We start from the raw sequence: 143551 nt of genomic DNA, 5'->3' as shown, positions 1-143551 counted from the left end.
TTTCCTTTATTGCAGGTGTGAGTGTCACACTGGGCCAGGCACAAGCAGGGTGTGTAGGATTAGATTAGATTGCTGGGAGGTGTAGCTTGTAGGAAAAAGGCATCGGGGGGCCCTTCTTTAACCTTCCTCTCCTGGCTGCTTCAGCCTACCCCTGTTCCTCCACATTTTATTGTTGCGTGTAAATAACACTGGGAGTGTGTTATCTTCCTATCTTGGATTGTGACAAGTGGTTTCTGTCTCACTTCTAGTGTCTCAAATTGCTGCTTTTCTAACTCAGTAGTGTGCAGTCCTACTCTCTGAAGCGGGAAATAGGAGGGGTTCAGAAGAAACAGTGGAGATATGCAAATAAAAAAGTCCTTGTGGCAAGAATTCCACCTCTCCAGTATGTACATCTTCAGTGTTCCTTTCCTTCCCCAGAAAATTGGTTTCTTACCCCCCCACCATGGTGAGCTCTCTGATGTTCAGGCATCCAGGCTACTACAAAGCTGTGCAAGTTGCTTAAAAACTGACCTTATTTCTGGGTGACAGGGGGATCCCAACACCTAACTGTACTGGAGGCTGAAATAAGCCTAAATGGGAATGAGGGGCAGAACACCCCATTGTGACTGGCCCAGAGGCTCCATACATCCTTGGCACAGACTTTCTCAGGAGAGGGTATTTCAAAGACCCAAAAGGGTACTGGTGGGCCTTTGGTATAGCTGCCTTGGAGATGGAGGAAATGAAAGAGCTGTCCGCCTTGCCCGGTCTTGTGGGGTTGCTGAGGGTTGAAGAACAACAGGTGCCAATTGCTACTACAGTGGTGCACCGCCGGCAATATCACACCGACTGAGACTCCCCGATTCCCATCCATATGCTGATTCATCGACTGGTGTGAATGGCAGGTTCACGTGTTTGTATGAGAAAAGTATCTGGCAGAAATCTGAAGCTGCTCGTTTAATGTAACGCACCAACTTCCTTCTCTAGCCTCCCTGCCCAGGCACCCTCAGAAGCACCTATGCATACGGGTAAGCACACCCACATATGCAGGTTCATTCACATGCACACGGGCTGACTTTTGCAATCGCTCACACGCAAGGTTACTTGCCTGTACGTGCATAGTATAGCTCTTTTGCATAGCTAATTGCAGCGAAGGTCACTGAGTACCCATGGGGAGAGATTGGACCCTGTAGCTCTCCAGTGGTGGCTGAAGTACTATTTCCTCTCTGTGGAAACTGTTAACCCAGAGGAAAAATTAAACTAGGTATCACCCCCAAAGCACCTCATCCTGACTGAAGAAAAGTGTTGGCAGCAGGGAAGCATCTATATCATGAAGTTTGCATATGATACTTCTGTGCTTTTGAAGACACTAGCGAGACCTTCATTCACAGGGATCTGTGCCAAGCAACACCATTCCCCAAAGTACATCGTGGGCTGCTGTAGCTGTGGGGAGAAGGATGGGCACTGCAGGTGGGGCAGATTTTTCACATTCAGGTGGTCAGTTCAGTCTCCCTGGAGGATGATCAGAAGTGCTGTCACATCTTACTTTGCACTGGTGTATGTAAAGTGGAGTCAACATCCCCAGGCCTGTATTCACAGCATAGACTGCTATCACAGAATCAGCGGAGAAGCCAGGGCCACTGAGAGCGATTTGGATCATACTCTAGCTTGGTTCATTGACACAGCACCCAGGGGATGCCTGGATCTCATGCTAGCTATGCCATACTTGTCCTGGGCCAGTGTATCCTTTCACTGCTACTGGGACATGTACTGCAGGTAATTTGCGAACCTGGCTTTTTTCACCTCTTGACTTGAAGTCAGATAGGAATTTGACTCTTAAATAACCTTTTTGTGAAGCAGCACTGAGTGCCTGGGTCGTTGTGCACCAAATGAGAATTGTGAGTGTTTGTTCTCTTGGAACCTGGCCCACAGTTGGTCTGGCCCCAGAAGATCCCCAAATCATTTGCAAAGATTACATATTATCATTATAAATAAACTCTTGTGACATCCCTTTATGTACACATTATCTGTGACAGATTTGTGTAGTGGTGTGCCAGCACAGCACGTGTTCCTGCACCACACCTTCCTCTCTTGAGTCAGATTGGATGACTTGGATCTCACAGAGTGGTGCCCTCCTGTGCATCTCCTCCACGCTGTGGGGTTGGCAGAGGAATGCTATTGTCTTCTGGAGATGCGTTTCTGCGTATCGTATAGTAACATGACGGCTCTGCCTTCTCTTGCCTGCAAGCTCAGGCAGATGTGAAGGAAGAGCGGCGCTGGGATAGATGATGGATGTCATCTTTCATCTTGCAGTTTAGAATTACCAACATCTGCAATATGGTAAAAGGCAGGATGTTGTCCTGAAGGCAGAGGTTGCCTTGTAGGTCATGGCAGTGGGGAACGGAGTGATGATGGGGTTCTTTCTCCAGTGCTTACAACAATAGCCTCGAGAATTGATGGGGTTATGTATTTTGTTGTAATTTGAGTTTCCCTTCCCTATTTGTCTTGCTGTGCATTAGCGTTCCCTTTTCCAGTCACTTCCCAATGCAATTGCTTTTTTCAGGCTTGCAATAATAGCTGAGAAGGGCTTTCCAGAAAAGCAAAAAAGCTGTCTTACATGTGGTGTGAGATTAAGAAAGATTCATGTAATGCCTTGGGTGGAAACAGATATGAACCTGGTCCTTAGATACTTATGCTTTTTGTGATGTTAGAAATTCATTGTGTGTGTAATTAGCCAAACCAAAATGCACTGGCATCTTGACCGGAGCTCCTCTGTACTTCTGTTTTCCTGAGAAGACTTTCCCACACCAGAGCACAAAGGCTTTCATATTCCTGGTCTGGAGAGAGTCCCCTACACTTTGAGATGATAAGATGGTCTGGGGCAATGTTGCTAAGTAAATCAGCCTTCTCCAAAGACATCTCAGAACAATAATTCGTGTTGGCGTAATAAGGAATTTAAATCAACTACACAGAATAATGAGATTCAATTAGTCTTTGAGATGCTGGATCATTTCAGACAATCCAAAGATTATCAGGTGGACCTGTGAGTCCCCCTGAAGCATTAGTGCCCCTCTCAAAAGGTCACTAATTCTAATTTTATCATTTCCTAAGGCTTAGTTATTTCAGCGTTCTGTGACTATTTCCCATTTGAGATTTTTTTGAGGGGGAGAGAGGTCAATGTGGCTTCTTATCCCCCTTGTTTTTAGAAGTTGGAAAAGCTGTCACCTATTACTTTACATTGTAGGTCTATCTGATACCCTTATGTGGCAACAGTATTGCATCTTGTACAATTCTTGCTTTTCTGTGTCACCGTTTTCCATCAGAGATGCAAATGGTAAGTCCCAGACCTTTGCATCATCCATGGGGGTTTTCTTCCTTCCTGGTTTCCATCTTGGTGACCTTGATGTTGATTTCAGACAGTCTAAATATTCTTGGATTTTTTTCCCAGTCAAGCCAATATGAGCAATTGACAGCCAGTGCTACTCAGTAATGTAAAAAAATGAATCCACATCACAGACTTGACTATGGGGCCTTCCATAACAGGCAAGTTTTATCTTTTTAACTTTCTTTTCCACTAGTCCTCTGGACTGTGAGTATTATGAACTAGTAGGTTTATACGGAAGCCCATGTGTCACTGAAATTCTGTAAATTCACACACACTAAACAGTAGTTCATTGTCAGATGCTGTTATATCCCATTTACCAGTAAAAATACTTGATCTGCATCATCACCTGTTAGGCTGCAGAATTGCCTAGTAGAGCTGTCTTGAAGTGAGGACAATCTACATTAATGGTATGTGTATTTTTTTCTGGCATTCTAAATAAATCTGTTTCTGCCTTGCTTCAAGAGGCCACTTATTTCCATGTTATTAGTGTGGGCTGTTTGACTTGGCCCGTATATTTGGTGTTGGCAACTCCGACAGCTTCCTCTGTGCTGCTGTTCATTTCAGCCTGGTTAAGATATCTCCAGCCCTTCTCGTAAATACTTCACTTCCTAAATTAGTTTTATTTATATTTTGTAATGTTATTTTCTGTAAAATTGCAGTAGTCATGTCTGGGTGCTGTTAACCCCATCAAAGCTGCAGAACAATATTTATCATGGAAAGAGAATATCCTGTCCAGACCACTCTGTACTAATAGCCTCAATTACCTGCTGCGGCAGCTTGCTCAGCATTAGCCGGCACAGTCCATGTTTTGTTGTAAGCAGGCCAGTTGGGTTTTATTTGTTTTCAATTAAAAATGCAAAATAAACCAACCATCTGCCAAAACCAAGTTTTCCTATCAAACCTGACTGAACTATAGTTTCCAGAGGTGTACCTTGAAAATAAATTGTCTGCCTAAGATAAGGACTAAATATAAGAAGTCTCATTTTGCAGTTGCTATGTCTTGAAAAGATCGATGCATGCCTACTTCAGAGGAAATCTTGTGAACGGCAATTATGACCCATAGTCTGTACTCTCATACCAATGGGAGGGAGTAATAGCATCTACTTAGAAATTCAAAATAACACCCAAGCCAAGGTGTTAAGAATGAACACATTATTAAAGTCTTTCCCAGGTCATATGTCACCCCTAACTTATTAGGAAAAAAAAAAAAGCAGTGAGAAAGTTTGTCCTTAAAACTAGAGATCGGAGCAAAAGTGAACCTTGGAGTGGAAAGAAACCCCACCACCTCCAGGCCCCACGGACCTCCCTCACTACCCTCGGACAGACCCCTCGCGTTGTGCTGGCACCGTGGCCCCAGGGACGCTGGGCTCTCCCCTCTCCCTCGGGGCTCCGTGCAGAGGAGATGGCACTTCTCCAGGGGCAGGGCCAGGGGACGGGAAAGAAGGGCCCGTGCAACGCTTGGCAATCAACAGTGATGTTATGGAGCGCTGGGAGACCTTGCGCCGTTGTGGCTTGGAACACTGTGGCCACCATCTCATCCAGGGGACCCTGGGCACAGGATGAGGAGGGTGCTGGAGCCTAGGGCACACGGTGGGAGGTGGACGGCAGTCCCTGTGCCCAAGGGGCAGCAGAATGGCGCAGGGGAGTGATCCCTAGGAAGGGGGCCCATAGCCCCCTGACCTTTCTCCTCCTCTCACAGTAGGACATGCTTCAGGCTACAGACCCCCCAGCTCCCAGAACAGCTATCTCTGGCCACGTGCGTTGCCATCACAGTGGCCTCCTGATGTCACGAGCCATCTCGTTGCCTTCTGTTCTGGGCCCTAGAAATACAGGGACCCAGGCCATTGGCCCACAATTCGCTGAGGCCCTTGGTTTCCTAGGCTGATTGAAAGAAGGAGTCTCACAGCAGCAAGGCAAGTGGCTGCCCACTTTTGTGTGGGAAGGCAGATAGGCAGCTGCAGGAAACGCGGAGGAAGAGGAGACAGTGTCAGAGGGGGGACACCATCAGCCACGTGATAGCGATGGCCATCGCTCGTGTGGCTGATGATGTGGAGCCCACAGAGGTGGATCCACCCAAAGATCCAGAAGAACTGATGGAAGTGGATCTGCCCCCAGCATGGCTCACCTGGCACCACTACGCTGCCCCAGGGCTCCCCTCCATGACACCATGGCAGCAGTGTTGCAGGAACACCCAGCCAGTGCCCTACCATGAGCCCAGCCCCCGAGCCCGGCATTAGCTGGGAGGCCCAGCCTCCGTGCCTGGCCATCCTGCGGGCTCACCTGTTCCATCTCCTGGCATCAACAGTTATTTTGTTGATTGTCACGGGTTGTGTGAGCCCTTCTTTCCCATCCCCCACCCCTCCTGAAGGGGTGCCATCTCTTCTGCTCTGAGCCTCGAGGAAAGGGGACGAGACGACCTGGCTTCTGCCAGGCTGCTGCGCTGGAGCGACACGAGTTGTTCCTCAGAGGACCACCGAGGTCCCTGGGGCCTGGGCGTGGGGTTTCTTCAGTCTGAGGACAAGAAGGCTGCCTGATGGGTGGCTGAAAATGAAGCCAGACCCTCCGCAGCGGTACCCAAAGAATAGCAATGGATCAAGCAAAGAAGTTAGAGGGACGGCTGTTCCTATGGAGGAGGAGACTGCAGTTCTGCCAGGAAGAAGTGCTGGCCTTCAGCATTAAGGTTCCGTCTAGCTGCTTCATTAGGAGATCTTTTCAAGATCGGCAATAGACAATTAAAAAATTAACCGCAAAACAAGGAAGAGAGCAGTAAAAATGCTTTTGTCCTCTCCTATTTGGTACTTTGGTGGCTGCATCTGGACTCCTCCGTCCCGTCCTTGTCTCCCTAGTTCAGGAAGGATGCTGGTGCATGGTGTGGGCCCAGCCCAGGGCCTTCGAGATGGTGAGGGGCCAGGGCACATGAGGGCAGGCTGAGGGAACCATTTCTGGTCGTGCAGGTGGTGAGACACTGGAACAGGTTGCCTGGAGAAGTTGTGGATGCTCCATCCCTGGAACATTCAAGGCTACGTTGCAGGGGCCTTTGAGCAACCTGATCTAGTGACAGATGTCCCTGCCCATGGCAGGGGGGTTGGACTAGGTGATCTTTAAAAGTCCCTTCACACCCAGACCATTCTATGAGTCTCTGAGACAGGCAATAGTATAATATGCTGCTGCGCCCAGTTGCCCAGCAATTTTGTGCCCTGTGCTAGCAAGTGTCTGCAATCACCATCTCTCTCTTTGGCTTATTTTCAGTTTGTAAAACAGGTGTGTACAGCAAAAGCAACCAATGTGTCAGCTGTGGATCGCTGAATTACTGCTTCTTTGCAAAATACCAAGCCCACATATTTTCTTTTTCAGTTTCTTAGCTGAAATTCAAGCCCATCCCTGTAGGATGCTTTAGCTCTGAAGGACATTTTTCCAAGCATTTATAATTTGTCTGATATAAGTTACTATTCCAAGAGTCGTTGTGTCCCTTCCTGCTGATTTTGAGACAGGCACCCTGACAGCAGCCTAGGTGTTACTGTTGCCAACCGCTTCACCTTTCAATTTTTATTTTTCTTTTTGCCACATAGGTTATGTAGACCCTTTTGCTTAAACCCAGCAGGTCTAGCATTTCTCAGGCCTCCAGTGATGATCCTCTAGGACTGTCCCCCTGCCCTGAGTAAACATCTGCATGGATCTAAGTTCATATGCATCCTAGAAAGAGCTTCAGTGCCAAACACAGCCCGAATGCTGGTCTGTGGAAAAAGGTTTTGCCAAGTTGACACTTAGTTTGTCTCCATGCGCTGGCCAGATCACCCACTGCAAGCACCTCAAGAACCAAAAGTGGTTTGGTACCATCATTCTTCTCTCCCCTCACAGATAGGGGCAAAACCCTCTTTATAAAAGTGTTTAATTCTTCAGGGCCTAAGCAATCAGGTTTGTGGCAGGGGTTGCTTCATCACCTCTTTCTGCCCAGGCACCTGGGCTGCTCCCACTCTGTCGCTGATTCCCAGGGCTGTTCCCAGTCCAGCTCTTTTGCAGCCGCTTCCTCAGGCCAGGAAGAGCTTTGTAAGGTGTGTGAGTTGAAGTACAGTTGTAGTGCTCTGGATTGTGCTATGTTGGGAGCTTATTTATCCTTGGATGGCTGTATTCTAATTCTGTCTCTGCTGTTTTGGTCTCCTGCCTCTTCAGGGAATTGGATGGACTTTGTGAGACCAGGGTTTGACAGATTTTAACCTTGGTAATGGGTGTTTTCCTTTCCCTGTAGTTACTGGCTGTAGCTGATTATGTGTATTTACTTGTTTGTGTTGTTCACCTGCTCCAGTAGTGGAGCTAAGATCGCCAGCATTCAGCCTGAATTTAATTTGCTTTTCCTGCCAGTGCCTTTTCATCCATTGGCAATTTCTCTGTTGCCGGCATGGTGCTGCTCACCTGCGCTTGGTCTGCAGCTAATAAATGGCTCCACCTTCCATATTGCTTTCCCCTCTCACTAAGCCCTCATTTTCATCCCTGCTGCTCCTCTGAAGAAGTCCTGATGATGCTAATGTTGCCACCACCCTGTAGTTGTGCTCTGCGCTTGCGATTCCTCTGAACATGCTGCTGTTTCTTGCAGGTCTTGCAAGGTATTTCCACGTGCATCTCACTGACTCGCACCACTTGCTGCAGTGGGGAAGAGGGTCTTTTGTGTGTGCTGGTGGTGCAGGGGAGGATGCAGTCCCTCTTTGAACTCCAACTGTCCCCCGCCTCAGTCTGGCTAGTATTATTTCAGTTTGTCTGTACTGTCTGATCGCTGTCTGCATTCCATCAGCTCCAGCCATGTGGCCGATTTCCTTTGCATTGCAAATTGTAATTGCTTTGCCAATTAACTCTGGGTCTTCCAGTACTCTCTCTTGATTGCTTTGTCCCAAAACCCTGTGCTTCACAAATGGCATGATTAGTTGGTTTTTTCCCTAAACTTAGATCCTTTGTAAATTCTGTTTTCACCTTTTTCTTGTAACTCTGTGTTCGAATTAGATATCTGACATAGGTACATCAAGGAGAGGAAAGAAATATTTCAGCAAGTCTTGCAGCTCATGCAGAAGTAGAGGAAGAAAAAGTGAAAGACAAGACAAGCAGGAGAGAAGAGGTAGCATTTGGGAATAGAGATGACTGGGATTATTTAAGAAAAGTAAGAAGCAGCCAAAAATGGGGCATAGTAAGATGAGTGTCAGAGCAGAGTAATCAGAAAATGCCAATGGCCACTAAAAAGTTGTAAGGGGGAAGGAACTGAAGGCTAAATTAGAAGCAAATACTTGGCATTTCAGTGGAGCAGAGAAGCTGGAATCAAGACTCTTGGGTGCAGAGATCAAAAAGAGGAGATGTAGAAAGGAGTCGGAGGCCACAGAGTGAATCACTGACTCAGTTTTAAAAGGAGTGGAAGAAAATGCAGGGATAATAATTACAGAAGCTGGTGGGGACCATAAGCAGCTCTATTGAGATGGTTAAGAATGTATTTGGTGTCATAAGGGTGTTTGGTGCCTTGTAAATTAGTACCATGGTGGCTTCTTACTGTAGTCGGTGTCTGCCAAGACATCTGGTTTCCCTGTGTAGAGCATTGTGCTCAGTGCTGCAGCTGCTCCATTTGATTTGCAGAGTGTGGTTACCTGTTTTGTCCTGGGTGTCTAGCAAACGCTCAGCACTTTGCCAGTTGTTTCTGTAGAAAAAGGATTTGCTAACAGAGTCAGGAATTTTTCACGTGTCTCAATTTACGAAAGATGTAAAGTCCATTTTCTCTAGGTACAGTGACAATCAAAGAAAAGGCGCTTGGTTTGTGCATAGTCCTATGGTCTGTGGTTGGGTAGCATTTAATCCAGAAACTCTCTGGATTTGCTGAGGTTCATGCTACCTCTGTTCCTTTCATAATCCTTGGGGCTCCCTTTCTGTCTTTCTTTCCATGCCCTTTTGGGATTTTTCCCTTACACAGAGGGGCAGGCGTTGTTTGCTGGAACCAGCGCAAGTTTGCATCCAGGCACAGGGGAAAACTCGTCCCACTCGACTCCTACCCCAAGCACTGACTCCCACAGCACAGACTGTGATGTTACAGCTATCAGCCTCAGCATCCCGCCCCCAGGTAACCATTTTGTAGTAGGCAGCGTGGTGGAGAAAGGACCGTTATGGGAAGGGGCTGGACCAGGCTCTCGTATAAGCCATGTTTGCAAGTGGTGCTTGTTCAGCATGGCATACTGGAGTCCAAGGTACACCAGCTCCAGATCTGTCCAAAAATATGTAAAACACATGGTATCCTATTGTGAGTTTACAGCCTAAATTATCCCTCTGGGCAGAAAGTGAGTCCTGCAAGCACTGCCCAGGTCTAGGAGCAGATCCTTTTGGGAGCTGCAATTTGTCCTTGCTCTGTCTCTGGGTGATGAGGGAGGGATTTGCTTCAGCCCAAGCCAGGGTTGCTCACCACTGGTGTATATTTAGCTGACAGCGTGTGGCCATGTGGGCCATTTGAAGGCAGCATCTCCCAGCCCTCACCTCGGTGCTGCCCAGCTTTCCATAGCGGTTGAGCTGCTGCTGCCTGGGTGGAGAGCTGGAGGCTAAAATTAGCAGGGAGCTCTTCTCTTGCCAAATGCTGCGTCTGACCCAGCCGAGCCTGGCAAGGGGGAGAGGAAAATGGTCTTAAATCTCTCCATGCAGAGCACCCAGCATGCCTGCCAGCTTCTCAGGGGTCTCATTGTGAGGGGTGGGGATGCCCCACTGGGGGGTGCTTGGGGGGATGCTGAAGCAGCAGGGAGAGTAAGACATTGCCAGGATGGTCTCAGGACACGGTAGGAAATCCTGATTCTCAGAGCTCTGTTTCCTTTTCCACCTCCCTTTGAATATCATATGAACAGTCAGGGAGGCCAATTCTTGCTCCTGGATGTCTTAAGCGGGGAGACGCCTACAGCTCTTAGGGAGAGGTTTTCTGGGCTGATGTGGGGTTTGGCTGCCATAAGAAAACTAGTGTATATTCACTGCTCCCACCCCACCAGAAAAAGCTGCTGAAGATTTCGCTGCCCCCAGCAGCTGCCCACCCTAAATGAGCAGTTGTTCACTCTGTAATAGAGTAGTGTCCCAGCAGAGTAGGCTCTAGGAGGGGCTGTGGTCTGGTGGTTACAGCTCAAATTGGGTGAATGGGGATGCACGCTATCCCTGTGTCTGCTGTTGAGCAGCCAAGACTTCAGAACGAGCTGCTTCAGCAGCCCGTGCCTCAGTTAGCCTCTACAGCAAAGATGTTGATGATAATTATTACTTATCCTTTTGAAATACTTAATGTCCATGAACGGAAAAGCATTAATTGGGCCCCAAATGACTTCAGTGCAAGGGGAAAGGATGTTGTTTCATTATTGACTATTCTGCCAGACCCAGCCTGCCCTGCTGGTACAGTCCTGCTGGTTTGGCCACCCCAGGCATGCCGCTACCCTGTCTTTTGCGAACCAACTTTGCTAGTGTGTGTAACGCAGTGGCAGGAACTCGTCTGGGCCCTCAGAATAAAGGTCTCACCTCTGACCTTTCCCATTGATTGCACTTGCCTGAATTGCACAGCCTGGGGCAAGAAATGGGTGGAAGGATGCAGCTGAGGTGGGGACTTGGTCCCTAAACCCTATTACTTTTATCTGTGGCCTTTGGAAAGACCCGGCTGCAGTGTTTGCAAGGGCAGCACAATGGCAAACTGTGACCGTTGCAGAGAGAACTGCTGTGGGTTTTGCACATTTTCAGTCCCGACAGCTCAGGAGAAGGCAGTCTAAGGGACACCATGGGTGTGGTGGAGCAAAATGAGTACCCCTTGACAGCTTAATAAAGGTCAGAGTAAATGTAAACAAGGTTTGCATTGAGATTTCTTTTTTTTTTCAGCAAGGGTTGGTGGGCACTGCTCATGGGGAAAGCTGGGCCAACTGCAGGAAGAATTAAAAAACCAGGAAGCCATGTTTACGGTCTGCCTGACTTGTTTCTGCTGAAAGGGAGGTGAAATTCCCCTTTTCCTGCAAACAGCAGAGAAACAAGAGCAGTTGGGATGGCTGCGCTAACTGTGTCTTATGCATTTGACCAGCTAACTTGGAAAGTGGCTTCTCTTTGTGTCTGGAGGTGTGTACAGAGGATGCGTGCTAGCCAGCCAGCCCTCTGCCAGGTCTCCATTACGTTAGGTGTATGGGAAGGAGAGAGCTCCAGGAACGGAGGGGATGTAGTACGGGCAGGGTCCGTCCTTGCTCCTGTCTCAGCTCCAGGAACAGGTGCCTCCCTACTGCAAGCACTGCTCTGCAGTTTTATTCCGGTGAAGTAAGGGAAACAAAACTTTCAAGTGAGTCCCTGGCTTCCCTTTCCTTTTCCCTGCCGGAGGTAGCAGGAGGAGTGTCTATGTGAAGGACATCAAGGTATTTTTAGCATGGGTAAAGAAAAGCAAAATACAAAATACATGGGAAAATACGCCTCCTGCAGCTGCAAGAGGAACTGCACTATATGTCAGACCAGATCAGGGCTACTGTTTTTGCTGGGAAGGATTTATTTGCCTGAAACCCAGCAAGGTGAAGAAAGCACCACCAGCTGCAGACTAACTGGGAGGCTGGGGGAGAATGCAGCTATGTCCTGCTCATTCCCCTTCACACAAATCTGGTAAGTCCTCTAGTAAAAGATTTCTTCCTGACACTGGCACCCTGCATTCCTGGCAGCTCCTGGCTCTCTGTGCTGGCACCGGGAACGCACGAGGCTGGGGCTGGAGTGACCCTGCGGGGCACTGGCACTGCTGGGGCTGGGGGCTTAAGCCAGTTGTGTCACTTCAGCTCACAAGTCTGAGAGGATGGACTTGTCTTTTCCCAGCTGAATGCTGTTCTGTGATGGAAAAGTGGCTTTTTCCTGTACTTGCTGGTAACAATGAGAGGGACCTCCTTGCTCTTAATAATCATCATTTACTGAGGAGGGGGGGAAATTGTTCTTCCGTGTTTTCTTCCCCTCACCGAACTCTGTTCTGTTGTTGACTACTGGCAAAAATACTGATTTCTAACCAGACAGCCACTTGAAATGGCCTGCCTTTGCTGTCTGAGGCTATCCAGGAAGAGTCTGTCTTCCAGCTGCAGTGGTGGGCTCCTCTGTCCATGCCAGACAGGCTGTCAGCATCCCTGCCCAAGGCCCTGCAGAGCTGCTGGGAAGATGCTACATGACAGTAAGTAGCAGGCAATACAGACAGTAAGTAGGTGCCGTGCTGCGTGGAGGCTCCCCCACCGCCCTAGAGAAGGCATTGGGAAGGGGCTGGTGCTCCCTTAAAGCTGGGATAGCATGCGTTGCCAGCACTTTGGCAAAGGAAGAAGCGCTGGAGTACAACTTGGAGGGTGCCCCCGTGTCCCTGTGCTAAATTTACTTCTGCAACCAGCCTGTTTAAAATCCACCATTGCAATATTCTGCTGCCTCCCCTCTGCAGAGCTGGGCATTTGCAAGATCTGCTAAGATGTCTTCTCAGTCAAGCTGCTAAAACCCAGAGACACCTTTCTTGGGCTCTGCAGGTCTGAAGACTGCTTATAATTCTTCTCTTGGACCCTGAAACTGGAGTGGTTCGAGTGGGGTGACATGCCACTATTTCCCCAGGGGGGTTCATTACCAGGCTGAGCAGGACCCCCATATCCTGTGGTGTAGATCTGCGTGTATTTCCCTATTGCTGAGTGATCCAGTGCAAAGGTAGCTTAAGGCTTTAGTTAGTGGAAAGCTTTTTTCAGGAGAGTGGGGCTTCATACATTGCTTGGCTGAGGTAGAGGCCCCTGCAGGGAGGACAGCTTGGGTGAATGATATTGGGCTTGTCCTCGAACTGGGCATTCCCTGGGTGGGTCTCCCAGAGCAGGCACGTTCTAGTAAAAGGAAAAAAAAAAAACAAAACAAAACAGAATGAAAGTGATGATGGGAGGGAGGAAAGGATTTGAGCCACCTCTTGTGCTGGTAGCAAATGCTCAGGACAGCCCTTGTCCAGCCCTGGCCACATCAGCAGTTCCAGAGGAGCTGCTCTGCTCTGAAGACAAGGCAGAGTCATGGGGCATTGGTGCTTTTTCTCATGAACATAGTAGATACATTTGTACAGTTGCAGGCACATAGGCTATGATTCTTCTTTCACGCTTTTGGATTTTACCAGATATGTCTGTTGTGGGTGCTTGGGATTTGTCATCTCCCTATATGGCTTAAATGAAACTGTACAAATCCCTGTGTGCATTTCTTTGCATTCCTTTGTAAATAATCTGATTTTTTTAAATTATTATTTAAAATATATGTGATAGTACTGTCTGGATCTGTAGCTTTGTAAAGAAATGGCTGTAACTTTACTCTCTGCAGATGTGCGTATCTCAGATTCTAAAGGCATTTCCATGGGTAGCATTTTCTACATATAAAGAGTCTCTGCATGCTCCAAGTGCTACCAAATCAGCCCAGAGTCCAGAAACTAGCAATTGAATCTCCCAAGAAAACAAAGGTCTCATCTAATTTTGCATCATGTGCTAAGATAGTCTCATGATAGCACCTTTTAAGTGTGCTGTGCTCCAAAGGCACCTGTGGTCCTCATGTTTGCTGAGCACATCTAACCAAACCTGTTTGCTCCAGGTTAAGAACGGTTATTTCCCAGCAGAAGAATTGCAGCTCCTACACTTAATTTTGTGTTGTTTCAGGTGGCCAGGGAATTTGATGCTGTGCTCCATTGCATGGCAGACAGCTGGGCTAGTGCTAGGGCGATTTTACATGCACTTAGTTGGCCCAAGGTGGCCTGCATGGAGCTGATATGTAATGAACATCTAGTTGCAGCTCTGCCCCCTCCTTCTGAGCCAGAGGAGGCCACAGTGTGAAGTGGAGGTGAGGTGAGGGTTTTAGCTGCTAAGCAGCATGCTGCTACTCTTAAATGACCTGCAAACAATGCTTGGTGCGTTGTTTTATAGACTAGAGGCATGTCTCCCATGCCAGCTTTACTATTCTGCATAAAAGCCTTGCAGGCTGTAGAGGTTTCTTTTGTATAGAGCCAGGGTGTGGGACACCTCATTACGCTCTACCCTAATGTTAAAACATTAGGGTTAATGTTAAGACCCAGCTTCGGATTTGTGAGATCACAGACTTGGATGCTGTGTTAAAACACCCTGAATGGTGCAGGCTGCATTCTGCACTTGCCGTCAACCAGAGGAGCAAGTGGTTTCAGTCACTGTTAAAAGAGCTTTCTCTCCAGTGTTGGTCCCTTGTTGACATAGGATCTCTCTTATTGTCTTCCTTCATGCATGGTGATAGCCAAGGGTCCTCTCTGTGTAGGATACTCATGCAGTGAAAGTGCCCCAGGTGAGAGACTTCAGTAAATAGTATTTGTCTAATGCGTGCTGCCATCTCCCACGTAAAAGTGTCCTAATGAATCATTGTACATATGTAGGCACGTCACAGATGCATACTGCAATTTCTATACTCGCTCCCTGCCAAGGGGAAGTAAGCAGCACCTGGATAACCCAAGCATGTGCATCAATGCTTGCAGCATGTGCTCATTCCTATATGCTGCCGCACCAGTTTTCCTCACCTCCTGGCTTCCCCACCTGCACCGGCATGGAGGCACACCCAAAGGCCCGCATTGCTCTGCTTCTCCCTGCAAAACATCTCTTCTCCCACCGAAAAGCTCCATCTGTTCATCTCTGAGGCTGTCCATCTGCCTCATCTCACAGCCTCACACTCCTCTCTGTGTTCTCTGGGTGCGTAGATGTGCTCCCCATGTATTCACTCCTCTTCATGCATACCTGTCCACCCCAGCATGCAAGTACCTGCATGTTCCTGACCTCACCTACTTAGTGCTCTTTTATAGTGTTCCCCTGCATGTTTTCATGACCTTGAAAGCCTTGCTCCATCCTGCCAAGCTCCTAGGACTGCACAGCTTGCTATGTATTACAGTGTTTTTCCCTTCTGGGGTCCTTTAAGGTGGAGAGCAATGTTCATGAATGTGGTAGGTCAGATCCTGGAATAAATAAGACATGACATGGCCATGGCACTTGCAAGTTTCCTTTGTAGGGTCGCAGCCATGCATTTCCATTTCAAATTCTGACGCTATCCCACACCAGCTCCTCACCGACTTGGTCAGTGCACCCCAGAGGGGAGTCACAGCCTCCCCTAGCGCTGCTCTGCCAGTGCATCTGAGCGCAGACCAGCCGTCGGTCCCCCCTGCTGTTGCACACCTGCCCCCCCTCTTCCTCTGCACAGGCCACTCTCTCTAGTCCTGCCCTTTCCCACCAGGTACATGGCTAGCAACGCATGTGCCTGTTGTGTGGTTCGGCTGCAGTGAGCTAACTGGGCTGAAGCAGCGGAGCTGGAACAGGGCGGGAGCCTCTGTGCCCCTAAGGAGAGCGCTGCAGCATGCAAGCAATGTATTGGCAGTATACAGTCACTTGCCTTTTTTGTTTTTGTGACCCCTCTCAGCTGCTTGGTGCAGCTCACTCAGAGCTTTCACACAGCTTTTCCTCGCCTTGCCCTGCAGCATTCCTTGCTCTTCCCACCTTGGGTCTTTCTGCACAATGTATGGGCCTCTGCAGACCTGGAACTATACCCGGAGATGTGTATATTTAAAGCCTGTAGTCAATCAGGGACTGTACCCATGTTCTTTTTTAGCATCCTGTTCCACAGTTGTTTTACAAAGGCTTTCTTAATCTCATTTTGCTTAATCAAAGCTGCAAGATCTTCCTGTTTCTCTCCCCAGATGTTTCTTTAGTTTTCAAATGCTGGCAAGTATGCAAGTACCTGAAGGTGTTGGGCACCTTCATAAAGAAAACACAATGAAACTATTGTTATCTGAGCAGGCAGAGATCTTAGAGTAAAGGGTTGTCACTTATAGCTCACTAGGATGAAAAGAATGTTGTTGCTGTAAAAAAAAAGTTTAAAATTCTGAGAAATCGTTCTTAATTTCTGAGAGTGTTGTTTGTGCTCCCATTAGCGAAGATAACAGATATTATTACTAGTTGTCCGGTTACTGCAGGATCTTCTTAGAGGCTAACAGGGCACAGCAGCACACAAATGGCACCAAGGCAGTCTGTAGGAATCTTGAAATTTCAACCCTATAACAAATTCTCCCCACTTTTCTATAGAAAACTTAACAACTTAGTTGTGTCCTTCTGCCTCAATGACACCCATGAGAGGGCCAGGTCTGCCTTGTCTGCATCTGAAGGGAACTCGTGCAGAGGGTCTCCTTGGCAGCCCGCGTGCTTTGTGGCGTTTGCCAGATTTCCCATCCCAGCACAGCCCATGAGTGCCTGACTTGGTAGCTCTCCTGCAGGAAGGCTTTGATGCGAAGGTCTGTACGGGGAGTTGTTGTCAGTTACTGCGCGCTGCCTCTCCACTTGCCGGGGAAGGCTGTATTGGTTCCCAAGAGCAGGGTGTCGTGGGGAGCCTGTCTGCATTCTCCCAGCTTTAGCTCATGGACCTTCTCTGCCTCGCCTGAGAAATTTAGCTTTGGGAATTGAGGATAGAAAGAAGCAGGGGTGCTCGTGAATCGATCAAAATGCACGATGTCAAAACCCCTCTGCCTTTCATTGTGGTGCTGGAGGTGCTGCAGAGAGGAGGCTGAGAGGTCGTGGCCAAGGGAAGTGGAGGTGAAGTGGGTGACGCTGGTTGATTATGGGTGGAAACAGGGAAATTAGGGGGATGAAGCCAGACCCCAGCCACCCCCCGGCTCAGGGTGGGTTGCTGATGGTCTCTGGGGACCTACCTAGGTGTCCTAATGACCCAGAGAGAAGTGCAAGTGAATGATAGACCTTGTTCCCACAAGACCACTGTCACCTGCTCTTATCCAGTCCCCAGTTCAGTGCTGCCACTGTTCCCACGCAACTTGTCTTAGACAGAGCTGCCTCCTGGGCCAGCTGCACATGGAGTTGAGCTACTCCTGTCACAAATAACAATCACATGGGTAGTGCCACAATTTAGGACACTTCCTTCTGGCCATGTGCACATGGTTGTTTTTATCCGTCTACTCAATCCAAGGGCAGATGCTGGCTCTATCAGGTCATCTGGGCTTCTTGGCTTCGGGGTGACTCCTAGAAACCTCCTTATGCAGCTATGGACTGCTGGTGGCAGTAAGCAACAGTAACTCTGAGGTACCCGACCACCTACGTGGCCTGAGCAAATCATTACCTGTGCCACAAGGCTGCTGGGCAAAGGTCTGCAGGGACTCAAGTAACAATCCTGTGCACTTTGCCAGGGGATCTGGCAATGGTGGAGTAAGAAACTGGGTAATCAAGAAGGACTCAGTATAGATAGAGGCTAAACTGTGGTATGAGAAAGGGTTACAGCTGGACCAGGTGCCAGCATAAACCATAATATTTATGCATTTCCTATGCATATCTTTCGGCAAAAAGGTATAAGCCAAATGGGTTTCCTCTGGAGATCAGTGGCAAAAATCCTATTGACCTCAAGTAGAGCAAGATGCAGCTTACTGCAGCTGGTTCTTCAGTGCCTTGTGTGAAGGGGAGGTGGGCAGTAAAGCAAAATGGAGCTCTTTCCTTGCCCCAGGGTACACTTGGCTGCTGCTAGCGCAGACCATCAAACCTGCAAAAATCATGCCTGTCCACCATGCAAGCCTAGTAGGAGCATTTCAGTGCTGGTTACTTTGAATGAGACTTGTATTCAGACGCTTCAGTCTGACGCTGTTGGAGTTGCACAGTTTGGGGGAAAAGGCTGTAGGTGATACAGGCCTCAAACAAGTGAAATGGCTCACAGCGCTGATAGGGGAGTCACAGAGGAGAAGGCTGCCATGCTCAGACTGTGTCTCCTGGAAGGGTTGCAAAGGGAGCAAGAGACAGGGAGGCCAGGGATCAATGGGAAATAGCCAGAGCATAGCTAGGATTAGGGTTACAGGTAAGCAACTGAGGAAACAACTGCAGAGTGGTCAGGATTAGTGGGTAATGGAAAAGACTAGAACTGGGGCAGGTGGGTGGGAATAGTCAGAGCCAGCAGGTCAACACCATCCCTGAGGTGGATGAACTAACCCCTGGCACCCCTTTTGGGACGGGGAGCTGGTGAGGAACTGTCTGCAAACATGTTTGTACAAGTGTATTTCCTATATGAGTGGCCAAATGCTGTTGGTTGCTTCCAAGAACCTCATGTAGTTTCCAGACCTTCAGTAGGCCTGTACCTCAGCCAGGCTATTTGTGGTCCACAAGGACATGGTAACAGTCAAGCAGTCCACACTGTTTGGATATCTGTATGAAGACAGCACTGGATTGGCAGGAAGATGTCCACGTAGGAGCAGCATTTGGCAGCATTGTGCACTGCAAGGACAAGGAGGTGCAGGGAGCTGCTCATGGGTCCTGTGAAGCTGTGGGCCAAGCACAGCTCTGGTGTGAGCAGGTGAACCTCTGCCGAGATCCTCATGTATGGGGATCTGAACTGAACTGAACCTGGGAGGAGTAACACCCCTTGGCTGCATCCAGCTTCAGCTTCTCCACAGCAGGACACCCTTTACCCTCCAGTCCTTTGCGCTGTTGTCAAGCTGGACCGAAATGCCTGGGTTTCCCCAGGAGTTGGCTTTAGGCAAGCCAGTCTCTTCCCCAAGAGTTCCTATGGGAGAGGAGCATAGGATGCCACAGCAAAGTCCTGACTGCAAGAAGTGCCCTGCTTGACGTGGATGAACTTGCTGGTTTTGGGGCACCTGGGTTTGAAAGCTGGGCCCTGGAAGTCTGGTTTTGCCCAGAGCTGCTCACATGGCTGTTTACTGATCAGGCCTTGCAGGAGTGTAAAAGAAGGTCAGAACTTCACCGCAGGGGCCCAAATGCTGTTCTCAAAACTCTGCTCCTCGGGGGAGTTGCTCCAGATTTACCATGGCGTTTCTGAGATCAAAACCAGGCCATAAGGAGCTAATTAAAGTCAGGCTAGTATGATATTTGATATGGTCAAACCAATACATCCTTCATCTGCATAACTGGATCCCTCTGAGTTAACTGGAGTTGTCTGTAAAGGCCACAGTGAAACCAGATACCGTTGACATGAAACTGAAAAATCCAAGCAAACTGGAGCAGACAAAAATTGTCACGCAGGGAGCTTCTTAGGAGGCTGAGCGACCCAGGAGTTACTCACTAGGCTGCATGGTAAAAATTGGCTAAGCAACAAAGCTGTCTGCTTTGCTTGCTGCAGCTAATCAAGACATAAGTAGAGTGAGGGCCAAGGGCTGGATCTAAGCCCACAGAAGCCAGTGGAAGGGCTCCCACTGGGTTGAAGCCAATGTGGTCCAGAGCAGCTTTCTTTTAAAAACGGAAGAGAACATAAACAGGCATGACTGAGCTCTGATGTTTCCTTGAGCCCATACACATCTCTGTCTGGAGCAGAGCAGCTAGCTCTGTGTGCTTCAGTGCTCGGGGATATCATGAGGTCTGAGAAGGACCAAGAGGAAGGAATAGCAAAGGTGGCAGAAGCAGAAGAGATTTACTTGTGACAGGATTTACTTGTGTAAGATATCTTTATCTACCTTTTCTTTCTTTTTTTTTTTTCCCCATGCAGAGAGGAGGGTTAAAGCTGGTCCTACAGCAGAATTTAAAGTGGCTCTAGAAATGAACTCAGCCTCTTGGTTTCCTTCAACTCCATAGCATAAGGGAGTTACGCCATTAAATTAAAAAGCATTATTTGTAAAATAGGTCTATTGTGTATGTGCTGGGTAATTTCAGCATAGTTAATTCAGTGCTGCAGGAGCCAATGATGCAAGTGGTGTGGCTGGATTTTTTTTTTAAGGGTTGGATAATTTTATGACTAATAGTAACACTTGCAACTACACAGAGCAAGAGAAGAGTAATCACAATTTGTGCTTCAGGGCATAAACTGACTGTTTGCATAGGTCATGAGGACATTTTTTTTCCTCCTCTGTAAAGTTAAAGGTGCTTTTGAAGGTTGTTTTCTTCTGCCTTTTAAACATTAGGTGTTCACCACTGGTCAAAGGCAGATTATCTGATGGGATGAACCAAAGTTCTGATCTGCTAATTACTAAATTCCTACATAAGGCTTTTACTTCCTGCTCAGGGAAGTACTGTGCATACGCTGTGCCTTTTCAGAGAGACCTTTTTTTTTGTAAGATGGAATTAAAGCACCAGCTCTGGTCCCTAATTGAAACCAGCAGCATTCAGTAAGTTTGGACCGCATCTGCTGAGTAGCCCTAGGCGGGCCTCTGTGGTTTCTGTTCCATGCACAGGAACTGTATTCCTGGCAGAAGCTCTTAGAGTTGAGTGAAGAAATTGCAATAAATAATCTACCATATTTATTTCACTTTGTGTGTTTTCTCATGGAACTTCCAGGAGCAGATCAAAATCTCCTCACATGTATTTGATGTTGTTTAGCAACAGTTCATTACATGGGCATCTTTTTTTCCTCCTCCTGATTTGGCTAAGGCTAGCTCTTTGATAATCCAGGCCTGTCATGAATGCTTGTAAGAAGAGAATTAAATATTGGCCCTCTCTGAGTAAACAAAAACACGGGTTGAAAATATGTTGGGGTTGATTCTTCCAGGGTGGTTCAATCACCCAGAAAACTGGGAGAAAGCTACCTTAATTACTGGGAAGATGAGTGGTAAAAAGAATCTTTTTAATGTTGTTGGTTGTGGCAATTTGATTTTGCTGTGTTCCTTCCGCTTTATAGCTGTACAGCTCCGTACAAATTGTATACAGCTGTGCACACAAATGAGCAGCTGGGCAGTTTTGACCAGTGGGCAAGATCCCTGGTGGGTGGTGGTTTTTTTTTAAAGAGCAAAAAATAACCTGGCTTGTTTTTTCAGCTTGTGGTTTGCAGCACCATTGGTTAGAAAACATCCCTTTGATTTAAACACTGAGCAAACTGTAGCAAGCTACTAAAAGAGAGAAAATATGGGATACTGAGATGCTGTCCTATATCACCTCTTTGACTGTAATTGCATTTTGGTGTCTCACGGGTCCCGATTAAAGCCTGCACGTCGGCTTGCTGAGCAAGCGTGCTTCACTGCGGCTCCTGCCTTGCTCATAGTGTTGAAGCAGTCAGGATTTCACTAGGGATTTAATATTCTGTCTCAGGTTCACAAGTACTGGGGTCTCCCCAAATCCTGCTCCCACCAATCCATTTGAGTTCAGTGCTATGTTTTGTGAGACTGGGGAGGGGAAAGGACTTCCTTTGCTGTAAGAAATGTAAGGACATACATAAGGACATACATAAACCATAAGGACATTAGCACTAAGGGTTCCCCCCAGCCCTTGTAGCAGGTTAGGAGTCAGCAGGGCCGTTTGGTGGCCGTCACACACAGCCCTTGCTGGGGCTCTGGGAGTCTGCTGAAATGGTTTAATTGGTGCTTTTCTCATGTCTGAGATGGGGAAGTCCTGGGCAGGAAAAATAGCTTATAGATTTTTCTCATATGACAATTATTCTTTTCTCTATCTCATCTTTGCTTGTTTCCTTAGCTTTACTAAGGTGGTGTGAGGGATAAGTCACAAAAGCTAATGGGTTTTCATGAGAACAGCCTTGGGCACCGAGCAGGGAAGGACCAGGGAGCGGCAGCTGATTTCTTGGGGGCTCTGACGGAGGCACGAGCTGTGCTCGGCCTCCAGACAAAATGTGGTGGTGCCTCGAGATCTGATGGTGTGGGAGGCTGCTGGGGAAGCCCCCTCAGTGGAGGTGTCCCCCAGGGGGTGCTGGGCTGGATGGGAGCCCTTGTTGTCCCTCAAACTGGACCCATCAGGTCTTCCCCACCCAAGGTGCCGGCAGGAGGCTGGGGCAGCTGAGGAGACCAACGTTTTGGCCGCTCACCAACCTGCTTAGATGGCGACCTGGCCCGGAGTCAGCCCTGGGGCTTGACGTGGCAGCACCACAACCTGGCCCAGGCGGGTGCTTGCTCATTGCCTCGGCAGCAGGAGGATTGCTTATGGCCAGAGAAAAGGAGATGAAAGGGAGAGGAGGAACTAGCTATCATTTATTAATGCTATCGGATTGCGTTTCTTTCCAGTGCTGTAAGACTGGGGCAGGGCTTGCAGGCAGCTGATGAAAGAGGAGACAGAGCTCGCCAGGAAACATGAGAGAACTTGAAGGAGGAGGGTCACTGGGAGATGGGAAGGTCTGGGTGTTCACCCAAAACTGTCAGAGGCTCGAAAAGTCTGAGAGGGCAAGGGAATGACAGGGAGAAAGAAATTAAACAAAAAGCATGGGGAGGCCAACTGAGAAGGGATGGGAGAAACTGAACAGTCATTTTGTTATGGCAGAGCTGGTAGAAAAAGACATGATTTTTTTTCTCTTCTGTGGTGTTTCCTGTTGGCTAATAATTTTAAGACAGTGTTATGCATGGAGTGTCTTTCCTGTCATTTGAGCTGTTGCTGGGTGAGAGCTTACCTATACAGAGACCCTACCGCATTGCTAGCGTAAGTGAACTCAGGTTTTATGAAGAAGACCCATAGGAGTTTCTAGGGTTAGCTACGGGGCTCAAATTTAGAAGCATCCTAAAAATTTCTGTAGAGTTTGGTGGAAAATTATGCATGCTCTACGTGGTTTTTGTAACTTTCTTTAACAGCCTGTAGCAGGGATAAAGTTGCTTATTAAACTCTTCTTTCATTTGAGATGGCCCAAAATAGTTAGACATGTTCATAAAGGGCATCCCTCTGCAAGGGTCGCTTACAGCAGCTGAATGCTTCAGCGACCAGATTTCACCAAGAGTCTGGGACATGCTGTGTCTCATCTGGTTTTGTGACAATCATGCTTTTGATCATATGCAAAGATGCATAAAAAATGTTGCTCTGACATTTCCCAATTATGCAAAGTTATAAGCATTTGAAGTTAAATCCAGTGAGGCTTACTTTGCCAGCTTCAGAGCTGCAGAGATGCGAAGATTCCTAGATGAGATTTTTTTTTTTCTTTTCCTAGAAAGTGTTTTTTTCTTATTTCTGATGAGGATCAAAGTGCCCAGGGGCCTGATTTTTCTGATAGGACCAGCGGCATTTCTGTAACAAGTCCATGTGAGCCTGAGTGCACAGACCATGTGAATCAGACTCTCCATCCTTGTCACTTTTGGTGTTTTAGAAGGTGAGATAACCTAGCCCCCCAGTACTCCTGGGAAACAAACAGATCTGTGTTATTTTCACCATCAAATGGCAACTGAAAAACAGTCAAGGTGAGCATGCCAGCATCCAGGACATGCCAGAATTTCGCCAACTGTGTGAATGCAGTTGCATTCGTGAGCTCATGCGTCCCTATAGACACTGGTGCAGTAGTGGCTTGTACTTGTTCCGTATTTGCTCTTCACGATGTTTGTCCTGTTATTTCATCAGTGCTGCTGTTAGGATTACTGAATTTTCAAACATCAGCACAACTGCTTTTCAGACAGGGTGTAAGCCCCATCTTCACAGTGATGAGATGTCAAAACCAGTGCTGAACAAACACCTAATATTTCAGTCAGTGTTGCCAAAAAAAGCATGGTAAAATTCAGTCAAGCAGCCCAGATCCTTAAAAGCAGGTAAAAATCAAGTGTGTGATATATGTTGTGTGAGTGTCACTCTTGGTGTCAGCTAAAAGCGCGAAAGCATAAGAAAGCCTTGGTGGGCCGTTCTGAAATGGTGCTGTCTCCATTTCATGCACTACGCCAGGTCTTCCCCCTGGCTTAACTGTCGCCGAGACTCAGGGCAGAGCAGCAAAGAAATGAACCTGGCAGAGGTGAGCAATTTTTGTTTGTTTGCCAGTTTACCTGTTAGCATATTGCATCACAGCAGGACTTCTTTGGAGGGATAAGCTCCCAGACAATAGGCTGCTGACAATCCCATTTCATCGTTTTGGCATCAATTCTCCAAGTAGAAGAGCATGTCTGACAGTGGCAGTTACGTGTATTATAAAATATAATAGACAAAGCCCTAACATCCTGTAGCAAACAGGATTTACATTCTGCTCCAAGTTTTCTAAATCCTGTGAACTGCTGATGTGGTAGCCTGGATATTATTCTGTGGTTGCTTTATTTGAATGAAAAAATTGGTATCTCATTAATATAGAAGGGACATGAATAATAGCTTACAAGACCTCTCATTATTCCTTCTAGCATTCAATCTCTTTTGTCCCTCCATTCTCATTTTTCAGAATCACAAACATTTTTGATCACAGACTTGAAACTTGCTGTGGAGAAGGTGGATTTCTAATGGGCAGGTCAAGAGGGCTCACAGTGATTTTGCAAACTCTGAAGTAGTTACTTGTATTGCTGTTTTAGGTTGGGCTCTAAAAAGGCACATGTGTGGCTTGGCTCAAATCCTAGCACTTTCCCTTGGGACTTCTGCTTCCAAGGTACTTACAGGCAGATTTTTCAAAAGCAGTGAAGTTGTAAACTTTTGGGGCTCAGAGTTATCAATGTATTTAGATGACTGGTTGGTTTAAAACTACTTTCACAATGATTTTTGCCTCGTGTGGTGAACAGACTGGAGTTAACTTGGAACGAGGCAAATAACAGTCATGGACTTCAGGAGAGCAGACTTTGCCATGTTCCGGGACCTGCTTCAAAGAATCCCATGGGAGACAGTCTTAGGGAGCAGAAGAATAACCTCATGCCCCAGTACAGGCAGCTTTGCAGGAAAGGACCTTGGGATCCTGGTGGACAACAAGTTGAACATGAGCCAGCAATGCGCCGTTGCAGCAAATACCAACATCCTCCTGGGCTGTATTAAGTCAGATTGAGGGAGATGATCTTTCCATTCTGCTCAGCCCACGTGAGACATCTGTAGCACTGTGTCCAGTTTTGGCCTCCCCAGATGAGAGACATGGACATGCTGGAGTGAGTCCTGCCAAGGGCCATGAAGATGATCACAGGACTGGAGCATCTGACATACAAGGAGAGGCTGAGAGAGCTGGGGCCGTTCAGCATGGAGACGAGAAGGCTCAGGGAGATCTTACCCATGTGTATAAATACCTGATGGGAGGGGGTAAGGAATAAGGAGACAGACTCTTCTCAGTGGTATCTAGGGAAAGGACAGGAGGCAATGGACACAAACCAAACCAGAGGAAATTCTGTTTAAACATAAGAAAAACTTTTTTTACTGTAAAGGTGGTCAGACATTGGAACAGGTTGCCCAAACAAGTTGTGGAGTCACTGTCCTTGGAGGTATTCAACACCTGCTTGGACGTGGCCCTGCACAACCTGCTCTAGGTGATGGTGACCCTGCTCTGAGCAGGGGTTCAGACTAGATCATTTCCAGAGGTGCCTTCCACCCTCAGCAATTCTGTGTTTTTGTATTAGCATGCAGAAAAAATAGATTAAAAGAGTAATCAAGAATGGACTGCCCTGAGCTATTTGTGGAGCCTGGGAAGTCACAGGCACACACAGTCCTCATCTCCATCCCAGGAGACACCACATTAGGAACTTTTCCCATAAAATAGTGTGTAGCATATAAACTGTACTGTAGTGTTTCAGGGCACCAGACCTGAGGTCTGATACTCTCTGAGCTATGTGAAACCTGGAGCTTTGTGAGTTACTGGGGTCAGAGGCACACAACGGACAGATGATGAACAACTAGTCCTTTTGCAAAATGCAGTAGAGAGGCCAGCTGCTTTCACTGGCCTTCAATTTTGGCAGAACATGCTAGAAATGGGTATTTTGACATATGTGATTAAGTTGTATAAGGCGGTACAGTCATACCATCATGGAAAGGGAATGAAATTGAACAGTCAGTGGAGCTCAGTAGGAATCACACCAGGAGGCTGTGGAAAAGGTCAGTAAAACTTAGCAAAGAGGCTGAGAACAGTTTGGATGAAATCTCAGGTCAGCATGTAAATAACCAATGTCAGATGGCATTTTCATTGGATATTTACTCTGGAGCCAGTGCAGGAATTACTGTGTGAGTTTCCTGTACTGAATTACACAAGAGGTGGACTGGACAGTCATTAACAGTTTCATTTGTCCTTACATTCATTAGGCACTTGCTGGACAAGTTCTGGGCAGTAGGAACCCCTCTTCCTTGACTTACGGAAATTTCCAATGCGTTGGGAAGAAAACGATAATTTTGCGATCAGTCCTCGCAAGCTACCTTAAGCAGTTGGCAGGGCAATTTTAATGCTCTGGTAGAAAGCTGTAGCACGGTTAAACATTCTACTGAAACAGGATAGCTCTGTAAGGCACGCTGGCCCAGCTCCAAGGCGACTAACCCTGCCGTCTCCTTCTGGGTGAAGGATCACCTCCTGGAAGCCCTCAGGAATGCCTGCTGGTGCCAGGGATTGCTTGAGGAGAATGGGGGCCCCGCAGCAACATTTGGCTGGCCCCTGCAGTCTGGGCTCCAAAAAGTTCAGCTGCGTCTCAGCTTGTGAATGGCTCCAGGTTTGTTCTCTCTGGGACAAAGTGGTTTCTGTGATCTCCTCCTGGTTCCCACTTTCTTAGTGATATTTGTCAAGTGTGTTGCGCAGGCTGGTTTGAGACCCGAAGCAGGACATTGACATAGGATTTAGTCAAGGAACAGGAGAAACAATATTTCAGAAGTTGGTATTTTGGAATTATGTCATTGGGTAAGAGCTCTATAAAGAGAGTTTACACAACCCTGATTCTTCCCCATGGCAACCCGTGTTGTGTAAATAAAGCCAGCCCAGAAGCAAGTGTCTGTGCTTTGCAGCCCTTCCCATTGCACAGGGTACATTTGCTTGGAGGCAGGATGCCCAAAGGGAGGACTGGCGGCTTGTTTTGTCCAGGTCAATCTTGAGCCCGTGTCATGGAGGAGCTCGAGCATGCTCTTGCCCCCTAGTACTCTGAGGTTTGATAAAGTTTTTAAGACATAGGTATATAGGATTTTCCATCACATATCAAACCACTAGTCTATCTTGCATGTTTGTCTGCCCTGATTAGCAGTCGGCACTTGATGATGATTCAGAAGAAACTGGTGTTACAAATCACACCTTTGCTAAATAGACATGGTGGTGTTGGGTTCTGAGGCATATGCACAATTCCTCCACAAAGAGAGATGAAGGCTGGCATTTAGGGTTAGAAGCCAAATGAAGCTTTGGGCTTAGATTTGGTGTTGTCAGCATCTGATGAGAAATTTCAGATGTTCTTGAAGAATATCCTGAAATTCCTTTTTGCTGCCTTTTTAATCAACATTTGATCATATGTAAACCTGAACCAGAAGCTGTAGTTTTGAATTTTGAATCAGAATCGTGGAAGTAAACTTGTACACAGGGATTGCATCCAAGTTCCTGAAATTCTTGGAGTAGTTTTAGAGCCTCATCCAAAACCCATTAACATTAATAGAAGGACTTCATCTGACTCAAAATTCAGTCATCAAATTGTTTCTAATCTGACGTACCTAGAAAGCAATACCAAAGCAGTACCTCAACCACTGCACTGTCGGTTCCTCTTTGTTATTTAGAAGACTTGTTATATTTCTTTTTTTTATATTCATCAGCATGCCTGCTATTGTTTCCTCCTCAGCAGAGCTGTCAGATAACTGCTGTGTTGCCCCACATTTACAGGTGTCTCTGTCTTCAGGGCTTTGTTCGGTGTCAGAGCAGGGCATCCCATGCAGAGCCCCGGGAAGACCAGTTGTTCTGCTACCCTCAAGAACACAGGCAAATTAAATAATTTAAACAAATCATAAGATATTTCTGGAGTGGCCTTCAAGAGTGTTGAGTTTAGCTCGCTTCCTTGCCTCAAGGTCGGGTCAACCCTACCTGCACCATTTCTGGTGGATATTTGTCCAGCCTGTTCTTTATCTTAATTCCTCTCTTCCTTTAGTCTCGTCCCTAGACTGCCTCCAGTCACCACTGAAACTATAGCATAAGGTAATAATTTTGTTGCAATGCTCACAGAGACCATGGAAACAATACGTTTCAGTGGGAGTGAATTACGGCCTTTGAGGTGAATTCAGGGGAAGAAAATGACTACAGCAGCTTTGAGCAAAATGGCAGATAGAAACAGCAAGTAGAGAAATAAATAAGGTGTGAGGTTTTTTTCATGGAAACAGTGGATGACATTTTCTACTGCACAAAGTTCCACAGAACTTGACTGAAAATCAAGCTGCAGGCAGATATTTTGGGGATGCTACATCTACATGGAAGTGGCAAGCTGTTGAGGCTTTAGGAAAATGCCCATCCAAGATAAAAGAAATAATGCGTTAGCTGTGTTTGGTAATGCAATAACAAATGCTGACTTGAAGGTCTGTTGGCACAGTTGATGTTCACATCCTAGACAGCTCGTGTATAAAAAAAATCTCTTGGAAAGCTCTTTGAGCAGTCTGTGTGCTGCAGTGTTTGTATCAGTTGAGAAAAATGCACTTACCAAAGCTTTCTGCAAGCTGCATGGATGACTTTGTTGAACTTTCTTGGGCACAGTCTTGTTGCAAAAAGAAAAACAGGCGGGAAATATTGCTGAGCATTGATTTGCCATTTTCTTTCCTTCTTTATTTTTGCAGGTACCTCCCTGTGCTCAGGGGAGGGAAGCCGCATACATGTGTTGTTCCTTATTAATTGCATTTATTCAGATACCATGGACATCAAAATAACACATCGGTTCATGGTTGAAAGCATTTAGAAACATGCTCCTTTTTGCAAGAAGTCCTTACTGCTGTTAATGATGGTGTACATACGAATAAAAGTGGGCAGGAAGCCTCCCAGGTCTGTCTCTGAGTGCAGTGCATATGATCTGCTGCACTGAGCTGATGATATATGGAGGCAAATGTTAGCTTTGATTAACTTGGTACCACAGTAGAACAGGCCTTTATTGCCTCTTGTGTCTCTAAGGGCATGGCTTCATGGGTGCCTCCAGATGAAGGGGAGAGTGCCAGAAATGCCACTTCCAGTGAACGTAACCAGGTGGTACATCTGCTTTTCATGCCAGTCACCTTGAGAGCCAGATGGGAATTTTTTAAGTTGTTATTATTATTTTTATTAAAAAAAAAAAAAAAAAGGCAGCAGACTATGTGCAGAGCTGCAGATCGTGAGTCAGCAGTTGAGGATGTGGTCACTGCCAGTGAATTGGTAGAAACCCACGTAGATGTTCCAGGTTTAAAGGTATTTTTGTTCCAAAAATAATGTCAGATGTTACCATTTACCAAAAAAATGAGTGGGGGCGGGGGGGAAGAAAAGCATGAAACTGGAGTCCACGAAATAGAAAGTTATTTTGATCTTAAAAGCAGGGATAAAAATCAAAACTTAGACATCTTTGTATCAAAACACCTGATTCTGTGCTCTTCTGTCAACCTGCCAATTCTTCCAAGCGCTGCAAGTGTTATAGTTCAAGCAAGTCAAACATCTTGATCTCCCATCAGTAAATGGTTTGATGCAAATCCCATGTTTTAAAGACAATGACTGGCAAAAGCCTGGCTTGGTAAGTGTGATACCGTGATGTGAACTACTCAAATGCTCTTAATCTTGGTATGACTGGAAGCAGCTCTTTTTAACACCGTCTGTGGCTGTTTTGGGAAATCTATTGCTGTGCATGAAGAATATAAAAAGTGAGAGACTGTTTGCTTTTGATGGCAGTATCTTACAAGGAGGCAGATACAGAGTCAGCCTGTGTGTAGCACAAACCTCAGGGACAAGCACACAGTAATTGCAGGACAACTGCCACGTGTTCTGTAAATTAAAGAGTTGAACTTGCCAGCAGTTAATGATTTTAACTGCACAGCTATTATGGCCATAATGTTAAAAACATATTTTATTATTTAAAAGCTTCTACATGTGTTTTGTGTGGTTAAGATGAACTGTGGATTACTACAAAAGGGTGGCAGAATAGAAAGCATTTCTCCCCCCTTTGCTGTGGAAGTTAGCAGTGCCAAAATCACAGTCTTTATCTCCTGTGCCTAAAATCAGCAGTAGGTGCTCTTCTTCTCAGGCTTTATTTGGGTCAATGTTGCCTCCTTACTCTGAAAAACAAGTGCCCTGCTCTTTCCCCTTCCCCAGTCTAATCTTTCAGGGCTCCTTAGTGTGACTTGCAGAAGAGAGAAAGGTGAGGAGGAATTAAGTCGCATGGTCGGAGAGGTGGGCATGGGCAGGAGAGGACACGTCTCCATTGCTCAGGGCCGCTGTTGGCTGTAATCGCCCCAGGCAGGGGATTACAGCTGCACAGCCAAAGCTGGGCCTCTGTGGCCAGGCACCTCAGCTGGCTGCAGGTTGTAGCTGCCCTTCCATGCTGGCATCGGCTCCTGAACCTCCTCTGCCTTCAGCTTGGCAAGTGCAGATAAGCAATAGTTTGCAATTGTTTTACTGTAGCACACACTAGGTTGAAACAGAGGCATTCGTGGAGATGACTTAGGAGCTCAGCCCCATAATTTTGAAGGATAGTGCAACTGGCAGCAACATCGTGCTGCCACTCAAATCTCAAATCCAGCCATGCATCTCCACGTGGATATCCTCTCTGAGCTTTCAGGAGACAGGCAGTGTTTGCCAGATAATCTTGTGGCATAGGTGGATTTCATGATTTAACTAGGGCAATGGAAAATTTTAGTGGCAGAAGCAAGATTTGAATTTTATCTTCCACAAAACAGGTTAGTGCCCCAGCCATTGCTTATCAGTTCCTCCCTTCCTGTATGAAATACATTTCCTATACCTAGAGGGCAACAGCAGCAAGGTATTATTTGGTGCGTGAGTCTGGAAGTGAGGCTGCATGAGTGCCCTGAGCAGTTAGGTCTGCTCATTTTCCTCTCGTTCCTGAGTACAGTGCTCTGCCTTTTCCTCCATCATACTTCATGTACTTCTAATGTTCTGCAGCTTATTGTCAGAGTTTGCAAATTCACAGACAGCAAAGCCATGCAGTTTTACAAAGCAGTGAATCAGAGTTGTAACTGGAGGAAGAATGGAGTAATTTATGCCTGCACACACAGTATCTAACTTATGATTTATCCCCGGAGAAGGTCAGCAATCATATTTGCAGGGTTCTGTCCTCACCAGAAATGAAAAGGTTTGCAGGGCTCCCTCTGTAACACCAGGTTTCATAACTTCTTGAATCCTTTTAACTCCAAGAGTGTTGTTCTGATCTTGATCTGAGGGCAAGAAGTTCACCCTTTTCTGCCTATGCCTTTTATGAGTTAAATAAGTAACCAGCGAGACTTTCTTGGCCCGGCTCTACCCTTGAATGATTTTTTAGGGAGTTTCTCTGGCCCCCCTGTCTGTGATTCATGACTTGACCTAACCTTCATTCACCCCTATGGCCAGAAACCATTGGCTGTTCCTTTTCACTTTTATCATTCCTCCACATCTCTGTTTTTAGGAGGTTAGTTTACATCTCACATTTATGCTTTGTACATTTGGTGGTGTGGGGCTGCATACATGTGCGTGTTGTAGACCAGGAGGTGGGTGTTGCTTCTCCTGGAGCGTGGCATTAACAGTAGGGGTTTGCTCTGGTCAGGGTGCATGAAAGGCATGTCAAACTCTCTAAATACTCTCTTCCCCAGAGCATGATGCAGTGCTGCCTTGGCCAGGTGACAAAGAGATGGTCACTATCAGGCTGTAGCTGTGAAACCATGCTGCCTGGGGTGCACAGCATGGCAGCTTGTCCCCCTGATCTCACTGGCCAGAAGTATTTGGTTGCTGGACCACAACCTCACTGCCTGTGACACCCAGCGTCATGTGGCAGGGTGAGGGCACTCCTAGTGCACTGCTTGTGTGAGTGGGGTATAATCTAAATGAGAGTAACTGGGGCGGGAGGTTCGTGTTCAGGGCAGGAGGCTTGTTGCATATGTGTGTGAGAGACTGCAAATAGCTCCCTGAGTTGAGCTCCTATGTCATGTTCAATTTCAAGCAACCTTCCCCAGCATCTTTTGGACTAGTATGTTTGCAAGGCACCTAATGGTAATATTTGGGGGTATTGCCCACATACCTGTTCAGCCAGGAATAATACTGGGAAAGACCTCAAATCGCATTGAAGTTCTGTGGGATAACAGCAAGTTGAAAAAATTCAACCAGGATGAGAGGAGAAATAAGACCATCCAAGAAAGGGTTAAAACATCATGTCATGCTGAGGGGTCTGTGGGCACTGTAGGTAATGAAGAACAAAATCCTGCTTCATAACTGCCAGTTTTTTCTTGCCCCATCCTTGTAACAAAACAGGAGGAGGATGGTCTCGGATCAGAAGGAAAATACTGTTTGTGCAAACCAGCCTGTGGACCTGCCATTTCCTGAGGCTGCTGAGTGAAATCATTTAGCAGGGTTACAAAAGGGCTGGGTAGCATGTGGGCGTTAATAGCATTTGCAGCTATGTAAGCAGCAGTAACAACAGCAGAGTAATCAAATCTCATCCTTCAGAGGGGAAGCTGATCACCTGAGTGGGTCTGGGATTTCCCCCTCACATAATTGCCAGGTACCTTCACAGGCTAATTGAAATGTCGAGTGCTGGCTGGGGCCAGGGGGTACCGACAGTGGCTTGATGGATCTAATCTCCAAACAGACAGCAGCTCTGGTCACGCTCTTGCCCCGAGGCCTGATAGCTCCCCAGGTACTGCTATCTGTTATCTCTGGCTGCGGCTTTCTGCCTTTTTTTTTTTTTTTTTTTTTTCTCTTGAGCTGGTCTTCAGGTGCATTGCTGTGGCAGAGTCATAACTGCTGGATGATATTTCCCCATCTCCACTTGCTATTCCTTCAGCTTCCTTTGCTGACTTTTAACCTGAGAGCAGTAAAAAGCACAGTTGAAAAGAGGCAAACATGGCCCTGGGCCCTGACCGGACCCAAAGCAAGGAAGATCTTCATCTTATTTCCTCTTGTTAAAGCTTTTCTGTCCCTTAACAGTTGGTCTGCTGGCTCTGCAGGCAACTGGATCCAGACCAGTTGCCTCTTGCAGGGGTTTCTGCTGTAGGATGCAGCATCTGTCTCAGCCTCCTCTTCAGGCTCTTTTCCTTTTCTCTGTGTCCACTTGCCTCTATTTCCAGAAGCAAGCTCAAGTCCTGAGGGCTTCCCATCTCCAATCCAGAGGGGCAGCTGCCAGCCTGCCTGACAGGAACAGGGAGAAAAAGGACCCCTTTTCTCTGAGGAACAACCTTCACGTTTCTGGGCAGTGGCTGATCCCTATGAGGCTTAAACCTTGGACCAGTGGTGCACAAAAGTAGAAAGAAGGGTGGATGTCTGCTTGTAGAAAGGAGGTCAGCCAAGTGTCTGGTTGCAGACATAGGGAAAATGTCCTGGAGGTTGGAGTGAGGATTAAAAAATGCAGTTTGAGTGCACTCTGTGCAAACCCCTTGTCACTGCCATGAATCTGTCTGCCCTTCTGTCCCTCCACAGTGCTTTTGAGAACCTTGCTCATCAGGTCCCTCTCGGTGCAAAATCATACAAATCTCCCCATCCACCATGCTCTGGTGCTAGTAGCACTGTCACAGGAAGCGATGGTGAAGGAGCAGGTCTAACATCACCCCGTGCATGGTATAAGTGCAGGTCGCTGGAAGTGTGGATGCTGCTCTACCCTGGCCACAGTGGCATTCCCCTCCCTGGGGACTGCTGTGGTGCTTGCATGGCCACCAGCCAGCTTGGCTGGGCAAGCTGGCCCAGCAGAAAGCCATGTGCCTTTCTTTCCTCTGGGCAGGATTTTGGGTGAATCACTGCCCTGAACCATCCTTTGTGGCAGTGGGGTGGCTGGTCCTTATGCCAAGGAGGGGGAGTATGTGGCAGCAAGGCTGGCTGCTGCTTCTGGCAAGCTGTGCCTGCGTCAGGGCTGCCTTCCTTGGAGGTGTTTGGGGTGAAAAAATAGCCTCGGAAATCAACCAGTGTGCTTCGGGAAGTGATGCCCAGAAGAGAGAAAGGCCAGGAACTGGCTGGTGCATCTGTCTGACAGGCTAATGGCAGCAAAGCCTGGCCCAACTTCTTCAGCTATTCCCCTGGCTGTGGGACAGGCTCTTCACAAGCCTTTGATTTCTGCCTTTACAGTTTTTTGCCTTTTCCCATCCTAACCAGGACTGGTTTTGTAGAGGGGCTGGAGCAAAACCATCAAAGCTAATAGTTCTGGCATTCCCTCTTAGTAATACTGAAGTGTTTGCTGAGGTATTCTGTTCCTGCCTACTGCTTTTTTCCAGGCATATTCTTGTTTATTTTAAATAGCCATCATGAAAGTGCTCCAGCCAGCAGGGCTGCTGAGCAGTGCTCATGGAGAGCTTGAGGACAGGCTGAGCCTGTGGTAGACCACCTCACTCTGGTCCTCTTGAGACAGAGCAGTGGATGTAGCCTCAGGGCTCTGCTCTCCAGCTGTCATGCAGGAGAGGACACCTGCAAGGCAATGTCTTGAATCCTGTGGCCTGTGCTGGGGAGAAAACCTCGGTCAGCAGTTGGCCACAGCAGGTCTTCTGGCTGCAGGAAGCTGGAGGAGCTATGTCTCTTTTCTATAGCTCCCTCCCTCCTCCTAGCAAGGAAAGCATAGGCCAAGCCAGGCCCTTCTCCAGGGGTGCCCCATGGAGATCCCCAGGGAAAAGCCCATCTTCTGAGAAGGAACTGGAGCACCAAGAACTTTCTCCGAAGGGAGTGTTTATCCTATTATTTTCTGAAAATCATTTCCTACCATGTTGGGGAATTAGCCTGCCAAAGTACAAATTACCCAGCAAAGAAATCACTACCTCCAGATTAATTCCTAGCTGTTCTGTCTCTTCCATGTTTGGCTGATCTAACTGTTAGGTAAATACTTGTACAACACAGAGAATTAGCCCCCTTTCTTCTCTTTTCCAAGGGTCAGAGAAGTGTCAGCCATTGGCACTTGTGTACAGCTGGGCTTCTGTGTTTGCTGCGAGGCGGGCTCCATGCCAGCCACGCGCAGGATCCGAAGCGTAGACGAGCCCGGGAGTTGCCACAGTGGAGCAGCCAGGTGTGGTGGCCAACATCCTTTTCCCAGGAGTGGCAGGATCCTGATGCTTTGTCCTGAGCTTATTCCAGAGAGCAGTGAAGTCCTGAGTTTAACAACGAAGCCAAATAATCTCTCGCCTCTGCACAAAAGAAAAAAACTGCTTCTGTTTGTGTCCTCCCTCAGTGAATCTCCATGAGTGAACCAACTTTTGTTGCCATTTTTTAATTTTATTCCTGTTTTAATTGGTTCCTCTCTAATGTAGCCAGTCCTACTCTTCTAGGTGTCTCCTCTGAAAAAACGTGTGCTCCCCTCTCCCACTAGTACAATGAACCCTCAAAGTAGCGAGTGCTGAATTTCATGTGAACTACAAAGTCTGTTTCAGCCCCATTGCAAGTGGGGCCATGTATCCAGCTGCAGGACACTCAGAAACAGTGGTTCCTGCCTCATTGCTCTGAACAAAGTGGAAGCTCACCAGTTATATGTTATTTTATGTGAAGACGCAAGAATTTCTCCTTCTTTCCCATAACAGTTAGTCCCTGAAGCACGAGATGTGCTTAGCTCCATTAATCAGTAGATTACTCACCCAAATTGTCTGACTGAAAAAATCTTCTGCAGAAGATAAATATTGATGTTGATATTTTCAGTCATAGACTTAAACCCCTAGCTTCAGATCAGAATCTGGGGGTGGGAAACCTAGATCATAAATTTGTGGCTGTTCAGCATCTAACAGGGTCTGAATGAAACCCACACATCTAAGCCGACACTCATGTCAGGATAGCAGGACACTCTAGTTGCCTCTGACTCTTGTCTCTCAGTTGCATCTCTGACTGCTTACTTTCACATTTTCCACATTTCTTGCACTTTCTTTTCATTAAGTGTCCCCTTTTTTCACCACGTCATAGCAGGCAGCTTCAACATCTTCTCTTTCTGCTCACCTCTGCCAGACCCCACAGCACCCAGATTCAGGAGCGAGTAGAGACAGAGTTTTGCAACCCTGGTCGTAGGTACAGTAACAGGTCATGAGCTTAGCACAGCCAGGGAGGGGGATCTGTCAAAGGGTCATTTGTGAATTCTAGTTCCTGGGGTTGTTTTGGGTTTGCCTTGGCCTCTACATAGTTCAGAGATGTTTTGGGGCTGATCTAGGTCATGTGGCTTGTAAATGCTCCCTCCAAAGCAAACTGATGGATCATGCTCCTACTTAAGCCACAGTGCGTCTCCCATGCTGCTGGGTTGGGTGGGTAGGGTGAAGATGGGCATGCTGGCTTTGAAACAGTAGAGCTTTCCCCAGCACTGGGCTGTGCTGCCCTCTCAGAGCATGTTCCCTGCCTCTTCTGGCTGCAGGAGCAGTGCAGAGGGCTCAGACCATTCATCTCAATGCTCAGACTTTAAGCTGGCAGGATGGTTCCCTTCATATACCAAGGCAGCCAACTTCTCTGGACCTCCTAGAGCTTCGGGGATGATTTCCATTTTTAAAGAAAATGGGCAGAGAGCCTGGCTCTGGTCCCTGGTGTGTGGATTCGCCACGTATGCTGGTGGTCTGCCACCAGCCTGGGAGAAGCAAATGCTTGCGGAGGTTTTGGCACTTGTGCTCTTCACAATTAAGCTATCGTGCAGTGTGGCCACAGCACTGAGCTGCTGGCAGGTTGGTTAGTTGCTGACTCAATGCCAAAATGTTTAGTAGATCTGAAAACTGCATGGTGTGAGCCACCGTAACACTGCTGGGAGGCGTGAGCTCTGCTCACCAGCACTGTCTCGTTAGTGATATGGACAGTGGTTACAGACAGCTACTAGGGTATGCTGCATCTGTTCCTCTTTGTCCCTCCTAAGCCCAGGAAGCTAACGGAGTTGGAGGAGGAGACCAAAATTGATCCTGGCTCCTTGATCAAGCAGACTGGGAGAGGGGAGGGGGTGTCAAATGAAGTTGCTTTGAACCTGGAAGCTGACTTCACTTAAATAGCAATGTCCTTAAACACATCACTGCTAATATTTAGGCATTACAGCTGAATGTCCCATCAGGTGCCATCATTTCCTTCAAGAAAACAAGATTGAAAGGTTTTATTGTGCAAATAGGTGCATATTCAGAAAAATATTCTCTTGATGGTTAAACTAATTACTAATCTGGTTATTGTCCTATTTTTCTTTGGGATTGCTAGTTAAAAAAAATTGATGTTCTTTAGTTTGACCAATGGGATTATCTGAGGGATCTACAGAGAGGTTCCCAGTCCTGTGGTGATTAATGAAATGTCTGACATGTATTTTAGAACTATGATGAATCTTTAATAAAACAATTTAATAAGGAGGGAAGAGCTTTTAGTGAAGACAAAGGCAATTTCTCTCTCCGTGTCAGTCTGCCAACTCTGAGTAACGTAAACAACTCCTGGTCTCTGCTGGACTGTTCCAGCATGTTAGAGGTCTCTCGGCCTTGTGAAGGACCAGTTTATTCTGGTAACTGCTGCGGCTTCTTTTTTTAGCCTGTACTCTGACATCTCCTTCTGTTTCCTCTGTGCAGGATACGAAAGCTGGAGGGAGCTGGCTAAGGCTCTGGCAGACACAAATGTCCCAGGTGGGGACCCAAGCGTTCAGTTTTACTCTCTGCAGAAGCTGGGACACCAGGTGAGGAGGCTTGGGATGTCTTCTGAATGTTTAGAAGGGCAGACCTTCCTTTCTGATGCTGACCCCAAGAGACAGCTCTCTTTTCACGCAGGAAAGAGAGCATGCCGCAGGGCAAAATCTGAGCTGACTCATGGCAATGTGAATGTACAATGACTGCACTGTAGTAAATTAAGTTATCTTAGATGTACTAAGCCACAGCGGTGGGCTGAAGATGGCTCGGTATGTGGCACAGGAAGGTAGCACTAAGCGAGATGGAAACAGAAATGAAAGGTCAGGAGAGAGTTTGTAGCTCTCTAGTGAAGCACATCTCAGTACTGTTGCCTGATGGAAGTGTTGGAAGAACTATTGTTTGGACCTTTTTGAAATAAGGATGGGGAAAAAGAAACAAAAAAAAAAGGAGAATGACCTAAGTTTTAACTCTGTGCTAGCAAACAATTATAAAGTGTTGGTATCTTTTCCCCTCAGTAGCCCACCATGGAAATTTGCTGTCAAAAAAGCCAAGGAGCATTTTCAGCCCACTATGGCCATGATAGCTGGCCTGTCCTTTGGAAAGGGAGCTTGGGAGCTTGCTTTTTTCTCACATGTTCTTGTGACCAGGTTTGAGCCCTCTTGTGTAGGTGTCAGTGCTAGGTCATTTATCAGGTTATTTTGACTTTCCTCTACTTGTATTTCAGAACCAAGAGCTGCAAAGAGGTGGGAGGAATAAATCAAATTATGCAGCTGTGGACAAGCCTGTCCCATGGATGCCAGAGGTGGGTGCCTTTCTCCATCATTTTGTGTAAGGGATCTGTAGCTGCAGACCTGTGCAGCGAGAAAGGAAGGCAGGGACCTCTGCCTGGAAATTAATTTGCTTCACTAGAAGTCCATTCCCTATCACCCCCTCCTGGCTTAATGACACTTACAGACCTGAGTAATCATCTGGAAAGACAGGAGCGTCCAGATTCCTGATAATTTGGTGTCTCTACCAGCCATCAAGGCACCAAGCACCGACCCACAATTCCCTGAAAGCACGCAGCCCTCTACCTTCCTGAAAGGTGAAGTTTATTCAGGGCTGGGAGTGCGTAGGGCCAAGCATTCAACAAGCAAATACAAAGACTGTGGCATGCAGAAGTATCACACTCTGCTCTTCTTCTGGCATTTGCTTGCTGTTCACCCCCCATGTGTTATATGTAGAGATTTCTCTACTTCAGTGACAATTCTGATGAACAGAGGCCTTCTCTAGTGACCCCTGAAGACTGGGGTAAACATTCCCTTTGTTTCCTTCATGCCTCGTTTATTCTTTCCTCCCCTGTTCCCTATCTCACCATTCCTCTTCAGATGAGGGAGCAATGCAGCCTGCTGATAAGAGAGGGACACCAGCCAGAGGGCATTTAGCTAATGGAGTCAGCTCACTAAATTCCTCAAGGTGATTAGAGACCTGCACAAATTAGGAGGACCTCTGTGACTCCCCTGGGGAGGGAGCAGGCTGCTGTCCCAGATGATCTCTGGCCAGCAGAGGGAAAGTACCTCCCTCCAGCCATTGCACTGAGTGGTTTAGGTCCCTGCAGCATGGGCTGAAGCTTTCCTGGAAGCAGCCAGCACCAGTCACCCTCCAGTGCCCAGAACCAGACCAGACCATTGATCTGTTCTGCTGCATCAGCTCTGGTGAGTGCCGGTCCCAGCTGGAGCCTGGGGGCTTCCTCCGGCCGCAGGGCCTTGCAGGCAGCACGCAGGCAGGGCTGCCTCCCAGATGAGCAGCCGCTGGCAAAGAGCCAGCGGAACGTCAGGGTCAGGGCTGCTGCTGCGCACAGGGATGACATGGAGCATTTAGTGCTCCCTTCTCCCACGGCACTGGGCAGTACAGGCTCTGCATGGCATCCCTGCTGCTTCTCTGAGGCTTTGCCTGATGTCTCTGATCCCTTCTGTGGTGATTTCTCAAAAGCATGTTAGTCTTGAAACCTGCCGGCTGTGGTGTGCAATGAGCCTTTACTGGGTTAGAAATGCAACCGGTGGGTACCCGCTGTGGCTTGCGTGAAGGTATGTGTTTAGCACAGGGCTGATCTGCAAAGCCCTCTGCTTTGCTGGTGGGGCGACTTCACATCCTTGTGTGCCACGGCGCTGGGCAGGGAACCCACCAGCCTGCAAACCTGCCGCCCCACTGTGGTGCTGCCAAGGGGGGAGCGAGCGGAGAAGTGTTCTGGCCGAGGGCAGGACTTGAGGTGCACTGTACGGGATAGCCCCAGGCCTGGAAAGGTGCTGCGTGCCTCTGCCTTGTCCTGCACTGCTCCCTGTTGGGGAGAAGAGCTCTGCCAGGTAGTAGGGCTGTTGTCTCAGACTGGCTGCATTGGGAGTTTGTGGGTGTCCAAGCCGGTGGCCATGCTCTGCGTCAGGGGGGGTGTGGCAGATGCGCCATGAGAAGAGTTTGAGTCCCAGGGTGTACAGATACCAGACTGGGGAGCTGGTTGGGGTGGCCTTGCCCCACTCACACGCCCTGCCATTCTCCCCCATCAGCCCTGCTCCCTAACGCTGCTCCTATGAAGCACCTGCCTCCTTCACTAGTTTTCTCTTTGTCTCTATAAGGCAAAATTTCCTGCCCTTGCTGTGGCACTGTCTGTACCCAGAGGGTCAGGAGAACCACCCTGACTGCAAACAGAGGCCAGCGGTTCACCAGTACCAGCTGCAGGAGATGGAGAGGGATCCACAGGCACCGCTCTGTATAGAGCTGCTTGCTGTCCTCTTAACCACCAGCTGAAATTTCTCCTAGCCTGGGGATTAAGTTTTTCTGTAATTCTGCCCAAATTAATTACCCAGCATCTATGATCCCATTGTGCCCTCCCCGCAGCATCTCTAAGAACTTAATTGCAGCCTGATTCCTGGGGCAAGGGGCAGCAGGTTGCCTCCCACAGGTCAGGGAGCTGGGCTTTGAATAGAGAGGTATATTCCTGACAAACATAAATAATTAACAGGGTTGTAGGGTGAGCTGGCAGCCAGCATGGCCAAAAAAGGACAGGTTTCAATTTTCCTCTTTCGGTTTCAGGAGATGAAATCAGTGGTTTAAGTCTTCAGCCTTGGATAATGTGGTGGGAAAGTGTGCGCATAGAAAATCCCTAATGAAGTTATACCCTGTGTATGGGGGAAAGCAGGGTTCAGCCTCACTCCTGAGTTCCTCAAGGTGCTTGTGCACATGTTCCTGACCCTCACTGTCCCTTCCAGGCACCAGAGCAAATTATTCCAGCTCCCAGCATCACCCACTGCCTCCTCAGGCTGGAGAGATGTGTGTCGTTTTGCTTCAGAAATTAATTAATTCAGAAAGGTGTTTGGCTATTGCCAGGGTGAACCTGCGCTGTGGGACTGTGTCACCATTTGGCACTGCTGTAGGTGTCGGGGGAGGATTTTCAGAAATGCGCCTGGTTAGCCTGATCGTTCTCATTTACCTCTGCAAAAGCCTCTGTTCAGCTCTGAGAGGAGAAAGATCTGGGCAGCGCTGGGGGGCATTTAAAACGTTCCCCCTGCTTCATATCTGTGCAGCCTCAGGACTTCCTTCTCGCTGGAAGGAGGTGCGAGGGACACCCAGGAGCACAGCCCCTTGCAGGCAGCACCTGTATAGGTGCATAGGTGCAGCACAAAACCAGAGCGTTGTGCCAGGGCATCCTCCTGCTACCAAACCTGCCCTAAGAGGAAGCATCCTTTCCTTAGAGGACTAAAAGACAAAGCTATTGCTGCTCGCTCTGTCCTTGCCCGTGTCCCTTCCTCACCCGCTCGTGCCCGTCAGGTGTCAGGGCTCAGTGGAACAGTGAGGCTTTGTTGCTAACTTGTCTTGATGGATTCCTGCAAGTGCCCGGCCCGGCAGAGCTTGCAGCGAAGCCCAGCTGCTGGCTGCTGAATGTCACCCAGTCAGGGGAGCGGGGCCAGGCAGGAGGAGGGGCCGCGGCCGCTCTGCGAAGACAGAAGAGTCTTACAGACTCAGGAGTTTCCAGTTGGCAGCACAATGTCGCCTTTCTTCCCTGGCTCAGGCCCTCTCTGTGCCCCGTTTATCATCCCCGGCACTGTGCACTCCCTGGGCTGCATGCAGCTGATTTGCCTCCATGATGCCAAAGCCGCCCGGGATTAAATTAGGAAAGACCTCTCTTCTCCATCCTGCTCCAGTTACAGTGTGGGAGGTTGTGTCTCCGCTGCTGCAATCCTCCCAGCTTTGCTGCTTGGTCCAGCCTCTGCTACTGCTTTGCCTTTCTTCCTGGGGCTCCTTGCTCACCAGGAGCCGCTGGGTGTGTGGTGCCACCCCCCTGCATGCTTTTGACATGATAGGGTTTGGGCTAGGAAGAGAGGTCTGTGCTCCTGATCCTCCTTTATGGTCTGTTTTCCTAGGAGGGGCTGATAATCTAAAATTCCTCTCTAGAAGGAAGCAGAAATACCAAAGTCTCTTAATACAAAGCCAGGGCTGCAGGCGGGTGTTAATTCGGCACACTCAGTGGGAAGGGTCGGTGCTGGGGCTTGGAGCCGCGGAGGCTGACCAAAGCAAGGGCCTGTCCAAGCTCTCACCTTCCTGCACTTGTTAAGGTTCATCTCTCCCTTCCCTCGGGCAGCGCTGTCACTTTTTGCCTGTGGCATTGTGCTCAGGAGGGTATCAGCCTGCCCACACCTCCTTGGGAAGAACCGCTCTTGCATGCGTGCTCCTGGGCATACTCGTGCTGTGCTGATGGTGCCCTTGGTGCACGACCTGTGCCCATTTTGGATCCCAGCTGAGTTCTTGCAATGCTACTATTTCAGCAGGGTGGAGATAAGCAACTGGGAGGTGGCGTTGGGACGGGGAGGAAGCCAAGGGGCAAGCGGAGCCCTCTAAATGGGAAAGCACAGACCACGTAATACCAGCTCCCGTTGAAAGCCCAGACCTTTGGCTTCTATTCCTGGTTCTGGCCAAAGCAGTCTATCCAAAATTTTCAAAGCAGATGTTTTTAAGGGGAGAAGGGGAACTTGTTGCTTACCAGGTCCTAAATTTCCAGCCCTTTGAAAACCAGGGCAAGGTAGTTCCAAGCTGGGAAGTCAAACTCAGTAGCCATGTTTTAGAAAGTCCATCGATATTTCTCAGGAGCTGTGTGCGTGAATTGGGAATGATGGTGCCATTTTTCTATTGCTGCAATCTGCAAAAGCCCCAAGCAGGAGATTTTTACTGCATGTTATAGAGGAGACCCAAATAGCAAATGCAGGAATTTCTCAGCTGCCTGCAATGGACAGCCATGAGTTGAGTTGGAGGGCCAGAGGTGATAGGGTTTCAAAACAGCTGCTGCGCTGATGACTTGTGGGGGCCTAAAATTAAAGCCTAGCTCAGTTTTCAGTCCCAGAGCAGTCCTTTGAGCAGCCAGCACTTATCTGTCAATAATGTTCTTCTTTTCCCTTCCAGAGGAAGCAGAGAGTAAGTTAGGCTGCTGTAGCTCAGGAGAAAATCTGTTGCTTTAGAAAAAACTCTGAAACTGCATGCAAGAAATGCTTATTATCTACCAGTTAATTATTTCTAATAGCTGTGAGTGCAGGGAAGCAAAGCAATCTCATTAGCTCCTGCCAGAATCTCCTCTCAGGTGGCTTTGTAAAGACTTTGGAGACAGGGGTGTCGGGCTAGAAATCTCAAGGACCATCTCTTACAGCATTGGTGGAGCACCTAGTACAGTGGTGTCTGCCTTATTTTTTATTAGGCTACCCTCTCCCTAATACTGCCAAACTCTGCAGTAAAGTATTGTATTAGAATGGGACTGGTCCAAGTTTCCTCTGCAAACATTTTAGCAAGTCTAGCCCCTCTTTTGGACTTACCTCATAAAGATCTGTTTTGACATTTGGGCTACCCCATGCCAAAGCCAGCCCAGCTCCATTGTAGTTCTGAGCCTCAGGAGCATCCCCTGGGTCTGTCTTTGCCAGGAGGGGACTGCAGCGCCAGCCTCTCCGCAGTGTGGGAGTGTTGTGCTACATTTGATAGAGATATGAGCCTGCTATCTGCAGTGTGCTGACAATTCTCTAAGAAGAAAAACCAGCATCACTTGTGAATAGCAGCAGATTGCCATAAGACTCAGTTTCTGGCAGTCACTCACTGTGGGAGCCCAGCCTGTTCACCTCACTTCACATTCAACAAGAAACAGCAATTGTCATTATTTGATTTGGCTGAGAAAAGTAGTGTAAGACCCTTGGGTGTGAACCTGGATTTGGCCAAGGGGCATGGGACTGCCCAGCAATTATGTTCCAGTTCACTGTTTGTCACGCTTGCAGTGATTTATTTGTATCACAAGCTCCTGCAGAGTCCCAGGTTTTTCTTGGCTGCATCCATCGCCCCAAGCCCTCTGTGTAGTTCCTCTCTGATTTTGTGCGGCATCACTCTGGGGAATTACATCTACTTTGTCTCGCTGCTTTTCCTGTTGCCTGATGGGCAGAATTCAGGCTGAAGAAGGATGTCAGCAGAGGAGGAAAGAAGATGAGATAGTAGTGGGGGATGACATGGGCTTGCTGACATCAGTCAAGCCCTGGCAGTGCAGACACCAGTGAGAGAGGGCTGATGAGAGACCACTCAAGAACAGCAGTGGTTGTGAATGTGTTTTGCCTGGCACACAGAGACGGTTTCCACGTGCATGTCTAAAGCCCACAGCTTGCAAGGAGCATTACTGCATAAGCTGGTGCCAGGCCAAGTCTGCTCTGTGTCCTTCCTTCAAGCTACGGTTTCTTACAAAACGAAACTCCAACCCGCTATCCTGGGAAAAATAACTGTGAAGTGGTTTCTCTGCCAGGAGTGCATGGAGGGGTTGGGCCCTCCTCCACCATGCTGCTTCAGCCCCACTAGAGACTCCCCAGCGAAAACTAAGAATCTGCTGCCATCTGTAGACATTTGGGTGCTGTTCAGGCAGTTTCCCCAGCCCTGCTTGCACAGCCCTTATATAGGCAAGACAGCCGTGGCAAAACCTCCCCAGTCCCAAGGCAACCTATTCCTTTCTTCAGTGTTTCCCCATCTAAGGTAGCGTCTACCGTCTCCAGCTTATTTATTCTCTGCTGTTGGATGCCAGTCTTGCGAGGAGGGTTTCAGCATCCAGCTCCACTGGTTGCAGGCAGAGAGCTTGGACTTTGCTGGGGGACAGCCAGCTCCTCCTTTCTAAATGGCTCTGACAAAAAGAAAGTCTGTCCCTTGAGGAGCATATCGCTGAAATTCCACAGCAGCCAGCAAGCTTTTCCCAGCAAACCTGTGCTCCAGGTTTCCGCTGGGCACTGACAGCCTCTCCCAGTGGGGCTGGCTGGGTAGCAGGGACAGCCACCGGTACCCACTGCATACCTCCTACGCTGTCCGGGAGGGGACCCCTGCTCCCCCCCCAGCGTTTCTGTGTCTCTGCAGGCACACAGAGGCCATGCTGCCCACTGACCCACCTGTGCTGCTGCTCCCCACCCAGCTGAGCCTCTGTCTCCCTGTCCCCACCGTCCTCCATGAGCTTTACCTCGCAGACGTGCTTTGAGAAGGGGATCTACTGTCTCCCCTCCCTAGGGTGTCCCCTCTTCCTTGGGTCAGGAAACTAGCCCTGAAATGGTGAGTGAGTCCAACACACCTTCTTGGAGGACATAAGACCCTACACTCTCTTTTCTGGATCATGGGGGGCCATTGCCACCCTGCAGCGTGTCCCACACCGTGGCCTCAGAGCACAGCCCTCTGGTTAAACACCTCCTTATTGGAGCAATATGGAGTGAACCCCAGCCACTTAACTGAGATGTCTTGGGCATTATCGCGGTTCCCTGGTGCCATTTAGATTGTCACCTGCACCAACCCCAAGCCCTCAGTGGATGAGAAACAGGGGTCTGGACCCATGTCTCCTGCAGACCAGCCTGTTGCAGCAGCAGCATCTTCCTTTACTCTCACAAGCACTCCAGTGCCAGGGACTGTGGCTGAGTTTGGCAGAACAGGGGAGGGACACAGGGGAGGGATGCAGCAATTCATGGTGCCCTCCTTCTGCCTCCCAGTTCCAGGGCCAGGCCAATCTGCACGTGTTCGAGGACTGGTGCGGCAGCTCCACTGAGCAGCTCAGGAAAAACCTCCACTTCCCCTTCTTTCCCCACGTGAGTAAGACCGCGACACCCTCTGTCCCATGCTTCCAAGCTCTGCTTCCCAGCTGGATCGCCCCTGCTCCCTTCACATCCTGTCCCTCTCCTTCTCCCTCACCTCTTCTGTCCTCCTGCTGAGGGAGCAGGAAGCTTTCACAAGGCTTCAGCAGTGGCAGCTCTTCTGCTGCACAGGGGAGGCTCGTTTCACCCATGCTGGCCTGTCAGGCCTCAGATGTGGGATGAAGGAGCCCTGTATTTGGTGCTCTCCCTCCAAGTGGCTAGCGAATGCCGTGTCCTGTCCCCACCATCTCACCAGCATCCCCTATGCAGCTCTCCCCTCTGCGGCAGCACTTGCTCCAGTTTGTCTCTCATCTGCCCTGCTCTATCCTGCTGCCTCTGTCACACATCATGCCCCATCCTCCTCCCAGAACAAACCTCATACTTCCCTCTGCCCACCTGTACCAGGGTTCTTGTGCCCCCCTCATTCCTGTGACATCTAATTATTTTTATTATTTTTTTCTTCTTCCACTTCAGACGCGAACTACACTGAAGAAGCTGGCTGTGTCCCCAAAATGGACCAACTATGGTCTCCGGATATTTGGCTACCTGCATCCTTTCACTGATGGTGAGGGCTCTGAGGCTGCTGTGCCGCTGCTCGTGTCTCCTCTCACCTGCCTCTTCCTCCCCTCCTGGTGCTGAACACTGGTGCCCTCACCCCAGCAAGCCCAACGCCAGGTCCCTTAAGTGGGTGTCCCAGCTAGGTGTGCGTGACTGGCCGTGGCCTTGGCATGGGTGAAACAGATCTGCCTCCCCTGTAGGGTGGAAAGGAAAAGCACAGAAGAAAACAGATGGGAAGTGCTAGATAAAAACCAATGCTGTTGTGAATGCACAGCCCCATGGCGTGTACGTGGGCATGAGCAATCCCTGAGCTTTTCCTCCCTCCCTTGCATGCACAGGACTGTACATGACATCATTTATGTTCCTGCTGCTCCCTGTGTGCATGAATACTGTCTGACAGCAGCTGACATCTGTATTGCCCAGCTGCATGCTTCTGCCCGGAGCAGCCTGCTAGCACTCACCCACATCTCATGGTCCCCTGGACCACAGCTGCCATCCCTGTAACCCCGGCCAGAACAGTGAGACTGAAGCCCCTCTGTCTCCCTTCGTGGCTCCACGTGCATATTCGTCCATCCAAACACAGCTTGTCACACAAAAATTTCCTCCGGAAACAAAAGGGGAGACAGGAAGACTTTGCATGGACTTCTTGGCTTCCCAGGTTAGATGTCAGGTGAAGCCAATGCAGGAGGGATAGTGAACCAGTTGCATCTGTAAAGTTTTGTTTTCAATCACAGCAGAGTTAGAGAGTTCAGAGAGGTTCAAAGGGGTGGGGGTGGTAATATGAAAAGGGAAGGTATGGTCCTACCAGGAAAAAGGGTGAAGACATCATTTTAGAGGAGCAGAATCCATGCTGTGCACAAGCCCTTACCACAGAGCCCTACTTACTCCCTCCATCTCTTGACAGGGGAGTTTCAGTTTGCCATTGCTGCGGATGACAATGCTGAGTTCTGGCTGAGTCCAGATGAAAAGACCTCTGGTCTCCAGCTGCTGGCCAGTGTAGGCAAGGTACAGTGCATGCTGCATGGCTTCTTCCATCAAGGCTTTAAAATTTCTGTGGGGATGGAGACCTTCCTGTCTTACATGCTTCCTTGGACTGCCCAAGTTTCTTTTCCTGCCCAACTACAGCAACACCACCACAGATGCCAGATGGGTGTGACACGACACACCTTAAGCCAGTTACATATTGGCAGTGCTGTTGGGAGCCCCATGTTCCTGATTAAGGGACTTACGTAAATCTGTCCACAGGTTATGGATCTCGCAGACAACTTACCAGGAGGAGTAGCTCAATTTTCCCTCTTCATCACTCACAGTGCAGTAACTAGGGAAGAAACTCATCTTAACTGGAGCATTTTCTGTCTCTTCACAGACAGGGAAGGAGTGGACCGCACCAGGGGAGTTTGGGAAATTTCACAGCCAGCAGTCAAAGGTGGTGAGGTGAGTGAGCAGAGCCCGTCACTCCCAGCCACCTCTGCACGTGGCCAGGAAATCACAAGGACAAGGAAAACGAACCCAGGCTTGTTCTGAAGAATTTAGCAATATAGAGAAAGGGATTACTCTGGCGTGTTGCCAGAGCTGAAGTGACACGTCCACACCTGTGCCAGTTGCTTTGCTGATTTACTGCAGGAATGCAACACTGAATTTTTCTTCCCTGGAGGAAGCAGCCACCAGCAGATCCAGACTCCTCTATATGAACTGTATCCTGAGCTTCCTGCCTTGGAACTGGCTGGGTTTCCCAGAGGCCAAAACCCAGCAGGCAAGACTGAAAGGGAGTTACTCAGAATTAACTGAGAAGGGTCTGGAGCGCTCCAGGTGCACAAGGGAAGCTACCTATCTCGCTGTCAGCATCTGGATTTTCTTGGCAGTCCTAACCCTGCTCACCCTGAGAATTAGGTTGTTTCATGGGTGTGGTTGCTCTCCACTGATTGTCTGCTGACAAGCTAAGAAATGTTCCTTAATGCTCTTGGTGACAGACACATTGTTCTTCACAGGTTGTCAGCTGCAGGCAGGTACTATTTTGAGGTGCTGCACAAGCAGGATGACAGAGGAACAGACCATGTGGAAGTAGCAGTGAGTCTGTGCAAATAGTTGTGCTGTATATGCGTCCCCACAGAGCACGGGAATGACGTTTGTAATGATTTCCCCCTTTTCCCAAGCTCCAGCTCCTCTTTGCATGAGATGTATCTAATCCCTTCCAGAGCCCTTACCTAATTCTATGTGGGATAGTCCTGAACACGTCAGGACCCTTTTCTCTGTTTGCTTGGGATAGTTCTGCCCTCTCCAGTCTCTGTTGCAGCTCTTTGTCCTTTCCTGCTTTGGATGTGTCCTGAGGGATCTCGGCTCATTCCCAGTCTTTTGCTGCTAGGTAAACTTGGTCTTAGTAAGGAGAAAGAGGAAGCTGCGAGCCCATCTGGTGAAAAAACATCTTGTGCCTGTTCCTTTTGTTCAGGCTTGTTTAACTCCATAAGCGCTTCATTTTCATGTGTTTCTCTGTTCCAGTGGAGACTGAATGACCCAGAAGCGAAGTTCAAAGTCATTGACTCCCAGTACCTCTCCCTTTTTGCTAGTAAGTATCTTCACTACAGGTTTTCCTGAGCACCTCCCCATTCTTCCAAAACGTATCAGCCATGTTTCACCATGAATCATAGTCTAGCCAGGCAAATACCATGCGTACAGACCATTACAAGAAAGAAGTGGAGACAGGTCAGGAGAGAGACCTCTGGACAAGAGTGTGACTCATTCCTAAATATAGGAGAATTGGAAGTAGGATTGGAACATTATTTCAGGGAGGCGCTAAGGGAGGGCAGAGAGGAGAGTCTGCAAGGGTGAGAACTGTTCCAGATGTGAGAGTAACATGGGATGAGGTTGCCTCCTGCAGATGCAGAGAGCTAAGGGGAACACGAGGCCCGTAACTTGGGAGCTGGGGTTGTGTGCTGGCAGTTGGACATGACTGGGGAGAAGGGGCAGCTGTAGCACTTCCAGGAGACTTCACTCTGGGTGCTGGACACAATGGGATACACTAGCGGTATTGGGTGATGCTTCTTTCTTCTATATCAGCCTCAAGACTTTTCAGGTTGCTGCTGGATTGCGGCAGGTACATCAGCCCAGTCCCTCCTGTTTTTTAAACCCTTCTTAGCACATCAAGTGATGCCTTTATCAGTTAAGGAGCTCCTTAGTCCTGTTTACCCTTATCTAGCTTTGTCAGTATCGCTTTCCTCTGCCAGCATTCCCCCTTTCCATATCTACCACTGTTGCCTTCCAACATCTCTGGGCTTTCTTCCATGCCAACACTTTTGCCCATGGAAGGCTCCCTGATGTAATTGAGACATCTGCTTGCTGTGTCTTGAATCGCAACCTGTTGCTGTATTCTCTGAAACCTGCCATTTGGCCAGGACTAGGCTTTCCATTAGGTCTTCTGTCCCCATCCTTTTTCCTTCTGCTCTTTTCTTCTTATTAATTCCCAGTAGAAGGGAAGACTCACATCCCAGAATATTCCTTCATGGTTGGGCACAGTGCTGCAGTCTCATCTTTATCTGGCATCTTCTACCCATACAGTGTTTCCTTCCTCCATATCAGCCTTTGGCTGTATCACGTCATCCCATTCCTTCTGGGTTCCCATGTTGTTCAGTACCCAAAAGTTGCTAACAGTAACCCCAGTGCCCTTGGCAGCATGTTGCCTTTCCCTCCTGGATATTTATTCAGTTCCCCTCATCTCAGAGTGAGATCCATGGAGACTCAAAGTCCTCTGGCAGTGGCACCCAAGAAAAAATGTAACCAATACCCAGTCTTCAATTTAAGCTTCCCGTTGCTCCTGGCTTACTGTGGGTCTGCATTCCCCTGCTGGAGCATCATCCCCCTCAGCCACTGAAGGCCTCAGCCCAGGGTCCTGCTCCTTTTCCAGCACAGGAGGAAGCTCCACTCCTCAATTTTGTCCTCCCTTTCATCTTTTCTATCTCCTTTTAAAAAAAAATTAATGCTAATAATTCAGATGCGTCCAGTAATTCCTGCCAGCATGGGGCTTCTTTAGCTCACCACTGCTGGTGTGGCAAAGGCAGGAGGTCATTTTCCTCCATTACTCATCACTGTGTTTGTTTGCTTTCAGTGATAGCCATGTTCCTACCCCAAAGCTTCTGTATTTCCAGCTTTCTGAGTCCAAGCCTTTGCTTCCCACAGAGTCTTTGTGGTGAAGCTCCTGATCAGCACCATTTAGGCATTGCTATGCCAGAGACAGTGTTAGTGCCGTGGATGCAATGCCATTTGGAAAGGGCTGACACTGGGGAGGGGCATTTTGGGGGCCAAGGGATGAATTAGCCCTTCCTCCCCCTTCCGTTCTCTCTCTGGTTTCTAGACGAGACGCTTTTAAAGATGGATGAGGTTGGGCATATCCCACAGACATTGGCCAGTCACACAAGCCGGCCTGCTGACAGCTCAGGCAGCAAGGCACACCCAGCTGACATGTTGAAGCCTGACCCCCGGGACACTCTTTACAAAGGTAAGACTTGCAAAGCAGTTGAGAAGGTAGCTGCAGCCTGTCACAGCACGTGCAGTAGCACAGCCGAGAAAGATTGTCCTCCTACACCACGGTTATCAAAGGCCACGCTTTTTTCTCCCCAGTGCAGAGGAGAGGGGCAGCATACAATATAAGCCACTGTAGGAGACAAAGCACAGACTAAACCCAGCTCCTCTTTCTTGGCATCCAGCTTCCACAACATCCCTGGGTGTAATATTTTAGTGTAAGTGCTGTAGAGCAATGTAAAGAGGTAAGCTGTGCAAGATAGTTTGCTTTATGTATCTGTTAGTATTTCACATGGATAAAGAGGAACCAGGCACAGAATAGCTAAGCTGGTGCATCGGTTGCAAACAAAGCTCCTCCAGCAACACTTGCTTACATGTTTCTTCTTCTCAGTGCCTCTGCTCAGCAAGTCTCGTGTGCGCCGAGCCTTGCCGGACTGCTTGTACAAGCCCAGCTACCTGGTGAATGGATTTCCTCTGCAGCGCTACCAGGGACTCCAGTTTGTAAGTTTTATTCCTTGAGCAGATACTTGCCTAGGGGAATGCAAGGAGGAAGGAGGGAGATGCCATTAACCATGGTCCCTCCACCAATCTGAAGCTCCTGGGCAGATTTAACCATCTGCTGTTCAAGTCTGTGCATCCCAGTACGTGCCAAAGGGCAACACCAAGAAAAGGGAGATGGGTGCTACTCACTGCTCATAGGTCTCACTGGGGTACAAGTGTGTGTGTCTTCCAGAGCCCCTCGGACCTCAAACCAAAGAGCTGAGCTTGCCTTCGCACAAAGCCTCAAAAGGGCCAAGGATTTTATTCTCCATGAGGTGAACTGTAGTCTGTGTGGACTACTAAAGCCCTGACAAGCTTAAAACTGGTCTTGAGGGGTAGCTCACGTTTGTGGGGCATGCAGCATAGCAGGGATTAATCCCCTGCATAGCAGAGCAGACTCTGAGGTCTGCTGGGGATGGGTCACCAGCACAGTTTGCCTCCCTGGATGTCAGTGGAAGCCTACACTCCCTGGGGGACTCGCATCCTGGGTGGCTCCAGCTCCCTCAGCCTTGCATGGTGGTCCCCACACACACTTTCTGGGCTCCTGTGATCCCCTGTGTCTCTTCAGGAGGACTTGCCCACCTCTCTCCCAGCTAATTCTCACTCTGCTATAGGACAGTTACAGAGATAGACAGACAGATGCCAAGAGAGAGAGAAAAAGGCCCACCTGTGCACACATCCCAGCACACTTTCTTCTGTTTTCCATTCTCACAGCCTGCTGCTGGGTGCCTTGGAGAGGCAAATAGTTAGTGAGCAACCCCTGCTTCCTCTCAAAAGTGCCAGTCACCCTGCAACTGTGTCTGGGTCACCTTGTGAGTGGTATCTGGATTTATGAGGGTTTTACTTTATTTTCCTCCCTTCTTCCCAGGTTCATTTATCCTTTGTTTACCCAAATGATTACAGCCGCCTGAGCCACATGGAGAAAGACAACAAATGCTTCTATCAGGAAAACCCGTATTACTTGGAAAGGTAGGATGCCCCAAATGCAGATTTACTAGCAGGGAGGGAGGACATGGTTTGAAGGCTGGAATTGGGGTGGAATTTCATATTCACTTCTGTAGGACTCTCTTAATTCTTAAAGATCCCCTAAGTCCTGCAAAACATGAAAGCATTTATAGTTTCTTTTGATAACCTATGCTCCCTTTAAGTGAAAATATGTTTAGGTCTCAGGGGGAAACTGCCACTGCTTTTCTTGCTCTATTAACCTGGAAGCTGGGTCAGAGTATGTTTGTTCCACTACATCAGGGAGTGCACTTCCAGCAAACTTTACCTGCCAGCAGCTGGAGCCTCCTGATGGCGATCGCTGTGAAAGCCAAACCATGCTCACCACCAGACATCTCTCTGGGGGAGTAAATGCATGTCATTCATCGTCACTAGGGTCTGGCTCCCAGCAGTGGCCCTGCAAGAGAACCGGCACTTGCACGCTCCCTTGCACCACAGGCAGACACCTTGTGTGAGGACTCCCCTCCGTTCAAGATGACTTTTTTTGCAGGATAAGGAGAGTCACTTTTCCGGTGAGATAACTGATGGTGGCCTCCCTGTGCACAGGATCTTCTTCCTCCCTACAGGACTGTTTTGAGGGCTGGAACGACAGAGCGTATTGTAGGTTTGGGAGGGAACTCCTGGGACTGCGGTTCATAGTGAAAGGTGGAGAAGGTGGCTGCCATGGGCTGGAAGGTGCCACCCAGGTTTATTGCTTTCACAATTCATTTGTATTGTGACAGGATTTAGGAACTGTGGGCCCATTTTGCTTGGCATCAAGCACACATGGAGGGAAACAGTCCTGGAAATCCCTCCCAAAAGCTTGAAGCACAGACATATGAGGACAGCATACAGACAGTGGTGGTATGAGAGAACAGAGAGGGAGGTCATTGCAATTACCTGCCTGAGCCACTTTTGCAGAATGATGACTTGCATTTATGAGCACTACATCATAAGTGAGCTTTAAGGAGCAGTTTAAGGGAGGGTAAAGCAGTGTTTCAGGGTACTTATATTGGGATTTCCTCCTGCGCTTATGAGAAAATGTCTGAGAGACTGGGATGATAAGCAAGGAAAGCTGACGTCTTTGACAGTGCAGAGTAAGATCTGATTGCCCAAAGATTTGAAAGAGAGGGATGATGATAGTCTATGACTTGCTGGGCAAGGACAATCTAGAGATGCTGGGTAGATGTAATCAGAGTAATGGACCATCACCTCTGAAGCAGTGGCCATAATTTATTTGGAGATGACAAAGTAACTTTCATCGAACTTGTGTTTTGCCCATCCTTCTGCAGATTTGGATTCTACAAGTACATGAAAATGGATCGGCCAGAGAAGAGCCTGGACTCTGGAGAAAAGACAGAGCAGCCAGGTAGGGGCCCTGATGTCAAAGCCCAGAGGATGCTTTTATATGTCACTTTTGTGTGTGATCTTCCAGCACCAGCTGAAAGAAGCTGTTGACTTTCTGTACCAAGGAATTCACAGCCCTTCCCTCCCAGATTGCTGTGGCTGGGAGGAGATTTTTGCTGCCACTTCTCTTAAGGGCAGGTTGGGAGGTCACCAGACAGTGGGCTGTAGTGGACAATGTGACAGCTACCTCTCAGGCCCGCAGCTTAGCTGAGGTGCAATTCCAGCAAAAGTGTGGGCAGAAGCGACAGAGCCAAAGGTGTGCAGCATGGCAACCTACGCCCACACCTGCCTTACAAAGCTGTGGCCAGACTGACAGCTAAAGGCAAAGCCAGACATGTCCACAGCCTGGCATTTGGCAATGCTGGCTAATAGGTGCTGAGGAGGTTGGTACCAGCAAGAGCACAGCTCCCATGTATGAGAGCATCCCTGTCGCTCTGAGCAGGAAAGACTGCTGAGATGAGGCAAGAAGTAGCTGTCCCCAGCAGGGCGGGTGCCTGGGTCACAACAGGGAAGTCAGCGGAATGATGCCAGAGGTGTAACTGCAATTACTCCTGCAGGCTCCCAGGAGGGGAACCTGGATGATCTGCAGTATGCGGAGCAGGACACGGAGAGTACCAGTCACCCCAAGCGCCCTGGCGTGGGGAGGGCAGAGCTGGCAGGCAACGCTCCCAGCAGCGTGGTGGGCAGCGATAACGTTCATAAGGACTATTCCCTCCAGGAGCATCGTCGGCTTCTCTCAGTGATGGGTGGTGACATAGGAGAGGGACTACAGAGGAGAAGGATGAAGAGGTCTGGTGTCAAATCAGCCACGCTGGCCTTTGCCAACCAAAGCCTCAGCCAGGCTGGCCTAGAGAGGAACCCAATAATGAAGAGACCCCGTTTAAAAGCTGGCGTCAAAGACAACTCCAGGAGCCCTCCGCAGCATGCCAGGGCTGTCCAGGTGAGAGCACCTGTCAAAAAGGTGAACCCTCCTTCTAGGACTGTGTCTCAAAGGCAGCAGCCTCTCGGTGGCCCTAGGGACTCAGGGGTCACAATTCCCGAAGGGATGAGACCTCGAGGAGGCCTCAACACTGCTAAGGAAGGGCTGCGGCCAGGAGGCACCGTGCCAGCCAGGAAAGGAGGCCCAGTCTCTGGCAAAGCCGGTGGACACACTGTGAGCGCTGCCAGCCCCAGCCACCAGCCTGGGCTGCCACAGTGGCTGAACCAAGTGGAGTCCTACATTGCTGAGCAGAAGGCGGCCAATGGTGGGGACATGGGCAAGGGAGAGGCGCAGGTGGCATCTCCTGTGAAGGGCAAGTCTGGACCTGCGGCAGCAGAAGAGGAAGAGGAAGAGGCAGATGGGGAGCCAGAGGAGGAAGATGAGGAGGATTTCGATTACGTACCAGTGTTTGACCAGGCTGTGAACTGGGAGCAGACCTTCAGCATGAGCAACCTGGACTTCCATATGCTGCGCACAGACTGGATTGACCTGAAATGCAACACATCAGGAAACTTACTGCTAAGAGAAAGGGAGGCCCTGGAAGTCACACGTGTCTTCCTGAAGAAGCTCAACCAGAGGAGTAAAGGGTAAGGCACAGTGTAAAAACCAAGGGGTAGTGTCCCGGAGCTGGTGTACCGTGCTGCACTGGGAATACCTGTCGTGTGAGGAGCTAGTGGGAATCAGAGAATAAACTAGGTGTGGGAAATAAGACTTCAGGCAAGGAATCCGTGTAAAAAACTGGGCCTTAAATACCTCTTTTGGCTGAGAGATGGGAATTGTTGGACACCAGACCGTGTCTGGGGGCTGAATAAGGCCCTCCAAGCGCTGGTGGCAGTAAACGTGAAAGATTGGAGGTTTCCATCCAGCTAGCATCACTGGCTTTTTGCTGGCTTCCCCCTTGTGCAGTGTAGGTATTGAGAAGACATATGAGCATTTTACCAGCTGAAGATTAAGAAATCCTGCTGATATGAAGTAGGACTGGAACTCCTTGTGGTTGTGGTTTGACACCTGCCACATCTCAGCTTGTGAATCACTTAGGACATAGGACCAGAAGGGACCTAACAGATAATGTGGATCAGTACACTGACCTCAGAGACAACCAAGTACCCTACACTGTTATCTGAATATGTGCACCTCCATCTTAAAACTAGCTAGATTTCTAGATCCTAGTACTGATTTGGGAAGACGTTTCAGCAACTCGCTTCTTTGATGACCCACTGGAGATCAGCTTTTGCTGACACTCTGTTTTCACATTGTTTTGATATGGTTCTTTTTCTTCTCAAGACTTACCATCTTGATTGCCTTTCTGGCAAACAGACATACCTCCTCTGAGCCTCTGTAAGCTAAACAATCCAACTCCTGACCCTTCTGTTGAGTTGGCCTCTATTTCCATAATTTTCCTATCTGTCTTTCACCATGTGGGTTTCAGTTTGGGTTAATTTTCCTGTACATAAGTGACCAGTATGCTGGACGTTTTATAGAATGGGTGTTGTTAGTTCCCAATCCCTGCTGGAAGTAGCTCCAATGCTACATCTTAAGATCACATTTGTTTTTTCAGGGTCACATCAGTCACAGTCATGGTGTAACTGATCAGTACACACAAGCTTTTCTCAGCATTTTTAACTGATGAGCATCCATTTTACAGCAGAAACTCTTGTTATGATCTGAAAGGCCATGACCTGGCATTTCATCCTGTTTTGGCCATTCTGAACATACAGCTCACCCCAGTTTTTACTGTATGATTGCTCAGTCCTACTCCATGTTATTGGCTGATAAGCTGTCATCAGCCAATTTCACTAGCCCAAACATGCTCCTTGTGCCAAGATAGTTGTAGGAGGTGTTGAATACACTCACTATTACCAGCCCTACAATCATTCAGACATATTTGTTATTTTCTGTGTCACCTTTATTTCGTTTCCCTTGCCAACTATTTTCTTTTGGCTGGAATCCCAGATCTAAGCCCACATGCTTGTGGATTTAGGAAACAGGTGCTAAACCTTCCCAAGGGACTTCGGAAACAGTGCAGCGAAGCAAGGAGAAGCTGGGGACAAAAAGGGTTGTGCTAGCGAGGAGGAAAGAGCCTAGCAGAGCTTAACAGGCTGGAGGTGGGAGTGGGGCTGGTGTACGGGGAACATGCCCACCCCAGCTGTATCTCCTGCAGACGGTTCCAGCTGCAGCGTATTGTGAACATAGAGAAACGCCAGGACCGCATACGGGGCGGCCGCTACCTGCTGGAGCTGGAGCTGCTGGAGCAGGGAGAGCGGCTCGTCCGCTTCTCCGAGTACGTCTTTGCGCAGGGCTGGCAGGGTGTTGGCGGCGATGAGGAGGAGGAGAGGAAGATGAGGAACCTGGCGTGGGGTCGCCGGCGGCACCTGATGGCTGTGGTGAACGAACCAGAGCTGTGCTGGCCCCAGGGCTTTTCCTGGAACCACCGTGCCGTGGTTCACTTCGTGGTGCCAGGTAAGGGGGACCTGCCTCCCCGGGACATCCAGGGATGGCACGGTGGGCAGTTCCCACGAGCGCAGTCCTGAACAGTGGGTCTGGGCCAGCCTCAGCTGTCTTACTTGGGTCACTTCCAATTTCTGTTCTCTCCAAGTTAAACCCCCTCAGAAATATGGCTGGGCCCAAAGTCAAAGTAAGCTCAGAGAAAACCTCTGTCACACGCTGGGGAAGAACCCACACTGATTCCTGGGCTCTTTGGTCCAGGTTTTCAGCCTGGGCCTATTTCAGCATCCCTGCAAGGTTAGTGGGGTTTGAGGGGAGGCAAGAAGCCTTGCCTGTTGAGAAGCCACACCATCTTTGAAATCAGTTTTGCTTTGATTGTCTCCCTCTTGCAATACAATCAGTGAAAAACCAGGCACGTTGGGTGCTGCAGTTCATCTCCGACATGGAAGAGCTGTTCCGAGTCACTAAGGATCCATACTTCAACATCATCATCACAGACTACAGCAGTGATGACATGGATGTAGAGAAGGCTCTGAAAAGGTCTACTTTGCATAGGTGAGAGGTCACAAAAAACTGCTTGCATGCATATGCCTGCAAACACAGCGCATCTGTCAATCTCAGTGTATTGACTAGTCACAGCCTTCTGCGGCTGGAAACCCAAAGATAACATCCATCCAGACCTTGCACATACACATGGATTTATTGTTGTTATAATGTACGTACACACATACTGCATATAATAGTGTTACAAAACTGTAAGGCAGTACCTATTGTAGTCATCCATCCAGATGCATCTCAGCTGTGGTTTAACCCCAGGCAGCAACTAAGCACCACGCAGCCGCTCACTCACTGCCCCCCACCCAGGGGGAGAGAATCGGAAAAAAAGTAAAACTTGTGGGTTGAGATAAGAACACTTTAATAGAACAGAAAGGAAGAAACTAATAATGATAATAATGACAATAATAACAATAAAAGGATTGGAATATACAAAACAAGTGATGCACAATGCAAATGCTCACCACCCGCTGACCGACGCCCAGTTAGTTCCCGAGCGGCGATCCCTCTCAGCCCCACTCCCCCCCAGTTTATATACTAGACTTGATGTCACCTGGTATGGAATACTCCTTTGGCCAGTTTGGGTCAGCTGCCCTGGCTGTGTCCCCTCCCAACTTCTTGTGCCCCTCCAGCCTTCTTGCTGGCTGGGCATGAGAAGCTGAAAAGTCCTTGACTTAGTCTAAACATTACTTGGCAACAACTGAAAACATCAGTGTGTTATCAACATTCTTCTCGTACTGAACCCAAAACACAGCACTATACCAGCTACTAGGAAGAAAGTTAACTCTATCCCAGCCAAAACCAGGACAATCTCTTTTCTCCTGGCTTTTGTTCAAGTTCGCAAGAGAGTAGAGAAAGCAAGTCTTGCAGTGATGGCAAGGGGAGGACAGAGAAGAAAAGAAAGCTGTGAGAAATGGGACAGAGAGCTTGGAGACCTTTGGGGACTCTGCTTGCTGGAATAACTGTCTGGCTTACTCTACTCTGATCTGAACCAGCCTTGGCTGGTCATTTCCTTTACATGCCAGGGGATCCCAGTAACAGGTCTAGTCCTAGGATAGAGCTGGACTAGAGCTGAAAAGACTTGTGCTAGGGATTGCCCTATCCTTGCTGCACAAGGGGGAAGACCCTCAGGGCACGCTGGGACCTGGAGCATCACTGAGCTTGTGCACTCACACAGCAAAGGCTTTTCTCCTCCTTGAGAGGGTGTGCAGGGGCGAGGGCAGCTCCACAGCACGATGCCTGCAGTGCACCGCTGCTAGTGGTGCTTTCTGTGCTCATCAGCATGCGCGCGCTGAAGTTCTCTTTCCTGTCTGACCCCCAGCTATCAGTACTTGAAGCTGACAGGGAATTTCGAGCGTTCTGCTGGGCTGCAGGCGGGGATAGACCTCGTGACGGTAAGCCTGGGGGCCCTTTGGGTGGACAGGGATGTTTCTAGTATGTGTCTGGTGCTACCTCCGACTTTCATACTGAACGCACTGGTTTTTAGGGAAGGGAATAGCCTAGCAGACAGATCAAATGTAAATGTGTTTCCTGTCCCTCCAGAGTAAGAGTCTCACCCTTTATTCCGAGGAGCCTCTGGTCCATTCAGTTCTCGGTCCACCTACTAGGACTATCAGACAGGAGGGAAACCAGCAGTAGCAGCTTTGTGATATGGCTCTGCCAGGTCGTAGTCATAGTATTTCACACCCACCATTGAACAGCCACACAATGGCCATTTTGCCAGCCTCTAGGACCTCAGTTTCTGATGTAGCAATGAATGGCTCTCTAATTCACTCCCATATCTCTGTCTTCCTGCCCCTCAAGAAAGACTTACTTAAAGTCAACCTATTTTTTTTTCTCAACCGGTGTGGTTGGTTCCAGGACCCACACAGCATCATTTTCCTGTGTGACCTCCACATCCACTTCCCAGCTGGAGTTATTGATTCAATCCGGAAGCACTGCGTGGAAGGCAAGATGGCCTTTGCACCCATGGTCATGAGGCTGCACTGCGGCATGTCCCCACAGTGGCCTGATGGTAAGGAGTGGAGCCTCTTTGGCTCAGACCTTGGGGAGTGGGGAAAGGATGAGGGTGCCTGTCACCTCTAGGTTTGTTCCTCTGGTGCTGTCGAGGTCTGGAGCTTAAGGTACTTCCAGGGCCACTAGGTGAGAGTGCATTAGACATAGGATGGGGTTTAACAGTGTCAGATACCTGAAATCTGGGATCAAAGAGCCAGCAGAGCCCTTTATATGACATTTCTCCTGGTCGTCTCCTAGGGCTGTCTATGGATTTGAGGACCTTGGAAAATGCCTCCTTTACTTCTTTTTGCCCATTTCTCTCTTTTCTTAGGGGGCACAGCCTGTCCTGAGGAGAGCTTGTAGCCCAGGGGTGAGGGAAACCAACCCAAGTCAAGGGGAGGAAAGTGGCACATATCATCTGAGCGTAGGATTTCCTTTAGACAGAGGTGGCCATCCTGAGTCGTCCAGGCACAGGGACAACCCTTTGAAGCTGGGACAGTCCAGGTACATTAGGTACTATGCTGCCAGACAGGAGATGTGAGAGGCTCTGCTAAGAAGTTCATAGGACAGCCCATGCTGTCTGTCTGCAAGCCTTCCTCACTTCCTAAAGCTTTAATATGGTTGGCTCTGCGTTGGTGCTGAGTTGACTCTCTGGTGTCAACATTGTGCTAAAAGTAGCTTAAGTCTCACTTCAGCAGCCCTGCTGGAGTCATCAGTGGTTCAAAGTGCCAACATACCTGTGCCTCTTGTGTTGTCCTCAGGTTACTGGGAGGTGAATGGGTTTGGCCTCTTGGGCATATACAAGTCTGACCTGGACAAGATCGGAGGCATGAACACAAAAGAGTTTCGGGACCGCTGGGGAGGAGAGGACTGGGAACTCCTGGACAGGTAGGCATCCATTGTCATCACCCATGCGCTCAGGAGGGGAGACCCATTAGATCCCGGAGGACCAATGACCAGGGGAGTGGGGATCTGAGGAGACTGAGGTGACTAATGCCACCATAAGCTTGGTCAATGAGGGAGAGTCTTTGAGCATGTCCTGACCCCAAACCTAGTAGATAAGTAGACCCAAAATACACTACTACAGCCCCTGGTAAAAGAATAGAGGAGCTGTTTCCTGGTGCCTTCCAGCCACACTGCTGGTTGGCCAAGGGCAGATCAGGTACTGGAGATCATGAAGACTTTGTCCTCTTCAAGCAATGCAGTGCACAGTTGGACCAGTTTGGGTCCTTCAGACTTCCCGTACTATGTATAGCAATTGCCCAGAAGAGCAGCTGTCAGAGGCACATTTAAAGATCACAAGATACAGTTACAATTTCTGAGAATTTTGTGATGAGGGGTCTCTGCTGTACAAATCCTAGGCCTCTGGGTTTGTAGTTCTAGGTTTTGAGGCCTGTCCTGTCTTTTCTGTCAGATGACTGCAGAAAAGACTACAATTCTGAGGAATCCCATGTTGCCAGCTGTCTTTCCTCCGAGCCTGGCATGTGCAGGCCACCCCTGACTAGTCCTGTTCTAGGGTGCGTAAACACTCAGCAAGTGTCATTAGATGCCTGCTTATGGATATGAGATACCTCTGAGCTATTCTGGACTCTTCAATTTGATTGCAGTCTCTTGACAACAGCACAACTTAAAAGATTTCCTGGGGCTGAGCCCCCCAGTATCTTTGTGATCAAGTTTTCCCTAAGTCTACCCTTCTCTTTTCTGCCAGGATCTTGCAGGCTGGGCTGGAAGTGGAGCGTCTCTCTCTGAGAAACTTTTTCCACTGGTTTCACTCAAAGCGGGGCATGTGGAACCGACGCCAGCTGAAGACACCGTAGCCTTCAACCCCAAAGCTGCTCGGCAGCACCATCCACCGTCTCGTCTCGATGTGCACTTTATCGAGGCGCACAGCCGAGCACACGAACTCTTCCTCTGCCTCCAGAGCCCTCCGATGGGACGGCAGAGCCGAGGAAGGGACGGTCAGGCTAGGGGAGCGGGAGCTTCTCTTGTGAGCCGTTGTATCCAAGGTGTGGGATCCGTGTCTTGCTGGGAAGGCATGCGGGGGAGATACCGACAAGTGAAGGACTCGTATTTCCTGCCATGCAGTCTGGCGGATGGTACAGTGGGAGAGGTGCCATATTTCCCGTTTGAGTCTTGCATGGTGCAAACCAAACAAACACAAATCCCAGCTAAGCCCAGAATGGTTTATTTAGAGTAATGCAGCTTCTCTTTCAATACTTGAATGAAAAAAAGAAAAAAACCAACCCTCTCCATTTCCCCTCCTTCCCCATCTCTCCGGTATCCATGCTTTTGGACAGGGGACCAAAGTAAGTTCTCTGAACTTTATTGTGTCCACATGCCCATGTGCTGACCCAAGGAAATTTGGATGTGGAGGAGCTGATAGGCACTTTAGGCTGCTGGTGCTTAGACGTTTCTCTGTGCTTTTCACTTAGTCATTATGAAAAACCATGCTCATATTCAGCAAGTTATGAGCCATGGATGGAGGTGTAAGTACACTTCCCTTATAAGAGCCACATTTGCCTGCAGCTGGGCGAGGTGGCAGGGGTTAATGTTACAACTCCACCTAAATTATTGGTCCACTGCCTGAGGATAGTGGAGGGGTTATACAGAGAAGCTAGGAGGGCATCTCAGGAGGAACTTTGCAGCCTTATCTGACAGACATGTGTGTTTGTCCTAACGATATCAGGGAAACCCTAGCAGGGAAGAAGTGGCAATATTTTATTAGTTGAAATATTGTGATTTTGTCAGAAAAAGAGAAGACAGAGTATTCTGCTCTCTAAATCCTGTACATTTATGCAGCATCTAAAGGTTAATTTAATAAGTTATGGCCTCACAGTTATATCTTGTCATAGTCTGACTTTTATGAAAAGAGCAGGCTTCTTGGTTGAAGAACCGTCACAGCTGTTGGTGCTTCATCTCTAGAACAGCCCTGGGAGCTCTGGCCCGGTATGGAGGAGGTGTCCTCAGGCCTTGGCATGTGCACTGGATGCAAAGAAAAGTGAGGACAGAAGAGGGTTGAGTGTATAAAAGGATGGGCAGACCCATGCTGCCATTGATCCAAGAACTGTGAAAAGAGCCCCTGTCCACAGCCGGCCTGATGCTACAGTGAATTCTCATCCCCTAAAACTCCTGTTAATGTAAGGCAAGATTTTTTACCCCTGTAACCATTTTACAAGATTATAGAAACCCAGAAAACCCAGCACACTCAGTGCTCTACGCTGGAGCTTTGGTGTCCCCATACCATGCTGAAAAGGCTGCTGCTGGTCTCAAGCTTCAGGGGAGAGCATCACATAGGATGAGCTGGGGCTCATGGTGCCCAGCTCTGTGGGGAGTTCTTGAGAAGTGAGTAGTGGAGGTATGCAGGATACAAGCAATGCTGACATGGTTCTAGAGCTGTTTGCTTTTTACGCTGATGGAGTGGATGCCAATTCAGAATAGGCATTCATTTATTATTAATTCTGTGGTGCTTGACAAGCCCATCCAGTTCCACTATTGCAGTAGAAAACTGAACATGCAAGTTCTGGCATGTGAGATAGAAATCTTGTCAAATCATCTGCTTGCCTCAGTCCAGGTTTTGTTACTGATGGAGTCAGAAAAAGTCAACTAGATTTCAGAACATTTTGCTGTGCAGTGTGCAGCTATGGTGAGAAGCAGACAAGAGACTTCTGTGCCTGAGTCCACAGAGCCTTTGTCAGAATGCAGACACTGAATATCTTAGAAGAGGCAGCCTTAGCCTTCTGCTCAAGCCAGAACAGTCTTTTTATTGAGAGAAAATATTTTCCCAATGTAGAGACTAAGAAATGAAACACTGCCATCGGGGCGAGAGGGAAGAGGCTGACAACAGTTAACACTTTTTTTTTTTTTTTTAATGTATTCCAGGAGTTTAGGAGGCCAGAGCCCTGTGATGCAATGTTGCAGTAAGTACTGTTTCTGCCTGGAATGTGCAGTGTCAAGTCATGCTCTCAGTGCATGTTGGAGCCTGTGTGCTTCACTCACACACAGGCACAACCCCGCAAGTGTGCAGGTGAGCTGCTCTCCAGGCTCCGGGACTGCGCCTCCGCAGCCTGTCTGGGCTGGCTCTGTCACGCAATCCCTGTGGAATGGGGAGAGGCTGGTGGGGAGGGCGAGCGCCAGGACACAGCGAGGTATTTAGCAGGACCCAGCTGTTTGGCCCCATCAAGCAGAGGATGGCATGATGCCCATTTTGCAGATGGAGAGGCTGATGGATTCGGTGGCAACCCGTATGTCATGCACAGGGAGGAAGGGTTATTTGTACCATGTGCTTTCACATCTGGCTTAGATGTGGTCTGCAGCACCTGAAGTTAGCAGCTGGTATTCATCTGCAGACACTGGCAAGAATTAGGTGCATCCAGGAGGTAACTCACTTGGCTTACATGATATGAGTAACTCCGCTTCCTCACCAGAGAGGACAGTCAGCGAAGAGTGGATTGGAAAGTAGCGTGCAGCCCTGACTCCAGCACTGCCAGCAGAATTTCAGGATTTTGTCCCCATGCTTTAGCTGTGACTGTGCTCCTTCCTTCACGCCTTGTAACCCAGGCCAATGGCAAGCAGAACTGTTTGGCTCATGAGGACTCCTTGGTGGAGACGTAAGGAGTTAGTGGGTTTCAGTCCAGTTTCCTGATGGCCAGTACCGTCACTGTCAAAGTCGCCATCACAAATGTTCTTCCCTTTCTAGAACAGTGGGGATTCTTAGTTGGTATTTAAGCATTGCGGTAATAAATGTGATTAGTACTAATTGGCACTAGTTGGCAGCCTCCACGGAGGAGCTTGGAGAGAGCCCATGGGGACAAAAGCTATCTTCCAGCCCACATGCTCAGAGATGGCTGCAGGTTGTAGGGACAGAAGGGGCTACATGCTCCCCGGCTTGCTGGCCAGCAGCAAATTTTGCAGGAGCAGCGCCGGGCAATGCTCTGAGGCTGCTGCCCCTCTTCCAAAACAACCTGCAGTTTTTCTCCCCAGAGTCATGAAAAGGGTGACAGCAGGGAGCATGGCAGGAGCAGGTAGTCCCACAGCCATGCAGTGAGAGGACGTGGCCATCCAGGGCAGTGGCCGGGCCATCATGATCCCTGATCAGCAGGTGGTTTGCCCCGTCACTAGTGTTGCACGGCGTGCACTGCCACTGCAAGGAGGGCTCATCTCTGGGTCTGGCACAGCTCCTGGAGAGCAAGAGGGAACCTGGCTTCACCACAGCCAGGAAGCTGACTGCCCCCGACAGTCGATCTCGTTTCCGTTACCAGGATCTTTTTAGAAAGTTGTGCCTGAGTTTGCCGTGAAGTTTGCCCCAAGTTTCTGGCCTTCATGTGCATCCTGGCTGTGTCCTGCCTTGGCGGCAGGAGGAAATCAGTTGCATGGGATCTCCTGTGCATCAGGCAGGCAGGCAGGAGGGAGCTGCTCAGGTAGCTCTCTGGCTGGGGACAGCTGGGGAGATGATGGGCCATGGTGCAGAGGAGACCTTCCGTGGGGCAGGATGTGGCCAGGCTGGGGACCCTGGGTCTCCAAGCGTGGGGTGCACGGCAAGGAGGCTCTGCCCACAAATGCCAACTCCATCTTCAGGACTGTGAATTGTGGGGCTGAGGCTTGTTTTGCTGGTCGGCGCAAGGGAACAAAGAAGGGCTGGCTTTTATTCTGAGAGAAATGTGTTGTGTGAAAACTATAACATGGCTTGTTTTGTCATTGTCTTTAATGTTTGCCCGGTATGAACATCTTGCCTCTTCTCATTGCCTACAAATGTCTGAAGTTGATTGTTTTTTAGATACTGATGCCTTGTGTTAAAAATCTTAATTGTACCTTTGAATTATCTGCCTTAAAGGGGCTCTGTGCCTTCAGGACAACTCCTGGGCCACCTCTCTGTTAGAGCTGGGGGAGGTACTGATTCTTCCTCACATTTTATAAATACATTGTCTTCCTACAAGAGCTCAGTTCTGTCCGTGTGTTACTCATACCCACATCGCCATGCAGCAGGGATTAGAAACCAGGTGTTGCTCCTCTGGCTTCATATAACCAACTGAAGGTGTAGGCAATACCAGAGAGACAAGTTACTCTCTGCCCAAGCCAGTGAGAGCTCTGCAGCAAGAGGTGGGTGGGAGATGCAGCAAGCAAGGTTAGCCAGGAGCGAGATGTGTTTCAGTCCCCTCTAGGCCTGTAGAAAATGGGATGGCAACAAAACAGTTTTTCTCCTGTCTTCCTGGGTTTATCATGTGAAACAAGGTAGAAACATTGGACAAATACATGTCCCAGCAAAGCGTTAAGTGCGATGTGATCATAGAGAGAGAATGCAGAGAACTAAGTGGTCCCTCTTGCAAGCAGGGGATGATTCCTGGAGCCAAGATCAGGTGAGAACTTAGACCTGAGCTTGGTACTTGGCACAGCCTACACAAATGGGCTGTCAGCTCTTTCATGGCAACTGCTTATTTAGATTCAAATTTGGCCCCTTTTTGCTTCAACTGTCCCTCCTTTGAGTATAAAAAGCTTGGCAGGAATGGGAGTCAGACATGGACAGTGAAAAAGGCAACCAAGGTTGCTAATGAGTCTGATTCCATTATAATGAGAAATTATTATTAAAGGTGATGGGGTGAAAAGCATTCCAGCACGCTGCTGGTCTTCTGCTCACCTGGGCTGGGTGACGGGAAGCCCTCTCTGCTTGGGCAGGCCTCGCGCACCTCCGTACCTGACCTGGCAGCTCTCTGAGACGATGATGTTGAAGTTAAGATCTGGTAATGAAATTCCCCTCACTGCTTCATTCCCAGCTGAACCCTTTCTTTTTTTTTTTCCTGTCTTTACATTCAGTCATCAATGCTAATTGCTTTGCCTCCTGCTCTGTGAAGCAATGAGTCACAGGATTTGGGATCTGCACATAGGATGCATAATTTTCTACCTTTTCATGAACCCAGCCGGCCAGTAGTGGCTGAAAACCCTTAGCTGGTGGTTTTGCATTGGCTAGAACTAGTTTTGCTGCCTCTACAGTGAAGCCTTTTTCTAGAGGAGAGCAGGGTAACAGAGGCTTCCCAGAAATATTCACCCATTTGCTGTTGGTCTCAGCAGAGACCAAGGACCAAGATAAGCAGCAAACTCCGTGTCACTCCAGACCTGCCATCCCCCAGACAACGTGGAGGATGAGTCTTTACCTGCTTCACCAGACAGATCCCAGACTGTGCTCAGCTTTGCTGATTTCAATTCTGGTAAATACATAACTAGCATTTTCCACCCTACTCTTTCTACGCAACTTCCCTTCAGCTGCAAAAAAGCCACTGTCATTTGCAGGTACTAGCTGATGCTGACTCTGTAGCCTTACCCACCAGCCTTTGTGGGCAAGATCATTCACACCGTCTCCAGAAAAAAGCACCACCTGTGACTTAAACAGAAATTTAGTTCCATAAAGTCAAATATAGCGTACAAATGAAATCTGCCTGTATCTGTTTTTTTTCAGGTGTCAGACACTCCCAGTAGCTCCTGAAGACCAATATGTGATATTTTTGTGACATTTCTTTCTTAGTGGTGGCAAGAGTATGCAAAACAAAAAATCCATATTGAACTCTGATTCTGCCATACAATGAAAAAATCATTTAATAATCAGAAAAGCATGTCATTATTTAAATAGGCTTACACCAGGCTATTAAAATACCATCTTTTTTAGCATGTCTACAGTTACAAAATTTAGGATCAAAAATTTTTAATCTTTCAAAAAAAAAACCTCTGAAAAATTATTAGTTCAAAGCCTTTTTTTGAAGGAAACAAATTGCTCTAGTACAAGAGAATTTGCAGCATTGTCAATATAAAAATGATACATTTAAAAACAATTATGTTAGTGATAAGACCTTAAATTATAATGGTGATTTTTTTAATAAAGTAGTATACTGTGCACCTGTCATTTCTCATTGTGGCAATAAGCCTAGAGTGTCTCCTTATGTATAATGTTTCTTCATTCTCTGCTAAATATTGTCAGGCTATTCTGACATCATTCCTCATAGGTTCCTGGTGATAACATCAGACCATATCTATTTTCTGTCAGTGTTAATTTTCCAGCGCTGAAAATATCTGATTGTTTTCTTAACTGCGTCGCATTTAATTTTAAACAACTAGGAAAACGTTTGAACTGGTTTTAGCTACACAGTTTTCTATCCTCCCATGAGAAGTTTTTTTTTCTTTTTTTTAGTTCGAGAAATCCATACCAACATTTGGGAGGTAAACTAGTAGCATCTTATGCTTGAGACAAAAAAGCTGGACTTTTCTTGTTTATTTAAGCCTACAAAGTAAATCATTCAATCATCTTCTCTACAAAATGAGCCAATATTGAATACGTGAAGCAGGCAACTAAAATAAGAGATGAGATTTACAGAACTGTGCTTTGAAATTGTCTACCTCCTGCTCTTCCTGCAGCTTTCTCTAGCAAAGTTTGCTCTAGCTTTGAAAGGCAATGTTTTCACCCCTTCAGATCTGCAAAAGCATTATGGTAAGGGGCCAGCATACCATGACACACACACAGTTTTGAAATTTTAACCCAGGTCTCTGGATTCATCGATGGGCTTCTGCTGAGGTCAGTGAAAACATAGAGAAGGAGAGCTTTCCCCACCGTCCGCGCTGCTTGGGTCCTGCAGGGAAGACAAGAAACACCAGTAAGGTCGCAGCAGGCTACTCTGCGCTGCACAGGCAGAAAGGAGCAGTCATGGCATGCTGGGTCACTCAGCACCACAGCCACCACCGGCACACACCCCCTGCGGGTGTGGGGTGCCGCTCTTCAGTGCTCTCGCCCTTCTGGATCCCAAGCCAGCAGTGTTTTTATAGAGGCTTTTGGCCTTTGCATCCTCCCTCATCATCTCATGCATCTATCAAGCTTTCTTGCTGGTTGTTGCCCCAGTATATTGCATTTAAACTATGCTTACATGTTGCAGGTCATGTAAGCAAGAGATGTGAACTTTGCTTCTTGACCTAAAGCACTTTTGACCTAAGAACATGTCATTCCCTCATTGACCTGACATGGGAACACAAGCATTTGGTTGGACTCTTATTCACAAGACTCTCTCTTGAAAATGAGAGTTAGATTCTTAAAACAGCCCCTGCCAAACCACTCTGGCTGTTGAGAAGAGCTGTTTAACCCCTGCCTCACCAGCACCTTCTTTTTCTTTTGCTCAGATAATGCTGCCATCTTTGGATACCTCCCAGAACGCACCTAGTTTTCTTTCCCAAATTTAGCTCCCATCCACAACTGCTATCTGTATCTAGCATGAGGTCTGCAGCCTTCTGAAAACCACTTGCTGCTGATAAATCCCAGCAGTTGGGATGTTTGGTGTTCTTGCTTTAAAGACCAAGCAAAGAGAAATCCTCCTTCTCCGAGGGAATTTGTTCAATGGCCCCAGATGCTCATGGGACAACAACCTGCCTCTGGAAAGGCTTTGTTAATTTGTGCAGCTTTGCCTTCCTCTTCTCCACCTTGCAACAGTGTTTTCTGAGGCTGAGAGCCCTTCCAGGGGCTGGCAGTGACGGGAACTCACCCCTTTCTTACCTGACTCCATTGCCCCATGACTTAATAAGGTCGAAAATTCCTGGTAGGGTAGAGGCCAGTCTTCTGCACCCCAAAGGCTGTGATGAAGATGTTGAGGATGACTGTGATAAAGATGAGAGCTGTGGCAGTGTTGTTGAGTACATTCAGGCGGGGTTGCTTTGCAACATCATTCAGATTCAAACGAGCTGTGCGATACAATGCAAAAAGAAAGGGAGATTGGTAGCTTGACTCCAAGTCCCCCAGCCCCTGCAAGCCTTCCATGCCTGGTGAATGTTCACAGTGCATCTGGGCACTGTGGCCACAGAGCTGGGGGAATAGTCCCAGGAACTTTACAGGGGCCACTGCTTGCCCTAGGACGACATAGGAGGATGGAGCAGAGGAAAAACACCTTTTTTCTTTATGTCATGTCTTTGTTTTGTCATGGAGGTGCCATGGCCCTCCAATGGGCCAACCCTAAATAGCCAAATTACTGCTGCATGCTAGCCAGGCATGTGCCATGTGACTCCCCCCACTGCATGGCTATGGGACATGGCAAGGGAAGGCTGGGTGACATGCGGAACGAGGTCAGCAATGTTGTGCTCAGGCTGGGAGGCCAGTTCCTCCTTGACACCCAGATCTCACGTATGTGCTGACACAGATACCAACGCCCTTCTCACACCCAGACCAAGAGGTATCTGGCTACCTGAATGGGGCCAGCCCTAGCTGATGGGCATTGATCAGTTCAGACACGGGAACACCCCGGTTACTGGGGCTGTCTGGCCAATAAGCCATGCGAACAGCAGCCTTGTGGCTCCCTGCCCTCAGTTGTGGTCCCCTGTCCCCCTTCTCCTCACAGCTGGCTCCAGCCACTGCGCCTGCCACTGGGAAAGGCTGTGCCATGTGGGACAGGGGAAGGAAGATGTCAGAGAATTTCCTGTAGCCTCTGATCCAGTGTCCCATATAAAACACCACATAGGATATACAGGAAAAGGCAGCGTTCTGCAGACTTTTCATACTGGGCATGTGTTGGAGGCTGAAATATAGCAACTCCTATATAAGATGGAGCGCTGGGCAAGCCTGTCAAATGCTAGTGTTAAGGTACTGTCTACGCTAGAACTGTGGGATTGGTTAAATGTGAGGTTAGTATAGGGAATACCTCTGCCTAAATTGTTCTGTTAGGCCCCAGCTTGAGTTAGGCAAAAGATACAGCTAAAATGTAGTATCTGCAAGAGCTGCACGAAGGGGCACATTACAGGATGGGCAGCAAGAGGCCCTAAACCCAGCGCTCTCCCTACAACAGGGATTCAGCACTGGGGAAGTGAAGGAGGAATAATGCTCAGAGCTGTTGTGCAAGAGAGAAAACCAACCCACTCACCACTTTGAAAAGCAATAACACAGACCTCTCCACCATCTGCATCAAGCTGTCTCCAACCCTCCTGCAGCCCTGGCTGGAGCCAGGGGTAATGATTTGGGGGCAGAGGCTTCTCCCTTCCACCCCCATGCCAGCCAGACCATGGGGTGCCCTGCCCCTGCAGCACCCCGTGAGGGTGCATGCGCCTTGGTGGCCACCTTACCGGTAATGATGAGGAGAATCCCAATCAGCACCTGGAAGAAGAGGGAGATGCTGATGAGCACGATGAGGGTGGCATAGTACTGGAAGGAAGCCCCCTGCTCCAGCACCGCTTTGAGCTGGGTGACGTTCGCCATGAACAGTGCCACGTCCAGCATGCTCTCCGCCACGCTCTTCTTCGTTGCATAGTGGTTGATGTTCATTGGTCCGTTAATCCGGAGCTGAGGATTCACGCCCTGGGGAAACAGGAGAAACCGCGTGAACTGGTACAATTGCTAAGCCGACAGCCCCGTCTGTATCGAACGGGCTGCTATCTCCCCACAGGGTTTATCTAGAAAGCCTGGGAAAGAGTCAAAGTTGTGTGTTTCAAATGTGTTGAGAGCACACAATTTCCCATCACAGTCACCTCGTGATATTAATAAGCACAAGATACTTGCGGTGATCAAAAGCTCAGCGAGGTTAGAAAAATACTGGGTAATTTTGTGGAAAACAAGCTTGTCCAGAGTTACAATAATGTAGATTACCCACAGCGAGGGATTTTGCAAGGAATATTAAATTCTCTTTCTTCAGGGCACAGACAAGCCTCAAACTTACAGGGGATTAGAGAAAGATCTTCTCTTTGGGTCGGGTGTTCAAAAGACTGTCAGCAGCTGGGCTTTCTATCTCCTCTGAACACTTTGCTGGCTACTGTGCTAGACAAGATGCTAGAGCAGACAGGACAATCCATGTATTCGTTTCTGAAACCAGGGGCACTATTTCTTCAAAACATCAGGCACTGAAACACACCAAGACAACGGGTGAGATCTATCACACCTAACTTTAACTAATCATTCAGGCACATTTTTTTGTCAGTGGAAAGAAACAGGTATCTACAAGGGGTAAATCACCTGCTTGCCCTTAATCTAATTACAAGCTGTGGGTCATTTGGCTGCTTTAGCCATCCACCTTTTCTCTATCTTTCTTGTTAAGTGAGTTCCCCTGTTAGCTGTCTTGACCCAAATGATGAAAAAAAAAAAGATAGAAAAGGGGACAATAATTTTCAATTCACCCAGAGTGTCATCAGCTGGTAATAAACCACCAGCAGAGGCAACAAATACAAAAGATTTGGATATATCTGCAGCAAGCTATGATCTTTCTTAAAAAGAAAGAAAAACAACACTTCCACGTAGCAGACAGGTTTCAGTTCTGCGTAATCAGCCTCCTGTAAGCTGTAGTGAAGGCCATCAGGTGCGTACTGGAAGTAGGACTGTGCCTACATCAAATGGTGAGTCCTATTTTGGTCCTTTTGTACTAGATAAAGTAAAAAATGTAGTTTTTCCTCCGTGCTCTTGGCATGGCACTAGAGAAGGGTTATGGCTAGTGCTTCATGCTGCTGTCTCTGGTTTCTTTGTGCATCCATAGGCAAGAGTGGCTTTCTCTATGCCAGGGTGGGAGTGTGAGCAAAGCCAGTGATCCTTGGAGAGTGCTGCAAGTGGTTGTGTGTCTGATACTGAAATTGGGGCTGAATTTTGGAAGGGGGTTGAGGCCTGTGCCAGTGATCCCCTCATGTGAGAAAGATGGATGGCAAAAAGCAGGCAGGAAGGACTGTGTCCAGTCTGAACTATTGGTGAACTGTGATCCTTAAGAAGGGGCTGGCTTGGGGTAGGAAAGTGCTTTTGGGGATTTTTATTTTTTTTAATAGCTTAAAGCATGTAATTCTTGTGGTTTTTAACAGTAAAGTTGCTGTGGTTAAGCAGCTCCTTTGCAAAGCCTGTATTTCTTGCTGTGGAAGGTAGAAGTTAAAAGATACTGGAAGGAGATAAAAGTAGAAGTCTAGAGAGCCCGTAAGGACTCTAAGGCAGTGTGTAGGGGTTCAAGACTTCTTAAACATTACTGTGTGGGGCAGAATAGGGGTGTCTCAGGGAAAGGAGGCCCACAAAAGACCTGATCCTGGGAAGACGTCCTAAAAACCTGTATTTGGGTACTACTCCCTCTCAGCTGGCTTAGAAGCATGTGATCCTGTTGCAACAGTGGTACCCATACCAAGTGGTGCAAGGTTTGAAATTTGACTCCTTTCATGTGTTTCCTTCCTTATTTCTCCTGAAGAGTCAGCCCTCCTCCCTGCAGCGTCACAAGGCTGGGCATTGATACTTTATCTCTGCGTAATGATGAGTTAAGGGTGCGAGAACAAGGACGCTGTACAAACAAGACAGAGCTTTTGTTAAATGAGTGACTGGTACGAGGAGGCTGAGACATCTGTCCCTAGTTGCTTATGTGGAGACAAATAAAGCAAGTCAGGAGTTCTTGTTGAATGAAAACACGTCCTCCTTTTGAGCTGCCCCCATGCTCCTTTACCTGGAGTGTGAAATGGGGCAGAGTTGCAATGTACTGTATCCTAGATGATCAAGCAATGAAATTAGACAGCTTTCACATAGGCTCTTCTCGTGTGGATGAGTGTGATGGCATGGTCCCCTGTTTGGGACATGATACCACAGGCAGGGATGGCCACGCTCTCTGATGTGGAGTCACTGGATTTGGGAAACGCTTGCACTGAGTAATGAAAAACTGTGATTTCTGTTTCAAAGTTCTGTCAGCCCAGGTTTAGTAGATCCACAAAGGTGGCCAAAAGGTTGCTGGATAATGAAAGCTGGACACCAAGCTTTCATTTAGACAGCTAAACAATCAACCAGTTTGCAGGAGTCCTTATGATGCCAGCTAAAATTAGAGAAATCCAGTTCCTCTGGATTTGGCCCTTACAGAGTATTCTGTCTAGTCCAGCAGCTACGAATGCAAGCCTGAAGCCTCAAATAACAAGAGGCTTAAACAAACCAGGAGTCTTCAGAGACCTGGGATTTTGATTAATGCAGGAGGATGGCTTTGCTTGGGATGCTTGGTGCTATAGCTGTCACCAGCTAACCACTGCATCTGTGGAGTATGAGCGCATGGCTGTGAGTCCTTTTTTTGAGCTGCCACAATGCATGTACAGCTTTTCAAAGTGGGACCGTTTCTGCTTTTGCTTTGCTTTTGCTTTGTCTTAAAGTTCAGTCCTGTAAACTGCTGCGGCTCAGGAGCTGATTCACAAGCAACTCGGGTTTCCCTGCGGCAGGACTGCCAGACAAGCTGGGGTGGGGGGGGTTGCGTTATGTGGGATTACTAGGGAGTTTAAATGATTCCCTTTTGGCAAACAGAGCCCGAAGTCAAGTCACAGGACATACCTGAAGGCTCATCAAAGTGACTTATGTCATCACGCTAGAGCTGGTGTCTTTCTAGTCACTTTGAAAGTGTTCCCCTTCTGAGAGTGGGGACTGCCGCCTTTTCTTCTCCTTATTGTGTCAAAGAGAGGAAACCTGGATCTGGTAGTCAGACATCAAGTTCATCTTGTAAGCATTGCTGCAGAGCCAGCATGTCTGCTAGAAAACAGCACCTACTAGTACACAGCACTTTCCCAAGGTGGGGATGTATCATTATTGCCCGCTTCTAAAGGGTAGAGAAATTAGGACTTGAAAAAGTACAGCCCAGTCACATAACAGCACTGGCTGAACTGGTGCTGGAGCTCAGCTCCTGTGTCCCATTTCCGGATGTTTTGGCTTTCCATATGAGACAGCCTCTTTCCCTGCAAAGAGTCTGCTGGCTTCAGCCTGACCTCAGGCAAATCCCCTCTCTGCTTCCTTCTGTGTAAACGTGGCACAGGGATACAGATCACTACAGGGGCTGAGTGAGGTACCCATCTATCTTTTATAAGTCAGAGGCTTTATTCTTACTCAAAGCACACACACAAATATTTAACTTTCACTTCTATTGTTATTTTTAATTTTTGTAGGAAGAAAGAAGGATGAATATCACCACAAGCATGGGATTTTTTTTAATTTTTTTTTTTTAAACTTGATCTCTGATTTTGCTGTAGGGAGCTGGCAGGTCCCAGGGCCTGTGAAACCTGGCTCTGGCAGCAGAGGGCATGCTGAGCTCCACAGCTCACTGAAGCTACCTGAAAAATTTCCACTGAAATTAGTTTTCAAGAGAAATTCTTTGCTTTTTATTACCCATTTATTTTTACAAGAAATAGCTACTTTCTTCTGAAAACTTTTGGAGGAGGTTAATCTAAATATTTGTTTCCAAGGCTTGCAGATTTGGGGCTGAGGGGAAGCACAGAGCTTTCTTAAAGCTACTTGGACACTTTCTACCTACAGTTTCTCTTGTATTTTTCAGAGCAGAAAAAAAAAATACAGAGCAGATCTAATTGCAAATCTGTGTGCTTTGTGGGTTTTGTGACTCTATCCCCAGGGGAGAACAGCCTGAAAGAGACAGTGGGACAGCATGAGGCTCACAAGTATGAGAATGATAATCCTCTTCATGGGAGCGCTCTGGCAGAGAGGGATGTCTGAGGAGAAACTGTATTATTGGCCATTATTTCCAAAGGAAATGCTGGAGGATGCCAAAGAAAACAGAGATATGAATGCAGGCCGTGCACTCGGAGGGGTAGGTGCAGAGACTCTTTCCACAGGGATCCCGGCCGATAAACAGCCAGCCGCACACAGGCGAGCACACATACAGCATCAGGCACCACGGAAAATCCAAGGTATTTCCACAATATTTGCTAGTTGGCAGCTTTAGAAGTACTTTGTAAACATCAGTTGATGAAGGTTAAAGCACACAGAGACTCATCATCTTGCAAGGTACAAGAGGAACACGGTTCCATTTCTATGGGCAGAAAGTGGAGAGATTAAAGGTCCTGCTCTCAATCAATACCTCTACTTTTAAGTGCACAGTTATTAGCTACTCTACTTTTCCAGGGGAGCTCACTCCCTGCAGCTCCTGACCCCTTCACTTGGCACGAAGGGAGCCAATTTTAGTATTTTTTGGCCTACGCGCCATGCCTAGGCACAGGCAGCATCAGCGGCAGCACCAGGCAGAGCAGCGATGACCAGACGTCTGCCCACCCAGTGGGTCAGACTTCCCTCGCGGAACTGCACGTGTCAGCCTGCAGGTGAGGAGGCAGGTTTGTGCACAGCCACATGTGTGCAAGAGAAGGGACACACAGGGAACATTGGTCAATACCAACTGTGTTGCGAACTCTGCAAGGCAAAGGTTGTTTTTCTCCAATTTGACACAACGGCAAGCATTTTGGCTGTGTTCCATGAACAAAAGTAATAGTAAACCTCATCATGGATGCTGCAGGCAAAAGGAAAACTGAGTGTTCAGGGCCAGTCCCCCCTTTAGCCTCTGTGGAGGCTGTCAGCTAGTCCAGTTGTGCTTAGGGGTTTTTTCCTTTTAATATAGCCATCTGTTGTGCTCACTAGGGGTCCTGTTCAGAGCCAAATAGTTGTGTTGCCTTCAATTCATATTGGATAAATTCCAGAAAATAAATCGTGGATACTTTCCTGGTATCTCAGGCTCTTCCTGTGTATGGGACTGGTCCTGATGAAGATCTTTTTCTGAGGTGTTCCTACACTTCTGTGACAGGTCACTGCTCAGTGTAACAGAGGGCTCACTGACACTAACTGTTTGAATGAGAGCTCTCCAACCAAAAAGTAACTTCCAGGAGCTGAGAGCCAGTGCCTCTTCAGAAGTGGAAGCCGACGCAAATGGCAGGCACAGATCCTGTGTGCTTGTTGAGCACCGTTCATGTTCTCTAGTCTCGTGAAACTCCTGCTCTTCATTTGCTTTGTCTGCCTCCTCTGTCTCCTCTTACACCTGCAAGCAAACCTGGTGAGCTCTCCTGGGCAGAGATGTCACCATGGTGCAGCACTTAGGATCTTCATCCTTGAGCTAAGCGGTGCCAAAGTAGGACGCTATCACTCAAGGGATGAAAGTGCAGTTGGGTAAAACTGCCAGCAGAGCATCCCCAATTTACCAAGCTGAAAGGCTGGCCTCATATTCTCACTACAACCTCCCAAAATGAGGCCATGCAAGAGCAGGAGGCTAACAGCAAACCCGAACACGCTGTAGAGCTGAAGGGGTGGAAGTGGGCAGGGAAGCCAGGCAGTCCCCTGGCTGTGGCTGGCAGGGGGAGCAGGGAGAAGAGTGGGGGTGAGTCGCAAGGTACCAGAGCCCCACGAGAGCCAGGGCACCTCTCCTTGCCCTTGCCCTCTGGCTGACACGGCAGTCGGTTCTGCTTCCCGGCTGGCTGAGGCACTCGTAGCCTGGAGAGACCCGCTTGTCGCATCAAGCGTGCATGCCCTGCTCTCCATTTCTCCCTTTCCATGCTTCTTCTCATCTCTTATTCATCCTGCAGACGCCCTCTGCCCCAACTGCATCTTCTGTTCAGCTCCTCCTCCCTCCTTTCATCCTCTTCTTCTATTCTCTCCTTCTCCATTCTTTTCTGGCCCTGTGCCTTTCACCTTGTCTTTCTTTCATACTTCTTCCTGCTATTGAGCTCTTCTTGTTCATGCACCCCCTTCCTTGGGTTGCTGTCTCCTTTTTGTCCCCCACTCTTTTCCCCCTTTGACACTCTGCACTGCTGTATAGCGAGATTCTTGACTGCGTTCACTCTGACACCACTCACGGCTTCCTATGCTACAGGGCAACATAAATTATGTATCACTCAAATAACTGTCTTACCAAATCTGTATTAAACTCCCTCGTTAAGTGTATTTATGATACTGAATTGAAGGGATCCAGGAATTGACTGGCAGGCTGCAGGGCTGAGCTGGAATAGAAGATAATTTTACTTTTCCAGGTAGTTGAGATGAGGACAAGCCAGGAAGGGCAGTGACACTGGTGGAGGAGCCTCCATCCATAGCTCAGAAGCTCCATAGCCCGTAGGGGCTCAAGAACTGCTTGGCACCAGCAATTACAATGTGCTGATGCATGATCTCTGATTGTTGAACAGAAGCAATTGGGTGTGTATGTGTGATGGGGGGACAGCTCTTTGAATGTATGGAACTGGGAGTGCACTCAAAAGGATTAGTGGGAACAATTATTTCCAAAGCCAGGATATACAAGCTGGAGCCTATTCAAGTCACTAGTGTTTAGCACCCAGAGCAGTTTTATCCCAGTGTTTTGGGGAGAGAAAAAAAAAAAAAGCAAGGGAAGACTAAAAACAGCTTTACAAGGAAAAATTAAAAGTAGGTTAGCAGAGAAAATGAGTTTATAAAAAATGGAAGAGCAGCCGGGAGGCAGAACAGTAACTACTGCATTGTGCTTACAAAGCTAAACATGTTAAGATGAATAAATCCCCAAGCTGGATGGCTTATGGCCCAAAATATTAAGAAAAGCTGGGCCTGATCGCAGGCTGCTGCCAGATCCAAAGAGCAAATGTGTTCATATAAATCATTTTAATACAAAACATTCCTAAAGCAAGGTCCTAAATTTGAACTTCTTCCAAGTCTAAGGGTGTTTGCATCCAGTGCTGAGGGGTCAGGTTGATCTCTAAAACTGAGAGAACATAGTAACAGCTGTACCGGATCAGACCAAAGGTCCAGCTCCCCTCTGACTGTGGTTTGTAGCAGATGTGTAGGGTAACCAAAAAAAAAAAAAAAAAAATCTTAGAATGGGACAAGCATATAGCAGTGGTGCCTTATGCTCTGTTCACCCAGTGACCTCCAACTCTATACAGAACCATCCCAGCCCTGCTCTGATATTGCTTTTCATGTGAGGAAGCCCAAAGTGAATTTGTCATTTGCTGTGTGGCTTAGGGCATCCTACTTGCTCTCCCTGGATCTTAGTTTCCGCAACTGTAAAATAATGAGACTGCTCATACAGGTGACGTGTAGAGAGAGAGATAGCTAAGGTCTACTGCAGAAATGCAATATGTGCTTGTGTTTTGTATATAATACAGATGGACTGAATTCATCATGCAGGTAAGTCACTGAAGCTGATGAAATTAGGTAGGCGATTTTCTTATTCCCAGGGGACTTTACATCTTGCAGTATTTCCCAGGTAAACCTCAATCTAAGGCACTGGAGTTCAGGTTCATCTGCAGATTTTGACATGTATGTGTCCCTGGTCACCCTCTGAAGGCTCAGGGCTCTCCACAGAAAGGAAGCTGTTAGAGTCCAGGTGGAAAGAGGGGAGAATGTGACTGAGGGTTTCAACAGGCAGAGCTGATGAAATCACATCCATAAACAGTGATACTCAGGGGGTTCTGTCACTCTATTATTTAGAAGGTCTTTCATCCACAAAGCATTTTTTCCAGTTTCATGTGTACTAACACTCACAATGTCTTTGTCCTGCGGGTCAGTGTCTGTCTCCTATTGCAGTGCTCACCAGCATCTCCAAACAGATGCTGATGATTGAGTCGTACCTGGGTGCATAGTATTCTCTTTCTTCAAAAACTGCCAGGCTTAGCTTCCTCCTCTGCCAGGAAATTGAGCCAATCTCTGGATCTAAAAAGGCTGAATCTGCTGATTTTGTTCAGAACTGGCACACTCTGAGTTGTGTCAGTTTGCAGCTGAGCATCTGGCCTCATGCCATCAGGAGAGGTAAAAAAAAAAAGAAAAAAAAAAAGGTGCTGTTGCTGATCTAAACTTTCATAAGCCCTTAATCCCAATTGCTTGTGGTGTTTTTGTTTTGTTTTTTTTCCTCAAAGCTGGCCAAACTCGGTATTGAATACAGAAACTAGTGAGGTAGGATCTGGGATTACAAGGGCAGATACTTGTAGTCAGCAATGGACTTCAGGGTAGGGAAGTCTGCAGAGCAGCATCTCAGGTCTGTGCTAGGCTGCTTGGGAATGTCACACTTAGAAACAACATCAGCTGTCACTGGAAAGATTTTAAACACATTAGGAGTGTTCTAACAAATGGCTATTGCATTTTAAGATGAGAAAATGCAAAGTGATGCATGGCTATGGCTGTTCAGATTCAATTAGTGTTAACGCCCTTCCATTAAGCTCTGGCTGGCGGGGCTGCCTCTTGCTTGGGAGCCTGCTGTGCCAAGGAAGGCTGCTCCAACCTCACCAGGGCTGGGGCGATGGGTAACCTGGAGAGGACGTGAGGTGCTGTGCTCGAAAGGAGCATGGCTGTGTTCTCAGCAGCGTGCGTGGGAGAACCTCTGAGCACCGCTGAGCACATCCATGGCATCTCTCTGTGCCTGGCTGAATAGTTGTCATGTTTGTTTGTTCTGGGTTTAGTATTGCTTTGTGTGGGGTGAATACATTAGCATTTCTGCTTGTGGTTTGGTTATTGTCTGACTGAGGCTATTGCTCCTGTTCTTGGATTGATTATGGCAAGTCATTTAGCTGCATTTGAGAGGGTTTTGCTGCTGCTGTGGCTAAAATGGACAAGAATGGGACTGTATGGGTAAAGGCACTTCTAGGAGTTGGAGAGGTCTGAGCTTGGCTCTAAGCTGTTGTGTAATTTCTGTCTTGGATTCTTTGTAAAAATGGGGATAAAACTATTTTAATTCTCATGTTAAGAGCTTTCCAGCCCAAGAAAATGCCTTTTTTGTTTTGTTTTTTTTTGTTGTTTGTTTGTTTTTTTTTGTTGTTTGTTTGTTTTTTTAATGTGTACAGTAACTAGCACAATGGAGCTCTGCTCTCAGTTACAGCCTCTTATCCTAACTCTGTTAGAGATAAAAAAGTAGGACGTTCCTCAAAATTTAACTGAATTTTTAATAGGATTGATTGTTAGCTTGTGCAGAGCATTTACACTTGTAACTATTACCCATGTTCTAATAAGTGAGTCAGCTGAAGAGCCAAAAGGCATCACTGCAGATCAGTGAAGGATGGCAGAGTACAGAATGAGACTGGTGTCCTGCCCTTGAGTCTCTTGCTTTCACTACAAAACTTCACCTACCTGACAGCAGTTATGGATGGCTACCAACAACTAGAAGAACTCTATTTTTTCAGGACAAGATATGAGCATAGCTAATTTCTGAAGTACCCAATACAGGGCTTTTCTGTCTCCTACGCTTGCTACATCAACCCTTCAAACTGTATATTCAAGTTTCTTAATTGAGTATGGTTTTACTGGCTCAAATTTCATTTCTCCTTTGAGTGGCAAAGCATTGAGCAGTTTAGGCATGCATTGCTTCAAAAAGGGTCAGTATGAGGCAAGACTGAATCAAGAAGATACTTAAAACAAATTCTCACTAGAGAAGGCAGCTGGTTTCGACCTGTATCCTATGGGCTGTTGGAGATGTCCACTTCTTAGGCATCCTCAAAAGGCATCTAAGAAAAGTGAGCTCATACATGCAAGACAGCTCTTGAACATATAAGTTATATCTCTGAAATGGTCTGCCAATCTGGTGGGAAACATTTACAAGTTCAGAGTTTTAAAGCAGTGGGAAACACTCAGTGAAATGCTTTGGGTAGGCCTAGAGGTATTCCTGTCTAAGCAGCTAAGGTTAAGCTTTTGGCCCTCTGAAGCTTGTAAGCAGGTGAACTCTTTGCTCCTCATTTTCTGGAAAAAATTGTCACTGTAGTTCAAGTCAGGAAGGAGATACCTCAACTGCAGAAGCAGGGGATATGTCCCACAAGGAGGGGATGCTATTATTTCCTGATACAAGTGGCACCCAGCAACCTCATCACATCAAGGGTGCCCTGTTACAACAGGCACAAATAAACTTGCTTGGGAGCACACAGGCAGCCTGCAACAGAAGTAACCCAGAATGTGATCTAGTTTTCTGACAGATGCAGCATTACCTCCCTTCCTTCAGACTGCAGCTTGCTGAGTCCTTGCCCACTGTTGGAAACAAATAATCCCACCCTTTGGCTCTTCCTCTCCAATTTTCCTCTTTCATTGGCACATTGAGTGTCTTTTGTTTAGGGGGACACAGACATTGTTTTGGGGAGGATAGTGCAAAGGAAATGCTCACTCAGGCTTCTCTGCAGTCTCGCTGCTGTTAGCTGAAGTTACATGAATCTGAACCAACAGGAAAATCCAGATGGGGTCAGGGTGAGTTTTGTGCCAGAACCTGTTTTTTTTTGCCTATATGCGACAGAAACCTGAAGCAGCCAGAACATTGGGGTGGAATTGCCTCACATCAAAAGGCAAAAAAAAAAAGCCTCTAGTCTGTAAAACTGGAGTTATGAGAACAGTCTGTTAAGCTAAAAAAAGGGTAATTCTTTAATTGGAGAAATCATTGGGTGAGACACAATAACTTTTAAAACAAAGTGTCTTTGCATGGTGAGTCTATTCCTTCAGTCTTGGTTTCCCTCCCTGCAACTTCCACGGTCTACCTGGTGTGTATAAACCTGCTGCTCTCCTTGAAGTCCCCAGGAGAGCCTTCCCCCTGATGCTTGCCGAGTTACCCTCTTTCACCTGTGTAGCCCTGTGGCATGTGTTCTGGGTGCTCTTCTCCCTCTTCTAGAGCCTTCTGATGGCCCAGGGAACAACAGCTGGCACAGGGCTAATCTGCAGCCGTCCTCCCACACCATCCCCAAGTAGGGAAGTGTGTCCCAGCCATGCCCTTTTTACTGGAGTATGCAACTTACAGTCCCTATACAGTAAATTGGAAGCAATCAAGCTAAGCGGTTATGCCATCTGCTGCAATTAATGTTTGTGGAACTTTGTTCTGGAAGAAACTAGCCCTGTGCAAGACCCAGTTCCCCTACCCAAGCTTCTGTACCAGCCCACGTGGTGAGTCCCCTTGCAGAAAGGCAGCAGCAACACTGGGCTCTGTGGGATGTTCTCATCTCCCATGCAAGTCCCTGGAGGCAGGTGCTTCAGCAGACTGACTCTGACAGTGGGAGAGAGTGAAGGAGTGGGGGGCAGAAAAAAGATGGCAAGAGAGCAATTTTTTTTCTTTTTTTTTTTTTCTTCCTGGTGCAGATTTTTCCAAACCACGCAGACCCAATGTGATCTCAAACAATGTCACACAGAGGGTCCAAGCTCTGTAATTAAGTCCCTGCAGAGGCTCAGCTCTTGTAGGGAACCTGGCACTCCTGGGTAAGGTATTCTTACTCAAGAGCACTGAGGCCCAGGGACACAGCAGACTGGGTCACCAAGGGAGCCCTTCCTATGTTCAGAACAAAGGAAAGATCCAACACAACATCCTTACAAAACCCTGGGTACAGGAGGAAAATCTGAAAACAGCATATCTAGTGTTGCGTTGCTTTATATGGGTTTAATAACTTGAAGCATCTGAGTTGGGAAACTTTGACTTTATTGTTCCTATTAATAATTTAATTGAAAGCTGGGCCAAGGCCCTGCCTTAAGATGTACAGTAAAGCTCAGGGAGGAGGTTTAAGGTGGTTATAGAGTAGAAGGTTTTCCTTGGTAATCAGAAATATTAAGTTTGGCCTTCTCTTGTCTTCCTGGAGGAATTTCAAGGGTGGGGTCATCCTATTGTTTGGGTTTATAGCTTGCTATGTTGACAGAAGGATTCGTAGGATGGGGTTGATTTTCCTTTTTCTTTCCATCCTTCAGTGCAGCTTGAAAGTGCTCTAACAGCTAGCCATACTAAATTCAGGGCAGTGATGTAGTGGGCTATAAAAATGGCCATTGGTATATCAGTATGTTAAACATAAATCATCAATTACTGTTGGGCAGCGATCAAAAGTGAAACAGCTGGTGGCCAGTAATATCTTCTCTTTCTGAAAAATGGTACTGGGACTTCCCTGTCCAACTTCCACTGAGTTCAATGGAAGTTAAACAATTAAAACACCTTTGGCCATCTCAGCGTAAGTTCACAATGTTAAATTAAATTATACTCCAACAGTGTGGCTCTGAAAGCATCTCCATTAAGATATTTTATAAGATCAAAGTGGCAGAATTGAAGTGCCAGGATCAGAATTTTTTCATAATAGTAGGTAACAGGCCTGTTCCACTTGGCAAACTGGATTGAGTAGTTGATGTTAAACTGAGATCACCAGGTCACTGGCACAACACAGGACCTAGGTGAGAAAATCAGCAACTTGCATTTCAACTAGGGGATGCTGGAGAGTAAGGCAAAGTCGCATGTTTTGGGAAAAGTCAATTAAAATGAGGACTATGAGGCACGCAAGAATTCCACAGAAAAGGAAAGGATCTCTGCTGCTTTTGCTTTTTATTTGTGAGTTGCTTGCCTTGTGTTGGTCTCTGAGGCTGACTGGAGAGTAGATGCAATGGGGAGGGCTATTGCCCCACTGCCGCCCATGGTAGTGGCCCTGCAGGGTTTTGTCTCCCTCTGGTAACCACGCCGGCTGTGGCATCACAGCTGCCTCCACTTTCATGTCTTGCTGAGTTCAGAAGCTCAGCTTTGAAATCTCAAGTCCCACGTTACAGCACCCAGCTGTAACATCTACATCGGTATGTCTTCCTAAAATCTAGAATCTGCTCTGAGGATTTTCTGGGAGGAGGGTGGCAGGAGAAATAGCCAAACTAGATGAGATAACCAGCAGGTGGTGCTCAGTCGTAAATGCAAAGGGTTGCTCCATTGTTAAGGTGGTAGCAAGAATTCTTGCAGTGCAATGGGTTATCCTATGCCTCTGCCAATATACTAGCAATTTTTTCCAGTGGATTATGAATTTAGATATAACTATGACTAAAAGGGGTTATATGCTTTCTACATAGAGTCCTGGGTTAGGAGGTATTGCAAAAGTGCATTGTATAATTTGAAAACTTCTCTGACCAGCTGCAGAGCAGGGATTGAAGTCTAAGGGCAAAGAGTTCAGAAAGCATAAATGTTTGGTCTTCAAAGATGCCTGATATAACTTATTTAAGATAGATTGCCGCAGGAATCCACACAGTAAAAGAAGTACGCAGCAACTGTAGTGCGCTCTCTTCCTCCTTTTCCCTCTATTAATCATCTATTTTAGAGTTAACTTTGTGCTTTTATGTTGTGGTAAAATAATACACAAGATCCTGGACTAAGCTGTGCCTGGAAGATAATAGTAATGTTTACAACAAAGCTCAGGAGGGCAGCTCTGTAAAAAGAGCTGCTTCAGAAGTGTCATGCATGTAAAACTGGCTCTTATCAAATTTGATTTTTTTTTTTAATGGCCACTGTAGCCCTAGACTGCATTCTTTTAAATATTGAATACTAACCACATGACACACATTCTTCAATAAAATTTCTTGCCAGTTAAAACTGTCTCTCCTGCTTTAACACTACGTACCCTTAATGTCAATAGTAGCCTCCTGAAGTCTTAAATTTCTCTTCCCTGCACCACAGGAAGGACACTGCAGTAGGACTTGGAGAAGTATTATGTTTTGGGCTCAGTTCCTCAAACAGCTGTTGCTGTGGCTCTTCAGCTTTATGTAAAAGCAATACTAAAGGTCAAATTAGATAGCATTTTAGAAATAAAACTGGCCTTGACCTAAATCCTGTGCACCCTCACTTACTGATAATACACAGAATGCAAGCAAGCATAGACTTCGTTCTCCTGTTTCAGTTTTTGAAACAGTGATTTAGAGCAATCATGCTCTGAAGGGAGTGCTCCTGTATAGCCTTAAATGGTGAAGGTCTACTTGTCTCAGTTCTGGCAGGAGAAGGAACACACACCATCACTTTCTATCCCAAGACATAGATGACAAAGGTTAGGGAACAGCATCTCAAAAACAGACTGTGTATGTGTCCCAGAGAATGGGGTTTGATGCTTCCAAAAGTGTTGAGGGCTTTCTAGATTATTGAATAGAAATGAGTTAGTAAGCGTTCATGGGCTACTAAGAAAGCTCATGCAGCTGAAGTTGTGCTTGTGAGAAGGCTTTGCAACAGCAGGCGCGTGTGGGGAGGAAGGTGAGATTGCTGGTTCCTGCCTGGCTAGTGGGGCCAAGGTGTCCTGTATGAGTATGCCTCCAATCACAGTGGCAGCGCACAGCAGACCGTGTTCTTGCTACCCATCCCGTCCAGCATTCTGTCTCAGACTCATGGAAGCAATAACTGATTTATAAATCCTCCACTTCAAAATTAATAGTGGTCTCTCCTAACCATTAATCTAAGTGCTGTTCTTTTTAATGAGCCTAACAGGGCTGGAACTTCTAGTATAACCAGTGGGAACTTCTCAGCCACAATACTCTGCTTAGGCAGCTGTTCCAGGCAACAGTGCAGCAAAATACTGCTTTCTGAAAATTATACTGTCTGAGGTCTTTCTAGTCACTTGAAAGGAGGTGGATGGAAATAAACTCTGAGCTTCATTATGCTGATGCATCTAAAGTGTCACAGCAAGTGCTTTGCATCAGGGAAGCCAAAGCAACATTTAAGCAAATGGCTGTGGAACAGCCTTTTGGCTGCAGCTAGCATCAGCCAGGGACCTGTTTGGCATGTACCTGACTCAATGGCCAGCTGTGTTTCTACTGAAAGCTGTGGGGAAGAAAGTCTCCACTGACCTCCCAGGGGAAATAGGAGCAGGCATTCAGTGGGCAGTGCTGGGGTGTGGGTTTCTGTCTGAGAGCACTGATTAATAACTCCTATTGGCTTCGGTGGACTTGGCACACTCTCAGCATTTCTGTAAGTCAGATTGGGTTTATGTGCATTTGAGGCAATCTTCTCTAGTGTAATTAATTAATTAAGAAAGATGCATTTAATTAGGCTGCAGAAATAAATTAAGAATATCAGAGCCCAGTTCAGCTGAAGCTGTCCTTGCTTTCACAAACAAAACAATGCCTTTGAAACAGTTTCCTGTGAAATAATCTCATCAAGGAGTTTCCCTGTTAAGTATCCTTGCTGACAACAGAACTGACATCTGGGGGAAGAGTGTTACATTGCTACACTGAAGGTGGTGGTGGGGGAAAAACAACCCAACACCACAAAAACCGAAACCCCCATGACATTAGACAAATCTAGAACTGTAACTTGGTCACTGGACACACCTGGTAGTAATGGAAAGATTAGTTAGTGATGTCTAAGATTATACCAGCAACTATGGATGCTCAGACTGAATGAAATTATCGCTGACAAGCCAAGAGAACTCGGATGGACATCCAGATCTGTCATAGAGTTTGCATCACTCACATGCGTCATATCTTAATGTGGAAAGCGAGATGAAAAATTCAAACCGTAGCCAGGAAAGAATTCAGGAATGGTCATTGTCTCTAGCTGCACTGTCAGCTCCACTCTAGCTGCTGATATGGCACCTGCACTTTTGAATTTGTATTCTCTTATCACTGACGCACTCAAGGGTTTGGCAGGTGATTCATGTACACTGATTCACAATTCATCCTGGGTGAAGTTTGCAGCAGAAGGTATTATTTTTGGTGTTGTATACCCGGGGAAAAAACACTACCCGTGATCAGATTCTTCCCTAGCATAAATTCTTCACTGTGACCTACAGACTTCTGCCTGTGAAGTTGGAATCGAGATTTTTGTTCTGGCAATTTATACACCATCATCTCTCACTTATCTCTGGGTAGTTTATTCAGGTTATGGATTAACTGAGCAATCATTTAGCAACACCCTGCTCTCTACTGCTTCCAGTCCAACTTGGTACAGCTGCATGACACTCTGTGGGGCTGCGCAGACTCACTGACTTGGCTCAGTGCTAATTTAGGAATCTCCACAGCCTGCTGTCTGCCATATTGCTGAGCTTTCCTTTCTCCTTTATCCTTTTGGTGCTTGCTCTTACAGCCTGGACACGGTAATACCCTGCCACAGCAAAACATCAGTTATGACAGTTACCTAGAAAATCATGAACTGAGTGTATCAGCAAACAGATGTATTTTTTTATACATCTTTTTTTTTTTTTTTTTTGGGGGGGGGGAAGCTTATCCAGGGTAGAAAATCCCAGCAGCTTCTCCCTTTTCAGTTACTTTTGGTGGAAGAACTGTGGAGTGACTGCACAGGAGGAGGAAATGGCCTGCAATAATCATCGCCTGTTAATCCAAGGATTCCCGAGACCAAACCCAACAACGTTTCTCAGCAGTTCTCAGAGTGCCGGCACTGTTGGTGGCTTTGTAATGTCAGCAAGAGCTGTGCTGGGGCATCCTCTGTACTTCCTTACAGACACCAGAATGAGAGCTGCAGACGTCTCTGAAGGGGCAAGAAGATCCATGTATCAAAAGCACTAGTTCTGGAGCTTATGTTCTTCATGCAAGGAGATTGTCACAGAAGTGGCATTACTGTCCTGTTCTAAGCCTTCAGCTGCTGTGGGACTTGTACATGAAGGCTCAGGGCCCCAGCCAGACTCCACCGGCATTAATGAAACGTGTAATTGATTTTGTGGTGAAGTAAAAAGATGCATCCCACAACCTTGCGATAAAGAAAGGTCTATTCAGTTAGTGAGGCAGAATTCAGATGCACACAGTCCTGGAGCACCTCAGAATGATCAGCCACTTTCCCAGAGCCAACTTATGCTATCATTCTGAATGTTTACCTTCACAGTACAAACAAAAAAGAGATGTATTTATTGACGGGGTAAACAGGTACACTTCTCTCCAAAGAAACCAGTTTGGTTAGTCAGCCTGGGTGTTGACAAGAGATGGAAGGAAATCATTAAAAGAGACTGCATAGTAGGTATGATAATTAGCCATGTGGTTGGTACCAAACAATAGAGGCTTATGCGGAGCCTAGGGAATGTGGAGAGATAATTTTACCTTTCCAAACAGGAGGGCATCAAGCTGTGCTTCCCTGCCTGGGAAGTAGGTCAAAAGGAAGTGCATTTTCAATTCATATTCATCTCATAATTATTTCACATACTGAAGAACAGCATTTCTGTCAAGGGGAAGATGCCTCTGTGGCCAGTCTTATGGAAGAACAATCCTCCACTCAAAGCAACAGCATGCATATTTGACGCTTTCAGCATCAGCGCCCATCAGCACTGCCTTCCACATGAACTCTCATTGCACTTCTGCTGTTAGTCCTGACCTTGCCAAGCTTCACAGTTACTCCAGACGTCACCACCAGTGGATCCAGAGTGTTGGATCCTAACATGAGAGTGCACTGCTTCACATTTGCCAATGCAACTCAAATCAAGATGCGATATGCTGTTGCTCCTGGTACTTAAACCAATCGTCATCTTTCACTGGCACCATTGGAGAAGCAAATTCAACTGTCCTGGCAAAATGTTTGCATCAGGATGTGTATGTTAAATGGGAGATCACTAAAACTGTCCCTTTTTTATATTCTTAAGAGGGGAAAAGATAATATTTTTACATGTATTTGCATATTTTCATGTGTAAGAGAGAATAACTTAAGTTGGCAAGGACCTTTGGAGGTCATCTGGTCCAACCCTCTGCTCAAAGCTAGGCCAATTGTGAAGATACCTGAGGTTTCTCAGGGTCATATCACTAAAGTGTTAAGTGGGTGCAGTGTCCAAAACATCTCCAAGCAACCTATTGGAATGTTTTACCACTGTCATAGAGATTTTTTCTTTTCTTAGAGGTTTCAAATTGTGTTCTAAAGATGGATGTCAAAGGTTAAGTAAGGATAAATCTGTATTAGTCTAGGTAGAGAACAAGTGTTGTATAGTCATCTACAGTACCTGTTCTTGGTTTTTTGGAATGTAAGAACTATGTTTCTGAAGTAGAAGAGAGCCTTTCCCAGAAAAAAAAAAAATCAAATACTTATGTTCAAAGTAGGTTTTCCCATGATTGGAAGGAATGTGTAAAGGAACAGTGAAATAAAATAATAAAAAACCCAAGCAACAGTGTCTTAAAGAATGATGACAACATGATGGCTCTAGTTTAGCATTCAACTATAGAGAAATATAAACAGAAGATTAAATACGGCCACTCCACTTTGACAAATCTTCTGTTGTATGTTGAAAAACAATGTACGTAGGATGTGAAATACTGTTAAAAAGCACATTGCTTTCAAGCTGCAGTGTATAATCACCACATATGCCACTTACTAATGTTTCTTAAAAAAAAAAAAAAAAAAGAAATTACTTAATTTTAAAAAAGAATTGCCAATAGCACAGAAAACCAAATCTGCTGTACCGAATTGTGTATGTTCCAAATCTTTTTCTGTAGGAAAATATTTAGTAGCTAGTTTTATTCTCTGCCTCAGTTAAACAATTTTTTTTTTTCATAAAACTTTCTTGGTTTTGCCGTAACTGAGAAATAGTTGCAGTGTTATTTCATCACCATGTTTTCAAGATAACTAAATTGAACTCTAGTGGAGATAGGACACTATGGGTTTTATTTTAGTCTGGGAAGTTGAGACTAATCCTTTATGTTAATTTTTGCCAGCTAAGGAAGCCAGTAAAGTCCAGAAATTTCTGAACCTCTTCTTATCCAAGATTTCAAACTTTAAAATGAGCTAATATGAGGAGGCTGGTTTGATGGAAAAAATCCACTTTTAAATTCCTGTACTGGAATTACTTTTTCTGTAATACTATACATAAAACACAAAACTCAGCTCTTGCATCAGATATATTGCCTGAAGTAACAGTATAACTGCAGGCACGCCTGGGATGAATAAGTCTTTCCTTAAGGCTAACAACTGTCATTTCCCTTCTGACAGACCCCTGACTTCTGCGTACCCCAAAGCCCTGATTTTGCCCTGCTATATATTTAATTTTTCCTTGCTGCCAGCCATTTTAACCTGTTTTCTGGTGTAACAATTTTATTTTCCTCACAAATAGCAGTACTAAAATCAAGTAAGTAGCTATAATGTTGTAGCAAAGCTTGTATAATATTTATTAGGAAGACTATTTTCCCAAAAGTCCCCCCCCCCCCAGCTATTGCAGTACATCTGATTTAAGAAAAACACTGAAAAGCTATTTAGGATTTCTGTTTATACATGGTTAGGTGCTCCTCTTGTGTGTTATCATACTCACCCTCAAATAAAAAAAAAGTTTACCAAGAATTAGCTTTATATTCATACCACATCTTTGCTAAATCAACACTCAGTTGTAATCAAGACTCTAACCTCACAATCATTAGCCCTTTCAGTTCTGGTAAACTTCTGTATCATCAGGAACACTTGCTCTTTGCTTCCCTATAATTCTCAAACAGCAGCATTTAACAGGAAGGAAAAGCATGAACTAGGCAACTTTATTCATCTGTTCTTAGTTTTTTGGGTACACTACATATTTTGCATCCTTCACGAAGGTACTCCAAGAAATCTGACAAGCTAATGCTATGCTTTAGTGTTTCCCCCCAGGACTCCCCAGTCCAACACAGCTTGCTAACAGCACATTTAATCATCATTACTGTTAATAAAACACAAGCTTCTGAAAGGCTTAATAGGAGTAAGTGAGTACTCAGTATTTTAGTGCTGCTTTGAACTTCTAGTCTTTTTAATCTAATTTTCCCAGTAGTTTCTCATTTCTTTGGTAACAGTGCCTATAGCAGATTTCCAATAATTTTCAAGCTGAGTAGAGCTGGTTAATTCCTAGAAAACAGATTGCCAGGGCAAGCTTAGTAACTCCTGCTAATGACTAAGTAATTAGACTAAATTAGGACAGGAACTAAAACCTAGTCCAGTATGTTCTGAAGCGATGTTGAAAATAATCTCCTTTTTTCTTGTTAGGATGTTAAACCAAGAGCTTTCCGTCCTGCTTCTAACCTGCCCAAGCAAAGACACAAGATATACTTTCTATTCTGGTTACTGTATCTCTGTCTAGTCATGTATTTGGTGCTCTCAAATGGCTTATTTCGCAAAGCAACCAGGAAAGTGATAAATGAAAGTGGTCAGGAAGAGAAACTTGGACAGAGCCAGTGAGATTTAAACAGGAAAATGTGAATGAAAACTGGAAATTATTCTAAGAAAGTTTACTAGATGACTAAACCCCACAATTTCATAATTGTGAATAAGGACATCTTCGGTAGCAGCACCTCCTTATTAAGTGAGGAGGTAAAAGCAGCTATTAAAAATATATCACATAAATGGGGTAGAGGAGAAGAAAGAGGAAAGAGGCAGCAATTATGTAAATTAGAGACTTTGGAAATATAGAGGGGAAAGACTTGAGAGGGAGTAAAAGAAACCTCTACCTCGCAGCCTAGGGACAGCAAGGCATTTTAAAGTATAACAGCAATAAAATAATTCCGAACAATAGTATAGCTTGCTTGCTAGTAGAAGATGGTGAAAGTCTTAATGACTCAGGAAAGACAGAAATACTCAATAGTTCTCTTTTGTGTTTAGAAAGAAGCAGGATGATGTAATCAGGCATCATGGGAATGCAGAAGTACCTTCCAACCCTGCAAGTAACTATGAAAGATGATAAACAGCAACCATAAAGAATTAAAAAATAAAACCCAGCATGCTGAGATAAGCAAAAGAGAGCTGTGTGAGATTTGTAGCCTTCTCTTGCTAACTTATAATAAGTCTTTGAGCAATAAGGAAACTTTTGAGTCTAGAGGAGAGTTAACTCAAAGAAAGGCAAAGCAAGATGACCTGGATTATCCTGGCCCAGTTCGTGTGATAGCAGAAGGCGAATATTGAGAAAACTTGATATGGGATTCAGATAGTAGAGGAGGAAAGGGAATATACCATATCATGCCCAGTGTCAAGTGAGATTTGGATTTTTTGGCATTTTTTTTTATTTCAGAAAACATTATTTGAAAATATTTGTTGTGTTATATGATGCCATTTACAGCCCTTTTTCAGCCCCAGGGACGTGCTCTGGTGGCCGGAATTAGTTGGTGCTATAGCTGGATTTGGCACAGATGTTAAGTGCTAGAGCTGGGACCATCCAAACTAGGATCAATGTGTTGACTGTTGCTGAGACAGTTCAGTACTTTTATCTGTGTCATTTCTTAAGCCCAAAGCTGGCTTAAAATAAGTGTTATAAAAGACCCTTGCAAGCCTAGAGTATAGACTATGTGAGAGGTAGCCTGTGACAGAAGGCACATGGGCTATGATGCTACAAATATGGCTAAGGGACCATGTAATATTTTTTTAACAAAAATCTATTCATTTTTATTTGTGGAGATAGGGAAGGCAAGAAGACGTCACTTAACTTACGTGTTACAAAGTGAAACCAGCCTGTTGAACTGATACATGTAACTTGATTCTAATCAACGAGGTCATATGCCAGGTAGATTTGTCAGGCCAGTTTGCATTGATTTGGCACGAAATAATAGATAAAGGTAACTGTAACCAGTTTCATATCTAGTCTTTTTATTAATCGCTAGGTACAATACGAGTGAAGTACAGCTTATGAGCGTTAAGAACCATACAACTGGAAGGCAGTCATTCAGAAATGGATTTAAGGGTCCTAATGGAAATATAGCTGAACGTGAGCTTGCTGTGGGACATGGCAGTTCTACAGTGATGACAGGAGCAGGGCTGTGTTCATAAGATTCATTAATTTAATATCAGAATAACATGAGAAACTCTCTCACAGCTGAGAAACCTATAAACTCTGGAGAATGCACAGGAAAAGAGCCATACAAATTATGAAAATACTAAAAAATGCCTTCCAATGGGAAACTGAAAGAGATCCAGATGTCCTGCTTAAAAGAAGACTTGATTCAGAATTAATAAGTAGCACAGAGTCTAGCTGGTACTAAACCAACTTTGTATTATTGCTGGAGAAAGCATATAAAAAACCCTGGAATGGGAAGCTGAATTGAGGTAAGTTTAAATTAGAGATGAAGACAGCGAGATAACTTGCCAAGAGTGGGGGTAAATTCTCCATCTTTTGAAACCTTCACATCAGGATATGACACCTTTATAAGCTCTAGTCAAATACCAGTTACTGGATTCAGTACAGAAGCAGCAAAGTGATACGGCATCAGCCTTACACAGAAGGTGACACTGAATAATTTGGTGATCTCTAAGGGCTCCATATCTGTTACTCTTCCTAAACTTCAGAAATGTATTGCTGTACACTGGTAAACTTGAGTCAGATTTGGTGCTGGTATAGCAGTTATTCTATCAATCTATTACACTGGGGGTAAAGTTAGGCTTAGTCAATTCTTTAGTTTAATCAAGTAACCTGTGTAACATCTTTGTTCAAACAGCTTTGTGGGATCAGGATACTGGTGCCAAAAAGTGTAAGTTTAATAGATTCCAAAACCAAGGGTGCCCATAAGGACCTTGCCATGTGATGATGACAAAATACATTTCTCTTATTACTGGATTTTTATTTTTTTTTTAAGGAAGCTGTATTTTTCCTGAAGTGACTTCTCTGCTTTTGCTTAGCTTCCTGCCAGGGCATAGCACACGTTCTAAGATCTCTCCCATATATCTGTATCTCTTATTATTTTCCTCACTATAAATAATCTAGTGTGACTTGGAAAGACAATAAATTGCAGAGTTAAATAGACAGTGAAGGCAGCATATCATTCAGATCTGTTTATGTCCTGACATCAAAAGTTTCTTTTATTGAATTGATTCACCTAGCTTTAATGAAATCCCAAAGATGTAGATGGTTGGTCAGTAGGATTATGCAAGGCTTAAATAGATTTATGTCCCTTGAAAAGGCTGTGGAACTGTACTAATGCTATTGCAGTTGCATGACAAGCTGGATGGGTATTGAACCACCTGAAGGATCTTCCTGTTCTGTCTTTCCCTGTAATGGTTACTTCAACAGAATGCTACTATGGAACAGCACCTGAAGGTGTTGTTTTGTCCAGCTTTTGGCCTCAGCATTGCATGATCTTCTGCAGGATCTGTCAAATACATGAATAACCAAGAGCACCAGAGGGATGTCATATGTGTGGCTTCATGACCATAATAATTTCATCATAAAATCAAGATAGTGATGAATTATGAAGATCTGAATAACTACTTAAAAGCCCTTGGCATACCAGTACATGTGATATCCTCCTTTGGAGGGCAGACTTTGGCATACAAAATCCATCTGGCTGCTGTGCTGAAGCTAAGCCTGCCCTGTCACACTGTAGATTACAAACACCTACAGAGGTATCTGCATATCTGGAAGTAACATAAAAACACAGCAGCCAGAGACATGGCCACTATCTGAGTCAAATCCTGAACCAAAACATTCCTCTGCTTCACTCTTATACACCAAAGCCATGTGAAGCAGCACATGAGTAGGTTAACCTTTTGACAGCAGATTAGAAAGGGGTTGATTCCTGGTATATGCTGGAACAGTGTGAGCACTAGCTGGTTTTGGCTGGTAAATGTCTAACTCTTTCCAGGGATTACCTGTAACAACATCAACTACATGCACTAGCAACCATCATTCAATTTCTTGTACTGTAGTTAAGATTTGTTGTATTCAGCTGGAGAAAACTTGCATCTCAACCAATAGTTATATATAATCGATAATTACATAGTGGATAACTGACTGCTTTCAGCTCTTCATCTGTTTTCCAAGATCAAGAAAGGGAAACATTTGATGCAGAAAATCTCGGTTCACCATGCAACAGTCTCATAAAACCTGAACTCTCCCATTTTATCAATTGGTGTATTACAAGTACAAAGTGTTTGTTCAAGATATCTTGCTACAGAGTTTGGAATTTGCTCTGTGTTTACTAAGACCACACACTCAGTGAGTTTTACAGCAGTAGGATTACAGAATCCAGTGAGTATTGATACTGTTGTGATAGCCAGTGCTTTGACACTGAAGTCTTAACTAGAGAATGTCCAAAGCTGAACATGTGAGTCCCTGCAGCCTGAGGTGAAGAGCCAAGCTTTTCAGCAGAAAGCTGTAACTGATGCAGATCTTGTGTGGCTCAGATCCAGAGGAGAGTGCGTAATATGCACTGATTACTTGGTTACATTCAGTTTATTTTGTTTTGATCTGGAAGGATGGTGCTAAGTGTTTCAAAATTGTCTGGGAAAGAAAAGTCAAAAGGAAAAAAAGTATCTATATTATGTTGAGAGAAAATGGTTTAACTAATCCAACAATATTTTAAGTGTTTTGTAACATAAAATACCAGGACAATCAATCCAGAATAAAGAGCTATTTCAAAGGTGGAAAGCTTTCATGAACTTTCTTTCAATCAACACAGTTTTGAAAATATTTATTAGAACTGTCTTTTTTTTTTCAATCAAAAATAATTCCATATCAAGATATTCTTCTCACTAAAACTTATGGCTAAGCTGTTAGATTGCTCCAACTAAATGTTAACAATGCTTGTTCAATATTTCATCATCAGCTCTTTCAGAAGACTGAGCTGCCTGGGAAAAAAAAAAACAAACAAAACCAAAACTTTGCTGTGAAATATGCATATGTCACAGTTGTCAAACCAGCATTAGCAACACCAGCATATATTTGGAAAGATGGACATTTTTGTTTCAGGAGTATTCTTCATTCCAAAGACTATAAAATCATTCCAGACTAGATTTTTAAACCTAGAGAAAGGAAGAAATAACTGCATATTACAACTTGCCTTGCAATGAACCCAGATTGTGCATAAGTGCAGCCCCACTTGATAATGTTAATGTTCAATGATTTACAGATCATAATCGAAAAAAAAAATGGAGAATCACTGAATATCAGCTGCCCAGGAGAATATTCATTAAGTTTAGATCACGACTCAACAGTGTGGTTCAGAAAACATAGCTCAGCAGTTGGAAACACATTGGAAATGGTTTAAATTTTTTCTGGTTTTTCATCTTGGCAAATACATCCATAGAAAAAAAAACCTACTGGCCAATTGCATAAAGACATTGAATGCGTGCCACTGGTGAATAACAGCATATATAGTGGACACTGATTCCAAAAGAAATTTTAATCAGTGCTCAGCTATCAAACTCTACTCTGGCAAAAGCTCAAGTGGTTAGTATCTTATATTTTGTGGTCAAATGATGTCAGCCTCTGTGGACCAGCTGGGTCTACAGGATGAAGAATTAAGGGCTTGCTATCAAAAATACCCTGTCCCTGTGAATAGTCAGGTCACTGGAATGTTAGCAAAATCACTGCAGCTGGTCTGAGCTTTTCCAGCTACAGCTAGGGTAAGAGACGGCTACTACTGCAAACAGATCATAAGTGCTTTTAAAACTGCATTTAATCCCTTGGAGTACATCTAGAAATGGAGAGGAAAACAGAGAAAGCACTTCTTACATCAGCTATATATTTGACAGTTAAATGAACAGGCAGCTCCATTTGGACTGCCTAGTGTTTCTGGACAACTTGCAAGTCTGTACTCTCTGGAATATGTGCTTGAACTGACTGAGAAATCACTGCATTGTGGAAATGACATCTCCATATGAAAGAAATTATTGCAGCTACCTGGAAAATGCACAGGAAGGACCTTCGTGGCAATTGTTTTCCTTTGGGAATCCAGGATCCCATAGAAAGACCGACCATAATGAAATCTAATAGTAGTGTCCCGTACAAATGGTTTTCATTCTATTCACTTTTGTCCATTCCAAAGACCCCCCCAAACCATTCCTGCTACTGCAGCATGGGGCTATACAATGTGCATGCCTTGCAGATGCACTTGAAAGGCTCTGAGTAATAACGTAGATGCTGCCCCACCACCATTTTCCCCCCATCACCCCTACATACCACGATCATCCTTAGAACAACTTTTCGGTCAATGTGCTATTGCGCCTTGACACTGAGGAAGCAGAAAGAGTATACCATTCCAGTGTGAATGTTTACCCTGTATTGAAGATGTCCCAGCTGAAATGATTTAACTACCTTCAGAATCCCTTCATCAAAGTCAATAGGAAAAGGGTCACGTGGTTCCCTGTGGAACCCCTCATGATGGGGACATGGTTGCCTAATTTGCGTAATGTCTGTCCTCAGGCCTGCCCCTACTGGTGCTGTGCTCCTGTGCATATGCTGCATTATGCCACTGTCTCCAGGGCTATCATTCATGTCCTCTTACTCACATGTCCACACATTTTCCATGCTGCCATGTATTCTTGAAAGCTTTGATTTGGTACAGCAAGTGATCTTGTGTGCTTTTAATCCTTTTTTTCTTTTTTTAATAGAGAAGTTCTGCAGCTACAAAGGGATTACCAAGTCTTGGTAGCATAAAGCAGTGAACAAAGTGAAACTTTGGGGGAAAAAAGTTAAGGCTATTGATGCAACTGAATGAAAGTTGGCATCAAATTTCATAATTAAAAACTGCTATCAAATCCAGTTCAGGCTCAAAGGAATCAGGAAAATAAAAAATTTCTACAGACTACTGAAGTCAAAGTTAATCACGCCTTTCTTAATAATATGTGATCAGAAGAAATGTTGTCTTAATCAAGCTAAGATGAGGTATCATCCCATGACCCCAGCCATTCAGAAGCACTCTTGAACTCCATCAAACTCCACCTGTAAGGGACTAGACTAACATCCAGCATATCTGGTGGACTGAACCTATCGAAATCTACTTTGGAATTCAGAAGTGAAGTCTTTTTTCTTTCTTAAGTAAGATGGAGAAACCATTTTCTTTTCTTTGCATTTCACAATAAATAGAGAGTGTTTTGGGATCTTTGGGAAAACCTGCATGAGCTGAAAAGCAGGCTACCTGTTAGGTACTCCAGTGAAAGACCAAGACAAGATTTCAGATGAGTTCAGAAAGACTTCACATATCTCCAGAGTACTACTTGCTTTGTCTCATATACAAGTCATAGGAGGGAATGGATAACCTCAAGCTAAAGCTCCCTCAATGACAACAAATGCAGTCAAAAGGTGAATCTGCTTTGTACCCACAGGAGAGGAGCCCCTCTTTCATACAGTGGAGGTTGGTGTTGAAGAGTTCCAGATGTCCTCCAGGTTATAGGTTGAGGTATTGAATGTAAATCATGCCTTTCTTTCCAACCTCTGTGGGTTTGGCTGGAGATGCAAATGTCCTTGCTATTTCACACTTCAGATATTTAGAAATACTTCTCAGACTGAGAGAAGTTTTAAATCAGCAATTTAAGAACCTAAAAGAAGAAAGGCTAATACCCATGTTGCTCTTAATTAGCAAGCCACAGTTATTGTATATAACTAAATCAGAGCCTCGAGTGTGAATTTTGCAGGAGTTATAAAGTGATGATTAATCCCTAAATGAAGATTCCTCCCCTGGTCTTTAAACTCAGGGATTGTTCTCCCTGTTAACAGAGGAAAGGACTTTGCTAAATTATGTTTGCCAAATCTTACTGGCAAACATGCTGGCTGGTAAAGACAAAAGCTGTTGTGTTATTAATGCATCAAAATTAATTATGCTAGTATAACTGGTTATCTTTGGCACAAGTACAGAGCTTGAGGGACCAGACATGGCGCTGCCCTATTTGTTACCATGGTAGACAATTATGAAAGAAATACAGATCTGGACTTGCATAACTCGAAAGCAGTTCTGAGCAGATTGTAAATTTCCAGGTTAAGAGTAAAAGAAGTATTCCTTTCTCAAAAGCTATCATTTTGGACCCAGAAGGAATCTGACCCACTTGCAGGGGAAAAAAAATACAGTTTAAAGAGTTGTGATCAACATTGTACTGACTAATGGGTTTTCACAAACAACTCTGGAAAATTCACCTGATGTGCACTTAATCTGGTCCAAGGTGGTAAAAGCAATCTAGGTGTGGCATCAGTTTGATATTCTTAGCTTGGACTTCTCTGGGCATATCTTCTATAGTTGGGGCTGAATATGCAAGCAAAATGGTGAGCGGCTTCTGTGAGACTGCAATAGACTATTCAATCTGGGTAAAATGGTGTAACTACCTGCTGCTTTAGATAGCTGTTTTACTTGAAATTGGACCTTGGTCAAACTATGCAGTTAACTTACGAACTGTGATTGCTTATAAGTGCTGCTCCAAACTTGTGCAGGGTAAACAAATAACACCTGGGGTATGGAGGTACCTTTTCTAGTACCCAAGAATGAAAAGCACCTATTTTGATAATCCCACAGATGCAAGGCTGCAGAAGTTTCATCAGGAAATAGCAGGCAACAGTGAGCATCTTTGATACATAAGAGTATCAGCAAAATAGTAGGCAGCAAACTGAAATCAGCAAAAAACAGACAGCAAACTGAATGCAGTCCAGTAGTTGAAGTACATTTAAACAGTGTGCCAAGCAGTGTGCTCTTTGCATGTGCCAGATGTAAGCAAGCCATGATTTATGCGTGCAAATGCCTCTGTGCATACGTGCATATTAGCTCAGCCGAAATTTAACATGAGCACTTTTGAAAACTTGAATTCTGAGTTGCACTTCACACATTGTTTGTTCTTTCATATTAGAACAGGCTCTGCTTCTGAAAAGATACAGAGTGGAACTTTACAAGAAGCTGAGGACATAAAAGTTTTAGTTCAGTAACAAATGGAGGTGAGTGCTAGTGAGTCATCTGCTAAGTTTTGAGGGCAGATGGCTGGACAAGAAATTCCAAACCATTCTTTTAACACCACAAAAATCTCTCTAATCTCTGACCATAACTATGGGGTTGTTCAAAACCAAAATCTGGAAAGATGAGAAGAGTTCACTTTCTCAGAACTCAGCTTCCAAATACAGCTGCTGAGACCCATTTGTAAACTTTTAACCTATGTCCAATGATAGCAGTTACACATCTGTTGTCTCTGTGCAGAAGCTGAGGGCTGAAAGGAGCAATTGCACATGCATTTATGGGGAAGTGAAGATATTCTAGTGGGGGTGGTGTTGAAGCTTCTTTAAGGATTCTGACAAGGTGCCCTCCACATCCAGGGTAAGCAAAACTAGATGGAGAAAATGGACTTGAATTCTGCAGTGACTCATGGTGCTTGGTGTGTTTCTGTACATTTTAGCCTAGTGATAGATGCTGTTTCAAGCCACAGGGAAGACATGTGGGTATATCTGATAGTGAGTAAAGCGTTACACAGCTCTTAGTGGCTGTGATGCCTTGCCATCACTGTATGTTCAACCCATAAAAGCTATTCCAGTTGTGTGTCATCAGTTCTAATTGCCCCTCTTCATTCTTTTGTGTTATTGTATGGTACAGATCTAAGAGGCCAGAATTATTCTCTCTTCTGCATTGGTAGCCGAAGACAACTTCTGAATTACACCAATTATTCTGCTAATCCCCTTCCCAGCTTGAACAAATTATCTCAGAAAGTAGCTATGCTCATCCATATGAAAAAGTGAGACTACCGGCAAGAGAGTATCTTCTGCATAACTCTGAGGGTTACACCTTGTAGCTATAGTGATCTAAGAGTCCAGGGCAAATGCTCCTGCTAAGAGTCTTGTACTCTCTTGCACTCTTGCTTTCATAAGACCCTGTTCTGAGCCAATTCAGCTCATTAAGCCAAGCTAAATTAAAAAAAAAAAAAAAGAAAGAAAAGAAAAGAAAAATAGACCGTTTTCTCCACCCTTAATGAGCTGAATTGTTTGTGAGAAGTGTTTGGCAAATGCCGCCACAAGGACAAGGTGGGATGTGTCTCTGGAAGCAGGAGATAAGGAGGGAGCAAAGGGTCATAGGCTGAAGAGGAGCAGGACCTCCCATTTTGGGAACAGCAGGCTATTAGATCATCCTGATATATAATCTTTCTGGTTGTTAGTCATTGCCTTAGACTGGGGGTGTCATGACAAAACCTTCATTGCTATTGTTGTTACCCTTATGACACAGAGGAAGCATGACTTGTTTCGTGTAATTTCCTTTATGTAAACAGTGAGTAGGAATTTCGTGTCTGTGTGTTCGGGGCACAGACAGTGACTTCTCAACAGCTTTTGCTGTATGATTAGAGTGCTGGGCTGGGAAACAAGGGTGATGTTGACTCTGGAAATGGCTACAAAGAGCAAGATGTAATCCTTATGTGAAATACACGCTGAGACACCCTGAGGAAAGGAACCACTTATCTCAATATGTGTAGTCCTCTTAATGTCACTTAGGTAAGGCCAGTGTAGCAACATTTGATAGTATACTTGTGCCAAAAAGTTGTAAGCAATCCAATTAAACCATAAAAGCTGTTAATGATGCAGTAGAAGCTGTATTTCCACTGGAAATTTTGCCACTATAACACCACCAGCAACATCTTCACAGTATGGTTTATAAAGTATAGGCTGAGATTCATATGTGGCCCAGAGTGATGCAGCATCTTGGGTTTTGTGAAAGGTAGCCACACTGTGGAATGGTTCCCCTGAAGAGGTAGGCTAACAGTGCAAAGTGTGGGTCTGGATCCAAAACTTCTAGCAGTTCACAAGTGGTCTACACCAATCTCTTATTTCTAGTCCCTAACTTTTCATGTACTTATATATGGTTATATATATTTTTAAAGTCCCAGACTGGTCTCAGAAAACTTACAAGAGCATGCCAGGCAGGAATTGCAAGCCTAGGATATAGAATTTCACATTAGAGGCAAGTAGCTGTGCATGAACTCACCTACTACTTTGTGTATTTGCACAGTGTAATCTTTGGTTACCTGATTTGTGTACAGGTGCTCGAATTGTGTGTGTGGAATTTCAGCAGTTGATTTACTAAAAACATTAAAAAATAGGTTACTGTGTTTATGCAAGTTCACTACAAAGAATGCTCCCAAGCTTGCCTATACATGTTAACTCTTTTCTTTCTGTACCCTCTAACACTCTGAACACAATAACCTATCTTCTAAATCGGTGAATCAGTGGCAACATCTATGGAGCATCAATTTCATTTACCCCCCCACAAGGAGCTTGTCCACCATTTGCAGAAGCCTTTTGTGGCCCTTAGATGAAAGACACTGCATCTGTGTAAAATAGTATTATTATTATTGTTGTTAGTCTAGTGTTTTCAGTAGGTTTTATTGGAACCTGATGTCCTGCCAAAAGTAACACCCTGGGAATCTTTCAACAACTGTTCCTGGGTGTTCTGTAGATTACTGTTGTTTTCTCATACACTGTCCCTGGGAATTACATTCTCAGATTAGAAAAAATGTCACTCCTCTTCCCTCTGTGAAAAGAACTGCTGTTCAGGCTCTATATTAAAAGATTAGGCTGGTACTTTTTTCTGGTGACTGATTATACAGGTTGTGTTTTGTTTTCTCATTAACCCCTTTGCAAAACAGGTTCAAAATGTTAAATAAGATTGATGTGAATGATCTTGTAGCATTATGCAAGCACTTTGCATAGCTGAGAATGGCCAGTTAAAGGAGGACTGGTGGAAAATTGGACCCAGACATTCAGTCAGCAACTTTCAACCCTGGAGAGACAAAGAACCTTTAAGAGCTAACTTTATAATGAGGAGCTATAGTACAGCATGGCAGAAATTAAAGGGAGGCCCAACTCCCCTTAGTGACAATTGTGTTTTTCAGAGATCTCCTGGGTAGACATTGCTTTGAGAGACCTTTGGGAAGGGGTGTAGCAAATGAGGCCTTGCTAGGAGACTGTATTGGGGAAGCAAATGCCTCTGGGCCAGAATAGGAGTGGGAGGAGATTAAAGTAGAATAACCATATCTCTGACAATTGAATGCCCAAATTCTGCAAATACAGTCTTCTTCTGAAATGCATTCACATTCAGCCACTGAACATGTAAGTTTCTGGAGCAGGAAACAAAATTTTGCAGGAACAGAAGTTTCTTATGATTTCTTTGTCACCGTATCTGGTGTTTATCCTGTAGTTTCTCACTTCAAGATGACCAAGGGACAAAAGAAGTGGGAACCAGTGATGCAGAACAAATGCCCTGGATATCAAGTGGGGTTCACTCAGTATGCGTTTTGTATGGGAGCTGGATTGTTATAAGAGGGTAGCCAAAAAGCTCTGTCCAAATGAACTCCTGAATGTTTGAGGAGGGATGGAAGAGTTAAGGAGAAGGAGGAAAAAAAACCTGAACCACGTGAGGCAGACTAGGCTCTGGGTGCCTGTGTTTGGAGCGCCGTAGTGGTTGTGATGGTCATTAATTGGCATGGGCTCAGAGAAGAAGCTCATATTAGCTCCCAGTTTTAGTTGTGCATTGAAACATTTACATATACATAGCACAAAGTGATGGGAGGAGTTTATCCTTACAGTTTATTCACTTTTGATCACACTGTTCCTTTTCTGGTTTCTGCCTTCCCCAGCAGAGCTCACTGTTGTTGGAGCAGCTCAGCTTTATTGTCAGTATGTTGTGCAGTAGCTTTATGAAGCGGTTTTGTGGTGCCTTTCTGTGCACTCACTACAGTCTTTTTTTCTGAAAAAAACAAAAACAAATGCCAGTCTGCCCCTTTTTTCTTATTCACAGTTTCTCATATCCTGTTTGAACACCCTGACACTCTGTTTGATGCTGCTGCTGACATGACCAGAGAAGACGGGCAAAAGAAACTTCTTTCCACCTATTAATATGATTATCATGACCAGTGACTCTTACTCTGTATTTATCCCTGCCTGAGAGGAAGATAAATGTTTAGTGATATCATTACAATTGTTCTCCTCAGTTCTTGACCCTGGCACCAAACAGTCTTGTTTTCGTTGGGCCTTTTGAAGACCTTTTACCTTGTAATCTACCTTCTGAAGAAATACTGCCTCAAAGGATACCTTTTCAATCTTCCATCTTGAAGGCCCTCACTCAGCTACACCTATTACATTTAAATGTAACTGCGAAGTCTGTCCTCTCCTTCCCTGCCCTCCCTACCTTAATTTCATACATCCTTCTAACACCTCAGATCCTGCAGCATTTGAGTACAGAATGTGAATTTCCCTCTGCTCGCAGGTATCAACATGTTAGCGTTGATTGTATACGTAATACAGGTGCCTTGGGCAAAAGGCAGACTGAATACTGCTTGGTAACAGATACAATATTCCCACAGTTTTGAGCCCACAGAATATTATCTATAGCACAACCAAGAGGAGTCACAGAGTCCTACCTGCCCTTCATAATGCACCAGGAGGAGAAGAGGGCCTTCAAAGAACATAGATCTTTCCATACAAAGATTGTGATCAGTAAATCACAGCCTTCTCTTAGCCTGTGTATTTTGCTGGTCCTAAGACAAACTTCCCACAAGTGTTGCTCTCATTTCTGCTGAATCAACCTTACAATTATGCCTACTGAGAAGATGATAACAAATGAAGAAGTGCTTTGCCATGTGCAGGGTACAAATGTATCGTGTGTATGGAAATGGCTGATATAGCTGGAGGAATTACTCAGCTAGATACTGCCCCTTATTTATCAGAGAGGTCAAGAATAGTGCTAGAGACAGTGTCTTCTGACTGAAGGATAGCCACTGGGAGCAGTATCCTTTCAGACTGCTCCAGCCAGATCTGCAACAGTATATACCCACAATGTACTTCATAAACAGATTTATCAAGTCCATGGACATACATGGTTAACTGTACAGGGCTCATGGTAAAGCTCAGTGCTACTTGGTCTTGTGTAACTCCTTTGATGTTTAGTTGGCTGAACTTTACTTTTCATAAGTCATTTGATAATATGTAAAATAAAAAAATGGGAGGAATATAAAAATTGTGTTAGGCACACCAATAACAGAAAGGCTGGGCTCCTAGCTGAGAAACTAGCTCTCATCAGATAGGAAAAACAGGGAGGGGAACAAAGGAAGAAAAAAATTGCTTTTGGATCAGAATAGAGAGGAATGTATTGTTATCATTTGCAGCCACAGAGCGATGCATCTTTTTATTTTTCAGCTATTCTTTGCTGTTGGCGGCTACGAGGACACCTTTCCCTGCAGCTGGCCAAGCATCTGAGTCAGTAGCTCCCACAGGAGAGATAATGTCCCTGTTTGTACGCTGTGCAAGTGAGGCAAGAGGAAGCGCTTTAAAACGACCCTGCTCCACCCTGGCTGTAAACACCTGAGTTCACCAACACGCTGGCCCACATCCGAACCCCGAGCCCTTTCCCCCACCTGGGGATCCATAAGACAAGTGCCATTTTGCCATGGCCCAAAAAAGTGAACACTGTAAACTACCTAGTTAAGTAACTCAGGGTGATGCCTGGAGGCTTGTGGCTGAAGGTAGTGCAGAGGGGGTTGGAAATGAATCAGAGGGCTACTCAGCTCAACATCACTAACCAAAAGCTAACCTAATTAGTAGCCACCAAGACCTGTTACCATCTGCTCTTGAGTTGCCTGTCTGAGCCTGGTCCTGAGTTCAAATCTCTGCATAAAGATACAGATCTACAGCGTGCCTGCAACGCTGTCCACATCAGAGATGGCTTTAGTTATCTCTCTTTTTTCATGGTCTCAGCAGAATAATTGAGCATTAGATCAACTCAGAGATGAAACACACGTCTTGCTATACTTAGTAGCTCAGGCTAGGATGAAGTGGGGAGCTCCATCTTCTCTCGTTTCTGGGGACAGAGACCACCAGGACTCTCAGTTCTCTGTATCTGTTCCCCCCATTTGGCTTCCTAGCATTCATAATCTGTCATTTTGTGGACCACACTGTGCTGGGAGCTTGCTTCTGGGGCTGCACTCCTCTTTTTTTTTCTTTCTCTCTTTCATGATTTGTTTCCTATACTTAAGTAGCTGGGCTTTGGTGTGTGTGTTTTCTTTTTTTGTTTTCTTTTCTTTTTCTGGGATGCTGAAGATATTGCCTCCTCTGAGCGTGTGTTAACTTTTCTAATTTGGTAGGCCCAAAATAAGTTTTCTCCCTCAAACTCTTTTGCACCCTGGCTCCTCATCTGAGAAGGAGGGAAGAGGGGCTTTTATTGTGCTGGTGGACTTTGCCCATCCCTCTCCGGATCTGAATAGGCCAGCATTATTTCACAAGTGCTAAATCCACTCACAATGGTTTTAAATGGTTGAGCTGCTGAGCCAGCTGAACAGCAAACACCAGAGGGGAAACCACATTTTGTGAGCGCTTCAGATTCCTTCAGACTGTACATGGAGCCATTAAGAGCAAAGTAAAAGCCCTTTGACACAACTCCCTTCGGCAACTTTTTCACAGCCACATGCCAAAAATGGGGGCTGGCTAAGGAATTGGTCCAGAATCAGCTCCCAGGAATCTAGCACATGAAGATGGAGTTCAGATCTGTTTCTGTTAAAAGAAAACAGCAGCATATTATATTTTCTTGTAGCATATTAATCTCTTGCTGGATGTCTCTCTGATCAGTGTGGACTGCCAGTCAAGGTATCACCATGGGCAAAAGATGAAAAATACCCAGGTGCTTATGTTATGGAGGAATATTTTTATTGTATTTGTGTTTGTTATCTGTTTTCCTTATTCTTTATGTCTAAGTTAAGAAGAACCCAGATTGTATATCTCATGGTCTTCTGATCATCCCAGAAGAACTAGATCTTCAGCTAACATGATCAGCCAAGAAATATCCAAGAATGCAAACAATTATCCCATTGCAATAAGATGGATGAAGGCCTATCTAAAGAAGCTGTTATTTCTGTCTCTGTCCAGACTTCTGAAGGCAGGGGACTTAATTCTTCCTTAGAAGGCATAATTGCGTATTCCCTAAACAGTTTCTTTCACAATGATCTGGGTTAGTTTAGACACTCAGTAATGGAGGTTTCCTAGCCCAGGCAGTCTTGATAGAGTGATTACTTTGAGCAGTTGCATTGAGGCAGCAATAATAATTGATGGTGGTGATGAGAATGAACCTCCCTGCTTTGGCGCTTCAGCTCCAGTCAGCAAAAAATGTGTAGCCACAGCCTGAAATCACACAGCAACATGCAGGAACATTTCATCTTGAATCAACTAAAAAAAGGTGCAAACCTGAAGTAAAACAGTTGCATCAAGAATGTGTATGGTCATTCTGACTCAGAATTTATGTTTAGTATAATTTAGCTTGTTTCACTTTGGCTTTGGGGTTTGTTTCTTACACCAACATGGTTGAGCATGACTGTAGCTCTACCAAGAAAGAGGTGCAAACACAGCTGCGTGCCTGAACTTTTGAAAGGGTGTCGAAATTTGTTTCCAATTGATGTTGAAGTTACATTCAGCAGGGAAGGAATTGTGTTTGTTCTCTTATTGACAGCTTCAATTAACGTTCTTCTTTACATTGTGTGAAGTAACAGAGTGGTCTCTGATGGTTAAATAAAACAATCTTTAATGATTTCTTAAAAAAAATAACAGAGATTAAGAATTTAGCCAGTGAGAAGTAGAAATGAAACCACAGAACACATTGCTGCTGCATGGCGATCCACCCATCCAAACAGAGATGCTCAGTCTTTCCTTCCTGCTTCTGTCACTTTTTACTTGTGTGTCCTCGGGTACACCAGTGGTCATTTAACCATCTCTGCCTTGACCTAGTATCTGTAAAATAGGCAGGAAAATACCTTTTGCTCCATATGGGGATTGTGAAATTAAACTCACTGATATTTACAAAATGCTTGGAGAACTAGGGAAAGCAGAACGTGTTTCTCACACAAGTCCTGTGAGACTACAAAGTATTGCTGTGTTGTTATTTTCTGCAGAAACATTCCTTCAGTAAAACATAGGCTAGAGATGAATGGTTGATTGTCCTTTGGCTCTTGTTAGATTGGTAGGAGCAGTTATTTTTCTCACATAACTAAGGTCTGTGGTAAATTTGGGGCTTTTTTTTAGTCCCCCAAAATATCATTTGGAGTTCTGTGAGTGCAAAGAAAAAACTCCTGCAAATATGCATAAATATTTGCAAAAATTAAAAACCTAAAGAAAAAAAAAAAGAGCCTGAACAATTCACAGACCAGTACATCATCTCATTTTCTTCTTCTCATTTCTCTAAACCTGCTGACAGGATTCCCCCAGAAATTCCAGCACTCACTGAACCTTGACCTAAGCAGCTTCATGAGAAATTTCTTCCCCAAGGGTTATTTTGGATAGAAACTTCTAAGATCCTGAGTGTAATGGTTTTCACAGCTGTAATTATAGAGTCACACATCTGATTCATATAATTTGACAAGGAATTATAGCTTGCCTGGTTCAAAGGAGTGTGTCAAGGTGTATGGTAACTGGTGATGTGAATCTTGCAGCATCTGCACATGGGCTCTTCCATCATTCTGGTGTCCAATTCAAATGTTTCTGTTACATGTTTACATACCCGAGGCAGTCTAGATTACAATATTCTTGTATTGCCTTTTCTCAGAGAGAGTTTTATAAACATTTGACTCACAAGCCAGGGATGGAGAAATGGCAGTGAAAATGCCCGTGCACCCTTTTGTACTTGGAGAAGCTCACTACTTCTGTGTGTGGTTATTGTATGCATGCAGCATTGCCCATTTTTGGTTCTCAGAAGAGAAACATAACAAATGAATACATATTTTTCAGGAAGGGCTGAGAAATGGTAACTTGGGCTGAAGGCTTCCATTTTTAGTGGCTAAGTGAGCAGAGGTGCTGTATGTTTGTTGGCTGAGGACAAACAGAGAAGCAAGTGTGTGGTTCAGCTTTCAGACATGGGCTGGAATGAAACCAAGGGAAGCAACTTTTTGACAAAAGACACAAAAATTGATTTAGCTGTGGTTTAACAGGTATTTCATGTTGCAGAGGACTCCCTCCCACTCACAAAGATGTCTCACTGGGAGGTCTTGTCATTGGCCAGCCAGGAGAACCATGTGTTACCACCACCATAGCCAGGTTTATGATTACTCACTAAATAAAAGCCACTCCTCGTGTGCTCCAATCTGCAAGGTGCAAGTGTGGGTGAGATGTATCTGTATTTCAATGTGTGAAACAGGTACATAGCGAGAGATGGTGCCCCTAAAGGTGGTGGCTGAGGAGGAGATGATGGAACGAGGGGAAAGGGGTCCTGCTGGTGGCTGATGCGTGGGTGCTGCAAGCAGGCCAAGCCGGGCTGGCAATGTGGCACAGGGGCGGCAGGAGGGTTGTCCTTGGCTGTCCTGGACGGGGTGCAGCCACGCTGACTTGCTGCTGCTCTCCGTGGGACATAGGGCCCCCACCACGCAAAGCCCTGAGCACCCCCTCGGCCCTCAATGCTGCACCTATACCATCTTGTCACCCCAGGTCCTGTGCTGCTTCACCCCCTTCCCGCCCCCTCAGGGAGACCCCATGCCTCCTGGGCCTTGCTCCCTCTCTGCTCCCCCTGCTTCTGTTGTATGAGCTTTAAAAAGAAGGCACAGAAATCTGTTATTATTGATAAGCTTTTGTAGCTGCCAACCTCTGGGCTCCTCTCTCTTCACCTGAGGGGAGGTGGCAGCACCCACCGATGCAAGTGACTTCCCTCTCTCCCTCCCAGTCTCCCCTTCGGAAATGTCTGGGCTTCCCTAGATTGCTTTTATACAGCCCATTTCCCCTCCCTCACAACTTTTGACAGTTTCTAGCTGTGACACGAGCTCTGGCTCTGCTATAGTTATCAGACATGGAGGTGAGGTGCTGTGTGCTCCGGTCTGCAATGAACTAACCCTACAAGGCAGTGGGAGAAAAAGTCCCATAATTTACTGTTATGGCAGCCCCAGCTCTGGGTGAAACTCGTATGTCTAGTGCCACATGTTGTAGACTGGCATGCATTGTAGCTGTGGGCCTATGTGCAATTGCAGGGAGAGCCCCTCACGGAGCCTGGGGAGGTCCGGGTATCCCTCGTCCCTGTGAGGCCGAAGAGGCAGCACCACTGGTAGGGCACTCTGCCTCAGCAGGCCTGGGGTCTGAGCGCTCTGCAGTCAGTGTCCTCTGGCAGCACGGCCTCCTTTCTGTGACCCATAGCACTGCCAGGCCACTTTTTAGATACGTCAGAGGAAATGACTGTTCTAACGGCACATCGTTGCCTTTTTCTTTCTGTTGCAGGGTTATCTTAATCCTACCCTAACCCTAAACGCAGCAGAAGAATCCTATTTAACAACAGTCCCTTGCAGTCTTCTGTCGGAGGCCTCTGCGTGCCTGTTGTTTGAGTGAGAGCAGATTCACTGACCGATGGGTCAGTCAGGCTAATTTACTATTTGATATGCTCTCTATCAACAGCCCCTTTGCCCCCTTTCCCTTCTCTGCCTTCACATGCAGGGCTTCGCCATGCACATGGCCTGCCCAGTGCACAGCCTGGGACTAGGCTCCCTCTCTCAGAAAGATGCTGATACTTTTCTTTCACCACCCCTCAACAAGGTGGAGTGCGAGGGACCAGGTCAGCCTCCGGTGTAAGGCCGCTACTTTCCATGGGATAACTGCAATGGTATATTTGACTCCACATGTTCCTCATTCTCCCCAGATACCCTAAACCCTGGGGTCCAGTTTCTCAAGATAAGAAAATACCATCCCCGTGTTTGGGAAGGGCATAAGTGAATGTTCACTCTAAGTGGGAAGGCTGGCCGTGTCCAGGTAAAGAGGGCAGGAGGAATGTATAGAGGAGAGGAGAAATGCCACATCTGACTATAGAACAAAGGACCAATTAGTACTGGCTGTAAGAAAGTCTCCTTCTCAGCGTGTTTTGATCGTGCTGTCTGTCTTCTAGTGTGAGTGTTATCGGTTTCTGGGACCAGCGTGGGTAATGCTATGCAGACTTGCATGTCCCTGCAGCTGGGGGAGAAAAGCATAGGATCATTCTCACTCCTAAGCATGATATCCTATTTCACACCTGTCTTTTGACCAACTAGGGCATGGTGAATCTCTGCCTAAGCCTCTAGCTAGCCCTGTAAAGGCTTTACTCTCAAGTAGCAGTCCGAAATCTTGCAATCATCTGAGTGATGTCCACTAGTAAGAGCAATCATTTCTACATTTGGGTCTTCAATCCTCCTTCCACTGGCTACACCCAGACTTGGACCTTCAGCTAACTGATCTGAAGGAGAGATCCTGCTGCCTCTACATGCTCTCATGGCCACACAGTCTTAGTCATTGGCAGTTGTCTGATCCTCCTGAGAACCACTGCAGGACAGCAAACCAGGGCATTAACCCTGCCAAAAAGTGGTTAGCTTTCTCTGAGTTTAGCCCTCTGAACCAGCTTTACCAGGGTCAAATGAATGGCACAGGCAGTTCCAAGTGCATTCCTGGGAGTGGGGAGTGGGATCCTGTTTCAGGGGCTGCAGTAATTGGGTTACTTTAGTTAAAAACACAGTGAGATAAGTTCTTCAAACTCTTGATGGCAGAGTTACACACACCATACAGGCATATCACAGGAATAGCACTCTCTGAAGCACTTGTGATTTTCTTTCTGAAAGGCTCTTTCTCTCTCTTAGTGCAGATTGTCATTATCCAGACCCAAATTACAGAACCCAGATAATGCTACTGAAGTCCACTGGGGCAGGGACACTGCTCAGTTGGCAATGTTAGATCGTCACTGTTATAGGAAATTGCTAAAGGAGAGCAAAGGTTTTACAGCACTAGAAAGCACAAGCTGGCTGTTGTTGCAGAAGCAGGCAAATACGTGCCCAGGCCAAGAACTTGTAAGCACATCACAGCCTCAAGGCACACGTTAGAGCCACAAAAAAACACAAACCCAAAAGTCTAATTCAGTTGTGAACATACTCCCTGCATCGCCTCATCAGGCCTAGACTGAAAGTGTCATGTGGGAGATGGGATTTACAGTGGTAAGTGGGACTTTCCATATGTTTTGTGGGCATTTTGGAAAAGTCCCCACTGTCAGGCCTATAGCTAATGCTATTTATCTGCCTGTCTAAAATCTTCCCGCTGTAGATCTGGTCAAAAACTGAGCACTGGAAGTAAATTATCCAATTATTTAAAATTTTTTTCCCTTGCAAGTTGCTTGTAAACCTGTCTTTATTTCCACAGATGTATTTTGCATTCAAAGTATTCACCAAATAAATAGCTTCTGCCAAAAAATTTCAGTGTAGGGTCCATTTTCCAGAATGATTATTTTATGTTTACTTTTTTTACTTTTGATGTATGAATGACTCCCTAAATGGTGAGGTATTATTTCTGCTACTCGTCCCAGGGGATTGTAAATTTTTTAAACCAAAGATTAAGAAACTATAAAAAGAAAGATGCAACTTATAATATATAGCTTTTCTTGCAACACGAATATGGATGACATTCATCCGGTGCACATCCCTTAAACACCCATTTATACAGAACATAACAGCCATTCATGAATAAGAAAATATAAAAATCCAAACCTAATAAAACTCTGGAGCCATTTAGAACCAGCCCCAATCTTTGCTCCATTCTGCAATATTTGTCTGGGGCCCTGACAGAATTAGCCATGGCAATAACGTGTGAGTGTTACTGATTTCAGCTGTCCACAGACTTTCCCCTGGTTACTGCCGCTGTGGTGGGAGTGGTGGAACGGATGTTGTCTCAGTTGCTCCCATTCAAAGTCTGGTACATTAGCTTAAATCACCGATGAAACAGGGTTGTGTTAAGATGCCAGATCGTGAACTGCAGCAGCTGAGGTACACAGCTAAAAGATGTAATGGGTCTTTTGCTGCTGAAAAGAACGGTCCTGTATGGCTCCCTCCTCCTCTCTGCCCCCTGCAAATCTGTATGGAAGGGTTGGAAGCAAGAGCCAGGGGGAATAACAGCATAAAGAAATGCAGATAAATCAGCCAGAATGTGACTATCAAAGCCATACTTCCTATTCTAATTTATAAATCTTTGTTTCCTGAAGTAAAAAGAAATTGGTGATGGGATCTTGTTGGGTTGTTTTATTTGTTTCTATCCCAAACGTATTTTTCTGATCCCAGTTGTCTCAGGATGTACTCTGTTATATCTCATCAGGTTGCTGGTCTGCCTGCCTTGTTTCTCATCAATGGTAGATGCTTAATAGGGGAAGGTGAAAGTTTCACTTGCAAGCCCCAAATAGAGACGTCTGGGAAGCAAAATGCATCATTCAAATTAATTCATGTTAAAGTTTTATCTTTTAATAGGTAAATTAATCTTTTTAATTAAAAGATTTTAATTCAAGTTTTATCTTTTGTCTTAGCACTTGGCTAGCTGGCACAGATCTGGTGAGGCTGCTCTACAGCCTTGTGGCTTTTTTTTCCATTTCCGTACCATTTCCTTTTAGCATCTCTGTGTGCACAGTTTGAGGTTTTGCTGGTCTTCCTAGAAGTCAGAACTGGAAAACAGACTCTTTTGAAACACACAGAACAAGAAAATTTTTGTGAGGGAGAAAGTGGATTAATGGGAGATACTTCTTGTTGTTAAAAAGCAGTCCTTCGTCTCACTTATGGACAGTTGGTGTATAACTTCTCTAATTCAGGATACTGCTTGCAGTCAGCAATTGTGCCATTGCCTGTAGGGAACTGAAAAGTGTATTTATTTTTATCCTGCTATTGGCTTATGGGATTTGAAAGTACCTTTTTTAGCTTGCATAACTGTAAATATTGTTACTGGACCTCCCGACCTCTTCTCAGTGCTTGCTCCTATATTTGACCTTCTAACCTGCTCCAGGAGATGGCAAATTCCACAGGCTGATGACACGCTGGGTGGGGGAGTCTCTTGTTATGGAGACTTTCAATTTCACTGAGTGACGTCCTGTTCTCATGATTTAGGATAAGCAAAAAATTTGGGGCCTGAGCAGTTCTCCTTAGAGCCTTCTTAAATCTTGATTGCCTCTTCCAGCTCTCTCCTATGCTGGGCCAGAGGCTCACATTGTTTTCATTCTATTGTTACCTGTCTAGCCTGACCATGTAAATGTTGTAGAAGAAATGCTAGTAGGTGCAACTGCTTCAGACACAGGACCCTCTCCCTATAAATAAAAATCCCTATTTCTCTATTGTATTATAGTTAACTTCCACGACTGTTTCTGCTACTCCATCCAGGAGCTCTTTGAGGAGAAGTGAGTCATGCATTACCACTCCAGAGTGTGCAGTGCACATTCCCACAAGCTCTTCATAAACCCACAGCTGGAAACTTTCAAGAAGACACCTGCTCTGCCTTCAGTGCTCAGAGCAGGAACTCAAAAGAGGCTTTTAAATGTACTTTCAACTGAAAGACTTCTTTTCTTTTCTCCACCACTGATGGCTCCTCCCTTCACCTCACACTTGTCAAGTCACGCCATTGCCAGGACCCTCTGCTTGTCTCAGCTCTGCGCCACAAATCCTGATTTAGGATCCTGCCGACTATGCCGATTTGTCGCGAATGGGTGATTTAGATAGCTTAAAGAATCACCATCAAAGCTATTAGTGAAAGTGGTTTTAATATGATATTGTAAAAGTGTAACTTAACAAAGTTTGATGGCAAGGTTCACTCTATTACTGTACAGCACAATCATTTGAACAATGGTTCAAAACTACCAAGGCACAAATCAAAGTTACCATACTACAAAGTTATGCACGATATCGGCCGCTTACCAAAGATCTGCTGTTGGTAAAAGGTCTCTCTGCTTTGAAGAGCAACCTCGAGAGGTGTCCCAGCTCAAAGGGAGATCACTGCCATGCAGCCAGGCTGCTTAGCTGGGAGAGCTCAAAGAAGGCTCACTTAGCCTGTCATATTTATGGAATAAAGTAATTGGCTTGTAGTCAAATTCCATGCGATGGGAAAGGTATGCATGAGACTCCTTGTACCCACAACTTTCTTTGTTCCTCAGTAAATGAGTCTCAGAAAAGCCACCCGCTATTCATGTGTTAATCGCATGGTCGATGTTCCAAGCTCATATGCATCGATGCTCACTGTGTCACTCTGCTCCTTTGTGGGTTTTCAGAGAACAGACTGAAACTAGAGGAGTTCTTGGCCCATTTACGGCTTAGGCCTTTACCTCCTTTGGAGCCTGAACCAAACTACCACTAGTTTGGTTAAAAGGTCAAGTGCATCCGTCATACTATGTGGTCGTATGTAATGCTCTTTCTCTCCCCTGCTAGCACTGTATATTTCCTGGTCATAAGCATACAGGAATCTGTGTGCATTCACCTATATTTTGTACTGTCTGGTGGCTTCATGAAATCCCTGTAAGGTGTTGCAAAGAAAATCTCAGTAGCATGATTTTTCTTGTGGCAACCTATGTAGAGGTGGATGGAAACACTCCACACCTTCCTGCTCTAGAAACAGATAGGTATGCTCTTTTCAATTTTGTAACTCAAGGAACCTTTGACCTTCTGGGCTTATTTATTTGATTATTGTAAAGGCTGAAGATGCTGAGGATCACTTTTGGTCTTCGCTTAATCTCAAGATGGGTTGAAAGAGAAAAATCTAAACCCCAGATTTTTCAGAAGTAGATGAGTATTTTAATTGGTGAAGCTGATTTTTTTCATCTATGAAACCTGGGCTTCAAATACACAGTAGACCTGAAACTTTCCATTGGGTGGAATGATTTAATATACAAGGAGTTAATTTGACTTTTTATTTAGCATAATTTTCTTGTCCTCTTTGCCCTTTGCCCCCAGTTTCTGGCTCACTGATTTCTATATTTTTCCCCTTATTACCTAGTTCTAGGAAAGCCTAACCTCTCTCTTCTTCAGTCCTAAATAGAGTACATTTTCACAAACTGTCAGCTACTTGTGTATCTTCCTCAGTCATCTTGTCCCTTATCTGAGCATAACTGTTCCCAGGTCTTAAAAATCTGCTCTGCACCTCATATGTCAGTGGAGATATGTTCTGCACGATCAGGAAGTCTCGGTCCTTTTTTCTAGTTAAGGATAATTGTCCTCGTCATTTCCAAGGGCACAAATCTTTCCATTTTAGTTTCTCTGACATGGGCCAAAGAAATAAAAATTGAGACCCCAGATAGACTTCCCCACTTTCAAATCTAAGGATGTTAAAGACCATTAAAGACAGAAAAATTGGCTGCAAAATTTGGACCCTGATGCTCACCTACTCAGGGCTGGAAGCTGTGCCCTGGGCAATGCTTCATATTCTTCCCTTCTCCAGAGTTGCCTGAAGTGCGGATCTGGACTTGAACTTCTGAAGTTTGATGGGTGTTTGTGATCTGGGATTTTGATTCCATTTAATCTCTAAAAGTTTCTTTTTCCAAACCCTTGGGTAGTTGCCCTTTCCTAGCACACACGCTGAGCACAAGAAACACCCTTCTTTAAAAAACACAAACACTCAAAAAAGGAACATAGAGAACTGGGAGAGCTTCACCAAGAAGTTTTGTTTCTCTATAAACCCTACATAGGAAACCCTGGCCTCTGTGCTCCCTCAGCATTTGCTGTATTTATTTCTTTTCCTCCTCTCCAGATTGGGAGCACTTTCTGCCAAACAGAGCAAGGCTTTGTGAGATGAGGAATGGCTCAAGTTTTTGCAGCTTGTAAAGTATGTGCTGCCTCCTTCTGAGAGCTGAAGGCTAACTTCTGCCCCTGCTGCCCTTCCTTCCCCCCCCAAGCAGCTCTTTTTAGTAATACCCTTCTTCTTACCCTCACTCTTTCGGAAAAAGGCTCGTAACAGCTCCTGGCAGGACAGGGCAGAGCTCCTGCCACTAGCTTTTTGTCAAAGGGGAACAGAGGAAAAAAAGCAGCACTGAGTTTTCAAGTGAAATTGGCTGCCAAAGCTGAGGAGCGAATGATAGAAGCAGTGGATATTTCCCCCAAACCGGGGATCTTCCCTCCTGCCTCTCCCTCCCACGGGTATTTCCCCGAGATAGACTCACTTGAAGATTGATGCTCTCCCCTTCCGAGGCCATCCTTTTGCCCCCAGGTCTCTTCCTCTGCAGACGGCGCACGAAGTGGGGCACTCCACGCTCCCAGAGACTCTCTCTTCGCTGGACCAGGACGCGCAGCTGCTGGAACAGACCTGCTATTCATCTGCCGGCGGCCGGCCGCCTGCCTTGGCATCAGCTGGGGGGAGAGAGAGGGGGTGGCACGCCAGTTCCTCATTGTCTGCGTGGTCCGTGGAACAAGTGTCCCTCTTAGACTTTCCGTGACAGTTGTGTTCATTACGTGTCTGTGTTACCTCTCCGAGTCCAGCTGAGCCTCATGAGCTCACTTGGGCTGGGACGCGGTGATGCAGCCAGTGTACCAAGAGGTTCCTGGCATGGGCTGTGCAGCCGCAGCAGCGATCCCGATCTCCCCCTCTCTCACCAGCGCACAGCAGAGCATACGGACGAAAAACTAATGGTTGAAGAGATTAGGTCCAGAAAGTTGTGCCAGCTAACCGCTGCTGCTACTGCTGCAAAGATATTGTTACATCTCAGATAAAATTTGCCCTTTACTCTCTTTACAGTCCCTTCTTCTCGTTTTTCTCCCCAGCCAAAATGCCCTTCCTTTCCCCTCCCCAACACTTTTTTTAGTTGAATTTGATATGTTTGGTCTTAGCTGAAATTGAATCTTGCTTTTTGCTTAAGTTAAAAGCAGTTACGAATGACACTGGAATGGAAATGTATGAAGCCAGATTCAAGTCACAGTGTAGAAAAATACGTTGTTATTATTAGGTGGAATCCTCAGGCAGAAAAATCAGCATAATTCTCTAGATTTTAGAGAAACTCTGCTACTCTGTACTACCTGTTTGGCTTTTGAAGGACAATTTCTGTAGTTACAGTAGCATAGAAAATTTATGTTAAGTAATATATTCTGTTTAAACAGTTTAGCCAAATGCATGTTGTAGTACTCCAGCCTGACTAAAAGTGCTGACAAGTCTGTCAGTAGATGATCCTGTTGCATTGATGTTTCCCAGCAAAAGGCCTCCTTTTGCAATGAAAATACCAGTGCTTACTACTGCAAGTTCATTTCAAAGTGTTGATGAATTTAGCCTGTCTGCATTCCTCCCAAACAGCTTTTTTTTTTTTTTTTAAACTTACAGATGTATGAGCTGAAGCAGTGAGATGTGTTTAGGGACTGGGCTAGTGTCACGCAGGAAAACAGGGCCTAGGATACAGCTCATTTCATTCTTAGGGTTTGGCTTAAGGCTGAAAGCCCATCAGGAACCATGAGGCTGATTCTACAATTAAAAGCCACCATCATGGTTCCTACTTCTGAATGAAAATTAATAACCTTGTGGGTGGTTATCACTGACGTGATTGTTTGAATCCTACAGGGAAATGGAGGTGAGGGGAAAGAGGCTACTCATTACTAGTCTTCAGCACCTGTTGGCTTTTTCTGTTTTTTTTTAATGTAAGGAGCATTTAACCCAAAATGCAGCCATCTGCTGCTGCTGTTGACTTGCTCTGCTGATGGGAATCTGTATGTTAACTGAAAGCTCCCTGTAAGTATACTGTTGCACGGTTGTTAATATAGATAATTACCTGTTTTGATTTACTTAGTGTAGTCTATAAAAAGATGTTATGGTTGATCAGTTTATAAATAAATATCATTTATTAATAGATAATTTATACTGGCTAGTGTCTGCTGTGTTTGTTGAGGCACTCCTGGGAGTTAAAAGGACTTCGTGTTGTGCAGGTTCTTTGTGAACAGGCTTCCAGCAAATGACGCATGAAGTCTGGCCAAAGTTTTTTGAGTTCTTATATGTGCCATAAGCATAAAAACAAGTCCAAAATATCTTCTAGTGGTCAGACAGGAATGAAGTATCTATCTTTTCATTTAGTAGATAAAAAAATATCACCAGTGTACAAATTTCAGACAAGACTGCATGATATATAACAACGTGCCTTTTTAAAACTATTTTTTCTTAGTATATCTAAATGCTATGCTGGGGGCTTTTTTTTTTTTTTTACACACTCTCCCGAGAAGTATTGCAAAGAGTAATAATCTTGCACTATGTCATCAGAATACCTACAGAAATCAGTCAAAACTTACAGTAACCCTTGTGTCCTTGTAGACACTTCAGTTAAACCAGGTTCCCAGTGCCTTCTCCCACGATAACATGAAAGAGACTTTCTGCAAAGTGTATTAGCGATAATGGCTGTATTGGCCTCCCTTGAAGCCAATCCTCCCTTTGTCTGGAGCCAAACACATTAGAATGAGAAAACTTCAAAAAATAAAATTTCTCTTGGAAATTATTTGTCTGTGTCATTAATAGCAAAGCTCAGAGCCAAAAAACGTGAGAAGAGTGGGGAGTGGGTTTATTTTAACTTGAATTGTAATAGCTGCCCAAGACAGGAGTGCCTCAGTGAACACAGTTATAATTAAGATTTACTTGTTACTAAATGCAATTACAAAGAACCACATTTTTCAAACTATCTTTCTAGTAACTGTTAATTATTATGCAAGAATGCACCATTGTAATGGTCCAAAGAATAAGGCATAGAAAATGCAGCCCAAATTCTAAAAGGGATTGTGTGACAAGAGTGGCAGCACTCACCACTTTTAGACTCACCAGCCCCCAAACTTTCTTCCAGTCCTTTTTTATAACGCAAGACAAGTGGGAGACCTCCAAAACCTGGCTGTTCTAATGGATGTTGATTGCTTAGAGAGTCTTTCTGGTAATGCATACTAGAGACAGTTGGGGAAAGAGCAGTGTTCTTTGAAAGGAGGGTGGGGAGCATCTGGGGCATGACGAAGAACAAGTATGTGATTTTCCTTGCAAGATCAGCCCACGCTAGCTGAGAGTGGAGGGGAGGCTCTGTGGATCAGCCACATTCACTGGGGAGGAGCACGCATGGCAAAGTTGCTTATTTCCACCCCCATCCTCTTATGCCAGCCAAAGTGCTTGTGCAGCCACCCAAGAAACCAGACAGAAGAACTTCTTCCAGCTGGAAAAAAAATACATTTGCGGGCTATTTTTTTGGCTGGGATCAGATCCCTGACCTGGTTCTGCACATAACTGCACAAACACTTACGCTGGCAGCAGGGAGGGCGCCCGGCGGGAAATGGAAAAAGCAGCTGGGAGTGGAGAAGGGTGGGGACAAGCCGGTTCAAGCAGCATTGCTGCTGAATGTGTAACCAGAGCGTTGCAGTGCTGGTGCCACCAGCGGGGCTGGCCTCTGCAAAGGGGACACGGGAAGAAGAGCTGCAATTCTTGGGTTTCAGCACTAGCCAGTAGAGACTGCTGGCAGCAGAAAGTAGGCCATGCTGTGTGAAGACTGATGCAAGGATTGCTCTTCCCCACCACTCTTAGGTTTGTTGTGATACTCAAGAGAGAACCATAACCAAGACCGCAAGAATTTCTGTAGGATGACTACACTTCTGATAGAGCAAATAACCGGGCAACTTCACTTCTTAACCCTTCCCAGGCCTTGATTTTGTGTTACTAAAGTGGTTTGGCTTTGGTTTGAGACACCCTTTCTCCACCCTGTAATTTTGGGCCACCTCTTCACTATATCAGGAAAGAAGTGTGCTACTGATCTGTCACGGGTGCATTCACCCGATTCTCTGAGAGGATGTGAAAAGAGCTTGACTTGTCTAGCCTTGCAGAGTGAAAACCAAGAGGGATACTGACGCCAACTACAAATCCACTAAACTGGAAAACTCTAAGGAGATGGAAATGCAGCATTAGCACAGGAACTAATTAATAAACTGGCCAAGAAAAATGCTAGGTTAGAAATTAGAGGAAAGTTCTTGGCTGCCTAAGTGCTGATGTTCTGGAGAATCCAGCCAGTGAGAGTAGCAAGGACAAGCAACCAAACTGGATTGGAGATGTAGCTTGCTGCGTTTACCAAAAGGATTACCAGCTATGGCTGCCTGTGACAGCCAGGGACTGACTCCACTAACCAGTCTTGTCCCAGGTCCTATCTTCTGTGTTTCACTGGTGGTTGTCTTTGAAGAGCAAAACTCAGCAATGCTGTAGTGCATGCTGCTGCAAAAGTGAAGGCAAGTGTCTAGGTAGCCAAAGGCCCATTTTTTGTAATTTCTTTAAAAGCATTGGTCCCATTGTTTTCCAATTAATGGTAAGGGTATAGCTCCTGGCTGGCAGGACTAGCTTCACCTTTTATAGGAGAGAACCACAGAGCATAGCCTAGTGTTTGGAACAGTAATAATCCTAAGGAAGGCTCTGGAGACAAAGAACAAAAAGATGCAAGTAATACTTCTAAAATTCTCCCAGAGGGTGATAAATGATCCTGTACTTATCCAATGAATCATGAAATTATATGAAAGCAAGGCTAGAAGGGATTTTAAGGAGTCACCAATTCCTTCTCCTGCTCCAAGAGCACAGCGGGTAAGTGGTACCTGTCTCATTAGCACAGACATTGCTCCAGCCTGCTTTGAAAGTGTTCCAGATGTGGAGATTTCCAAAGCAGCCTATCCCAGTGCTTCAGTAACACCATCCTAACAGCTAGAAATGGTTTTGCTAATATCTAATCAAAAAATGCCCCTGCTGCAATTTTAGCCTGTTATTCTTATCCTCTCCACATGGGAGAGAAGAGATTATTTCCTTCCTCTTTGCTGCAGTCGTTTACATTTTTGAGGACTGCTATCATGTCTCTGTTCAGTCTTCTCTACATTTAGGAAAACAAAAATTCCTTTGCAGTTTCCTCATAGGTTATATTTCATAGATCTCTGAGTGCTCTTGTTGCTCTCTGAACTCTTTCCCGTTGAATTATTGGAGAGTTTTGAACTGTTGGCAGTCTGCGTTAGCACAGGTGAAGATGGTCATAGGGGTGCAAGTGAGAGAAATAATGGAGAAATAATCTTCTGTGTATTTGGATTGATAATAGAAGTCTGGAGCACAGACTGTAATTTTTGTGGGGTCTGACTAAGTGCGAGTTTTCTGTCTGTCCTTGAGAGAAAATCACTACTTCCCACTAGAAGGCCAGGACAGATGCTAGACAAGAAAGATTCTTTTACCACTCTTCAACTTTTTAAAATGTTGTGGTAAGCCACAGTGAGAGTGAGAATAAAGTAAAGGTGGATCAGGCTGTAGGGAGTCCAAGGTCACCTCCTGAGCACCAGCTGAAGCTCATATAACCAGCTACTGATAATTCCTAGAAATCTTAGCAGCCCAGACTTGCTTTGGCTCTCAAAGGAAGGATTTGGAGTAATGAAACCATGTCCCATTTGGAGAATAGTTTCTGAAGCCTGAATGCTCTTTCCTGGGTACTAAACTCTTGGATTTTGTCTTCTTCAGTCAAACATCTGCACTGGAAAGGTAGATTAAGAACATTAATTAACCACAGGCCTGGCAGGAGAAGGTATCACTCAAGAAACAGGGAGCTCAGTCAGATTACAGCCTGACTGGCACTTCTTTGAGCATTTTGAGAGCTCAAGTGGACAAATAACTCCAATGTCAATCCTTATCTTCTACACGGGAACGTGTGAGAGGTTAGAAAAGGGTTATGTGCATTCCAGTATACACCCCCTCTCTTTAACACCTCAGCCACAGCCTACAGAAATTGCAGGTTGCTTCATGCTCTCTTTTTGTCTCATTAGTTCAAGACAGACTGATACTTTTCAAAACTTTTGAAGCTTTTTCAACACCAGTGGGTCAGGAGGCACGCACATGAGTGCCCACACACACAGGCACACCCCCTGTTACATGATCCTTGTTAACACTGCATGGCCTTTAAAAGAGTCATGATACATACGTTTTTTTCTGAGTCCTCCAGTGATTACCAAAACATCTTCCAGGATACTTCTGAACCTAAAACTTGCTGCTATCTAAATTTCCCTGTGGATATTTCTACTTACTTCAGTGCTTACGGCCTTGGTCCATATCTGACTTTGGCCTCAGCAGTGTTTCCCAGCCTTGCTGTGCCTGGCAGTTTTGAAAGCCATTTTCCAGGGTAAAGCTTGGAAAGCTCATCTAATTAAGACTCTCTCTTACATGCTCCTTTGCTTTTCTTCTGGAAGTCTCCTCTGAACCTGGCCCTTGGGAACTGGGCAAAATAACAATCTCCCTTTCTTGCCCCTTTCTGTATTGGTACTTTTCCTGGTGTTCCTCTCTGCTTGAACTGAGTCTTTCCTGAATCTGACCCTGGCAGCAGATCTTGCCATGGGTGCATTTTGCATGCTGTGAACAAATGCTGCGAAGTTCCCTATGTTGCATTTCACCTGTATGCCATTTTCCCAAAGACAGTTTTGCAGCTCGAACACAATCATGGATTATTCATACAGACTGATTCATCATATTCAGAACACTCCCATTTCCTTCAGCTGGGGTTGAATACATTTTGCAGAAAGTGAACAAATCCTCTACGATGAACAACTCCCAAATTCCCTCTCTTGTACCCTCCCCCCTTCCAGTGTCCACCCCCATCTCCCCACCTACTGCTGCAGAGAACTGACACAACGATAAGCCAAGGGGTAGATCTGGAAATGGTATGTTAATGGCATTCCCTCTGCCACCTTTGTTTATTCCCATCTTAATGCCACACACTAAATATAAAAGAAACCCTCAGCCTTGCTTACTCTCTCCCTTCCCCCATCTCTGCCTTCCTGACAAAGTTTCCAAATAAACCTTGAAACCCACTATCAGTTGGAAAATGTCTAATCAATGAAAGACACAGGAGACAGTAATATGAAACCCTTTGCCTCAAGATCTTAGTGTTTCTTACTGAACTTCAGTCTTTAAGGTCAGGCATTCTAGCTGATGTTTGGCTTGATGTTCATTGAATACAAAGTCAAACAAGGGGCAAGCCTGAGTAGGTTATTCCTCTGTTTACAAAGCAAGCAGCTTACTGACTTCTGGCAAACTGGATGTTGAAAGGGCATCCTCACCTAAGGACACTGGAGAAAAATAGGGAGAGATTTGGTATGGCAGGACCTAGAGCATCATTCTCAGTGGGCTGCTTTGTCCGCAAGTATTGATGAACTGCAGAAAACTCAAGCAGCAATGACTGCAAGACCGTGAAAGACATAATTTGCAAAGAAGTGTTTTAAAAGCAAAGCATGTGGAGGATAGCTCAAGTCAGTACGTCCCACAAAGCCCCTTTAAATCCACAGAAAGTCCTCTTGTCTGCAGTTAGCTTTACAGCAGCCCTGAAGGGAGACAGCAGGGGAGGGGGAGATTCCACCAATATTTGAAACAGGAGGGAGGAGGGAAGTTATTTAAGGAGGTAAAAATACAAGTACAATGGGATGAAATTAAAACAGAAGCACCTGACAATCAGACAAAATTTACCGATGTTTTGGCATCATGTCTCCGGGAAAAGAAAGACCCATGTTTTTATGATGGTTCTAATTTGATGTGATTTAGCCCTGAGAAGTGTACGGCAACAAGACAAAATAATCGATTTTTGTAGTGGAAGGTAGGATTAGGAAATTTAATGCAGTTATTGGATCTGTGTCTTGAATGTACTTTTGCTTTCTTGCTGCGGGGTTCCAAGGGAAAACAGAATTTTCAGGCTCAGAAATGATTTCTGTACAGACATTTATGGATACATTGTTCCTCCCTGCTAGGATCTCCCTACAACAAATGGGGACTAAGAGGTTTTAAAGTCTGGTGTCTTCAAGCAATTTTGTCAACAAGCAGCTGAGATCTGTTTACATTTTAAAGACAGACTATTTGGATAAACTGCCAAGCATTACAAGTGCTGTGGTTAGGGCAATGCCTCAGGTCAAGACCAGAAATACAAAGTGCAATAATGTATATTACTCAGAAGGTCTTGTTACTGGGGTCAACCCACCTTGCAGTCAGTGGACTTTCTCTCTCTTTAAAGGGCTTAAGCAACCATGTACTAATCCAGTAACTATGTGCAAAATATATATTTATTTGCTGTCAAACTCCCTTTTTGTGTTGCAAATCGTAAATCAGAAACTCGTGCTTAATCTGGTTTGACGGGTATTTTACATTATGCTGTGCAGACACAAGAGCCACTGAAGTTTTTTGCTTTAGCTTTGTCACTTCCTCAGCATTTGTAATATCTGTGAGAAGCTCTTTTAAAGATCTTTTGCAGTAAAATTTCCCAGTGGAATGGGAGAATTTCAGGCCTGACAGTGAGTCTTACATGATGAAAATCAATCACTGGTCTCTACAGTTTTGATTCTGAATTAGACACAAGTATTTTACTGGTGTAGTTCCAAAAGCCTTGCTGGAATCCCTCGGATTTACACCCATATGACATCAGCATTAGGCCCCAGTGTTTTCATTTTTCATTTGTTATTCTTGGCCCTAGTGTCCTTTTACCACTGTTGAATACAATGTTCCTAAAACACCAGATGTGCTTGTGAGATGGGAGAATACGGGAAAAAAAAAAAATAGATTGCAGGGATTCACTAAACAACACATGACCTTCTTTTGCCCTGTAGTCTGAATTCTGGGCTTTTACACCAGTATAACTGCATTTATTTCTACAGGACTGTTTCTGATTACCATTGGGAAATGAAGTTATAAATCCTTCCTAGTGTAAGTACTTTTGTTATAGTAGCTCCTTAACAGGATCATTGAGCTATGCTCAGTATTAGCTTGTATAATGACTGATGCTTACTATACAACATTGGCCACAGATTTTGTACAAATTCTGGGTTTCCAATCACTTTTATAATACTTCAATCACTATATTACTTACTGGTTTCAAAGTATTATGGGCTTTGTTGCTCTTTCACTACAGGTTAACTCAATCAGTGCTCATATTAGGTGCTTGGAGATCTTAAGTAACATAGTTATTGCACATAGTTCATACCAGCTATCGCATAGTTTATACCGGTTAAAACTGGTGGGAGATCCAAATCTGCCCCAGTATCCAGATTCCTTTGATGTGGTAGGAAGAACAGGTTCAAATCTGCAGAGTGCTGGCCAGTCCAATCTTAAACAGCAAAGCATTAAACAAAGTGCTGAGCTTTAGCTGAATGAATAATGTGACCAAAGGACCCATCTGCTCTTCAACCTGCACAGCCAAGCCCTGTGTGAACAGGGAAGCCAAGGCTGCGTGTGATCACCTGCATTATCTTATGCTTGAACCTGAAACCTGGCTACTATAGCCAGGCTACAGCGAGCTACTCACAAAGTAAGTCATCTGTTTAAAAGGTCTGAGACATCTTCACTGGTTATGGAGGTTACAGGGAATTGTTTTCTTCCATTTTGAAGTCATTCATTCACTAATGCCATGAAGAGCAGGCTGCAGATAAGGTAAATGAATGAATGGAAAAAAAAAACCAGAGAGAATCAACAGCATTCTACTGTGTATCCCATTAGAAATTAACTTTCAGTTTGTAAGGGTGAGCTGCTGCTAAATTAGTCTTTTGGGACGATAAATGTTTTGAAACAGTTAAAGCATTGACAGTCACGCAGGCAGCAACAGTAAATTTAGCACTTTAGAGTCAGGTTTTGTTCTCATTTATACCATAGTATGTTTGGAGTTGATCACTTGATGTCAGAAATTTACCTCAAATTAACACTGCTACAAATGATGCCAGAATCTACTCCAGTGAGTATCCACTTTCTGCTGCACCCCCTAAATCACACTGAAATCAAGCAACGGGAGCAAGGTCCAACCCTTCCCTGCATGTGCACGAATAAAAGTATTGGCATTTCCAAAAGACAGTGTGTCCATCCTAGCTGAGCCATGAAGCAGGAGTCTGCCAAGATAGAAGAAAAGTAAAAAAGGTGCTACCCTTGATACCAGCCTTGTTTCCCAGGGATCCATAACTGACTCAGATCCTCTGGCAGAAAGCAGAGACCTTGGGGCAGACACCTACCGGTGGGATTACATCAGTATGGTCATTTATTTTGACTGTTTCTCCAGGCACAAATTCTTCTTATGAGGTACTCAAAATGCAGACAGGGTTAGTCCCTCTTCTCCTAAAAAATATTAGAAAACAGTGTTGGCAGTTCTTTCCTCTGAGCCAATCTCCAACACGTTTTTTAGCAGGCAGAGTGTTTTATATGGTAGTGGCTTTCAACTCAGAAGTAAAACCAGGGACTTAACTAATTGTGTCAGTTAAAATCCTGTATCACGTCTTTGTAAATCTCTCTTATCCAGATAACATCCTTGGTGGGTAATTAATTAATTTCTGTCTAAAATTCCCACTTAGTTTTATTGGGAACATGATATTCAGTACGTTATGCTTAGATCCCTCAGGTAATACATGCTCTCTGCCTAAAACAGTCTTTCATCCCAGAGGTGGCTGAATTGCAATGGTGAGCAAAATGCTCTTTCTGTATACAGTAAATAATCAGGTGGTAAATTTCATTAGGTTCTTGAAGATCTTTGGATAGAGGATACAGCATAAAGTCAGTCAGTCCTTGGCAGGAGTACATGTGGGCTCTGGATAATGGGTAAAGTGAGAAGGCCAGGAGTGCTGAGAATCTAACAACATAAGATGAAGGCTTACAGTGAGCCATCCTTTCTCTTCTTTTCATACTCAATTTTTCAGTGTTACAAAAGAAGGTGCATTTAAAAAGGATTTTCCATTGCATAAGTAAAAGGTGTCAAAGACATTAAAACCCTAAAATATTCTCTGTGGCTTTAAAAATACTTCCCCTTTCCACTGTCTTACCCAGTGTATTTCACCTGGGATCTGAAGGGATTGCTCAAGGAATAAGAGACAACATCATACCTATGTTCATGTTTAAAAAAGTCTACTAGGATGGTGGTTCTGTAACATGGATCTTAGTGACAGGTCACCAAAATACCTGTGCTCCAGAAGTGTTAAGGACTTGATCTAAACACACTGAAGGTAATGGAAACATCCCCAGTGACTATAATGTAGCCCCAGAAATTTTCACTCTGCTGCCATGCTTGTGCAATTTCAAATGTTTGCTCTTTATGCTGTAAATCCTCCATTCCAGTAGGTTAATTATGTATCAGTATTCCTTTACAAAGTGATTGGAATACTCCTTAAGGTAGTAAGCAAAGGAAAAATAAATATATGTTATTTTTCAGTCCACCATCCCATGCTTAGGTTTAAGTGAATTTCATGTCTTGAAAAGCGTCAGGTTGATGGCCAGGCACAAGCATTCTCCTTTCATCTACAAACACTTACTCCAGCAGCAGAACAAAAGCCTTCTCCATACTGATCCCTGACAGTACATCTTCAAACCGAAGACTTCAAATGGCAGGGCCTCTAAGTCCTTGATCTGTCTGGCAGCCTCTGTAACAAAGGGGCAAATTTGTGATGGTGCTTTTTATGATATGCTTCTCTAGCAGGAACTCGACTGGGAGTCTCAAATTGTCTCAAAGATCAGTGCTGTCTAATATTATTATTCACTGGTGTTCTAAAAATAGTTCTGATTAGATTATAATAGATAGAAACCCAAAGAAATGGCTTAGAATGCTAACAGTTTATTTTGGAATAAACAGAATTTTTTCCTAGTGAAATCTATCATTATGCTAGAAAAAAATTACTCCCAAAGGAAAATAGTTTTATTTTTTTATATGCCCATTAACTAATATGAAGTGTGGTTTGTTTTGTTTTGTTATATTTTTTACAAAAAGGCCTGGACTGTGGAAGCCAAGAAATACGATAACAAAAGCATTTCTCACAAACATCACCAGTCTTGTAGAAATGCTGACCATGATACCTGATTATATCAGGCATCTGTGACTGCCCATCATGTAGGAGTTACAAGGTCACTGTGACCTAAACAGGCAAAGGAGAATCATAGTCTTTCCCAGTATAATCCATGGCAAATGCAAAGCGTATTGGGGATTATGAGTTAGATGATAAGGTAACCTTCTTGCTTATAGATGCCTGAAACAGGACTTCCAAAATCCACTATTTATAACTATCAAACTGCATCCTGACTCACTTCTTTTCCTCTCTTTATAGTAGAATTACTGTTTCAGGAGCAGTTCTTCCTTGAAAACTGGTTTAGAAATTTTTCCTGCCAGACAGCACCAGCCATCTGAATTAAAGCAGCATCCTTAGAAACTGGTATTTTATGCTGGTCACCTGCAGACAGAGGCTCTGAGGCTTCATTACCTCTTTCCTGATTTGAAACATCACAACCAGATGTTTTCCCTCACCACTGAGGGCTGCTGGCAGCATGCATCCCTCAGTCAGGAAGGAGAAAAGGGAGGGAAGAAAGTGGAATAACTCTACAGGCAGCTTGGATGGAGTGATGCTGATAGAGGAAAGTTCCTGCTCTTTACCATCACAGGACAGTCTTGCCTCCTGCCAGCTTATGATAATGAACACCACAGGCACTCGCCTGAAAGCGTCTCAATTTAAGCTTTTTTCCCCATAATGAATCAAAGGAAAGCAACAATTCAACCCATCAAATAGGAAAAATCCCTGTCTTGCTTCTGCCCAGGCAGAAGTGACTGTTGGATACCCTAGGGGAAGGGCTGCCTTTGTGTTGGACTGCTGGACAGGTCTCTGTGTCCATCCCCTACCAAAGCATTGCATCTACTCCTCCTTATTTGCATCTCCCATCTGGGACCCATGCCCTTGGGCGAATTCCCAGCACCTGTGCAATTTTCATTACAGAGCTGGACCAGCTGCTTCTGCCGGCTTCTTAGAGGGCCAGCATGCCCTGGTATGAGCAGCAGCAGGGGGAGAAGGACAGTGTGTCCTTCTGTCAGCCCCTACCTAAAAAAGAAAGTTTTGATTTATCTTTCAATAGCCCTAAAGTAGACATGAAGGGGGACTTCGTACCCAGAGTGAGATAGTGCTACCAGCAGCACTGGGAGATGGAGGAGGATCTTTGTTGGTATGGGCAGCCTGCTGTGTGCTGTCTCGTGTGTGGAGCAGGGTGTGACAACAATTAGCTTTTTTTTGGAAGCAATGGGGAGGAAAAGAGAAATTCTATTCACATCACAAGATTTTATTCTGAGGTTTTTTTTGTCCCTGCTTAAATATATCTGTCTATCTGAGGTGTTCCTGTATTCTAGCATAACAGAGATCCAATGGATAATAAAAACAATTTAAAAACTGAACTGCAGAAAAGGAATGTAAGGAAACAAAACAGAGCACAACTAAAAAAACAAATCATATTTTACACTTACAAATTTCCTCTCAGAATAAATGCTAGCCAGAAGTACTTTCAAGGAATAAGCAAAAGGAAAAGAAATTAATTGCTAAGGCCCACAAGCACACACCATGTTATACTTTAAAGGTGAATAAAGACTGGCCAACAGCACAGGGACAACCTAATTTTCTAAGGAAACTATACAGTAGTGATACCTTTGGTTTTGAAAATGCCTTTTCCGAGTTCTCTGCCCAGTGACCTGTGTGGATTTACTTCAGAGGGTTACACAAGCCTGAAAGCCTCTTGAGCTTTGGACTATCTGTACCACAGTTCTGAAAACTTCGGATTGTTTCAAAGATCCATTTGTTCGAAATTTTTTATATACTTTAACTGTTTTCTACCTGTATAAAATTTCTACTCTCTCCTCAGTTCTTTTAGAACAATTTAGGAGCAACTCCAAAGAAGTCAGTGGTGCTTGTTGTAAAACCTGCCTCACTGAAACAGTTTTTTTAAAAAAAATTGTTTTTCCAGCAGCATCGGCATTTCCTCCTCCTCCCCAAACCACCTCACCTTTTTCCACTCATCTATTCTTCTGACTATTATTTTAAGTACACCAATAACAATATTGATGTAAGTTCAGTCCAGAGTGCTTAAAATAATAGAAAACCGCAGGCAAACCCTTTGGCTTCTTTTTTGTATTCAATGTGGAACTGTTAGCACAAAAGGTGATAGTGGACAATGAGCAACCCTATTGTGAAGGATGCTGGAACACTAAGCTGTTTTTGTGGGCTGATGCAAAGTATAAGGAAGTTAATGGATGGCTTTATAGTTTGGGCTCCAAGATGATGGGCTGGTATCAGGTTTTAAGAGGATAATAGGCTAATTGTTCTGAACAGATAACAACAATTTGCAGCTGGATGGGTATAAGGCAGTATTCATTCTAGAATGTTTCTACATGCAGTGAAGCAATTTTTTTACTCTTTAGAAACCTATTTACCAAGGAATTTAATACAAGAGAAGATTAATAATTTTGGAAGGGCTGGATTCCATAACTGGGATATCCTACCTTCACACCTGACAGCAAATTTATGTTCTGATTGGAAGAGTAGTTATACTCAAAATGGTTGCAGGATGTACTGTGGAGTGTTGTATGCTGCCTACATTACCTGCAGAGTTACCAGAAATGGCAAATACAAATATAATCAGAATGGCATGACAATGAGAAAAAACCCCACACAACACGACAAAAAGAACAAAACTATTCTCAGTGACATATCTGCAGTCCAATTGATCTCTGTGGGGATTGCATAGATTTAGTGCACAAGAGTGATGTTTGCCTTAAAAGTTCTAAAATAAAAGTGGAAGGGAATAGCTGATGACTAATAGGGAAGTTCAAGGGAAAGACCCCTCTATAATAAGAAGCATCTGTGGTCGTTATACTTGGAAAACATAGAATGACCGAAAATGAAAGTAATTCGATAACTTTATGGAGAGAAGAAGCTCAGATGTTTAAGTCATCACTGAAGCTGAAATGGCAAGCCTGAGCCCTGGCACTAGCTGCTGCCTGTGCTACCCTGCAGACAGCCAAAAAGGGAGCTCCAGCTGCAAGCCCAAGAGGCCAAGATAACAATCGTTTGGAAACATTTGTGCCAAGAAGTGTGGCTCCATTACTGCTCTCCCACTAATGTAAATGATAATAGAATCAGAAAGATGCAGGTCTGGAAGGGCCCTTAGTAGGTCCTTTAATCTGTTTCCTGCCCGAAGGCAGAATGAACTGTACTTATGCTATTTCTGGTAAGCGTGTGTCTAACCTGTTCTTAAAGGTCTCCGCTGACGAGGCTTTGCAGGCTCAGAGGAGAGGGCAGGTGGTGATGACACCCAAGGTGGGATGGCAGGATGGAAAGGCAGATAGAGGTGGAGAACCAGTTAACCAGGAGGAGCTGGGTGCAAGAGCAAGGGGATGTGATAAAAAGAAGCAAAAAAGTAAAAAATCTCAGCCATAACGTCTACAGGAAAAATCCAAAGAATGTGGGGCATAGGATACAAAAAACAGAGCAAGGTGGTTTGTCAGGAATTAGTTGAGGAAAACTGGAGTTCACGCAGGAAGAAGCTAGGCAAGAGAAGGAGGACTTGTGTAGCAGGAAAGGTGGACTAGTGCTGGATTCCCTGCACATTTTGTTATTTGATTTTTTTAAAACATTATTCTTCTTGTTGCTTATCCAGTGATCCTATGAACATTCATGCAATTGTTACCTTGAAGTCTGTGTAGAAACCCAGAGAACACTTTATGAACTGTTGTGATCTGGAGGTGGTTGTTGTTACTGGTAGGTCCACGAGTAAGGGTCTCATGATCAGCAGTTAAGTGTTTCTGTATAAAGGCAAGAGCACATTACAGTCAAGTGTGAAAGCTTAGCTAGTGACACGAAGTTCTTTCCTGGATATCTGCCAAATAATGCTGCCACTGAGAGGCTGCTAGACCATTAGGGAGAACTTATTTCTAAGATAACCATTTTGATATATACATTTTTACAAGCAATTTGTGTCTACTGAAAACAGTAGACCAGTACCAGATGAGGAGAGGAACGTAAGAGAAAGAAGGAGAAAATGGAGGCTGAGCACTTCACCTGATATAATTAGCTTGCTCCTGTACTAGCTGACTTGACAACACCCATGGAGGGTTGGAGACAAACTGCAGAAGGGCATCCTCAGGACTTTGTTTAGATACTGATCACCTCTGTGATTCCAACGTGGTTCCGCCAGTTAGGCTTATCATATGGGAGTGAAGGCACAGGTGTCATTCTAGAGCTTGGGTTAAATAGGGTGTCCAGTCAGACAGTGGTGATGATCCCTTCTGGCCTTCAAGTTCATGTATCCTAGAAGCGTCCACAACCAGTTGGTAATCCTGTTCTCAGCCTATACCTGAAATGGAAATTTCCTCAGAAGAACAGTGCTACTTCAAACACTCGCATCTCACCTAACCAGTGCATAGGTGGCTCTGAAGAGCTGTATGGCCTTTCTTAGAACAGGACGCAGATGGAAATCAGGAAGAAATTAAAAATCCCTAAAAGGAGCTTGAGTTATAGCACACAGTTTGCAGCTATTCATTATCACCAGACATATTGTCTTGACACTGGTTGCACACAGGGATGAAAATCCGTACAAGATAGGGTAAATTAAACAGGGTTTTACTTAGTAATATGCTTTTCAAACACACATCTTGGCAGAAACAGAGAAGCTGCATTTTAGAGAAACCCCCTCTGTCTGTCTCATAGGGACTGCACCATTAATCTAACTGTGCAGGAGTATGATGTGTTAAAGGTGCCCCAGGTGAGACAGTCATGACAGAAGCTTGATAATAACGCTTATCTTACTTCTAAGTAAAGAAGAGTACTATACTACATCAGCAGCTCTGGGCCAAATCCCAGCTTCTTTGATGGTGAGATGATGTAATGGCTCAAGCCTGGAATGATGCTGAGGAACTGTAAGCAAGAAAGGATGCTCTGGAGTATCGCTGTGCCGGGCCTTGCTGCCCCACACGCAAGAGGTTTCCTATAAAAAAGCTGTGCTCTGCACAGACAGCATAATAATGGTTGCTTTGGGGGGGTCAGGTTATGCTATAGAAAGCCACCCTCTGGCTCAAGTATCAGGTGTTGAATACATTATACGAGTGCAGCAGAATTACGTGATTGCTCAGGAGAACATCCCTGAAGTAACAGAAAGCTTTAAGAGTGAGGCGGGATCTCTAACAGCTCTGATGATAGAAGTATTGCTTTCCTGCCTCTTCTCCACGCAATGGTGAAATGTCACAGCACACTGGCCAGCAGGCAGCTACACTAGCACAGTTCAAGACCTTTTGGCCCTTTCTTTCCTAGAAAGTTTTAAGTTAGCCAGCTGAAGAGTATAATGCCTGGACTCTCATGAACTCAACCTAGCATGAAAACAGACAAAAGTGGTCATTCTGGCCACCACTAACAAGGGCAATATCTGTTTGCATAGCAGCCAGGGTGAACCTGCAGTCCCTGCTGATGAAACCCTGCCTGGATTCCACCCACGTGACTTCACTTGTGAGACGAGTAATGGTTGCATATATTGCTCCGAGGCCAAGTTTGAGGCAAGAGATTCCTCCTCTGTCTCCAGTGTTATTTTGGTATATTTTATTTGGCCCAGAATTCGGAAAAACAAGAGGGAGGTTTTCCGTAGGGAGTGGAATGAGGAGGCAGGAAGGGCTACCATATTTCTCCAGACGGAAACTCCTACAGCGTTAGAGTCCAGCACTGCTGCAAGTGTCAACAGATCAAATGTGATACAGAAGGCCCTCTGCCAACTCTTTGCTACTGCAGCAGCAAACTGGGAGGAAAGCAGAAACTAATATCCAGTACCACTGAGCTAGGTTCAGTCTCTGCTGCAGAGGGATGGAGCAGGAAGAAACTAGTAACCACCTTCTCCTTTCCATGCGGTACAACATGGGCTGGTCCAGGGCCCCCAGCAAGACGGGGCTGACCCGGAGAGGCTCAGAGCCAGGGTGTTCAGGCCATCTGCTGAGTCAGATACGGTGGCAGCAGCCTCTGTGATAGGATCTTAATATGTGGGGTCCTTGTCCCAGTTGCTGTCTCCCAAGGGAGACCCTGAAAATTAAGTTGCCTCCAGAGCACTGCACTGCAGACTGTGCCCCTCCATGCCAGCAGGTGTGATTCAGACCAATAACTGCTGAGGGCAACAGATTGAGCAGTAATTAGCTGCTGTTAGTCATCTTCTTCCCAGGTACAAGTGGTATAGCATTTGATTATTTCAACACAGTTGGATGTGGGAGGGAAGGTAGGCCTGGAAACATTTTCCTGACAGCATACTTCTCAGCTCTTTTAAAACACCTCTCATGTTGACACTCAGCACAGCATTTCAAATAAAATGCTATTTCCTCTTGTAGAGCAGCGAGGAAAAAATGCTGTCACAGGTTTTATAACAAACATCGGGTAAGCAGTAATCATGCCCATTGTGCAATCTGGGATTCAGGTAGGAAAACAGTCCATAGATGACTGAGAGAGAGGTACTGGGTGTCTCAACGATCTGAATAAGAGGTGAACTGCTTGAGGACCACAGAGGAGGGACAGGGTTGAATGGGTTAGTGGGACAACTTTATGCTGGTAAGTGTGAAGAACAAAAAGGCATAGTTTTTAGACTGGAAGCTAAAAATTGACACTGCTGGAGGAAATGTGGGTTACTTGTTCTCAGCTAAGCTCTTCTTGTTCCTTTCTCAAGACATCATGAAAATGTGCAGTGGTCTGCCTTCCGCAATCTTCTGTCCTTCTGACAGAAAGCTCATCAACCATGTAGTGTCAGTGGTGACGTTTACTTGTTCTATGAAAACCACATTCTCTAAATAGAAAAAATACAAAACCTTTTGTAAAGGTTTCACTAACCTTTTTTTTTTTCCCACCTGCTGCCTCAGTATTTCATCCTCCTCCTGAATTCACAATGCCCCAGAAATTTGAGAGCTGCCTTTCTCCTACTTTCTTTTGGGCAGACATGTTTGAACTTCCTACTCATCTCTTGCTGCAGCACCCGGAACACTGTACCTCTCTCTGAAGGGCTTTGTGTTGGTCCTTTCAAAATCCTGGATGTACATAAGCCCCTTTGGAGGGAAGCATTTAGGGATATGGGACATCTACAGATCCTGAGCAAGTATAATGTTCTCAGAATCCCCAGAGTAAATTTCTGAGTGGTAACAGAGGAATTAACAAGGAGAGTTCCCATATATAATTTTTGGCTTGCTTTGGGAGGGCTTAATGAAACTGAAGCAGAAAGTAGTTAGGATTATGTTAGGATTCTAGCATTCCCAATATCATGTGTCCAGATTAAGAGCGTCCTCTGCACAAGGAGAGCCTGCATTGCGTACTACAGGTTTAGATGAATGCTGTCTGTCTATGAACAGCTTTTTTAAGGCAAAATATTTCATTCTCATCAAGCAAACTTGAAAGAAAAAGGAATCAAGACAGTAAGCTAAATATGCACTCTGAAATTGCTTAGTCCAACATTTAGAGCATGTTGCTGTCAGCTTGCATTTTTAAAAACTCTGAACCAGCCAGCTGAGTTAGCTGAGCTGCTAACAAGCAGGTCAGAAACCACACCACAGTGGTGGTTACTTCTCTCTTCTGTACAAAGATCTCAACAGCATTGATAAAATGATATGAACAGCTTAATATCCTGGCATTGTGTACAGGTGTTACCAGTTTTACAGGCACTAAAGAGGGTGTATGTCTTGGTTTTGAAACAGGAGGGGTGGATGACCAAGAAAGTGTCCATATTCAGGGTGTGAAAATTAAGACATGTAAACCAATGTGTTGGTTTTTTTTTTTCTCAACCAAATAATTCCAACTATACCATTTACTGACAATGATGAACTCACTAGTCTTAGTATCAGGGTGATGGACTCTGTTCATAGCAGTTTGCACAAGAAATGAGTTTCATGTTCTAATGTGTGTCTCATCTTACATGTTTTAACTCAGTAGATTCTGAGTGCTTTTTTGGGATCGTCACTGAAACAATGTCAAGTAATGCAGTATCATCTCTGTCTTATTGGGAGATTATTCCACATTCAAATATATTTAAACTTTTCCGTTTTTTCATTCCACAATTCACCCTAGTAGTTCTAATGTTACTTTCCTATATTACATTAACCCTTTCTGGGGTTTAATGCTTTAAATATTTATAGACTGTTACAATGCCCAAATAATGACATTTCTAGTCCTCGATAATAACTGTATGGTAATAATACCTAGATTTTAACAGAACTTCAGGCCGTTTAAGGATGTAAATAATGGCTTCATAATGAAGAAATCATCACAGCATTGTAATTGTCCTCCTTTTTGTTGGTTTTATGTTGCAGTTGACTGTCAATACATGATCTACCATGTGCTATGTTACATATCCAGTGCAGTGAGGGGACACAAAAGATTCAGATTCAAGGAATAACCATAATTTGTCTGATGTGTCTGATAACATATATGATGTTTGAATTTTAGGCAAAGAAACAAAGCATCAGCTAGGATTTTTTTAGAGTTAGGAAGAAAGCTCGTGCAGATGCTGAGCACAGAATTTGCACAAACTCAGACATTTGTGTTATTTGTGCCTCATGGTATCTTGGGCCGTGGCCAAAAGTGTAAGCTGCTCAGAGACTGGTTCCCCTGAGATTATATATTCCCTGTAATGCAAGATGTTTTTAAAAAGTAATTTACTCACTGTGATGTTAGAAGTCCTAATGAGTGCATCTATATTTCCTTCTGGGTCTTTTCTGCTTGAAAATCCTGGCAAACCTTGTAATGAATGTTGTGTAATCTCTGTCACTTGACTGTGGATCTAATTTTAGGTACTGATGTTTGATTTGGGGATTTTTAGTACTTTAGGAGACACCAGAATGATTTGCATTTCCATGACCTGCATTGTTTTGATTCTTAACTGCTGTACCTGTAATAACATAATCACTGAGTCTGCTCCTTCAGACACTTACTGCTGTGTGCAATGTAAAATGTCAATAGGACTGTTCATAGGACTAAGTACTGTTTGGCAGCTGAAATGTTTGCAGATTTGGGTCCTGACAATGCACATTTGTGTGCCTGTCTCCAGCCACAGTGGAGAGGCTACTGATGGGGGTACAAGGTGCGGGGAGTAAACAGCTCATGGTTCAGGTTGCAGGCACCGGGAGAAGTTAAGAACTGCATCCCCAAAAGGGTGGAGCAAACTACAGGAAATTAGTTTCATTCATTAAAAATTTTTAATAATTTGTCCTTTATACTGATGTTGCTGTAGACAATATCTGTCTACTTAATCTTTGTGTAGCTGAAAGTTTTGAAGCCATGGCCGTATCTAAACATAACTGCTTCCCCAGGCTTTGTCCTACCTACCTAAGGCAGTTAAGGAGTTGTCCGAGCAGAAAGACATCACTCCTACTATACTTCATAGTCTGGTCTTTAGTGTGATGTTGCTTGTGTCCCCACAAGACAACATCTTTGCTTTCCAGCTATCGGTGGCAGTTAATAGTTTGTGGAGGGATGTATAAGAAGGGGAAGCTGTTTTCAAAGAACAAGAATACGAAACAGAAATATTTTAAGAGACTGATGTTTCAGGACTGAAACTGCAGAATCACTGTGTTGGTATCAGAGGTAGATGAACTGGGCAAGCTGTTTCTCAGAGAAAGACATTAAAATAGAGCTGTCTCATATATATATATATTTGAAATACTTCTAAAAACATTTTTGTCACATCTCAAGGACAGTTGAACTACTAATTTCCATTCTGCTTTATTTGAGGCTACTTGACGAGTCGTTGTGTACCTCGTTAGTTTTGAGAGGCTGGTGTTTTGTGATGGAGTTATTCATCAACAATTTCTGACAGCCCTATCAGGGTTGTCCGCATTTAGGTAGTATCACATGGATGCAAAGGAAACTGAGACCTTGTCTAGTTTCTATCAGTTTTCAAATACACTTGGATCTCCCATCCCTTCTCACCTGGAGCTTTAAGACACTCATCAGCCTCCTGAGATCTCTGATAAACATGAAGTAGATTCCCTGGAGTGTTTCACTTAAGATCAAGCACAGCAAAAGATCTAGCACTATCTGCGAGGCAGCTACAGCTCCCTGATTCTCTGCCCAGCCTTGTACATGGATTTGAGCAACATGAGAGCTGCTCTGACCTGTGTCATCTGGCAGTGGTCCCCAAGAGCTTGTTTACGCTGGATATTTTTTCATTAGACTGTAATTACACCACTGAAACTACATGAGTGTAAAAACTTTGCACCTGTGTAGCAGAGGTCATTCAGGTAAGGAGGTTTAAGTCACTTTTAATACCAGTGTGCTTATATCATCAATAAACACTTTCACTACTAACAAACCACTAGGGTAGGCCATGCATCAGCTGCGAATTGCCACAATGCGTTTGTTACATTTCAACTTTGTGCCTTTGCTCCTGGTCCCCACAGACTGCAAGAGGAGCCAGCTGAGTCCGCAAGCGGAGAGCTCTTCAACGTGCACAACGTGCCAATCACTCCTCGCGCTAAGTATTTTGCAAGGAGAGAAGAGATCTGAGGAGGTTACTCCAGATTTATATTGCTCCCTTCAGCCAAATGATCACATGTTCCTTTTTTCTTCAGGACTCCTGCCTTATCAAGGGCTCGATGCTGCAAGGTGTTGAGCCCCACCGTGAGGGGCTGAGTGCTCTTGCTTTCCCTGCCGTCGGTGGCCATGGAGAGCACTCATTATCCTTCAGGAATGCTCAAAAACACCTTTCAGAAATGACAAGCACCTTCCAGTACCGGAGCCAGGATAAACAACACAAGGACAGACTAATGCTTTGCATTTGGATCAGACTCTGCTCTTGAAGGACATGAGGAAGTTCTTCATGCTGGACTATAAGCCTGCTCCTGCTTTGACTGAAGTGAGTAGTATTATATTGTTGTACTTTGATGTAGAGAGGAGCAGAACTGGACCTGCTGTGAGAGTGACTGATTTTCATCAGCTTGTGAGCAGTGAACAGCAAGCAGGGCAAGTTGACTGCTGCACAGCATCACTAACAGATTCAGTCGCAAACCGTCTTTTTTCACACTTCCCTCTACCCACCTTCATCAAACAGCTCCTCTTGATTAAAGCAGTGCTCCTGCTTTTGTGCTTGCTTTAGAAGTGTTATGACACTGCTGTGAAGCGCAGAATTCCCTAAAGCCTTAGGGAGAAAAAAGATAAATGAGGCATCCTAAGCAATGACTAAAAACACAGAAAAAGGAAGAATGCAATGCTGATTTCAGCAAATATCCATGCTTCCACAACACTTAGTCACTGTTAGACTACTTCACAAACTTTTGTAAAGAAACGTTGCAAGAATAGCCATGAAGATGACATAAAGAATGAAGTGAACAGTGATTTTCCTCTGCCCCCAATAGGAGTGACATTGAATTTGGCCACAGCACCTGCCATTACGGCTTGATACAGTTTGAAATAGTGCATGAACAGTAACTAAGTCTCATCTCTGATAAAATTCAGTGTTTGAGTTATTTTAAATGTCCTTTTCTCACATTCCTGTTTGACTTTATCTGAATGGATTATGTTTGGAGAATGTAAATAGATAAACAGATGTGCTAATAATAAATACAATAGTTGATTAGATAGAAAAAACCAGGGAGCCAGCAGCATAGCCTACAATGAGCTCTAGGCTAAAAATGGTTACTAATATAACAGAAAATAGTACTTTGGTCATTAAAAAACACAGGTAACAAACCAGTGATATATCTTTCTACTGGTTCTCTCACTGGTTTACTTTCATGTAGCTAGAATATGTTTGTTAATGCAGCTCAAGAGAATGGTGAAAGAAGTGAAAGAAAAAGAGTTATGCTTTCTATTCAAGTAGCTAGGATGGGGGTGGATGGGTGGGTGAAAGGGAAATGTAGGTTTCAATCTGATGAAGAAGCACATGCTATGCTCCAGTTTTATGGTGCAGGGTTGTTGAGATTTTCTCAAGCAATAAATAAGAAATGTCACATAAATTCATCACCTCTGGATTCAGTCCTTCTTATACAGTCTGGCTGCCTCTTTCACTAGTCCTTTAGTTAGAGTTCATACTTTGCTCAGGTGTCCTGGCCATAGTGTGGACCTGTCTTCCTGCAGAACTAGCAGACTCTGTAAACCAAGAGAGCACAAAGAGGGATGTTTAGTTTTGAGCCCTGTAAGACTTGTAGTTCTTGCTCTTTTTCAATTCCCATGGTCCCTGCTTGTGGAAAGACTACCCACGTTCAGAGGTTTTGGCAGGACTCACTGTCCAACATCATCTGATGGATCACCTACTACAGAGTCTGAAGACTTAAACTGCCCATAGATCCTAGAGATGGTTACAATGATTTCATAATTGACCTGACTTCCAGAGCTACTTGCAAGTACAAAACCTCACTAAAGATAAAAGAATAAAAGAAATGTAAGGTTTTAGAAGAAGTTTGTAATTAAATTTGATTTGCTGGGGGGAAAACCAAAGCAAAACAGAATATCTGGAAAGTTAAATACTCTCAAGCATGCAGTCTTGAAACACTTTGTTTCACTAACTTCCAGCATTAAGAAACAAAAACGAACACTGTGGCAGAAGCCTAGATTCGAGAAATGTCAAGGAAAAAGAAGAAACTGTGGTAGAAAAATTTGGATTGTCACTTGTTATATGGCACTGTAGCTGCAGCCTGGTAATGTGCAATAAAACTGAGACAAACAGTTTGCTTTGAAAAGCACTTAGGTTATGGAATAAAACCACATGCATCAAAATTATGGCATAGCCTTCCGTATTGCATAATGTATTGCATAAGAGAAAATAGAGAATAGCTGTTTCACATTAATACTTTGTCACATGGGCAGGTCATGAATGCCAACAGTGAATGAAATTTCACTGGAGAAAGCAAAACAGAAAAAAAGTTTCTGATTCTGTCAACTTCAAAATCACACTTCATTCAGAGTAACTTTTTAAACTATTACTGTTCCAAGCAAGATGACTGAAACTAAAAGAGGCTTGACAGAAGGAGGATATTTTTACTGTGTCAAGTGGCAGCCCTTTGGATTTAATCAAAAGATCGTTTAAGTCTCTTTGCCTGTAATTTCTCAAATATAGTCAGGCTCCTTATTTCTGTGGCTCTTTCTTACAGCAACGGGTGAAAGAAATATTTTTAATTGGCTGAGGAACTCTGGCACCAAAACTATTTTAATTACTTGTTTCTAAACATAGAATACATATAGAATTTACTTTAATGCTTTATTAAATCTTTCTGCAATACTGAAATTTTCCATTTAGCCTAAACACAGTTTGACAGATTAAAAGAAATAAAATTGAAGGGAAAGCAAGCCCACACTCTTTATTACATTCATCTTTTTTTAGAATGACAAAATTAAAACAACACCCACATAAAATATAATTGCCAATATCATTCCACTTCATTTTTCAGAGCCAAAGAAGACAAAATCCATCATTCCCACCTCCAGGTCAGCTGCTCAGTTGTTTTTTTTTTTCCACCGGGGTAACTGCTAAACCTATCTCTGCCCAGAAGAGGAGCCAGTGAGAAGAGCTGGGTGTTAGGGACCTCGCACTGAACACGCTGGACTCAGACTAACCTTCTTAAATTTCAAGTGTACTAAGGAATGTGCTGGATCAGACACTGGGGAGGTGCTTTTTTACATAATTACCACAATTTTTTTAGTAGAAGACTGCCTCAGGCCTCCTGTGGCTATGCACTGCTGGGCTGCAGGTCTCTTTTGCAAAGCTTTTACTTAATTAACTAAAGGAAAATATATTTAAGAACAATGGGTGAAAGGCACTTGAGTAAGAGAGGGGCTACACGTGAGGTCTCATTTAAACCACATGTGTAGGCCACAGGGTGGTGGTTCCCCAGCTGCAGCCCATCTACCTTTTGCAGTAGATCATACCGTACGTGGCTGGGCATGGACCTTGGAGCTGCTTGCCAAAGACTACTGATGATGCAAGTGGAATTCACCTAACAGCTCTGTAGGCTTACGCCACAAGGAATGATTTATCCCTGTATTATTTTAGGTGTAAGCTCATGAAGTTACATTAGGCATCAAGCTGGAGCAAGGTTTGCTATCTACTCCTACTTATCCCATCCAAAGGGTCAGTAAAAATGCAGTGGGCAGTGGAGGAAAGCAGATCTCTGCTTTAATGTAGCTCCAGAAGGCAACAACAGTGGTGAAGATGGAGTGGCACAGACCAGGGTAGGTAATGGGGTGTTGGTTGCCAGCCCTTGCTGGAGCCCTGTTACTGTGTCCTACTACTCTTAACAGTATAAAGCTAGCATGGATACGCCTGCTGATACTACAAATGAATCTTCACTCTGGTGTCTAGAGAGATGCGCAAATACCTGTAGCTAAGCGTTGAGTGAAGCTGAACCACGCTTGGTATTGGAGGAGATGTTGATGGTCAATGGCTGGTGCCGCTGGTCCTGGCAGTGCAGTGGCGATGTGGCAGGTTGAATTACGAGTTAATCAGTTTTGATCCCGTCACTCTTTGCTGCTCATCAAAATACTCTGTTCAGCTCAGCGTTGTTTTGGAGAGTGTCTACTCTTGTGCCAATGCAGTTCAAGTGGCACACTAACAAATAAACTAACTAAATTAACTTTTTCAGTGAAGGCAAGCTCTAGAGTGTTTAAGCCACGCAGAAGCCTTTACTGATATGTCGTACAACAAAGTGCGTTTTGTCCTTTTTGTGAAGAATGTATCATCTTGTTTGTCATTACAAAGAGAAGTAGTACGGAAAGATGTACAGAAAATAACAGTATTCCAATTAATGTGTGGTATTAGATTTTATATGTGAGGAATACAAGTATGTGAGAATTGCTCGGGTTGGTATTTTGTGGCTGGGGACTGTGGAGGTGTGAAAGGGCCATTTGTGTTACGTTGTGCAGAGGGAGTTAAGGCCTCACAGCAGCAACACACAACTTCCTCTAAACTGCTGGTTTAAAAGTAACTTTTAAAAAAGTATTTGAAATGCCAGTGTGTTTGCTGGGAATGTATTATCTGCAAAGGGAAATTTCCTAACTTGTTTTTTTTTTCTCAACATAACTTTTGATTTGTAGTTGCCTGAAAGGCAATGGTACCAAATCGTTTGCTCCTCCTTCAGTACGTTCCTGCTGACTTCAAGAGACTGGTCTCACAAGAAGGAAAGTGCCAGGCTTTAGTTTATTAATACGAAAGAGGAACATGGTATAAATAAACTAGATGACTCGTGTATGCCAATGCTTTGTTAACCTGAAAGTTCCTGATTTGTGTCACTGTTGGCATGGGCTGTCACTGCTCCTCTGGCAGCTGTACAGCCTTGATTCAACTGCACCAGCTGCACTCATGACTGAAATGGCCATAGGGTAATGATCATTTT

The 143551-nt window shown here is 45.3% G+C and overlaps 2 protein-coding genes across 2 annotated transcripts; one reads left to right on the top strand and one right to left on the bottom strand.

The window, feature by feature from the left end:
• The first annotated feature begins 37438 nt into the window (after window positions 1–37438).
• B4GALNT3 (beta-1,4-N-acetyl-galactosaminyl transferase 3) lies at window positions 37439–61613 on the top strand. The gene is made up of 20 exons (XM_010566341.1): window positions 37439–37481; window positions 37546–37649; window positions 38324–38401; window positions 45606–45701; window positions 46221–46311; window positions 47209–47309; window positions 47671–47738; window positions 48293–48371; window positions 48801–48867; window positions 50650–50793; window positions 51208–51317; window positions 52225–52325; window positions 53630–53706; window positions 54302–55310; window positions 56885–57183; window positions 57570–57723; window positions 59045–59117; window positions 59584–59737; window positions 60480–60606; window positions 61427–61613. Exons 1-20 carry the CDS (start codon window positions 37439–37441, stop codon window positions 61533–61535), a joined length of 3084 nt encoding a protein of 1027 aa, XP_010564643.1. The 3' UTR covers window positions 61536–61613.
• Window positions 61614–67938: 6325 nt separating this feature from the next.
• Window positions 67939–116777, bottom strand: NINJ2 (ninjurin 2). The gene is given in 5 exon segments (XM_010566203.1): window positions 67939–68298; window positions 69228–69423; window positions 70792–71023; window positions 116624–116680; window positions 116682–116777. Coding segments are annotated over 4 exon segments (549 nt in total). The 3' UTR covers window positions 67939–68298; window positions 69228–69259.
• Window positions 116778–143551: the final 26774 nt, after the last annotated feature.

The sequence above is a fragment of the Haliaeetus leucocephalus genome, unplaced genomic scaffold (genome assembly GCF_000737465.1).
Source record: "Haliaeetus leucocephalus isolate CR32 unplaced genomic scaffold, Haliaeetus_leucocephalus-4.0 Scaffold206, whole genome shotgun sequence".
Lineage (NCBI taxonomy): Eukaryota > Metazoa > Chordata > Aves > Accipitriformes > Accipitridae > Haliaeetus > Haliaeetus leucocephalus.
The sequence above is the reverse complement of the archived record's forward strand: the minus strand, read 5'-3'. Positions and strand labels throughout refer to the sequence as shown.

Coding starts and splice junctions, on each gene's coding strand:
- B4GALNT3 (XM_010566341.1), top strand. CDS start 37,439: ATGTTAGAGGTCTCTCGGCCTTGTGAAGGACCAGTTTATTCTG. Junction 50,794..51,207: donor CCGGGACACTCTTTACAAAG/GTAAGACTTGCA, acceptor TCTTCTTCTCAG/TGCCTCTGCTCAGCAAGTCT. Junction 60,607..61,426: donor GACTGGGAACTCCTGGACAG/GTAGGCATCCAT, acceptor CTTTTCTGCCAG/GATCTTGCAGGCTGGGCTGG.